This window comes from Pezoporus occidentalis, unplaced genomic scaffold (assembly GCF_034315485.1).
Source record: "Pezoporus occidentalis ecotype Australia unplaced genomic scaffold, CSIRO_AGI_Poc_V1 ctg4, whole genome shotgun sequence".
Taxonomy (NCBI): domain Eukaryota; kingdom Metazoa; phylum Chordata; class Aves; order Psittaciformes; family Psittacidae; genus Pezoporus; species Pezoporus occidentalis.
In genome coordinates, this window is record NW_026915724.1 from 10,144,095 (window position 1) to 10,287,873 (window position 143,779).

Genomic DNA, 143,779 nt, shown 5'->3' on the forward strand with positions numbered 1-143,779 from the left:
ATATATTTGGTTTATGCTCCAGCCATAGCTGTACAGAGTGACTTTCCTCTGCTTCTTCCACGTTTGTTTCTCTTTCTACCTGTGCTCCTTTCTGCAAACTCTATGTTACTACACTATATTCCTCTTATTTCTCAAAAAATATCTCAAATTTTACATTTGGGAAGGGGTGTTGGTTTCCTTGGTGGGGGGCGGGGGGTGTTGTTGTTTTTTGTTTTTTTTCTTTTTGTTTTGTTTGGGTTGTGTTTTTCTTTTTAAAACAGTTTGAAAACGCTTTTTCTAAGCATTTCTTTAAGGCTGGAATTTGAAGGAGTCTAATTACAGTTTTCAATTTTGTTTATATCTTTAAATAAATCTATTTTGGAGGTTGGAACAAGATATCCACATTATTTGAACTCTTAGTTAAAAACAGCAGAGAAAGATGTTTTTTAAATATAATTTCCCCCTTTTAATAGTTTGGGGTTTTTTATGTAATCCATTTCCTAAAACTGTATCCATGTGACAATAAAATCTTCATAGAGAACTATTTCTCAGGTCCTATTTTGACATCTCCAAACCTATTTGAGCATGACTTTCAATGCTAAGAAGGTATTTTTCAGTAAGCTGAGCTCCATTTACCTTTACTAGTGGCAGGGTGAATATTTGGAGGGGAGAAAAAGCATGCTTCTAAATTGATTTTGTACTCAGGGATGAAAAAAATTAAGATAGCCAGTTGTCACAGTTACCGTTCAACTTTTTTAATTTCTCATGATGTAGCTGCTTTTGAACTTACTGGCTACCTTTAGGTACTTCCATGCAGGCAGCAATTTGGGAAGATTTAGCTACAGGCTTTAGTGGGTCTATGTGCCTGATACCAATTTCATAAGAGGGATTTCATGCGCTAATTGCTCCAGCACCAATACTATTGCTGTCTCTTCCCCATAATTGTAGGTACTTCGGTAACTCAGGCAGGTTTTTTGTAACTTTTTTTTTTTTTAACTTGTACACATTTTTCAAATCAGTGAACGTTCCTTTTCTTCATACATGCACATTACTGTTTGGTTTTTTTTTGTTTCCATTACCATGATCCCAAGGCCTGCAGAAAAGCAGCTTTTTCTTGCCAGCACTGTTCCAGGGTGCAGTTCTTTGAATGGAAAGTTATTCAGGTTAAGCAGCTGGCTTGGTACAAATAGAAGTTTCACAAGACAATCCACAGCTCCTGAAGTTTGCATTAACATGTGCTGAACTATGAAATAACTGGTTAGAAACGCGTTCAGCTGTAACTCTAAAGCTGTATAGTGCAATTTCTACTTTCATGAAAAATAAGCTGTATTTATGAAAGCTATCTAACAAAATGCAAGTGTTCTGTAACCAAGTTCCTTACTTTCATTGATTCTCATGACCTGTCAAGACACTGAAATTTAGAGTATTTTCATATATAATTTGGAGAAAAGTCCGATTTGCTGCACTTCTTATTACTGCCCACATTTCCAGACTGAATTTTTCTCAAACTACCCACCTGCTTCTTGTATGTGTGGAGGCCCAGCTGCCAGCATCACAGGGATGAACCTTCTCTTAAACAGGCCCAAATTTCTGCATAAACTCTGTTGCCTTCCACAGCTTAGTGCAAGGTTATCTCTGAACACAGACAGACTTTAGACACTCCTTTGAAGGGTTTCTGTTAAGGACCCTTCATAGAATTCCAAAAGAGTGTGTGGCTTGGAAAGACAAATCTGTGTTCATTTAGTTTCACTTGCATTTCAGAGAGAGGAATGTGGGGGAATACTGGTTTGTTTTGACAGATTTCATTCTGCCTTAACCTTTCTTTGCCTGAAAATCATCCCCCTCTTCGATTTTTTTTCTAGGTGCACTTATAAATCAGAACTTGTATCAGTATTCTATAAACCTTACCTGATTGCGACAGTAACGAAGCAATTCACCCATCACTTTGGGATTATTTGTTTGGGATTTGTTTGATACAGTAGGACCTTCCTGTCAGACACAAAGAGATCGTTGTACTATCAAGACAACTCACACTGATCTTTTGTACTAAATTTACAGCTCCACTATCCTCAAACCAATTAAATAACATGGTATGTTAAAAAAGGGGCATCCTTTCATTCATATTTTTTTGATTCAGACTCACTGAAGAAACCTAAGGTAATTCTGCTGTCTGTCATTGGCTCTAGGCTATGTTTCATGAAAATCTCAGTGTTGTTGGGAGTACATCTTGGGTGTAAATCTAGCAATTATTAATAAGACAGGAAACAGAATTTCTAGTTTCCCTTTTACATGCTAATTCTATTATCTACCTCTCAGATAAAGTGTTCTGATAAGGGACCAGGAAAAGCTTTTGTGATCAGGCTGCTGGAATATTTATATAATTTTCCCATTTTTATTGTGAACAGCATATTTCTTTCATATCTGCCCTATTACTCTGTTGGTTTTCCTTTGAAACACAGATATGTTGTCAGTCTGTTGGCTCTGCCATATTTTTAACTACCGGCTGTCTTTATTTTGCTCCTTCCAAAGGTGGTCATAGAAAAGTGTACTTTTACTCATCTATTATTACACTTTGATTGCTGATAGCAAGAATAGCAGTGGCTTAAGGCAAGAATAATTCAGATGCTTTTTCAGACTTCAAAGCTTTGCTGCATGTGAATTCATAGATAAAGTACCTGGTTTAGTTGTTTTCAAATTCCTTAATGATGAGACTGCCAGTGATGTGAAATTTTATTTTCTGTCGTTACATACACAATGGAACATTATTTTAGACCTCAGGATCTTCAGATAAAGACTTCAAAATAATATCTTTTACTTTATATTTATCCTTCTGTTAAGTCTGGCTGTGAGCTGGATGCAGGAAAGGAGAAATTGGAAATGACCGGATAGACAGGGATTGATATTGGATCATTTATCAGAGATGGACATTTAGTTTTAAAATGACAGTGAGCCAAAGCACAAGCTCACTTTACTCAGAAGCTGTGATTTTCACAAATACCCATGGTGTACAAGCAAAAATCTCTGGCCTTATCAAGGTATGATAATTAGAAATAAAAATAATGTTTCTTTACTATCCATCCATATATATATATATTTGAACCTCTTCTCTCAAATCTAAAAGGAAATGAAAGTGGAGTATGGGTCCTGCCTTTCTAGTGCAGTGCATCATCATTCTGTTGTGCAAGCTTGGCTTTTAGCTGTGTCAGAAAACCAGAAATCCTGTTACCTTTGAATTGAACACACCATAAATTTCTGAGAAAATAAAGAAAATTGATTAATACTATAATTACTAATACTAGAAGAAAATTAATCCAAACAGATCAATAATATTTGCTTTTACACATAAAATATCTAACTCCAGAAATAACATACTAATGTTACTGTTAATGTTAATTCTGTCAATGATCATAACACATAACCTTACTGAATTATTCAAAATCCAGTTTGCAAATACTATCTTTCACTGTCACCTAGTGTCTATAAAACTTTCTGCAAGTTTTATTCAGAGAAGAATGAAATACTCCTTTTTCCCAACTTAATTCAAAAACTTGTCATCAGACAGTAATTCCTGATATTTGAGGTTTTCTCATCATAATTATCTAACAAGACAATGTCTAGATAGTTACCCAGCCCTGAAAAAGTCTATGCAGTTGAACACATATGTCCAGCAAGGAAACATGAAATGGGGAGGAAATACAGGGCTTTGAAAACCAATATCATTACAGAAGATAGTGGAAGGAACAGGGACTGCAGGTCCCAGTTGTGTCAGGGCTGTACAGGACTTATGCACTAAAAGAAAGTATACTTAAAGTATTTCAGTATAACTGAATAGAAGAAATAAGTAAATGTATCTAGTGAAGAAAAACACTGGGACACATGTTTAAATAAAAAAAAAAGCACCAAATAAACAAAAACAACTAAAACTTTAAACTGCCAAAAGAACACGTGTTAAATATATTCCGTACTTTCCCATGAACTGTCCCTCTTTTGTACACACGTAACAAAAAAGCAAACATGACAGAGTTGAGTTGTGCAAGTGTAAGGTATTTCAGTGACACTGTTTCAGCTTGCATAATGAAGAACAGAGGCATTCACAGCTATTATGTTTAAGCCCTACTCTTCATAAACACCTATGTTTATAATTTTGATTGCTAATACTGCACTTTCAAGGAAATATTTATTAGTTTTCAAAGTGACAGATTATGTGAAATGGTCGTATTTATTTAAATGTGCATACCAGTCATGTGATCAAATTCAATTTTCATGTCACATAATTCAAATACTGCACAAGATATTCTGAGAAAAGTGGGGACTGCGCTCACATGCGCAGAAGAAAACAAGATTAAAAATAAAAGTCAGCAACCTAAGATACTGTTAATCTATTTAGCCCTGCTGAAATTAGCCTCGAGGAACCATAGCACGAGACTCTTAAAATTACAAACTTAACACAGGCATTAATATCTGTTCTTGAATGTAGAATTCCTGCCAAATGTACATTATCTGTTTACTTTGTAAATGTTATTCCAAGGGTAAAAGGCAGTATAGTGAAACTAAATAATCCAAAATTACATAAGGGCTATTTATTAATGGTAGCTCAGAGTTCTGAAAGTATTTTACTCATCTTATGTAAAGAAAACAATTTATTCTTTAAATTTGAACTGCGATTTCCTTGCACTAAAGTGTGCTGAAGAAAACCTTTAGAACTCAGTAGAAAAGAACATACCAGAGTTACTGTCCCAACCTAAGTTGTTTTAAGAAGACAAAAATTTAATTTCAAAAATATGGTTTTTTTTATGGTTTTCTTTGATTGTTCAGAACAGCAATTTTCAATCAGAACATAACCTTGGAACCCATTAAGCAGTTACAACAATTTCAATCCTTTACGAAGTATAAGTATCTAGTAAAATATTTAAGTATCAGTACTTAAATATTTGATGTCATACTACATGGGACCTCTATATTTCTACTTGCTCTTTGTTAGAGCATTAGAATTATTAAAGGATATGCCTTTCTGCATATAGTGACTTTCAGACAACTTTGCAATCATTGGATTGCAGAAGAAACAAAACAAAGATAAACTTTCTGAAAACCCTCCTAACTTCACCAAGGATTCTGCATCAGAATCCAGTGGAAACTTCTGCTACTGGCCTTTAACGAAAAATATCAAAGAGATTGGGAAAATAATTAAGAACCCATTAGAGTAAGGACAAAATTCCATAGAACGGAAATGCAGGTTGCTAGAACACTGTTTTGTTTTTAGTATATACTCTCTTGCAAATTCTGGGATTGCTGTCCTGGTTCTAAAAAATTTCCTAAAAAAAAACCCCAAACCAACAACCAAACCAAATTTTATAAAAAACTATCTAAAATTAAAAAAAAAACCCAAAACAACAAAATGAAGTGTGAAAACTGCAAAACCATAGATCAAGAGTGAATTTGGGCTCCAGATATACTCCACACTGTGTAAGATTAAATAAGAAAAAAAATAAATTCTATCATTAAATTGAGAGCTCCAATACTTGCTTTCATACAGATTATAAATTTAAAGACTAGCAATGACCTCTAGTGTTGCAGTTTAAGCACTGCAATATAGTGTTGCGATAAAACAGCTCCCCGAAACTGCCCGGTAATTCAACTACATTATACTAGTACAGACTGCATTCAACTACACGGTATAACGCAGAAAAAGCATTTCTAAAGAAGAAAAAATACCTCTCTACTAACTAAAGCTAACAGCAGCAGAAATACTCTGCCGTTTTCCTTAAAAGATACTAAAAACTGGTGGAATACTGTTCGGATTGGTAGCATCTTTTGTGAAGATATGGGGTTGGGGAGGGAACATTCTGTAGTCTTTGCACCTGGTTCAAGAACACGGACTATGTATCAGATGAGATGCCACTCTGGCTAGTTCATATGCCCAGGACAGGTAGGACAAGGGGAGCAGGAAAAAAGTGAATTAAATCGCAAGAAGAGAAAATGAGAGGCCATTATGTTTCATACTATTGCTGGATAAGCATCCTTTGGACCATTTGTGGAGAAAGGACAGAGCAGTCCTGCCTTCTAAAATGACCTGCATGCAAGGATAAGGCTAGTACTGTCCCATACACAAGCTTTGTCCCTGTGGCATGCTGGCTTTGTCAGCCACGTGCGCAAATAGAATAAGCTTAGATGTACAGATGTGGTTTAAAAAAGACAGTACCAGGACCTAAGTCAATTGCCCATTCAGGCTTGAGAGGAAACACAATACTTCTCTTTGGTAACATGACAGAATCAGTGGCCTAACTCTTACAGCTCAGACCTTGCTTTTAGAATTCCTGTGTAATTTTTTAAGAAGAGGGATCAATTAATTTCTACTAAATATATACATTAAAAAGTCTACAGCTTCAGTGAAATTTGAGAAAAATTGTCTTCATGGACAAATCGCCACAGGAGGACGGTTAAAAAGATAATATGAAATCTGCTCTGAAATCCTTGTGTGGCTTACCTGAGGATTCAGGGGCACTTCACAAACATAGCTGAACTGAAATCACAAATTATCTTCCTAGGTTTTTCCAGGGCTTGCTCTGGTCTCTAGGCACTGAAGAGAGTACTCTTTCTGTGTGCAATTCCGCTTTCAGATCTGGCTTGCTCTTACTTGCTCCTCACTTTTTTCCTTCTTAATATTTCTTTCTTTTTTTTTCTTCCTAACAGCATTAAGCACACTGCTGAGCCATTTCTTACAGTTTTAAGAGCTTTCACTTGCTATTTAGCTCTTTGATTTCCTTTAACTGCCTCCATTTTATTGGTACTTTCTGTATCAATCTGGATGTTCTTATCAGAGTGCACTTGTACAATACTTTAGCCAATCTTCATCTGCAATTTGAGATTATTTTTATCATAGACTTTCAGATATGTACTCCTGTAATTACAGAGAAAGTCACCATAAAACCTCTTGTCAAAGGTTTCATTCTGCTAGCCCTAAACTGGTTGCAGCACTGCCAGTTCAATGGCTGCAGCAACACCAAGATCTGGTTGGTTAGCTGACAGTGAATTTCCCCTTCGCTGGTTTCCCAGCCTTGGCTGAGCTATATGACATTTCAGCTGTGCTGTCACTGATAAAGCACACAGCCGTGTAAAGCAAGATCCACTCCACTTCTATGTTTTGAAATCCCATATAGAGCATTAGCAGTGTGTGTCAATTCTCAGATTGGCCATCTGCAGTAAAATCACCAAACACCCCAATTCATGCTAGAATGATCTTAGGGGTGTGTGGAAAACAAAGGCTTTTTGAGCTGCTAGTCTGCAGTATTTCTGAATTAAAGGAAATGTTTGAATTTCTATAAGGCTCTGGAGATAATAATGCAAAGCCAAGCTTAAGCAGGCTCAGATTTTTAGAAGCATTTGGGACCGACCAGGGTTTCTCCTGCCTCCTAAGCAAACTTCAAAGACGAGTTAGTGCTTAGAGAAATATTAAAGAAAATTCTTTATCACTATTTCTCCAGCTCTGTCCTTCAAAAGTAACCTCTTAAAACGAAGCTGTAAAAATAATTCCTTCTGCACGTATATCTAGATGATAAACTAATTCTTCAGCTGGGATTTTTGATGGTTTGGTGACCGTCAATACTTTTTCTGTCACATACAGAATAGGTATATTTTGTTCAGATTAGGGGACATACCTAAATTTAGCAATTTATTTTGCCTCATTTTCCAGAGGTAAAGTTAATGAGCAAATTTGATCGGAGAAGACACATATAAAGAAAAATGTGGATGAAAATTGAGTATTCTTTCAAAGGATTTAATAGTCAGACAAAAAGCCCCAACTCTGCATTCTAGAGAGAGCTACTGCTAAGAGCCTATCCAGGTTCACTAGTTACATAAGACATAGTTCAAAACTGAACAACAGCACCAAGAACAAAACTAATCAGTATTATGTAAAACAGCAGAGGAAAAGATAAATGGGTAGGAGCAATGTGAACTGGAAGTTATGAAACATGAAAGACTGAAAAGCTAAAGTCCATAGCCAGTCAATGCAGGGGTCAGTTGCTCTTTTGTTTCCAAAGTACTAGAAATAAATACTGAGTCTATAACATAGTGCTGAAAATGTTAATGACATTTTCTTACCTACTGCTAATTAAGAAAGTTACTAGACACTCACAAAATTTAAGTAAGTCCAGGTAACTTGGGCCACTGAAGTTAGTATTAATAAAAACATGAAAACTGGGGAAACTTTGGAAGACTGAAAGAGCACTGTGTTAAGGCAATGTTCAAAGTGGGCAAATAGATAGAAATTATTAATCTATAGTTTGATGTGATACCTATATCACCCCCTTTTTTTTATGATGCCAATAGTTCAATTCAGTTAACACAGCTAAAGGGTTAAGAACTTAGTGATGCGTAGAAAGGTTCTGCGAAAATGGATTCAAAACCAGTAAATGTTAATTGACTGGGATTACATGTTTGTGGAAACAACACACATACTGCTTACTGAAGGTATTTTCTTCACTGTTAAATCAGGAAAAATACAAAACAACACAAATCTGATTTGGTACATGCAGTGCAAAAAATAAAGAAAAGCAAAATCCTAAACCAGTCTTCAAGGAAAGAGTTCTCTTCCCAGTTTGAGGGGGGGGAGCAGCATTAGACATATTTTTCTTTCTCTCCTGTGCCCGAACAATTACAGAGGTATTGATTTCTATTATCTCTAACTTGCTTGTTTCAGTAGAAGAGAGAAATTTGTAATTAGTAGATATTTTTATGTGTTAGTTTCTATTTTTGGTGTTCTTCATACACTGGAGTATAAATATACTAAATGCATTTTAGAAAGACATTCATGTAAGAGCTTTGGATACTCTTAACCTCAAAACAGTCTGTTACAATTTCCATTTCTCTAAGCAATTCTGCGTGTACACCAATTTGAATGATCTATACGTGCTTTTAAAATGCATAGAAAATACAAATGATGCAATCAAACCAGCAGTCATCTGTGTTGCTGCATTGCAAAGCTCAAGTGCAGAGCAAATTCCAGAGCTGCAAAGCCCTGGAAGAGGATTCTACCAGCACCCACGCCTGATCTCATCAATGAATATATAAAAGCTCCTAAGAAAGAGTAATGAATGCAAGTGCACTCAGAATAGTCAGATTTTTATTTTTTTTAAATGATTTTAAACCTAGGTTAAATTATTCTACTCCTACAGAATCTTAAAATAATGTAACTAGGTACTTGGTAATGTTTCATAGGTGTAGTTTCTTCTGGAGATGCAAAGAATCATCATTTCAACTAACAGTTCATCATTTCAGTTTATTCTGTTAGATGAAGTCAAAGACTAATTCTTTAAATTGAGGCTCTGGAAGCTGGGAAAAAAAAAAAGTGATTATGTTTCTATTCCATTCAGGAATAAAAATGAAACAAAAAGGGCTGTGAGTTACTAGAACAAAGGAGAAAAAGTTAATATATTACTAGATGATATTTTCATTTAACAATTCATCTTCATGTAAGCATAAAGTGGGTTTAATGTATTTTGTTTAAGGCTCTTAGAAGTTTATTTAAGTATAATTAGTAAAATATATTTAATGAACTTGCCTTTCAAGATGCAAAAGTTCTGCATCTTGAACTTCCTGTTTGTGTCGAGGGGAGAATTTATATGCTTTTTTAAAAAGGCAATTAGTCCTTATCAACAAAATGTAAAGAAACCCAAATACCTAAATTAGTGACTTAGATTGAATATAACCGTATTTTTTCTCACTTTTGAAAAAACAGACCACATGTTAAAATCTAAATATAGGAGTGGCCATAGTGTAGAAGCTTCTGAGTATGTCTCAGTGGAGTGCCTGATGAGGTACATTTTCAGGTCAGTTGCTGTGCTGTTGGCTGGCTTATGGCCTGTGGTTTCAGCTGGAGATGCCCATAATCCATTTCTGGAGTAACAGAAATTTGCATCTGATTTCCTATGTTATTCCAGGGTTTACAGTGAGACAAAATTCACTGCCAGGGCTAAGGGAGGAGCTGAAGCCTCACAGGTATGCCTGCACCCCTTGGTTTATAAGCTAAATCGTTACGGCTACAGAACCAGGTCAGTGACTGATGCAAATCATTAAAGAATCACAGTATATTATCTGTGAACAGAAATACCATTAGATATTTAGAATGCTACTCTTCAAAGAGGGAGCTGTGCTGTAACTGTAAAAACAAAAAGAAAGCAAGTTTCTAGCAAGGCAGGCCAAGTTAATTCCTGGTATAACTCCTTCAACTGAAGTATCAGCTTATGTAATTAAGTTTATTGTTACTAGGAATTAGACTTAACACTCAGACTATGACTCTGTATGTGAAAAAGGAGGCCTGCAAGGATGAACAGGTAGCTCCTGGACAAACCCAAACACAAAAAAGGAAGCCTACTGAGGGTAGAAGTAAGGATGAGTAGCCTGCGAGGAATACAGAGAAATTGCCCAAGCAGCCAGTGATCAGGTTAGGAAAGCTACAGCCCTGATAGAACTAAATCTGGCCAGGGATGGCAAGGGCACAAGACAAGCTTTAATAGGTGATAAAAAGAAGTCTGGGGGAAGCGTGGACCCCTCCATAAAGAAACAGGACATGTAGCTACCCAGAACTATGGAGAAGGCTGAGGTACTCAATGACATTTTTTGCCTTTATCTTCCCTGGCAAAAGCTCCAGCCACACCACCCAAGTCACAGAATGCAAAGGCAGGGACTGGGAGAATGAAGGGCCTCCTGTAGGAGAAGACTAGGTTTGAGATCATCTAGGGAACCTGTGCACAAGTCCATGGGACCTTATGAGATATATCTGCAGGTCCCGAGGAAGCTAGCAGATGTAGTGGCTAAGCCACTATCCATCACCTTTGAGAAGTCTTGGCTGTCTGATGTAATTCCCATTGACTGGAAAAGGGGAAATATAACCCCCATTTCAAAAAGGGAAAAAAGGAAGACCTGGGGAACTACAGGGCAGTCAGTCTCACCTCTATGTCTGGTAAGATAATGGCGCAGATCTTCCTAGAAACTATGCTGAGGCACATAAGAAACAGGGTGACAGCCATCATGGCTTCACTCAGGGCAAATCGTGTCTGACAAATTTGGTGGCCTTCTATGATGGGGCTATGGCACTGGACTAAGGGAAGAGCAACGACCTGTGCAAAGCATTGTACACTATATCACACAGTATCCTTGTTTATAAACTGGAGAGGTATGGATTTGACAGATGGACAGCCTGGTGGATGAGGAATTGGCTGGGTGGTCGCAGTCAGAGAGTTGTGGCCAATGGCTGGATGTCCAAGTGGCAATCAGGGACAAGCGGTGTTCCTCAGGGTTCACTACTGGGACTGGCGCTGTTGTAACATCTTTGTTGGCAACACAGACAGTGGGATTGAGTGCACCCTCAGCAAGTTTGACGATGACGATAACACCAAGCTGTGTGGTGTGGTTGACATGCTGGAGAGAAAGGATGCCATCCGGAACCACCTTAACAGGCTTGAGAGGTGGGCCAGTACAAACCTCATCAAATTCAACAAGGCTAAGTGCAAGGTCGTACATGTGAGTCAGGGCAATCCCAAGCACAAATACAGGCTGTGGGATAAAGGGATTCATAGCAGCCCTGAAGAGAAGGACTTGGGGGTGTTGACTGATGTTCAACATATCCCAGCAGTGTGTGTGCAGACCAAAAGTCAACCATATGCTGGGCTGCATCTAAAGAAGTGTGGCCAGCAGGCTGAAGGAGGTGATTTTCCCCCTCTATTCTGCTCTTGTGGGACTCCACTTGGAGTACTGAGTTCAGCTCCAGGCCCCCCAAGAGGGATGTGGACCTGCTGAAGCAAGTACAGAGGAGGGCCATGAAGTTGATCAGAGGGCTGGAGTACCTCTCCTGTGGAGACAGCCTGAGAGCACTGGGCTTGTTCAGCCTGGAGAAGCGAAGGCTTTACAGAGACCCCGTAGGCGTCTTCCAGTACCTAAAGATAGCCTACAAGAAAGCTGAAGTGGGACTTTTTACAAAGGCATGTAGGGGGGAATGGCTTTACATGGAAATATGGTAGATTTAGATTAGATATTAGAAAGAAATTCTTTAATGTGACAATTGTGAGGCACTGGAACAGGTTGCCCAGAGAAGTTGTGGATGCCCCATTTCTGGCAGTGTTCAAGGGCAGGTTGGATGGGGCTTTGAGCAACCTGGTCTAGTGGAAGGTGTCCCTGCCCATGGCAGAGAAGTTGGAACTGTATGATCTTTAAGGGCCTTTCCAACCCAAACCATTCTGTGATTCTATGAATCTGACTTAAGTGCTTTAATGTAAGAACCCAAAGCTGCTACACAGTAAAAAATGGGAACTCTTTTCTCAGTAACATTAAATATTCAGTAATGCCAATACAGCAATACCTTTCTATAAATGTAAGTGTTGTTGCATGTAGTCTTTCAGTGTATTGTCTGGCCTTGTTGCGTTTAGTATTGCCTGTGCATTGTGGAGAGTTGGCAGAGTGGGAAGGTCCAGTTACTGCATCAGACAAATGGGATCTCTTAAATCAAAATACACAACATGGGATTTTTATAGGGTTATTCAGGCTGCCTGTTTTCCCTTGAGAACTTCTGTCATTAACCACTTCTGAGGTTATGTCCATTCTGACTCTTTTATCTGAGGTTTAAATATCCTTTGCATATTTCTGCCCAGGACCAAGAGCTGATCTCATGACCTAGATGTTCAATTGAAGATAACTATCCCCTCCCTGCAAGGAGTTCTGGCAATAAGCTGGAAAAATCACTTATGAATTCAAAACCTGAGTAGTCAGAATTACAGAAGCATATTGGGAAGCCACATGGTGTTAAAATCACTGGTTAGGAATGATCCATAAAGGGGTCAGAGGGAGTGGCATGCTTTCAAAAATGGCGTCAGCTGCTCCTGAGTCACTGACCATTCAAAAACAAGTTACTGAGAGCTTATGGACCAGTCAGTGCTCTGGAAAAGAAGCAAGAGATGAGGCAGTACTTGGTGTTTGCTATGGACTACCAGGATACATTAAAAGATATATCTCTCTCTAGCTCAGAACAGGACTAGATTGCTATTTTTAAAAAAGATTAAATTGTTTTATTCCAAGAAAACTTAACTTGAAAATGAGTACTTGCTCAAGATTACAAGATGCCACAAAGTATCCATGGGGAAAGAAGGAACTTGGGTTTGCAACATCAGCCTGGGTTAGCAGGGAAGTGAACGCAGCTGTTTCCAACATTTAATAGAAAAAAAAAGAAAATAAAAAGGAAGTTGATGAATATAGCAAGTGTAAGGGAAGCAGAAATACAAAGAGATGGCAAGTAGAGCTAGAGAAAATAGGAATATGTGGTTTTTCAAGTACATTTAGAACTAAATAAATACTGATGGTATTGGTCCGCTACTGGCATGGCAGATTACAGTTGTGCAGTTTGGTACTTAAATAATTTTTCTGGTGTTATCAGAGGGCTGCTTGATATATTACAGTATTACAGATAACTATGGGAATAAACTCTTAAGAGCAGAACTCAAGAGGTTTAGCTCATGTGGTGCCATGGAGAAAACTTAAGAGGTGTTAAGGAACCACATGTGAATAGATGTCTCCAGAGAGAATCACATAACAGCTGACAGTGAAAATGCCCAGTTGAGGTAACAGATGCTAATTAGCCTCTGTGACCCTTGAAAGCTTAAATTCTCACTCCATGTTTTTCTTAAAACACATCATAAATAAAACAGGATTTTTCACAGTCTTGTCCCATTAGTTTTTGAAAGAAAGACTAACTCCCACGTCCTAATTTTCTTTTGAAATAGAATGAACTCAATAATTTGTTTTTTTTTTTCTCTCTAAATCATTCTCTCAAAAAGCATTCTTGACTTCAAGAACCCACCCCTCTCCCCTCAGTTTATAGTAGCTGATCAACCATGCTTCCATTTTTTAATAATTTTTACTATTGAAATATTTTAGTAGAAATCACATTTACAGCATCCAATTTATACATAAAATCAATAAAGAAATGTATATTCAAATTAAAAGAGGCAGGGTCATTTCATAAGCTAAAAGAGGTCATGAACACAACAGTTGAGGTAGAATGGACTACCACATACAGGTGTTAGGTTGGATATAATTTGACAGTAACTTGGGGAACAAATACTCATGACAGATAAATCAATTATGAGATTGACTATAAGGAGATACTAATTTTCAATGTAAGTAGGTTTATCTGATTATTTCATGCTGGGTTCTGCATCTACACTGTGTGTTGACTTTGCATATAACTCTATTGTCAGTCCTAGCAGCTGTCACAGCCCTGGGAGCACTAGCAGGCTTTGTGACTCCTTCTGCCCTTGCTCGAGGGCATCTGTCACTCAATGTGGCTGTGGGACCTGGTCAGGCTGCTGCCAGACTGCTGGGTGGGATCTGCTTCTCCTTTCCTCAGAAGCTTCATTCAAGCTTTAGCCCTTGGCTTTGGCTCTTCCTTGAACTAGGCTGCAGCTGTGACCCAACTGATCCTGCTGCATTGTGCTGGCTATACCCCAGATCTGCCTTCTCACCACTGACTTGTCTACCAGTTACTGAACTGGTGGCTGAACCAGCTGCTTGTCATCAGACCTTGCTCTGGTAAGTGTGGGACTGTTCCCCTTCCTGCCTTGCTGCCAGCCTTGGCTCCCTGCTTGCCGTCCCTTGCAGAGCCACATCTTCTTTTTGCTCCCTGACTACAGCTGCATAAACATGTAGTTTGAGCCACATCCTTTGGCATACCAAATTTAGCACCCAAACCTAAAAGCACACAGTGAAAAATTCCTTCTACCTTCTTGTCTATTTTACAGGATGTGAAAAAATATAAAGGTGAATCCTAAACAGTATGTTGAAAAAATAACAACCTAAATTTGGTACAGTACTTTGAAAATAGGTAGAATTATCAGCAACCCTGATTTAATGCTTTCTTTTCTTATATCCTGGAGCAAAATAACCTTCCTAAAACACTGCTTTTTCAGGATAGAAGTGCTAGACATAGACATAGACAAAAATTTTTGTTTCTGTTCAGACAGGCTCATGAAAAAAACCCTGTAATTAGTTGCTTGGCATGAAGTGGCTCTGGATCCCTTTGAGAGGAAGTAACATAATAAAATGCTACAAGAACAAGCCAGACCAACCTGCTTTGCTAGCAGCACTTTTCCTACTCCCCAGTTCCTGCTTCAGTCCTGCCTGAGCTGTCTCTCAAATCAACAGCTGTCCAACACGTGCTGTAAAAAACTGAACAGTGCCCAAGTGCCTGGAGCCCCATTTTATGCAACTGCTGAGAGCTTGATTGGCAGAGGTGCTTTGCTTGAAAACTACAAACCCTCTTGGTGATGCAGGTTCAGTGTTGGAATATGTGCTGCTTCTTCTCTTGCTGATGTCTCAGCTCCTCAAACTACAAGAGGTCATTCTTGGTAGTATGTTCTTAAGACAAGTTTAGTAAGGCTTACCAATGCTTTTTCAGGCTTACTAAACCTCAAAGTTGTTTTTTTTTTACCCTTGGCTTACCTCCCTGTTTATAGCATGTACGACACTTGCTTTGTGAAGTTCCAGCTGGATGTCATTCGCTTCACACTAATGATTAGTCCTTCATCACATTCAACAAATTTATAAAGGAAATCATTTTAGGAGACACGAAAGGCAGAAGTTGACATCTGTAGAACTAAAAGACTAATCTTTGACATAATCACTGTTGTATTATAAAAAGCTGCCATGAACTGCTTTGTTAGAAACATGTGCTGTATTTCCCATTATGTCTGTTCAACTGAATACTAATGTCTTCTCAGCTCCATTCACTGTTGCAGTTGTAAGTGCCAAGGACATCTTTCAGAATGTGGGTAATTAGGACATGTCCTCCAACAAACTGCAAAATTGAAGAGCACATATTTATCAGATGCCACAAGGTGGCAACTGGGGGTAGCAAAGCCGTGTTTTCTTTCCAAAACCCACAGAAGCAGCGTTTCCCAAGAATACCTGTCTGGACAGGCTGTGACCAACATTGTCTTTAACATGACAAGCAGGCAGAAGTAGCTACCAAGACCTTAATGTGAAAACTTGTTTGAGCTTGTGAGAAGTGGTAGGTTTACAAGCTGATGGAACTAGAATTAAAAAACAAAATTAGGTAAAGGGCTGTGCATGTGAGGTTTATACAGGCCTGAGAGGAAACTTCAGGTGAGGGGAAGAAAATGTCTTATATAATGCATCTAGCTGTTTTACTGAATGTATCTGTCCCTGCAGGCTGAAAATGAGATGAATGCACTCTCTTTTGCATTTCTCTTCTTACATGCTTCCTTCATATTCTGGCCACAATATTGTACTTTGAATTTGTTGTATTTCATGACCTGCTACCTTTGGTATGTGTTATGGAAGGAGAGGTCACTGTGAAGCAACAGAGAAAGTATAACCCAGCTGTAAGCTATACTCAAGGGATCTCTGCTGGAAGATGTCCCTAACTCCACTGTTGTGGACCCCCATCTGCAGTTCTCAGTGAAAGAAGCTGCATCCTGCCACCCCCGTCCAATCTGCTCTGCTGTGCTTTATGCGGGTATGTCCTCATCTCAAACAAAAGTTCAGCAGGCTAACTGTAACGAAACCCATAATAAAAGAAAAACCTTCAAGTGATAACTGTGAGGTTCACTTTCATTTTCTCGGCACAGGAACGAGTGGCCGGTTCCTAGCTTACAGCTTCATCTTTGTGCCTAAAGCTCTGAGACCCCGCTGGGGCCTATCCTTCCCGTGACCCTTGTACAGAGGCAGCGAGAGGACCCTGCTTTGGCGGTGAGTACACATGAAGCCACCGTGCCTGGGGCTAGGGGGTGAATTTTTCTCGGGGTCGAGGAGGGCTGCTGCTCGCCTCCTCACCCGGGTTAGGGTAAGGCCTTGCGGCCCATAGCCCCGAGCCGCGGACGCCTGGTGCCAGACCCCATCACGACCTATACCGGTTAGCGGCCGCCTGTCACGAACGCACTTCAATGGTCCCCAGGGTCTCCTCGGGTAAGCGCGAGGGCGCAACTTCCGCCTCCCCCGGGCCCGAGCGCCGCTTCCGCCCCGCGGTTCCTCCTCCGGGCCGCCCTCTCCCGGCATGCACCCGCGCCGGAAGCGGCTGACGACAATAACAAACATCGGTGGCGGTGGCGGCCGCGCCGACGTTCCGCGGCCTCGCTCTCCCCAGCCCGCCCCGCCGGTCCCGCGCCGCCCGCCCGCCCGCCGCCTCGCCGAGCCAGGGCGCGGTGACCGCTGAGGTGGTGCGTGCCACCGCGAAGCCGCCGGGCCTGGCCGCGCGGGGGGGTGGGGGGTGGGTAGGGACCGGGGGCGCGCCGCCGAGGCTGGATGCACGGCGCTGTCGCGGGACCCGGGGGTGAGTGCCGCCGGGGGAGGGGCGGGCTCCCCCCGCTGTCCTGCTCGTGGTCTCTGTCCCTCCCAACCACAGGGGCCCCTGCCGGAGGGGTTCCGCTACCGGGAGGGTGGCCTTGGGAAGGGGCGGTGGTCGCGGCTCTGAACGTTGGGCTGCACCCGTGGGGCGGGCGAGGAAGAGTTGGGAGGCGTATGGGGGGGATGTGTGAGGAGGGAGGAAGGGGATCCCGCTGCTGGCTCTGGTCCCGGGGTGGCGGGGTGACCCCCGCGCAGCCGGCGGTGCCTGGGGAAGGCCGGGGTGCTCCGTCCCTGCCCAGGGTTCCGGTGCTAGGGCGAGGGATTCGCTGTGAAGTTACTACAAGGAATGACTCAGCCTGGCAGCGCCTCCGTGCTCGCCGTCGGTAGCGGTCAGACGGCCGCCGTGCAGAAGCGTTGTGTTTACAAACGTTGTTCTGCCTTTCCCTTGGTTGTTTACTTGTTCCTGCTCCCGAGGAAGCATATGTCGTGTGTGGAGTTTTCCCGTCGGTTTCTCGTCCTTGCTTTCTAGTGGATTTAAAAGGCTGTTTTGTTGATCAGGGCTCCCTTCCCCAGCCCCTCCAAAGTTCTGGCCGACAGTGACCCTGGGGTAGGAATGCTGATATGAATGTTGGGAAAAATTAATGAACAGATATTTTTCGGAACTTATGTTTCTTACTTAACTTCATCTAGAGGTAAAAAAAGTGATCGCCTCAACCTGCCATACTCGGAACCAACCCAGAAATGTTAGTTTAGTCTTCTTACAGTCATAGCTTTTTATTATTGTGTCATTTGTTTTTGGTCTGAGGTAATAAAGTAGTGTGTTCTGGCCATGAACCATTCCCCACCCTTCATATTTAAAGCTGTCATCTTTGTTTATGGGAGAGAATGAGAAGCTTGAGAATTTTTATTTTTTTTTTTTTGCCACTCACATAAATGTGCATTAGAAATAGTTCATACAATAGTTCATTCCGTAATTTATGGAAGGAATTACACTTCTGAAGTTGTTTGTTTGACTACTTGGCAAAAGATACCTCAGTGGTGCTATAGGGAGAATGAGAATGGAAAAATATGCTTCTTACAGTTCAGATTCATACTGCTTGGAAGCACTGTGAGGAATACTAGGCACTGTAAATACTTGATTTAGATAGTACTCCAGCCTTCCATTATCTGAAGGGGGCCTACAAGAATGCTGGAGCGGAACCCTTCATCAGGGTCTGTAGTGATAGAACAAGAGGTAATGGGTTTAAACTTGAACAGGGGAAGTTTAGGTTAGATATGAGAAAGAAATTATTTACTGTGAGGTTAGTTAGGCACTGAAACAGGGTGCCCAAGGAAGCTGTGGATGCCCTGGCCCTGGAAGTGTTCAGAGCCAGGTTGAATGAGGCTTTGAGCAACCTGCGTTAGCATGAAACATCCTTGTCTGTGGCGGGAGGGCTCGAGCTAGATGATCTTAAGGTGATTCCAGTCCTGAACATTGTATGATTCATAACAGTAAAAAAAACTTGTGTGCTAATATGGTATATTTAAGTTGTGGATTTTTAAGAATGTTCAATATGTAGTACCTTGAGAAGTTCTTAGATGATAAAGCACATGAAGGAAGAACTTTACTGTTATCTAATGTTCTAACATAAACTTTAGTGCTAAGAAGCAAGTATTAACAGGAAAGAAATTATATGTTTAAACATAATTAGTTTAGATGAAAGAGTGCAGAGGGTATCTTGTAGTTACTCTAAATGCTGTCTGGAACTCAAAATGGTTCTGTTTTGTTATGTTGGGAGTGGTAAAGGGAACAACTTGCTGAAGAATGTGAGGGAAGGGACTTCAGCTGTGCCAGGTATAGAACTGGAAATACTAAAGGGATCTTTTGGGATAACGGATTAGTGTAAGATAGACCTAATTGCACTCTGGAAATACATTGTTGTACGCTTTGTACAAGTAGTTGAATGTTTTGTAGATTGAAAAACAAAAAAAAAATCTATCTTATGCTCTGTTGTGTTGATCTAGCCTTGTTCTTCGCACAGATTTGGGTTAGTAGTCTTTTGAGATCATATTCAAGGGGTTGGCTATCTCCGCATGTCATGTTACCATATTTACAATTAGAAGTGTGTGCAGAAGACTTGCACTCTGACTGGAGAAGATCTTTTGTGAGGACTTCTGTGGCGTATGTCTAAAACATCGTCCCTGCATGTTGTTTGAACAACATAGCTACAGGGTCTTGCAAAAATTAAGGTGAAAAATGTAATTTATAAATTGTCAGTACATTTCTTAGAATTTCAGTTGTTCTGGTTAAGTAAGGGGTGAGTGTATGTGGGGGGGATAGGAGGAGCACATGTTGATATGTTCCTTGTGATAAGAGAGTGGCAGTTACAGTGGAATTGCTTTAAATAATTTTTCTATATGTTATCCTGTTGGTTAGGTTATTATCAGTGTCATCTTAAGGCTTTATTTAGTTTTAAGCTAGCATTTAGTTTCTGTGGAAGACAGGCTCAGAGTGATGTGAGGTTATTGAGACTTTTCTTGTGCAGGTTGGGTTTGTTCACTTGCTATGAAGTGAAGCAACTCAAAAACTACAGCATGCTTACCCGTCTGTCACCAGAGCTACACAGCTTCACAGTCATTTGGACAGTGTTCAAGCAGTCATGTGTCTCCTCCTGCATATTGCTCAAGAAAGTTGTGCTCCTAATTTTGGTCCACAGTTCAATGACATTATAGGAAGAGTTTGGGGGGGGGGGGGGGGGGCCGCAAAGGGGTGTGAGGAATTTTTAATATCCTACTAGTAGCATTCTAATGTGAAGTTGATAATTGGTGTTATTGAGTAGCAAACATCTTCATCACAAGATGCCAACTTACATAGTAATACTGTATTATACTGCAGGACCTGATAGAATGCACTGACACCAAGCAGGCAGAAAAAGTCCCACTAATATGTAAATTGCTAATCTAATTGCTGCAATTACAAAGTGTCTATTTTGTAGCTGATTTATCAGAACCATGACTTCAGTGTACAAGTTACATGAATTCTTTGTTGTAAAAGCCTACAGCATGATTAATGATGATAGAGGAATTGCTAACAATGATTTTTGTGAGCTATTAGTGTTCTGTGGTTATTGCAGAAGTCACTTGTCTATTTATGAGTTAATTCATATTGTAAATCCACTTTTAATTTAGGGTTCATCTGATAGAGAAGTTGGAAGACATCATAGCCTTTCTATCCCCATTTGTAAGCAGGGTTGGGAGTGGGTATACTTTGGCAATGCATTTTCTAACGGGATTTGAGTATAACTAACTTGTTACTAATAAATAATACCTATATCTCGGTTGTTGTCATTTCATGATGGAAATACAAAACACATTTATTGATACAAAATTTTCAGAGATGGAGATAGGGCTCATGGAGATAGGGCTGCTGAAGAGAACCACCTGGATGTCTTGTGTGGTTCTGGCTTGTCTTCTGTCCATCTCCAGGTGTGTATTTTTCTTTTGTTGTTCAGGTTGCAGTCCATGGTTCTAGTAGGGTTCTGAGATCAAACTGCCAGTTCAAACAACAGCTGAATGTAGCTTTTTATGTGCGTCCAAGATGTTGACAGTTTCTTCTGTGAACAGGTTTTGCAGCTGGGCCTTTATCACATCAAGGTGAAATGATTACAATGTTCTATATATAAATCATTAGTAGTTTGAGTATCTGGAAAATCACCTGTAGAATGTGGTAGCTGCGTTCTATGTAAAATTATTTAAGTGTTATATGAATTTCTCTCTGACTGGATTGATTACCTGTTGATAGACAGTAAAATATGAAAGTGTTCTGTTGACTGGTTTGGTTCCAAATGTCGTGTATCAGTTTTGCTGTGTAATGCCATAGGTCCAATAAGAAGACTGATACATGAATATTTGAGAGCAGCTCTGCTAAAGGAATGTTCTAATGGGTCCCTGACTTCAGAACATGCTTGTATTTTCTTGTTATGAGATAGTAGCTCATGTTTTCTTACCTACTAAGACTTACTTTTGAAACAGTATTTTTGGTTTGTTTAAGAGAATAGGAAAGTTGTGGTGGAATAGCATCTTCAGTATTTCAGTTGCTGTTATTTGGAGGGATTAGGTGAAACTAGCGTCTGTATAGATAGAAGCACAGTACATCAATCTCCATTATTCTTGAAGATGTGTTTGAAAGGCCAGCATGTTTGAATGGATTGAAAAGAATGTGTATTTTAGAAAGCTTCACTGAAGAATTAAGAAAAGGGAAAGTTTACTTCTATCACGGATTAAAAAATTGGACCGCTCTTTATAAAGCTAAAATATAAATGGCACTTTGCTGAGATCTGGTTTCTGAACATTTGAGGTAGCTGCTCCCAAATTCTATTTTGATTTAGTGTTTAGGTTCTCTTTTGTACCTGACTTACCTATATTAATCCTAAATTCTGTAAAATATGCTCTTTTGTGTATTATGTATGTTGTAGATATGGCTGCAGCAATTTTTACTCTTTATACTTTGAATTGTAGTGGTTTCTTGGTATTGCAGGGACTCTAAATGTCAGTGGTTTGTCTCAAATGTTATTTTGGGTTTGTTGATGCCAAGTAGCTGTGCTTGTATGTCAGAAGTAGGGATATTTGACCCTTACTTATGTAGTTGTGCCTAGGATAGACAGTTCATACTGACAAAATGGTGCTTTTACTTCTAGTTTTCCTTCCATCCTCCAGAGTGTGTATTTTTCTTAAATTCAGAGGCAGATTCTTATATAAGAACTATTGTGTAACCAGAGTAGCAGCTCTCTTCTAATACATTATGCTTATGCTATAGTGCAAGTACGCTGCTAATAAATTCAAGGGTACTTATTTGTCTACTGTGGTTAAAAATATTCTTTACAGATACTCGTGTTGTCTACTGATTGAGAGACTTGATCAAACCCAGTGAATAGGTCTTTAAACAAAAAATGAAAATATGACTCAGAATTCTCAGTTCTGTCTGAACGAAAAGAGGGGGTGTAATGTGTAAACTTTCCTTTGCTGTTATATGAAGGACTCCGAGATAAAGTATCTATAAATTTAAAAAACTAGATGTAATATAATAGCAATTTCATGTGTATGTTATGACTGTGAACAGCATAACTGGGGTTCAGTAAGGTAGGGGTGCACTTGTAGTATCTCAGTGGTTGTGGTTTTTTGGGTTATTTTTTTGTTTTGTTTTTTTTTGGTGAGGTTATGTAGTTCTTAAGATGATAGTTCTTAAATAGGTAGTGTTCCATAACAGGATTTCTTAGTGCATTTTGTTAGCTCTTTTAAAGTACCAGAGACTTATCCCAGAAGCGTAAAGGAGGGCAGTTGATGATTACTAAACACTTTCTTCAGATAACATAAGTTTAATATTCTTCAAACCCATCTTAAAGCTCATTTCTCAATACATTGCTGTTATCATCTTTCAGATTGAGATAGAGATCTGAGGGTGATTTGTAACAATACTAAATGCAGATAGAACAGTAAGCTGATTTGCCAGAAATCTAGACATGAGTTTTGAATGTGTACTCATAGGGAGGGGTGGGGCTTACGTTGACTGTGCGTGTCACTGATGGTCCTTTAATTGTCTAAGATGCCACTAAAAAAAAAGTTGATATATAAGAGGAGGTTCATAGGTGACATGAATTATAAGAAACCTAAAAATGAGATATCAGAGAATTTTTTTCTTTAGATCATGAAACTTCAAATGCATAATCATCCATATGAATAAGAAAAAATTGAAATAAGTTTGGATGTTGCTAGTCATTTGAAGAGTTTACCAAGATGGTGGTGGATTTTCGTGTTACTGGAAAACTTTATTCTTACTGTGAAATATGATTGCTTATAAATAAAATTAACTAAGGAAGAACCTATGACTTTTATGTAGGCAAGCAGACTAAATCACAAGGAAATTTACTTTTCTTGCATTTCAATGTTCAGTCTTTAACTTTCTTTTGTATTTGTAGTGTTTTCATTTCTGTGAAATACAAGCCATTTAATCTGTCTTTCTGTGTTTTCATCCTTTAAAGTAGGTCTGGCTGAGTTACCACATGAAAGAGCTACCACCCTGTGTATCTGGAGAGGAGAGAGCAGGAGAAATTGCTGCATGAACTGTATTTTGAGAAACTGCCCTCAGTTGCATCTGTAGTAATTGCCCGTTTTTGAGTTAGCTTAGTCTGCTCTTTAAGATGATCTGTTAGTAACTGGTGATGGCATGGGCAGTTAGCAACCTGAACGATGCCTTCTGGAAATTTTCATTCATCATCTTGGATGATGGTGCTGATGTTCGGTACCCTTCTGTAGTCATCAGCCTCTTTCCAGCCTTAGTTGTGGACTGATAGTTTGTGGAGCCCTGTATTGAACTGGCTTATGGAACTACATTCAGCTAGCAGTAAACTGGGGAAACGTGCTGTTTCTAACTTGTTAAAGTAGGCCAATTTATTCCAGAGCAGCATGGAAAGTTGCACCACTGAGAGTTGATGCAGGGAGAGGAGCAGAAGAACTGGCTGAGGAAAGGGATTCATAAGTTTGGTTTTCTTACTATAACCACTGTTTATGTGATTTTTATTTTTTTTTTTGGTTAACCAGAGAATTAGTTAAAGAAGTGTTGGTGCCGACTTGTCTGAGTTTGATGTAAGAAAAAAAGGAGTTTTTGTTGGCTGTTTCTTGCAGAATTGTTTGCAAACAGTAAGATTTTACATGCTGATTATTTTTAAAGAGCGTATGTCTACAGGGAGAACCTTCCCACCAATATGGAGTCGGTCAGTAACTTGAGTAATACCACCCGAAGCTCCACATAACCAAGAGCATTCTTTGCAAACACTTGTAGTCTACAAATGCTTCTGAAATGCCAAAATACATTTAGTGGAAAAAAAAAAGAAAAGCTGACAAAACTTTCAGTTAACAAAACCCAAGTCTCAGAAAGACTGTTTCAATCAATTAAAACCAAAGAAAGGGTACTTCTAAAGGCTGTGGGCTGTTTCTTATCACTGAGAATGTCAGAAACTCTTAGTTTGTTTTCTGACTTATACCTATTAAGTGAGGCACAGAAATTTTATTTTCTGTTGGGCTAGAGATGTGGGGGTTTGAAAAATGCTAAACTTTTTTGTTTGGTAGTTTGTGGTTTTTTGTTTTTTGGTTTTTTTTGACTGTTGGAGGAGAGGAAACTTTTGTCTTATCCATTATATGAAGTATGTTTTGGCAGGTCCTTGTATCAGTGAAAACAGCAGTGTAAATAGGTGTTAACCCTCAGATCTGGAGTTTTTTAATTATGTACATATGGAATCGTGACACAATGACTAATAATGTGCTTGTTGTCTTGTAAACATGTTTGCAACTACTGCTTTTCATGATATGAGCTGTGTCTGAAATTTTAAGAAGCTGCATTGTTTTGGGCCACACCAATTTCAAAGCTGTTCCTTAATTCACAACGTTTTCTTACCTGCCCAGATGCAGTTGCTTTTGATCTCCAGCTGTTCCACCAGCTATGTTATTGAGGATCTGTGAACGCATTGCTGTGCCTACTTTGCTAAATGAGGAGCTCCCATGTAATTCAGAGTTGTAGAAGCAACTCTGTAGGAGTAACTCTTTAAGTATTAGGTTGGTATTGTGTAAAATGATTCATCTCCAGGGGAGGCGGGGGGGGAAGCCTCTTAAACTATGAATTACTGTATACTGAGTTACTGAGTTTAGAAATTCCTCTTTATTGAATTGGGATGTAGGGGCTTAAGCATGTTTTCTGGTTGCTCTGCAGAATTGCAGCTTGGCTGTTGTGTTGAGTGGAAAAGACTTGCTTTACTGACCAGCAGCTGAGTTTGAGAGCTGTTAACAACACCCTGACTGTTGGAGATGGTGTAATTAAGTAACCGCCTCTGTGCCTGATGCACATCACAACACGTATAAATAGAGCTGCAGATGGCACCTTACAGATGTCAGGGATTGACAGCCTTTCTTTAAGATTATAGTGTGGCTTGAGCATGAGGTTTAGAGTCTGATACAAAGTGGTAATGGGAGATAGGATCTCCACCTGGAGTAACGTGTCTCTTACTGATTAGATGTGGTCTTCAGGTTAAATTTGTTTTGGAGGAGCAGGGGATGAAATTATTCTCAGCAACTAGGTCAGGAGGAGTGGTACTGTTTGTTCATCACGTAACTTAGGTGTGTGTGGATTTGTTTGGTTTGTATTTTTTTTGTTTTTGGTTTTTTGGGGGGGAGGGTTGTTTTGGGGTCTTTGTTTTTTTTTGTTTGTTTTTTTTAAGTTCTAAATTTTTTATGTGCCTTTTAAAGCATGTTTCCTTTCAACACTTGGTTGTCCAGATAAAGGTATGCATTTGCATTGTGTTTTAGAAACTAAGCCATTTCTGTTGCTAAAATACATTAGTAAAGAATGTTTGCCCTCATAATGAGGTCATTTTGTTTGTGCTTCTGGTGGTATTTGTCTTTTGCAAAATTAAGATATTTCTGGTTAGAGGCATAGGTTGCAGTATTGAAGAAAGCTTCTTGAAATCTGCTTTTAGACATGATCTTACAAGTAACATGAAGGAAGGTATTTATTTCCTTAAATTCAGCTTCAGTCCCTATGTTAATTTTCCTTTGATATTAGGTTTTATGTGCTGTAAAATCCTTTGCTTATGAGATGAGGTATGCAAGTTTGAGCAAGAGAACATTTTAAGAAGGGCACCTGGAAAATAAAGCGACTAAAGGTAGAAGGCAGGTTTGCAGAAGGAAACAAAATGAATTGGAAGGAATATTATGCATTAGTCTTGTAGGTTTGTCTATTATAGAGTTGCCTAAATTGAAGTGAAACAGGAAATCCTGATTTAAAAAGGCAGGAGAGAAGGGTGATACCACAGGAATTGCAGCATCTCAAAGGCAAAGCTTAAGATTTGCTTTATGGAAATGAAGCACAGCTTAATAAATGTTAATATGCCCCAAAGCTGGCTCTCCATCTCCAGAGGTAATAAAGGTATAACCTCCTTGAGGGGATATGTTCTCCAGATCAGATACTCGGTGAATGAGCAGTAGCATTTGAGTCTTTTAAACACATGATGGACTAGTCAGCCTTTGTTTCAGATGAATTGCCCTTTTGTCAGGCAGGAATTCTGTGGTGATGTCCTGTGAGATACCTAACCTTTGTAATCAGGAGTGACAGGACTTGTATTGGAGGCACTATTACCTGCACTATAGCCTCAACTGGCCTGCAGTAAACTTCCTTTGTTAGCAGTATATAGATGATGCACATTGGCAATTATTACATTCACATAGCTCGATGTGAACAGCTGCAGTCTTTGAGTGAACAGTGATAGTCTGGCCTTGCTTAGGTAGTTAAGCTAGTTCTGTCTGTCTGCTGTCAGTTGAGCCCATTGGAATCTAGAGATATATATGGGGGGTAAGGAGTTTGGGCCCCTTGGGCCTCTGTGACCTGGGAGATGAAGCATTGATAAGTATGGCTCTTACAGATGTGAAGAAGTACTTCCCCAGGCACAAAAAGCAAGAAACCTTATACTGCTGGTGTGTTGCTGTTGTAGAAGGTGGAATTTTAAACCACTGGGTTTAAAGGAAAGCTGTGACTTTGGCATAGTTAAGTGTAAATTCCAGGGAGTTAAAGAAAGATGTATTAATATATTCATTTGCTTAAGTTTAGCTTGTAATCTAGTTTATAAAGGAGGCATGGAAAATGACATATCAAAAACATGCATGAATGTAAATAGAGATATCATAGAGGAAACTTAATGACTTTAAAGTGAAGTTGGTAATGCCCCTTTAAACCCAGACAGCACAAATGCTGATTTCTCTCTGTGTCCTGCACTGAATGCCATGTTTCAGTGTTTGTGTAGTTGGAAAGAATCGTACCACGAAACAGCAGAACAGTCAGAATTGAATAATGAAGCAGGGATTCTGCTCTTAAGGGCAGAAATGATAAATGTAGGCATAGGATTATTACTGGAGAGCTGTGAAACCCATGACACCCTACTGTAAATGCGAAGAGGAGTGGTTTGTAAACAGACATTTCTTTTTTTTAGATGTAACAATGAGCATGTTCTGAACTAAATAACATACATTTCAAAACTTCGAAATGTGTGTTGAAACTATTGATAAACAGTCTTCAAAAGTACTTGGTTGTTGAGTTTATATTGGATAGGAAAAGCCTGCAGTACTTTCATAAAGTGAAGTTATGGCATTGCAATGTAAACACGATGTAGAGCAGTGAAATAAATGTTATAACCAGCATGATGTATACGTGGATGGTTTTGGTGTTTTGTTAGCTAACGTACGAAGAATTAATTCTGGAAGCTTTTCTACTTAGTACTATTCTTACTTTCTTTTTTGTCACCTCATTCTTTTCCTTATTTTCATACCTTCCGTCTTTTTTTTTTTTTTCTGGCAGCTGCTACAGAAATTTCCTTTTCAAATTTTTAGCTATTTTTTTTTTTTAATGGGGTTGTACCAACTACCATCCCATAATTAAAAGGATCTTTTTTATATGATAGCACAGATCTAATACAGCAGGTTACACAGTTCAAACAAATAACCTGTATGGAATAGTCATTTTGTTACAGTTTGTCTGATTACAGTTAGCAGCTCTGTCTTCAGTAGTTGTCTTGTAATTGTTTGCCCTCTAAAATGAATTCAAATCATTTCAGCAATGTAACTCTAAAAAGCTTGAAACTTGTAATGATATATAACAATGTAATGCTGGAAAAGCCTGAAATTCTTTTAAGTGGCCTGTTGAGGTAATACGAACAGAAGAAGGAAATGTATGTGTTTATGGATATATATTCTGTTGAAGCTTGATCGTACCTGAGTTTCACTCCAAGTTGTGTTAAAAACTTCTGTTACTGCTGAATCATAATATTCTTGAATATTGGGACCAAACTTAAAGGCTAATTTGTGATATGTGCCTGACCTTGCTTGTAGTAGTCTGCTGTAAGCTGATATTCAAAAAAAAAAAAAAAGAGACTTAGAGAACTGTGACTGGTTTTTGTGTGTCTTCCCCTTTTAACTAATCATGGACTTTGTTGGTCAGGCTCAGCAGATGTTGTCTGGAAATGCAGGACTAAGGAGAGCTCTCAAAATGCAGTTTCTTCAATGTGTCGTGTAAACAGGCAGTTGGAGAGAGGCCCTTCACATCGTCCTGCTGAAGGCAGGGCTGCAGACTGCCTTTATTGGGCACCAGTGAATCTTCAGTGGAGCTTGGTGTTAAAGGCGCATACTCTCAGAAATCTTTTTTCACGATTCCTCTGTTCTTGGAAGTACTCTGAGAAATTTGTGACAGCCTTGGGAGTAGGTGAATTCTACCTTTTTTTTTTTTCCCCATTATTATTATTTTTTTCTTTAAAGAGTAACCCAATATAGATTTGTTGTGCCTGTGTAAGTGTAGTTCTGTTCCCTCAGTATTGTTTGTTGAAATGTTGGATGGAAAAAACAGCACATGTTTCTTAATTTCTTAATCTTGCATAGGAGCTAGAAGAATAAACATTGTAGTGCTGTGATCCTGTTTTGTGGCAGAAGTGTTTCAGTAATTTCTAGTTATTCATATTAATGTGCATTACTTTGATCTAAATGAGATATTCCTAAATTTGTTTTGCTGAAGTACACCTACTGACTCCTGGTAGGCAAACAAAAAGGACATTTCAGTTACTGGTTTTCTGGTAGTGCTTAAACACATTGCTGTTTCCCTTTTTGTTGCACTTATCCTTTGACAAGGTGATGAGTGTGCATTCTGCATAGGAGTAAAGAGGGAGTAGACAGGAGTGAGGAAGATAAAAGCTCAAGTAACAGGCTAATAAAGTTCTGTCTGTTCCATGCATGTAAAATACATGTAGTAGTTGCATAATGTTTTCCTTTATCATAAGGCTTTCAAATTTGGGATGAAGTGGTTTTGATTTGCTGTTAGGAACATGAGTTGTATAAAATGATTTACATGTTCTAATGGTTTTCAGGCTTCAGCAAACCTATTTTTAGGAATGGATTATCACCTTTTATAGTGCCTGATCATCTTCTCAGAAAGCTTGCTAGGGCATTAACATGATCAAAACTGTTTCTTTAGAGTTTGACTGTGCACTTGCCTGACTGTCCTGAGCACAGCTGCTTGTTGCTGCCTTCCTTGCCAAGCGCTCCTTCTCCTTTGGAGCTACTACTTAACTGACAGCAGTTAAAATGAAGTACGGTAGCTTAAAAGACCAACCTGTGCTGATCTGGCTCATTTTGGTTGTTACAGTTTCCACTGTAGTTTAAACAGCAGTTCTGGGAGAGGAAGCCTCTGGGAAGGGTGCTGGTGACAAAGGTGCCAGGTTTCTCACCTGGAGTATTGTGTGCAGTTCTGGTGTCCTCAACATAAAAAGGACATGGAACTGTTGGAACAAGTCCAGAGGAGGGGCACGAGGATGATCAGGGGACTGGAGCACCTCCCATTTGAAGACAGGCTGAGAAAATTGGGGCTGGTGAAGAGAAGGCTGCGTGGAGACCTCATAGCAGCCTTCCAGTATCTGAAGGGGGCCTGTAAGGGATGCTGGGGAGGGACTCTTCATTAGGGACTGTAGTGATAGGACAAGGGGTAATGGGTTGAAACTTAAACAGGGGAGGTTTAAATTGGATATAAGGAAGAAGTTCTTTCCTGTTAGGGTGGTGAGGCACTGGAATGGGGTGCCCAGGAAGGTTGTGAATGCTCCATCCCTGGCAGTGTTCAAGGCCATGTTGGACAGAGCCTTGGGTGGAACGGTTTTGTGTGAGGTGTCCCTGCCCATGGCAGGCGGGTTAGAACTGGATGATCTTAAGGTCTTTTCCAACCCTAACTATTCTATGCTTCTATGACAAGCAGCTGGGGATGGTAACAACTTCAGTTTGTTTAAAGAAACAAACCCCCAAATCTAACAAATATTTTGACAGTAGGTGAATGGCTTAGCAAACAGGGTCATCTGGTTTCAAGTAAGGAAAGTGATGCTGATTCCTGAAGGAACCTGTTGGGTACAACTGCAGGAAAAGACTGTTCATTCAACGGCAGTAGCATGTGTGCCTTTTTAAATGGACTTCTCTTAGAAGTTGCATTTAGTTATTACTTTATTGCTCTAGCATCTTCGTGTCAGCATTCTGTTCTGAAAAATGTTTTCAGTTAATGGAAATTCAGGTAGTTCTTCTTAGTGAACTAAATTTAACTTCTTGTAAATACTGAAGAATATCACTGATGTTTATTTTAAAGCAAACTTACGGGCAAAAACATTCAGGTATATAGCAGTCTGGAGCAGACTTGTAACCGGATAGCATTTTTAATTAAAAATATACTACCACATAATTATTCTTTCTGGCACTGATATACACCGATTTCTGGGTTAGATGCAATGGTGACCATAAAATCCTGACTTTTGATAATACCTGTAATTGCATTCTGTATCTTTTCATTGCAGATCTTCTCTGGCTTTAAACAGCCATGCTACTCCATTGCCAAAAATCAAGCGAAGCGAATGCATGCATTTATTCCCCTCTTGAATTTGAACTTGGTAGCTCTGTATAGTGCCTGAAGGTAAATCTTTCTTTTGGTTCAAGTTTAAAAGTTTTGAGTCTGCTGATGTGCACATAGCAGATCCTGTCACGAATTTTGATCTTGATAATATATTTTCTTAATAACATTTTTTCTTTTCCTTTTTAAATAGCTTTAGTGTTAAGGTGTGGAGGGGTATATGTTTCATTAAAATTTCACTTCAGGTACACAAGGTTTCCAAACATACACTTCAGCTTGGAAAGGAATGTTTATATGAAAGCTTCTTATATGGGCAAAATCCATATAGTATACATGATACTGTACAAGCCTTTTACTCTACTTAGGTGGAAAAGAGGTGCTTTTGGTGGGGGATAGTTGCTTTAAGCATTGTATTATTTAACATCTGTTTCTAATACTTCCTGGGCAGTCCCAAATATACCATCTGTGAAAAAAGTCTACACATGATATTGATTCTGAAACTGAGGCCAAGTGATTTGGTAATAAATTATTCCTAGCTTGTTCATAGTGTTGAGCAGGTTTTGTCCGTTTAATAACTTCAGTTTGTAGAGTATATTCTTCTTATTCCAATATAAATTGAAACTTTTGCCAGATAATGCAGTAAAGTGCAAGTGCAAGGACAGCAGATCTCAATTCAGATAAAATTAAGATTTTTTTTTTTTTTTTACTTGATATGATTCTGTTTTTGAAGCCTTGTTGTGAAAATGCATGTTTTGAGTAGTTTATATACTATAATTAAGGCTTAAAAAGTGTGTGGAAAGTCATTTTTATAATGACAAAAGAATATTGCTGAGTAGCTGAAACTTCTGTAGCTTAACCTTTCAGAACTCCTTCCACATCAAAAAAAAAAATCAGGTCATTAGTGACTGCAGCGCTAGTTGTACTTCTGTAGCAGCTTTGTTAGTGTGGAGGAAGTTATTCATAAACTTCTGAGCTCTTGTAGAGGAGAAGAGTAAAAGGCTCAGAAGTGTGGAGTATTTCAGTGATAAAATCTCAAGATTACATCTCAGTGTTTTAAAAAACAGGTCAAAGTTTTTCATGTTATATGCACTGGAAAAAATGTGTGCTTGTAGTCACTCATCTAGATCCTCATAGGGTACAGGACTGAAATGCACCCCCAGGTGTCGGACTGCAAGTTGATTCACAGCTAGTGCTGAAAACAGGAAAATATGTTGTGGTTTGTGGTTTTTTGTTTTTTTTTTAATTGTTACTTAATTATGGAGAGATAAAAAGAACATCTACCTAATCTTAGCTTTTTGGGTTGGTTTTTGTTTGTTTTTGTTTGTTTTTGTTTTTGTTTTTTTTGCTAAAGCTTCAGTATGTCTGTGTGGAATAAAAGCCTGTGGATAAGGATATTAGTGAGCAGGCAGACTTTGTAGCTGTAGCTTCATCAAGGAATGAATGCTTACAGCATGGATCATGCTACTGTTCGTAAAATCTACAAAAGATGTCTGGAATTGACTATCTGGGGCTTTAAAAATTAGAAATGAGCTCATGGTAATGAGCTCAGATGGTGGCTTTGTTATTTTCCTGAGTATATATTTTCATATATTTTCATATTTCTGGTCAGAGAAGCATGTGTATGTTTAATATTAGATAAAGAACTGTGGAATGTAAGAGCTGATGTATTCACCTACTACATATGTAAAAGTGTTGTGTGTTTTTTTGCTTTTTTGTTGTTTTTGTTTTTTTTTTTCCTCCAGAAGCATGTAGCTGTGTCTTTTGTAACTCATGTGGAACTAACACTTGATTTTTATTAATTTAATTTTTTTTCAGTATCTAAATGATTTTAGCAGTGGAAATTCTGAACTTCAGAGACCTAAAGAAATCATCATGAAGCTGTATGTATTCTTGGTCAACACTGGAACTACCCTTACCTTTGATACGGAACTTGCTGTACAAAAGTAAGAAAGTAAAGTAATTGTGTATTGCTTAAAATTAAGTATAGATGCTTTTTTGTATACTGAGTTCAGGAGAGATGATAGTTGAATTTTGCATGTAGTTATCTTCTGGGTTTTCAAGTATTTGAGTGAATTTTTTTTTTTTGGTTTTTGCTTTTTTTTTTTGTTAGTTTTTTTTTTTTTTTTTTTTTATAAGCATGTTCAGTGGCTTGCAGGTGATGGTGTGTGTATTTGAGGTACCATGAAAGAGCAGAGATTGTTTACTTTCTGGGGCAGTGACAGAACATGGCCTTCTCTTAGCTGAGTCTGGTGTTACATTTGGTGTTTTTTGGAAAAAAAAACCTGTCAGAATGACTTTGGATCTTCTGTGACCTTTTTTATTTATTTATTTAGGATTCATCTGTAGAAGTGTTTTTTTTCCTGACTGGCATCACAGAAAGAATTCTTCAGATAGCTCTTTCTCCTGTCAGTATGCATTCATCCTGAGGAAAATGTACAGTCTCTAATATTTTTAGATCGCATGCTAAAGAACCAGCATATAGGTTTTTGTCCTATATCCAGGATGGGTAAAGGTTGCTTCTGTCCTATGCTGTAAGGCTCCAAAATGTTTTACACATATTTTGTATATAAAACAAGAACTTCTGAATGCCCAACTGCTTGAAATGTGAGCAGTGTTACAGAATCACAGTTAAGTCCCAGCAACTTTGCTGTTCATATTTTTTTCACTGCACATTAAAAGCATCTTTCTTTTGGAGAGGACTAGATACACTGGATGTGTTGTATCCTTTTTCCTTGTTCTCAGGTGGGACTCTAATAAGTAAATAATGTATAGTATTATGGTACTTCATGCATCTTGGAGCTAGCAAGGGCAAAGCTTACCTGCTGTATTCATATTCTATTAGTGATGAATGAGTTGGAAGTAATTGCCCTTGAACGACTTCTACAATGGTTTTTGTGCTTAAATCCGTTGAATCCCTGTTTGTAATTTTCATGATTCAACAAGCAAATTTGAATTTTGAAGCTTGTTTGGGGTGGAAGGGCCCTAAGACTGTCTATGTGGTCTGTTCTTCTGTAAAGCCTACTGACACTTAGTGTATAATAGTGTTTCATCTAAGCCATTCCTGGATCTACTGGGTCATTTGCAGATGTGTCACACCTCCGTATGCTGTCAGCACCTCCATATGCTGTCTGGTACAGCAAGATATTTTGTTCCTAAATCATGGTGCCGAGTGAAATACAGCATCTGAACTGCCAGACCAGGCACCTAATAGTCTGGTACTGGCTGACTCTTGTTCAGTTGGATAATTCTTTGAGAAAGAAGCTTTCGAATGGCTGAACCACTGTCATGGTTTAAACCCTAGCCAGACGGCTTGTTCACTCACTCCCAGTAGGTGGTGCCGGGCTGAGAGCAATCGAGGCCCCCCACCCCCTCACCCCAGGGCTCTCCCCTTCCCGGCTCCTGGAGGAACGGGGAGGAGGATCGAAAGAGTGCAACTCCTACGGGTTGAGACAAGAACAGTCCAGCAACCAATGTACAACACAAATCACCACCGCTACCACCAACGACAACAATGATAAGAGAAAATAACAAGGGAAGAGAATACGATACCACCGGCCAAGAAACGAGTCCCACCCGGAAGCCCATGTCCTTCTGGGTAACTCCCAGTTACCCCCTACCCTGGGCATGACGTACTGTGGTATGGAATACCTCTTTGGATAGCCTGGGTCAGGCGCCCCATCTCTGCTCCCTCATGGCTTCCCCTCCTCCCTGGCAGAGCATGAGCCTCACAAAGTCCTTGGTCAGGGTAAACATCACTTAGCAACAATCGAAAACATCGGTATCACCAGCACTGTTCCCAGGCTGGAAGTCAAAACACAGCACTGCACCAGCTACCATGAAGGAGAAACATGACTGCTACTGCTGAACCCAGGACAACCACACAAAATGAAAGACTCTTCAGTTGAACAGTTTAATTTCTTATTCTCTATATTTGTATATCTATGCTCTTTGTAGCAAGAATGTTTCCTGGGTTCTTTGCCTGTTTCCTGGGTTCTTTGCCTGTCTCCTGGAAAAGCCAACCTATCTTCCCAAAGACTGTGAAGATGATAGGTGAATGCTTACTGTAATACAGCTGGCGAGTGCAAGCTTGTGCTCATGAGATATTTGTAGTGAATTCATGATGTCATGCTGAATCATGGTTATTTTAGATAATTGACCTTTTTTTCACATACCATATAGCCAGTTATTGCAAACCCATTGATGCTTTTATCGATTATTTACTTGATACCCTGAAGCTTTTTAATATCTTTGCACAGGGACTACCCAGTGTGTTATAGTTTGGGTCAGTTACTGTATCATAATAGTAAATTCTTGTTTAGTTTACCGTTTGTCTGTGTCTTCCAAGACAAAGTCTAGAACTGTCTAAGATAAGCAGTAACATGAAGATGTCATCACCAAGAATTAATGGTACAAGGATGGTAAATTAAAAGAGGGATGGCTTATTGATCTGCTTTTTCTGCATTAAAAGTGTCTGATATATTTTCATGAATTTGTTGCATATGGATTGTTTAATTTCTGTTTAGTGCTCCACATAACATACAGTGAATCAGAATTGATTAGGTGAAATTGTGTTACACATAATGGAAACTTAATACTCGTGTTGCCTTCTAGGGCTTCAGCAAGTCAGCTGTGTGTTCATGAAGTACAAATTCAAAGAACATAATATGGTTTATACATTATACATATATATGGGGTATCCTAAAAGTGTGATGTGATATAGTTTCTGTATGGTATTACATCTTCTTTGAGAAAAAATTGCTGATAAGTTACCAGTAATGTAGAGTCTGTCTTCTTTTAGCTGGTAGCTTATTAGCTGGGTGTCCAGAATGCAACACATTATAACATGTACAGAACGTAAAGATATGTCATTTTACAGAATAAAAAGTAGTAGTCCTTTAAAAAAAGTTCTGCTTCAACACAGACAAGTCATCTCTCTCAATTACAGGAATATGTAACGTTAGAGGCACAAATCTGCTGATAATGTCCTCTTCCTTTTTTTTTTTTTTTTTTCCCAGTGTGGCTGATCTGAAACATGCAATTCAAACAAAGTATAAGATTGCCATTCAACACCAAGTACTGGTTGTCAATGGAGGAGAGTGTATGGCACCAGACAGAAGAGTGTGTAGTTACAGTGCTGGAACAGTAAGTGCATACTGCATTCTTCAACTAAACTATCAGTTATAGGGGAAGGAAAAGATGTTTTACTGAGGAATTTTTAAGTTTTTTTTTTTTTCCTGTAGTGCATTGTTTGCTGGATTTCCTTGCATTTGGAAACAGATGTTTATATATTTAGCTTACATGTGTAGATCTTAACATAATCCTTAGGACACTTTACCCACATGATGAGGTGATCGGTGGTTGAGCAGTATGTTGTTTTTACTCAGTGTTTGTTTTCATTTTCTTCTTGAGTGTAGGATACCAACCCAATATTTTTATTCAACAAAGAAATGATCTTGTGTGAGCGTCCACCAGCTATCCCCAAAACTACATTTTCAGCAGAGAATGAGATGGAATTGAAAGTAGAAGAATCTCTTATGATGCCTGCGGTGTTTCACACGGTAGCATCACGGACACAACTTGCAGTGGTAAGTAAATTCTTACTGTACTTTTACAGAAGGAAAATAACTTTTTTTTAATGTCAGAAGGGAAGCTTGATATAAATTATGAAATAGCTTGTTTAAAAGACAGTAAGGATGACATATTAGTGATGACGTATTCTTTCGAGCCTTTTTCTTGGAAGTTTCAAGGTAGGTATTGAAATGTGCTTGCTTCTTCAGCATGCTCAAAGCTTCTTTCAAAAGTGTACTGTATGTAACACAGCCTTTATGGATGCGTATATTTACAGCATTTGCAAAATGAAAGCAGTCTGTTTGCTTTGGGTTCATGCCTTAATGCTCTGCCTTATTTTCAGTGTCTTCAGTCTGCCTCAACCCGAAAACTGAAAAGTTACATTGCAAGTGTTGTTAACCCAAGTAGAAAATTTTTAAAAACTGCTTGCCAAGCTTCTGTTTCATCTGATGTCAAAACTGCTGAAGAATTAATAAAACTAAGCTTCCACTTCCTAAAATTCAGGTCTCTTATTACTGAGTGCTGGCTTTTACTTACATAGAAGCAAACTTGTCAGAATTCTAATTTGATTACTTCTGTATTATTTTGATAGAGGGAAATGGTTTCCTGCAACATGGTCAGTAAGATACCAAGCGTGCATGCAGTAGAAGCAGCTGCATGTTCAGGAGAGTGACACAATGCCTTCAGTAGCTGATCTGATTGCGTTTCTTCATGTTAGGAAATACTGCCCTCATTTTCCTTTTAAAATTTTGCTTTTAAATGTATTAAATTTTGTCACATCTGACACAGCTGGGAAGTGAAGAAATGGTTATGTGTAGCACTTAGAACAAAAGAAATGATGCTGTATGGGTTTAGCATCTTGTCTTGGTAATAAAGTTAGTTTCAGTGGCAACTTTAATACAGTCAAGAAGAATATTTAGCACGTGAAGTGGCTTGTTTTCAATACTGTACAGCTGAATTCAGAGAAAAGTGCTGCGTCTTACATATAGTACAGGGGTGTTTTTGTTTTGCCCCTTGGCCTTCTGCCCTGTCGGGAAAACTAGCCTGGATAATCTGACCTTGACATACTGTCAGATTTAAGGCAAGGACTGAGTCCAGTAGATTCTCTTGCTATCTCTGCCACCTGTTGACAGTTACTGCTGATTTAGTAAATAGGACCTTGAGTTATTAGGAATCTGTGAATTGTGTGATTGTCATACAGAGAAGAGGGGATATCAGTGTGAATACAGCTAGGACTCGGAGGTTTTCATTTATGCTCCTTGAAGGGTGTGAGGATTCTGGTTTTGGCAGCTGAAACTGAAAAGCGCTTTAAAATCATTTTTTGTGAGTTAAGGGGATGTTTTGAAAGTCAGCAAGACTGGTATCTGTTAAGGGCTTAACACTGATTGGATATGAAATGGGGGCTGTAGCAATTACTCCAGTCTTCACATTTGTGTTTTACTTAGGTGAATGGAAGTGGAAGGTGGTGGTACCTAGTTTCACATTTCTCATTGGTGATAATTTATCTTGCTGCTTCATGATATCCCTGATTTTGTGGTCTTGAAGTTTTTTAATTTTGCTTTTGATCAGGTGAAGTTAGTATACACTGACAGAATAGAATTCTCTGGAGTAGGCTTTTTTATATTCCAGGAATTTTATTTAAAAAAAAAAAAAAAATCCTACTTAGTTGAAAAGCATTGTTAGTGCTACCTTCTCTTCCCCCTTGATTCTGAAAGATGTCCTTTATATAGGATGTACACATATGCAGAGCAAGCAAGTTTATTGCCGTGTTTCTGCTTTTAAATTAATTGTTTAGGTATTTACTGCCTAAATCTGGTTTCAGTTCTTCTGTAAGGGAAGCCATATTTCAGAAGCACTCTTAAAGGTCTCTGTGTGGAGCACGGCTTTTATTGGCCAACTGGAGCTGTTATATTTAGGTAGAGACTGAAAAGTTTATCTAGAGAAAGTAACCCTGAGGTGATTTGCAAGAAAATAAACCCTTCTGTACTTGATGGCACCTATTAATGGTATTATGGGATGGTGAGAGGAATTAGTATTTAAAGGTCTGTAAACGTGTCTAAGGAGAATGGAGGTTTTACTTTTAGCCTGCAGATTTATCTGGAAAAAATTCATGGTCTGTTCCCCACTTCTTCCAGTTTTTCGCTGCTTGTAGATGGGCTACAATGATAGTAGAATCTTCTGTGAAAGACTTAGAAATTTATTTAAAGATAAAATGGGTAGTCATATTTGTAAATCTGATAACCTTTACAACCACAGCAAAATTTATCCAAGATTTTAAATCTTTCAAAGCTGCATCCTCTGTACTAGGCTGTGAAAATGCACTGGGTACTTCTCTGGGAGGTCTGGGGAATGAGAAAACTATCATAGATGGTGGAAGATTAGTAAATAGGCTGTCATAACTAGAGATGTAGCAAGGTGTAAAAATTGTATAAAGGCGTATTGAAGTTTTGAACTAAAGCAGTTTTTCATGATGCCTGCTTGAAGCATATTGAGCAGTAATTCAGAAGAAACTGAGGGAGGACTGGGAATGTAGTCAGAACATTAATCTTCTTGGTTCACCATAAGCCTCTTGTCTGGGAGGAAGAGGGAGTATGGATTATTAATCCTTCTCAAAATTGATTAAGATCTCAGGGGAGCTAGAAAGGCTCTGAATCTCAGTAGTTGTGAGATTGATACACACACAGAGCCACACTGAGATAGGTGTTCAGGAGACTTCTGCAAAATGGGGATAAAGAATCTGCCTTGTAGTGATCTAAGCTGTGTCTCTATTAATTTTAGAGAAACGGTAACCTGCTTTACCAGAAAAGCAGAGTGGCAGTACTTGATAGAGAGTTTTTGCCTGTTGTAATTATTTAGAGCAATTTAATTAATTAATAATTACTACTAATACATGATTGAAATATTTTGTAGTACGAAAATGGAAGTTAGTCTAAATCTGCATAATCTGTAATAGGCAAACTTGTGTGGAAGATGATGAGTATTTCAGATAGAGATGCTATCTCTGACTTGAACTGTATACTACCTGGCAGCTATGCTGTAGAACTGTGGGAAAGGTGTGGTTTTTAACCTTACCTTATTTTGCACCTGATTTGTACTGTAAAGAAAGGAGACAGATATTTTTGATTCTTTCTTCTGATACATTCTTCATTAGCATTGGTATATGACCTTTAACTTTTTTTTCCTCACAAAAACAAGTAGTTCTGTATTTTCCTTTAAGAAATGCTTAGTTTAATCCATGCTTTTATTTCTTCTCCATTGTTTTTTTGCATGTCTGAAAATGACCATTATTGATTTAATTTCTGCCTCTGCTTTTTGCATATTTTTTGCCATAATTCTTATATATTCTTAGTTACTAGTCAGGTATAAACAAAAGTTATCTTTTGGCTCACAGCTGAGGCCCTGGCATTCTTTTATAGCCTTTTGTACACATATGTATAGGGTATAGGTATATGTAAAAGCAGCCCCCTCTTTTTTTTTTTTCCAATTGAAACTGATTTCGTTAACTTACATATAGGATTTCTTAGATTTTAATATCTCCTAACCAAAGATTATTCCTCTGGGAAACTTGTTACCTCTTGTTTGTTTTTTTACAGTACAATAATGATCATATCAACATACCTCAATCTTTTTTTTCTTTTTTGCTTTCATGCTCCTAACATCTGTGCAGATTTTCCCAAGTTCATTTTGATTACCTGGGATCTCCATTATGTAGAATTCACAGTATAAAAATTAGGTAGTTTTAAAGAAGTCTGTTAGTTTTAAACTTGTTCATTTACTAATAAAATTGAACTTCTCACCATAGGTTTTGTCATATGTGGCATGATGTCTTTGTTTTATAAACCTTTCTTACCAAATCCTTTTTGGTCAGTGTTTGTTGCATCTACTGAGTGGCTTGTAAATCCAGTTCAAGCAACCTTCTAAGGCTATTTTCTGTCCCAGTATCTTAGTTTCCCTTTGACTAAATATTGTACCTTTGAGATGTCTATGTCTAAAGGGTTACAGGTTGCCTTTTTACAAGCTCTGTTTTCCCACTGTTGCAGTTTAGCAGTTTTGTCCTTGAGCAGCAGTATGTGCACAGTGTTTGCAAAAAGTTACATACACACCACCTTAGAAGACAAGCTGTTCTCTACACAGGACATTGTGCAATAAGCTATGTTGTATGAATCTTGTCAAATTTTGTGGTCATTTACACTGCTTAAAATAGTTTCTGTTACCTTAACCTTTTGGAAAGGACTGTTTATTTTCTTTTAGTGATCTAACTGAAGTTTCTGTGTTATTTCTCCCAAAAAGTCTATTGAAAACTTGAAGTTTCTGTTAGTGGGTGTGTTTTGCATTTCATGTGATGTTGCTGTTGTCATCATCGAACCTGTCATCTGGCCAGTTTTTCTTTGAGAAATTGGAATAAGGGTGAGAAACTCTGTGGTTACTTTGGTTGGTTGCATAAAACCATGGCTGTAAGTCATAGTACCTAGCTCATTCTTGGTTTAGTTCTAAATGCTTCAAAATACTTAAACCAAGAAGTACAGTTGTGTTTCCTGAAAGCTGTGTATCTGTTATTTGGAGAAAAGCGGTTTTGAGACCCTCTGGAAAAGAGTTACTTTAAAATTTAGAAGTTCTTTAAGGCATTGTAACGTTTACAAGAGCTTTGTAGCCAAATTAATGCTATTCATCCTTTTTGTTGAAATTATTAGTCTAATAGCCAGACATACTTCCAGCTCCTCCACAGAAGTCCACATTTCTTTGTGCCTGAGATTAGTGATCAATCTCATAATTTTTTAAAGTAATTTAGCTGGGAAGAGTTAAAATGGAGTAGGTTGTAGATGAGTAACTAATAGATCCAGCTTTTTTTTTTTTGGTTGGCCTTTGTAACCAGAATTGTTAAATCAAGCTTTCTGAAAATTCACCAGGAGAAAAAAGATTTGGGTGGCTTGTATCAAGCTAGTAGAAATTATCACTTGGCTTGTACCATGGTTTGATTTTCTGTCTGTGATGGTTTATTTCAGCTTGCTGGTATTTTTTTGGGAGTGGGGGTGAAATTTTGTCACTTGACTTCTCCAAGCCCACTTTTAATGTTACGGTGAAGAGCTAGTGAAAACAACACTGAAGAAAAACTCATTAAACTATGACTTACAGAGCAACTTATTAAGTATTATGCTGATTAAATAAATACTTTCTATGCATGTAGTAAGTCATGAACTGTGAGGACAAATGTCTAAAGGATGCAGTCACCAAAAATGACCAGTGTTAATGGGGAATGGAGTAATCAGCTGTATAATGAAAGAGAAATTAAGTATCAGGCTTCCTCACAGTGAACTGTTCCAATCATTAGTTTTAAAATCTGAAATCTTAAAGTGGTTAGTCTAGTAGCTTTACCGGTGCTTTAGTTAGAGGTGTATGAGTTGGAGATAATGGTCTTAGTTACTACCTTCAATAAGCAACATAAGTTACCTATTGTGGAAGCATTTCTATGCTGTTGTAAAGTATAGATGCGTGTAATTTCACTTTCAAGGGTCTTCTTTGTTGGCCTGAGGTTGATTTTTAGGGTGGCTGAAACCTGTAAGGAGGCCTTTTTACAGGATTTCAGACACATGGCAATAGAGGACTTTGATGACTTGTTTCCTTTTACCACAGGGTTGTAGAGAATGGAAAGAACCCTGCATTTCCTGAGAACTTTTGTTCTTTAGAGGTAAGTCCAAAGAGCACTTAAGACCAGCAGACCTTCCTTGGATTTTTTTTCGTTCAGTTGAGCAGAGTTACGACAATAGGATGCAAAGACAAAGTCCTGAAGTTGATGGGAAACACTACCAGTTAATTTGTTTGAGATAAAATGTACTTTATTGCTTCTGCTGATTTGTGTTGATACATATTAAACAGAAGTAATTATAATCAGAAGAATAACCTAAATTTTAAGTTATGATGATTGAAGGAAGTAATTAAAATAAACATTCTGTTAAAGCAGCCAGCCAAAGATAGAAATCTTTCTGGTGGGCCTGTGAATTTCTTGACAAATTAGGAAGTGAAAATGCTTCCATTTATTCTTCAGTGTAACAGCCAGTTTAGACTAGCCTGCGTTTGTCTAGTCTTGTCGTCGTGCATCTTGAGGTCCCTATTCCAGTGGTATGGTGAAACTGTCGGTGTTCTAGGTATGCTGATATAACTGAGTAAGATGTAGCTCTACAAGGCAGCTGAAGGCAATTTTTATGCTTTGTGATCCATTGGGTGTCTGCCAGTTACCCTGCATGTAGATCAGTGAAAAATCAATGACAAAAGCAAGCCTGTTGTTAGGCAGGTTTCATTTTCTCTGCTGGAGCTGGCAACTTTACTCAGAAGTGTTAAAACATATGTTGGATTGCACGCTTTTATTTATATGCTTGACATAATCAGATTTTTAAACTTTATTAATTTAGCAGAGAGCTGCTTAATTCTTTTCTGCATGCAGACATAACCAGTCATGTGAAATAGATTGGTGTTGATCCTTCTAAAGAAGACGTAGGAGGTTTCTCCAGAAATGTTGTCTATGGACATGTTAGGAAGAACAAACCAAATCACTTGAAGATGTATTTCAGTAGTGATAGAATGATACGAAAGATATTATCTATGTAGCTTTTAATGTCTTAATTTCTTTTAAGCTATGTGGCTACTTCCAAGGGAAGCAGAATGCTTTACCACTTCATTTTCTTGATGCACACCCTCACATTTTGAAAGCAGGTGTGCAAGTTTGACTGAAACAGCATTTTTTTCTTGAACCCTCCATGCAACATTAGAAAATAGAGTAACGGTCTAACACTATTTTTGTTTCCTGAACTGTTACCTGCTTAGTATAGTCTAAGACTGAAACAGTTCTGATAGGTGGACAGATAGTTACTCCATGTGGTTTGAACTTTGTTAGAAACATTAATTGGTCTCCTAGAATTCAGAGTAATATTCTTTACTATTTGAAAGTAATGAGCTTATATCATGACACTGCCTAAGAAACCAGTATTAAAGCAGTACTGAGTTCTTGCATATTCTAGTTGCATTCCGATTCATCCATGTAAACAGAATTCTACCACTTGCCCTACCTCTCCTCCCCCCCCCCCCCCCCCCCCCCCCCCGCCCCGCAAGAGAATTCTTTGGCACATGGGGTACAGATATAAAAATAACTTCAGGAGGGTGATAATAAGTAATGCTGTTGTAATATCCTGCATATGTGCCCTGAAACAGGCATGTCTCTGTTTAGTTGTACAGTTTCACTTGTAATCTATTAGCTTTCGGGTGACTTTGAAAACATGTTAGTTAAAAGAACCTTATTTATGTTTTCAGGCTAATTAATTTTGAGCTAAATGTTAGTTTGGTTTGAGTTCTAAATAGTTTTTTTTTTTTCTCAGTATCATATTTATGATGTTTTCACAAGGGGATTTGTTGTATACACAGGGGGCGTTAAACCAAAAAGGAGCTGTGGCTCATCTGGGAATGAATCCTTAGATGGCATTGGGGTACTCATGTAACAGTTTCTTTGAGCATATCTCTGACATATAACAAATACAACAAATATTTTGTCAAATGGCAAATCCTGGCACTTATTAGAATGCCCTTCTGTCGCATGGTTTCTAAAAAATACATACTAATTTGCTGCTCTGGGAAATACTGTTTACTTTTACTTTTCTAGGAGTTGGTTCACAAGCTTCTGGTTTGGTTAAATTGTGTAAATTGCCACAGGTTAGCCTCCTAGATGCAGAGTTTTCAGTGCTGATCATCAGTAGTGTAAGAAGCATTTTTAATTGCGATGATCCATCCCTCTTTCCCCCCTCCCTAAAATTTGTTAACTTACGAATTCTGTTTTGTGTTTGAAAGTGTATTGTTGAGCAAACAATCAAAGTTAAAACTAAAATCTTAAATTGACAACACTTGAGTTTTCAAGTTAGCATCAAGAATGACGTAAGGCTTAGTAGGACAACACTAACTTTGACTTTTGACTTCCCCTGTGAACGTGAGAAGTAAATCTATCTAAAAAAGCAGATATTGGCCACTGGTTAGGAATATGTTTTAGGGTAGAAGGTCTGGTCATATCAGGCCTGGCACATACATTTCCTTATGAGGCATTAGAGCTGTGCAATGCTAAGTGAGTTTGTCTGCAGAAAAATGGAACTAAGAAAAAGCCTCTGTGCAGGTCTTCTAAAGAAATACTTTTTTTTGTTTGAGGGTGGGAGAAGTCCAGTCTTTACTTTCTCCAGTAAACTGTGATACTCTCTTGAAGAAAATGCATAAAAAGACTGTATGATCGTTTGTTGTTTTTTTTTTTTTTTATTTTGTAGGAGGATTGTATAGTTTTAGTCTTCAAACTAATGTATGTTTTTAGATATGCTCTCACTTCTGGAATTATTGCCAGTAGTTTGGAGGAAGGGTGACTTGGGAAGAGAATAGGGTTTGTGAACTGAAAGTAAAATGCTTGTGTAAATTCCCAGGACATACATTAGAACACAGTGAGGACATTCAGTTACCTTTTCAGCTTCATACTTTGTGTATTTTTTTGTACATTTTAGGGTAAGCCAGCCTCTTTGATTCTTAATATAATTGAGGAAGCAGTAATTGGAGGTAGTCTGAAAAAAATCACTTGCAGATTTCAGCACTATGTGGATGCTGTCCCAGTTGTTTTATTGGTTGATTTTGACTTGGGAAGTGAGATTTCATGCAGCAGATGTCACCAAAGTTTAGAAAACAAGACAACAAATGCCATTTTTGCTATGAAGTGATAGAAATTTGTAGTAGATTTCGATTTCCTTTGACTTGCATGTATGAATAAGTTTCTGTATTCGTATGCTGGTAGGTTAGATACCAGTGATTTGAAGGACAATGGAATTTTGTCGTGCTGCTTGAGACAAAGCCTGAACTTTTAACAAAAGAGAGGGTCTTCAGAGCTTTCAGGTTTTATCAGTAATAATTCTGAAACATTTGGATAAAATGCTCTGCTGTTTTGTGGTTTATTTCAGGAAGTTAAGTGTTCTTGGGCTCTAAATTTTTTTGGATATGCATATGTGCTGCTAACCATGTGGTCAGCAGCAAATGCATTCTGAAGTATACTGATGTATTAGGTTTTTAACACTGCTTTTTCACTGTATTTGTATAACCTGTTTCTCCTTGCATGGTTTTCTTGTATGTACTACAGCAGAGGAGAGTTATGTACATACAGTCCTAGTTTAGCAGTATGCTCCACCAGCAAAAAAGATTTTCTATCTTGGAAGATAGGTAGATACTAAAAACACAACACACAGGCATGCTCAGGAGAATACATCCCATGTAGTATGTTATTGACAAAGTATCAAACTAAAGAATTTGTGTGAATTTTGTTTTACTTTCTCATTTTGGTATGTTTGGATAGTAGGCCCTTTGAGGGGGACTTTTCTTAAAGTTGATAAACTTAGTTACTCTTCCTACTAGTTAAAACCTTGGAATTGTATATAATAGGCATTGGTGATAGTGCACTTTCAGTAAGATACGGTACTTGCTATAGGTAGGTCTGTATTTTAACTCTGCCTTGTTGGATGTAATTTATTACCCTTTTAGTAAAATGGCTTTATGTCATGCAGTTCTTTAACAGAAAAGCTTCCACATTAGTTTGCATATACAAAGTTTTCAGGGTGTATTTAGAGTTTTGTGGATACTCTGCACTGCTTCTCATCGTGTTGAATCTGGTTTATTAATCAGTGGAAGAGTTCAATTAATTATCTGCCCTGCTCTTTTCCTCATGCATCTCTTGCAACTGTTGCACCTGTGCTTCTGCTGACTGATCCTGCCATAGATTGTCTTGTTATGAGCTTCTGCCTGTTTCATCAATAGTTCTCTCCTTAATGGACCTTGTTTGCAAGCTCCTTCTCTCAGATTAATACAAGCATTATTATTCATGTATGTGTGCACTGAATATTTTATATTAGCAACACTTAATTTTATAAGATTTTTTTGGAACTGCAGCTTTCACCTGCCTGTTTTGAAGATAGTTCTCAGTAAACAATCCACAATTTTTTCTCTAATTTTTTAATTTAGAATAAAATTTTGTTATTTTTATGAAGTTTTAATGTGTACAACTTGTTTAGCTATCTCATTTTAACACTTTCCGTGTTAGTATTTTCTAAATGTCTCACTGTAACATTTCATATAGTTACCACAGTAATAATATGAAGTGATTTGCATTTTGATGGATTTTTTTAATATTTTTTATTTTACTTTTCCCTAGGAAATGTATGAGGTTGCCAAGAAACTTTGCTCCTTTTGTGAAGGTCTTGTACATGATGAACATCTTCAGCATCAAGGCTGGGCTGCCATAATGGCCAACTTGGAAGATTGTACATACTCTTACCAAAAACTACTTTTCAAGTTTGAAAATGTATATTCAAGCTATTTGCAGTCCATAGATGATATCAAGTTGAAACTTACACAGTAGGTTTGCCATTAAATTCAGTCTTGATATCCAAAGTTACTGTATTTAAAACTTACTGAGTATTGTATGTCTGGTCTGATTAATCAAACATGTATTTATTTGATTATGTGTCATGGAGAACATTGTTTCTGTTCTATGCTAGTCACTTTTTTAACTGACGTTTTTTCCTTGTACTTGTCAGAAACCTGCATTAAATTATGTGGAAGATATGCTCATTAGTGAACAGCTGTTTAAGAGCTGGAGTGTTTCCAAATGTGCAGCAGAAACAGCTAGATGATTAAATTTAAACATTAATCAACTTGTTAAAATGCATATTTGCACTTCTCAGTTAATTGGTTTTTAATACACTTGAGCAGATGTTAAGAATGATGATCTGTGGTGAAAGTATGGAGTCATAACACAAACTTTGGGTGTAAATGTTTAACTTTGGGAGTGTGTGTGTGTGTATATGTATGTATGTATACTTGTGTCCTGCAGACTAGATGTTACTTCAAGGAAGATCTTTGACATTTTTCTGGACATTATAGTTTGGTGTTATAGTATTTATAGGAGTGCTTTGCCTAATAGAATGTAAGTGGATGTTGGATACTTAAATAAAACAGAAATATGTGGGATTTTTTTTTTTTTTAAAGAAATTGAACTTTGTAGCTTTTATCAGTATATAGAAACTATTCAAACTCTGCAAAAGTAGTTGGCCGGAGGGCACTCGGGCATTGCCAGTAAGCATCAGTATTTATGCAGGCTGGAAACCTAAAGTCCCTGTTGTGTGGTTAAAAAAAGAAAATGGGGAATGTCTCAGTTAATCAGTTTACATTGTAAATATAAGTTAACTTGAAAGTTTGGAATAGCTCATATTCAGTAGAGAATATCAGAGAACAAAAATTGTAGCTTCTTTAGCTGTCTTCCCATACTGTTGATACTGAACACATACATATGACTGGGGGGGGGCTAAGTTATTGTCACACTGGCTGCTAGGTACTGATTTATTATTTTTTTGTTGTTGTTCTTTTCACCCTTCCAAAAAAAAAGCTTGGGTTCTGCTGTTTCTATAATGGCCAAGATACCACTGCTGGAGTGCCTAACAAGACATAGTTACAGAGAGTGTTTAGGAAGACTGGATTCTTCAGCTGAGCGTGGAGGAGCAGAAAGTGAAGAAACTGAGGATGGGAAATCTCCTGAATTGGTGCTTGACTCTGATATATCTAAAGTGAACAATAAATCAATGTTAGCCTCATTTTGCAAGTCAGTTGAACATTCAGCTTTGGAAGGCACAGATCCTGAAAATGTAAAAGATGATAAGGAATCTGGTCAAAATGCTACTGTCCAGGACAATGAAACATCAGTAGAATTGAAAGATGATGATCAGCCTTCTTTCAATGTGTCTTTATTAGACTGGATAAATGTTCAAGATAGACCTAATGATGTTGAATCGCTGGTCAGAAAATGTTTTGATTCTATGAGCAGGGTAAGTTAACAATTTTTAAAAAATCAAATTATATTGCATTGAATGTTGCTGTTCCAGCTTCTCGTAACTCATCATTTTTCAGCTAGCTTTCTGAATGGAGACAGAACAGAGACTAGGGATGGGTGTGAGCACGCAAAGTATTTTCAGAGTTCTTGGCTGTTAAGAATTTGACCTTTAGGAAAATGTATTAATTTCACAATGAGTGCATGTTATCTTGTTTGTTTCTCAAATAGCCATTCCTGTTGGAAAGCCAGTACCTTCTCGCAGCATCTGAGCAGAGTGACTTGACATCTGTTCTTTGTCTTTTTCATAGAAATTATGCTTTCAGTGAAAGTAAAGGTTTTTCTGTGCCAAAGTGAATTTTTTTTTGTGTTAAGAATACTGAATCCTTTATTAAAATCTAGGACAAATTAGTGTTGTTAATCGTGATAAATTTTCATACCTGCATGCTTTATTAGCTGATACCAATGTACTCAAAGGTGTCCAGCATGTCAGTATGTATTTCTGCTGCTGGTAGAATAAAACATTGCTCACTTTCTATACTTTCCAAATTATTATTTTAACAAGTGAGCATTATAACCTTTTAAAATCTTTTTTGCCTAGAGACTTTCTTCCTTTGCTTTCACTATAGCTTATGTTTCTTACACTGTCAAACTTTATGTGCATATGTATAATTTTATACTGTTGCAACTCAATATACCCTGAACAAGGAAAACAATTTCTGTTGTCTTTGACACTTTATTTCCTCTGCAAGGTAGGACTGTAACACTGTCTCAGTTATGTCTAATGCCCATCTGTTTTAGGGAACATTGATTTGGTCAGTTTTGTACATTGACTTTTTTTTCAATTCTGTCTTAAAATTTGGAGAATTGGGTTTAATATTAAGGGCCGCTTAAGATCTAGATCTGTCTAAATTTTAGTAGTACAGCAAAGGCTAAGATTAGACTTGACAAGTGTTTTCCTGTAGTGAAAACAGTACTCAATTTTTGTGGGAAAATCCTCCCAATTGTTGAAGTCCTGAGACAATCCTCTTTCCTATTTGTTCAGTTACACCACAAGGTGCTTTCTGCTAGTGCAAAACAAGAATAAGAAAGGCCAGTAGTTCAGTTGTGTGAGAAAAAATTTACTTTCTATGTAATATTAATAGGGCACAAATGTAATGTCTCTTAAAAATCAGTATTTTGAGGGAGACATTAAACGGTTGCTTCCAAATAAATTATAGTGATACTTAAGGGTGGTTTACACCAGTCTGGCAACTAAGTACCACACAGCAGCTTGCTCATTCTTTCATTCTCCAACCTGGTGGGATGGGGAGAAAAATCAAAAATAAGGTAAAACCAGTGGGTTGAGATAAGAAGACCTTAATAATTGCAATAAAATATTATAATAATTGTAATCAAAAGGGAAACAACAAAAAGGGAGAGAAAAACAAAACCCTAAAAGAACAAGGGATGCACAATACAGTTGCTCACATCCTGCTGGGCAATGCCCAACCTGTCCCCAGGCATCAGTTGATGCCTCGCAACCAACTTCACCCCAGTTTCCCTATTGGGCATGACGTTCTGTGATATGGAATGCCCTGTGGCCAGTTTGAGTTAGGTGCCCTGCTCTGTTCCCGCCCAGCTTCTTGTGCCCCTCCTCACTGTCAGAGCATGAGACTGAAAAGTCCTTGATCAGGGTAAGCATTACTTAGCAACAACTACAACACTGGTGTGTTATCAGCATTTTTCTCAGACTAAATAAACCTGCAGCACTGCACCAGATACTAGGAAGAAAATTAACTCTATCCCAGCCAAAACCAGGACAAGATACAAAAAGGAAAAGAAAAAATAAAACCTTCTTTAGTTAAATACTTATTTTACCTTTTTTTGATCAGCTTGTAGTCTGTTCTGGCACGTATCACATGTTGTAGAGAGGCTGTCTTGTGACTGTGTGCTTTGCTGTTCTTGTCTTAGAAAACTTGTCAGAAGTCCTCTGTTACAACTGTTGTGATTGTTTTGTAACTTAAGCTGAGTTTTGTAGGGAAAAACTGATTGCTTCTGCAAAAATGAGGTTTCTTTCTGTTTTCTTGGTATAAGCAGAAAATGCTTTGGTCAGACTATTCTGCCCACCATCAGAACAACTGTGCTTGATCAATCTTGCTCTGGTTTGTTTCACAAAAAACTTTGAAGTAATGTGATAGTTCGTAGTTTTCCTTAGGAAATGTTAATTTGCTTTGTTCTGATAGCTGCACAGACAAAGGATTGAATCATTACCTATCACTTATTTAGAATTACCTTGAAAACAGAATTGGCCTGTAGCTGAAAAGGAAAAGAAAATAACACAGTTGTTCTTTTAATATTTACTTGAGGTCACACCTTAACAAAGCAAGTCAGAATAAAATGGCACTCATTTGTTTTCTGTTGTTTTTCCTTCATTCTCCCCATGTCCTTTCCTTCTTGGAAATATGAACTATACAAATGGATTGTGATTGCAATTCTTATTTGAAACTCTGAATTCAGGTAAGATATTAATGAAGTTCAAAGCATCAGAGTGTATGAGCTTTATACCTTTGATACTTCCAAGACTGCCTGTGTTGCACAGGGTGCTGTTGGGTGGTTCTTCTCGCCTGTAGGTGTTTCTACGAAATGACACTTCTAATTACAGAAACCTAGGCTGCAGTAAAGACAGTGGGTTAAGTAGGAGCTAAACAGATGTTTCAGTTAAGTGCTGTCATAGCCACTCAAATAAAAGGCTCAAAAAGGAAGAGAGTTTTAAAGATGAGAACAATACTATCTTAGCAGTGAAAGTAGAGCTGAGTGCTACAGATGCAATTAGATCAAGGATGGGATAAAAAGAATGGATGAACAAAATAAAGGGTGGAATGAGAGGAATAGGTACTCTTAGTAAAAATAAATAGGACACAATTAGTTTATGAAGGTAAAAATAAACCCACCATATCATTCTTGAGTATTTTGTCTGTTAAACTGTTCTGGATGCTGCAGTGGAGACATTCAGACTGACACGGGGAAGCAATCCTGAATAGGATGGCAATGAAGATAATCCTGTAAAAGCAGTCTGGTTTAATCCCAGAGACTATTACTGGTTCTTGAAGATGAACTACTTACTTGAGAAGCACCAAGATTCGGAAAGCCATTCATAACATATTAAAAATTAGCCTTTGCTATTTTGTGACATTAATAATAGCATTAATTACTTATTTGGGGCTGATTACTAGTTTTTGGTACTTCTTGTTATCTTCTGTTTGTTTGTTTTGGAGGCTTTGTTTGTTTGAAGAGAATGGAAGTGCTATTCTTTGTGTTGCTCCTTACTTTGTAATACTTTTCCTCTCTCTGTACCCCAGAGGGGCCTTTCCAGAAAGCAGAAGTGCTATATGTGAAAGCTTTTATACAGTTAAATAATAGATAGAATGAAAATACTGCTTTTTATTTATGTTAATACTGAGTCATATAAGTGCTGCTTTTTTTTTTTCTTTTGGTAAATTAATGTGTGCTCTGTGAGTATCTGACAGAAGAAGCCAGTGTTATGACTGCTAGTGTGACCTCACAGGATATTGTCCTTTTCAGTAGATCCTAATGTAATAGATGACATACATAATAATCATTTTGGATAAATTTGTTCACATTCTGCTAATACCTTATGACTCTTAATGTGTTTCTAAATAATATATTCTAGGCTTACACTGTCTTCTACATAAACTGTTGTAATTACCTATCTTAATTCTAGAACTAAGGAAATAAAGATTGTTCTCCTAGTGAAACTTGAAGTGCCACCTTTAATACCCGTGGACATTGGTAGCCTCTTAACATTTCAAACATTAAGAGGTGAGACACTGGAACAGGTTGCCCAGCAAAGTTGTGGCTGCCCCATCCCTGGAAGTGTTCAAAGCCAGGCTGGATGGGGCTTAGAGCACCCTGATCTAGCGGAAGGTGCCCTTGCCCATGGCAGGGGGTGTGGAACCAGATTATCTGTAAGGTCCCTTCCAACCCAACCCATTGTGTAATTTCTGGATAAAGACTTCTGAAGGAATATGATTAAATAACTTTTTAAATTGTGGTTTTATTAGGAAAAATAAGCAAAAAAAAAAAAAAGGCAAAAAGTTACTTAGAACTGATCTGTTTGTCTAAGCAGTCCATAAAAACATTAATTCAGTAGGAAAAGGGTGATGAGTCTTACAGCTTTTTCTCATCACCCTTCCTACTGTACTTCCCACTGACTGGCATTCATCACTTGTTTTGATTTTAGGTGTATGGACTCTTTTCCAGGACAAACTGTGCCTGTTACCTTTAAACTGCCTCTTCCCCCAGCACCCTGCCTTACACCCACAACTAATGTTTCTTCCCCTTGTAACCATCCTGATTTCAGTGACAGTTTGCTTGGAATACTTCAGAGAAGTTCATGCTGTGATGTAAAATGCTCAGACACATTAACTCAGAATTTTGAAACAGGTAACAGATGTAGGTATATGTTATTAAAAAGAAATATTAAGGTGAAAAAAATGCATTTAAATAGCTCGCATCACCTTTCAGCATGTCAACTGCTAATAAACATTTTTCTATTTCACCTTTTTTCCAGCTTGATCCAAGGATCATCCAACCCTTTCTGTCAGAATGTCGCCAAACTATCGCCAAACTAGATAATCAGAACATGAAGGCTATTAAAGGCCTCGAGGATAGGCTCTATGCATTAGACCAGATGATAGCAAGCTGCAGCAGACTGGTGAATGAACAAAAAGAACTTGCTCAGGTAATTCACATTTGTGTGTGCAACATTGGAAAATAGCAGATTTTTGATATGTGTATGCTGATTGCAATGAAACAGTTGCATGTCTTAATGCAAGATAGTTTTCAACATAATAGAGTGGAGGTGCTCATGAAGGTGCTATAGTCATAATAATTTGACATTTAAATATTGGTAGTTTTTACTCCTTGGAGTTGTGTTTTCTGCTCATAATTCCAGGTACAATATTTAAATACTTTTTAAAAAATATCTAGGTAGCTGAAAATGCAACACAGTGATGGACAGCACTGGAACTTTAAATTTAGGGCTTACATTTATGTCACTTTATCTATGTAGAGAAAAAGTCATTCTACAAAATAAAAATGTTTTACTTAAAATATCCTAGACTTAATATACTAGGAACGTGAAGAGCTGTACTTCTCCGCAACTTCGTCAAGTGCATATTAAGCTGTGTATTTTTATAGTTAGAATATTTCTGATGACATTCTCTTGGTTATATGAAATTTATTTCATTCCAATTTGACCAATAAGCATTTTCATAAAAGCACCAGTATATAGTGTTGTTTCTGGAGTAGGAAACATCTGGGTTGTGGTTTCTTTGTTCTTAATTTTTTATTTGTTTGCTTTTGTTGTTGTTTGGGGGTTTTCTGTGGGTGTTTTTGTGTTTGGGCTTTTTTTCTTAGAAATCAAATTTCCTCTGGATGAGTAAGAAAAAGAAAAATCATACAATTTTACTTTACATCAAATGTTCCAGCAGAAAACTCTGTTCATAAAGAATAAAGTGAAGGTATTTTATGGAACAAGGATAAGAAGTATCTCAGTGTAATTCCGTTGGCAGTATTTGTATTGGAAGCTGTAGGGAGGCTTCTTTTCCCCAGGCCAGAAAAAGCTGATGTTCTACCCAGAATTTGGGTTGACTTTCTACTCCGACATCAATTTCATGATTAAATTTTAATCCAAACTGATTCCACAGAACAAGTAATTTGCTGCTAGAAGGCCTCATTGTTAATTTGCTTGTTCCTGGGTCGGCCTTAAGAGTTCTCTTGCTTTCAGTCAGCCTTTGCAATTAACTGACCATTAAACAGCCTTTTATATTAAAATTGTATCCTGAGTTACGTAGTTTAAGAGTTGGTCTCCCCCCTCCCCCAGCTTTTAATGTAGAAAGCTGCTTTGTTAAATTAACAAAAGTTTTTTTTTGTCTGTGGAGGTTGTTGCATGAGTATATAGAGTTATGGTCAGTAGGTGGCGGTATGTAGTAAGGGTATGCCTCTAGAAATTTGGAGACTAATCTTTCAGTGTGATTCTGCCCAACAGTTTCTCCTTTTTAATGTATTCTTGTGCTTTATTTCATTTATCGTTTCTCATTTCACTATTTGTAGTGTAGCATTTCAAAACATTCTGTTACATTCAAATGCATTTCCATCAGTTAAATTCATACAAGTTACTTCTTAAGGCTGCTGGCAAACGCTGTTGTAGGGCCAATCTTCATAATCTTTGAGAAGTTGTGGAGGTCAGGGGATGCCTAGGAGAATGGAAGAAGGTAAATGTCACAACCAACTACAAGAAGAGTCACCTGTATTTTCCTCAAAGGAGGATCCAGGCAATTATAGGTCCATCAGTCTTCAGTCCTTGGGAATGTTATGAGCTGAATCATTGTGGGGGCTATCACAAGTCAAGCGAAGCACATGATTGGGAAAAGCCAGCACAGATTCACCAGGGGCAAATAATGCTTGGCAAACCTGATCACCTTCTAAGGCAAAGCAGTCTCCTTAATTGATGTGGGGCAAGCAGTGGGCATTGTCTGCCTGGATGTCTCCAAGGCTTTCAGTACAGTTTCCCACAGCCTCCTTCTAGAGAAACTGACACATTATGGGCTAGACTAGTGGGGTCCCTTAGGGATCAATATTGGGCCCAGTGCTGTTTAATATCTTCATAAATGATCTGGCAGATGGGATCAAGTGTACCCTGACCAAGTTTTCCAATGATACCAAACTGAGTGGGCAAGTGAGCACTTTGGAGGGGGGAGCCACCCTGCACAATGACCTGGATAGGCTGAAAGATTGAGTTAACAAGAACCTAATGAAGTTCAAAAAGGACAAGTGTATGGTCTTGCACCTGGGTAAACAGAATCCAGAAGTGCAGCATGGGCTGGGATCTACCTGGATGGGGAGCAGCTTTGTGGAAAGGGACCTGGAAGTCCTGGTGGGCAAGCAGCTCAGTATGAGTGAACAGTGTGCAGCAGCGGCAAAGAGAGCGAACAGGATGCTGGTTTGCATCAACAAGAGCATCGCTAGCAGAGATAAAGCTGTCACTATCCCACTCTGCTTAGCTCTTGTCAAGCCACACCAGGGATGCTGTGTTCAGTTTTGGTCCCTGCTGTACAAAAAAAAGGATGACCAAAGGACAGGGAAGCCTGCTGTATAAGTAAAGCCTGAGAGAGCACTAACTAGGTCTGTTCAGCCTAGAGAAAAGAATGCTCAGGGGACAATTTATCCCCATGTTTCAGTGCTTAAAAGCTGGTAATGAAGAAGATGGAGGCTCCCTTTTTACAAGGTGTCACATGGAAAAGATAAGGGATAGTGGGTGTAAGTTACTCCTGGGGAGATTTCAGTTGGACAGGGAAGGTGAATTCCCCAGTATTGGACACTATCTGGAACAGACTGCGGGGCCATATAGTCTGGGTCATGCTTTGCCATGAAAGGTTGGACCAGATAATACTTCATGTCCCTTCCAACCTGGTATTCTATGATTATTAACTCTATTAAACATATTTAAAAAGACCTGTTTGGCAGATGGCATTCTTGATTCTGGGCTTGTTCTCTTTTACTTAAAGTTTTGGGAAAAGGGCTTTGTCACTGTCATATTCTGTACTTTTATTTTCTTCCTCCTTGTTGTTGTATTAAAGAAAACTTACATTTATAGGTTTGTAGTGATCCAGGGTTGTCTCAGCTGCTTATTATATTGTTTGAACTTCAGTATAAAATTTTTTAAATGTTTCTTTTATTGCTTCTTCTTTGATTTGGAAATAGTTGTTGGGAAAAATCCATGAAGGTATTATCATACATGTTTTTCAGAATCCTTCTTAGTTTGACTGTGATGCTCATGTCATGAATCCTTTCATCTGATCAGGGCTGGAAAGGCAAGAACTTGTGAGAATAATTGATTATTTAGATCCTGGATTTCTCCGCTATTTATTGCCGCTTTTGTAGTTTAAATTTTATTTTAAAAATCGGTCCACAGATACAGAAATGGCAAAAAATTCCCAAATTTATGAATAGCCTCTTGGAACTGGGAGTAAAGTTGAAGGGCTTTTCTAGCTCACAGTCTTCAGTTAGTGAAATGTCAGGCTCTATGCCATGGGATTCTTTTAGAAAACTTGCTGAGCTGCTATTTAAAAAGAATTATTTTCTTGATGCTTTTACTTTTGTTACAAAGTTGTATAGAATCTGGTTGTCCTAATGCATATAAGCATCTGTTAATCTTGGATATGAAGATATTCTTGGGTAGTTCAAACCTATGTGATCTCATGTCTATACTCCTTTCATTTTGTTGCTTAGCAATTCCGTAATGAATATCACAGCATGTTTTTTTTTCAGTGTCTTTATCATCCTTGACTAGACAGCCTAAGTTCTTTTGATGTAGCTGTTCTCTTCTTAATGACATAATTCCCACCTTTTCTAGTGTCCATTCACTTGGATAATACATGCAGTTAAAAAGTTTGCAGCCTCCTTATGTTTCGCAGAGGATTCTCACTCATTCAGTACATCAGTTGCTCTGAGTTCAGTAAACAATTGACTCTTTGGTATTCTCTTCAGTGTTCAGTATGCATCTTCTTTTTATTTCACTGTACTTAATATACTTCTTTGATACTTTGATTTCTGTGCTGTTCTCACTAGGATATAAATATTTATTGCAGGCTTTGCAAATGTGTTTTCCACATCTTGTAACAAAATTATTTTACATTCGGTATCAAATCAATGATGGTGATTTAATTTTACAGCAGTTTTATGTATGGTGTATATATGGTTCTTGTCAATTTCAGCTTCGGAAAGAAGCGCTTAAAGCTATTTTCTGGTTTTGAATTCTTTACTAAGAAAACACAGGCTTAATAGAGAAGTTTGTAGAACTACAAGTGTAGTGACCACTGTGATGCTCAGGCAATGTGTCAGAGACATGATACGAATTTCTTGCCTGAAGGACCACCCTGTTTCCAGCAGTCAGTAGCCTGGCACAGCAGTTATACCAGCAGCCTTGTCTTCACCATCACTTCTGTGTGGTTTTATATATGTCACTTCCTGTAAACAAGTCTTAGATGGCTGATTATGTAAGGCAGCTCATCTTCCCTGTTTCGCCTCTCACTGTTACAAACCACAACGGATAATTCTTAGCAATGCCCAGCACCTGTGTGCAAATAAGATGTCTAGCCGTGATCTTGGCTTTTAAAAAGAATTAGCTTCATGTACGGATTTCTGTATGCAAGAGGCGTAACATCAATTTAGAGTATATTCAGTATTATTGTGGGCTAAAGAATATGTCTCGCATATGCCAGCAGTCAACAGGCTGGTTGTTGACAGAAATTAGAATGGTGGTTAATCCACTCCATCCTAGTAGCTGCTTTTCTGCTTCATTAGCTTTTGTGATCTTTCACAGGGGTTGGTTAGTTGTGTATAGTTTTCACAGGGTTGTGTTGGTAACTGAGAGGCAACTGTCAGGTAACATTAATTTGGACTGGATTATGGAACGGAAAGAAAGCAACTTTGACACTTGTCTATGTAACATTCTGTTATGCTTCTCAATGATTACAGTAAGTTTATTGAAATGCTTGCATCCTTATGGAGAAGGTGGATCACTTCCGTACCTTTTGAATGTCATAGAGCTTGTATAAAAAAACATATCTCTCTTACTCTAGGGATTTTTGGCTAATCAGAAGAGAGCTGAGAACTTGAAAGATCCTTCTGTGCTGCCTGATCTGTGTTTGAGTCATGCAAATCAGCTGATGATTATGTTAACTAATCACAGAAAACTGTTAGATATTAAACAGAAATGTACCACTGCCAAACAGGAGCTTGCAAATAATCTACAAGTCAGACTGAAGTAAGTTACAACTTTTCCACTTTATATTGCTTGCACTTGCTTCAAGATTTTTTTAAAGAATGCGTGTCTTAAGAAAATCTTTGGTAATGCGTAGAGTTTTGCTTAATGGAAGAGAAAAAAGTTGGATAGCTTCAGTTTGTATGTGAAGTTATTTTAAGTGTGAAACAGAATACTGTTTTAAGAGAAACTTTTGTTAAGAGTTTAAATGGTCTTCATATCAATAAAACAATATCCAAGAACCTACAATCCCCTCTCCTCTCATGAACCTCAGAAGCTGTTGGTATCTTACATAGAATTTGATTGGCAATTACGTTGATGTTTGCAAAGGATTATTATAATAAGCATAAGTGAAACACTCTTCAGTAGCTTGTGATTACATTAAGGCAGAAAAACATGCTGATTTACTTGTAGTTTGTCAAAAAATAATTGTATTTAGTCACAGCCAGTAAAAATAGCAATTTTTCTTGTAAGCCTCATTATAACAGAGAAGGCAGTAAGTAGTCTGTATTGCTCAATGGGAAATGCATTTTTTTCACACTACTAGAGTTAATAATTAAGCCTTAGATAATCTGTCATATCAGGTACATAGCAAAAGTATACAGAGTTTAATAATTGGGGGGGGGGGGAATCCTTTGTTTACTCTGGCAGCTAACAATTAGAAAATGTGACCCTGTTAGACTTGTATGCTGGATATCCATCAAGTAGATGTTTTGGGTTTTTTTGAAGAGGCTGCAGTTTGTGTATGATGAGAGAAGGTGCAGGAAAGAGTAAATCAGCAGAATCAGCAGTGCACTGGTGACAAAGATCCTGTTGTGTTTGTAAAATGAATTACTTCTAGGTGAATCAAAATGTGAGTTTGTCTTTCTTTCTTGCCTATGTATCTGCTCTTATCCCAGTGGAAAGATAACTGACTTTTTTCTACTATTTTTCACGGTAGCAGATATTTAGGGATAGTACGTAGAACCTCAGTTGCCATAAATATCACTTTCATTTCCTATATGTTGAATATTTGTGTAGTATACACTTAATTCATGAGTTTTTAGAGGAAAATACTTGCATCCCTTTGTAAAGAATAAGCTAGTAAGGTGTGAAGAGTGAATGCATAGAAGGTAGATCTGAAGAGAATAATAAGGCGTATAGGTACATACATATATATATGTATATATATATATTAAAAAATTAGCCCACACCAACAAAAAACAGCACACCAAATAACCCACAACCAATATCCCCCAAATACACAGGAGAAAAAAAAAAAAGAAACCAAATATTTTTTTGGTCAAACCAAAGGTGGTTCTAGCTAATTTTCACTAGCTGTTAGTAGTAGGAAATGATCATAATGGGAATCTAATAATGAGGTGAGAACATAACTATAGTAAATCTTCTTGGAGAATAATGTCTTATCTAGAAGCAGCTCTTCTGGTTTTAATTTCTGATGGAGGTTTTCTTCCATAAGCTAGTCCAGCTTTTTGAATTCACAGACTCCTCTGTTTTTACGCAAATTTTGCAAGTTATGCAACTGTATGTTGTATGGAAAATGTGCACCCCTTTGTGTTTTGAACTGGCACTTGTTGGCTTCATATAATGCCTTTTTTATATTTTTTTACTACTTATTACTATGAGGAAGTCAACAGTACCCATCTTGTAGTTTCTCCATTAAGATATGTTTCAAGTTGCTTAATGTTGACTTATTTGCATTTTTTGTTTTGTTTCATTTCTGTCGACAGAAAACAATTATTTTGATAACTTGTGGGATATGCCTCCACCTTATGCCTTCTGTGGTGACAAAGTTACTATAATGTTTCCCCTGAAACACACCAGTAATCACCTTTTCAGTAGTTACCCTGTGACTAAGTTATGTTGGTGGCTGTGCTTGACATTAATATATTGGTTATATCAATAAGATAATTGAAGATGTGATTACAAGGTGTGAGAATTTTCATGTTACAGGTGCTGTTACTTGTAATGCATGAGTGTGAACTTCCCATTGTTCCGATATTGCTTCTTGGACAATATTGCTATCTTTAATATGTCTTGCTAGTGCTTTTCAGTAAGTACTTTTAAGATTTATAGACAAAAATTAGTCTCTTTGCTCAGGAATTTACATTATCATTCCTCCCAGGGTTTTTTTATGCCAAGAGCATTACTTGTCTAAAAGAATACGCTAACTCGAATGGTGGTAAGTGTTCATTTTTTGAGCACTGATGTGGGTATCTTACTGTGAGAAATTAGCAGGGAACTGCGAGGTGTCTGCTGAATTCTGAATGCTTGACACTTCTAGATAGCTGTTGTTGTCCCATGTAAATGATGTCATCGTTCAGTTCATCCAGACATGTTGCTAATCTTAATGAAGTTTAAATGCAGCAGAGATGACTAAATTGTTATCTTCTAAAATGTAATCTGCTTTTGTAGGTGGTGTTGTTTTGTAATGCTTCACGCTGACCAAGACGGAGAGAAACTACAAGCATTGCTTCGTCTTGTAACAGAGCTCCTAGAAAGGGTCAAGGTTGTAGAGGCTCTCAGTACTGTTCCTCAAATGTACTGCCTGGCTGTTGTTGAGGTTGTGAGGAGAAAAATGTTCATAAAACACTACAGGGAGGTAAGCAAGTAAAACATCAGGACTAAGCCTTTGTGAAAATGTATAAAGTAACAATTAACTAAATATTTTCCCTTCCACAGTGGGCAGGTGCTTTAATAAAAGATGGAAAACACCTATATGAAGCTGAAAAGGCAAAAAGGGAATCTTTTGGTAAACTGTTCAGTAAGTACTTTTTCTTTTTTTTTCCTGTGAAATCAGAATTGTGGTTTAATATGACTTTTGTCTTTGTAGGTAAAATGCTTTTTTTCTGTCATAGCTTAAATACCTGTATAATTTTTTTTACTTAAAAAAGAAAATGCATACAAAGTGCCAGATGGTCCTATTATGGATGAAATAATTTTGCTATTAATCAAATTAATGAACTGTTCTGTATAGATTATCCCAAATACTGTGAAAGTTCTAATTAGTTTAATTCTTGTCAATGATAAGATTTCTAATTATTACATTCAAATGCAGTTTCTATTTGAACTTGCTCTGCGAGCTTTACTGCTCTTTAACACTTTTAAAACGATTAAGGAAGATTTGTGTATTGCTGTGACTTACTCTGTACTACTTCAAAGAAAAAAGCAAGAAAATACCCACATCTGAATATTTTGACCAGAAGTCTTTAAAATGAAAAATAAATAAATAAAAGTTGCTGTTAAAAAATCTGATTAACTTCTTTTTTTTTTTCCTGCAAAATCTGCAATTTATGATCTGAATGGACAGCTAAAATAAGATAACTGAGCAAAAGGTTCTCAAAATTTTGGAAAAGAGATTAGCAAGATTACAGTGAAAATTTGAATAAGGAGTTGAGGGTTTTGCAGGAGTGAACTTAAGCAAAAAGATGCTTCAGTGAAATGAGAAGTTCTACCTGGATGGTGGGTTTCACATGAAGTTCTGTGGTCACTTGCAATTTTCGGTTGTCAAGAAATTGCATAGTTAGTAATGCTTTCAATTTTGGTTCAGATGTTAGACGGCAGCAGCTGAATAATTTTCTCTTGAGGCATTGCTTGTACGTAGCATTTCTGTTTTTTAAATAACTATTTTCTTTACCCAGGGAAGTCTTTTCTAAGGAATCGTTTGTTTAGAGGACTTGACTCCTGGCCTCCATCCTTTTGTGTATGTAGTCAGTATATTTTGTTTTTTTTTTTTTTTAAATTCTTATAAACAGTATTTTCATAAGTTAAAAAGTGAATCTTGCTTCATTCCAGCTGTACGCCTGTAGCACTGCTCTGACACTGATGAGCAAGCTGGGAGCTAGTGTTCCTTGCTATTTCGAGTGGCTTATGTTAACATTGGTTCATAACTTGCAGTGTGGTAGGAGAGGAAATGTCAACTTGATATTCCTTTTTAACAAGGAGCCTGTGGTATTGAGCAAAAAATGGCTGTTAATGATCAGTAAAATGAAGCCAAGAGGAATAATTTGATTATCTAATTCTCTCCTGAATAATAAAGCCATAAAATTACGCGGATGGTAAAAACAAGTAAAAGGTTTTCATATTTTTCTTATAATCACCAGATTAGCAGAAAAGCATTTTGATCTCTTTATTGGCTGATAATATGAAGGGGTGAAAAAGTATAGCTGTAATCAAGCTTTGCCTGTTAACTTCAATTTCATACATTGTAGCTAATTTAAGTAAGATAACTCCCTGATCCTTATGTTGCCGTCTCACTTTGTATTGTTTAACAATATCAGCTTCTTGTTTGCACCTTTTTTCTTAAAAAAAAAAAAAAAATAAATTTGGAAAATAAAGTGTTACTCATTTCAGTGTTTTGAATACTGATCTGAATTAATACTTGACTGTTTAGTAGCACAACAAATAAAGTTTCAGTGCTATCTCTTATTCCTTAACTTTTACACACATCCTTAATGTTGTTATGAAGCGTGGTAGTAAGGAGGAAGTTGGGACTACATGATGCTTGTAGTCCCTTCCAGCTGACATACTCTGTCCACAGTGCCTTGGGCATCAGTAGAATAGAGTTTGTGACTATAAATATAAATGATTGTGTTTTTAGGGGGGTGGGGCCTGACATGGTTCTTTCAAAAAAAGCGAGAAATCTTTTGAGAGAGAGATATATTGGTTAACTGCCAAATTTTCTGTGTTATTAATGAAGCTATTTTTAATCCTTCCTTGGACATCTTGATATTGCTTACTTAACAACATGTATATTATTTCTTTTTCATATAGACACGAAAACCTCGCAGATTTGACAGTGAGCTTCCAGATATCTCATTAAATGACTTGCAGTTTTTGCAGTCTTTTTGTCCTTCAGAAGTACAGCCATTACTCAGGTAAAGCACCTTTTTAAACTTTGTGTGGTGCGGAAATAGCTTCCCCACCTAATAACACCCCCTTTGTTTCCCTCTTCTCTGCCCCCCAAGTTAATTATTCATGAGGAAAAAGAAGGGATATTTTTTGAACCGAAACCATTTTTAAGCAGTGGTCTTCACTGACTTAATGCAGTTTCATATTATATATATGCTTCATGTGTTCAAGCTCAGGTGATTTTAACACATGCATTCTGTATTGAGATGTTAAAAGATTTTGGATGTTCCTCTCTGCCTCATAGCTAAAACAAAAAGGAAAAAATTGTCAAATCAGAATTAGATTGATTTTTTTTTTTTTTTTTTTTTTTCCCTCCCTCCCGTTTGCTCTTTGTTAAGTGGTATTCTGGAGCAAATAAAGTAAACGTCTTTAACTCGGAAATCTCCTATATTCACTTATTCCTTTGTCTCTGACAGGCTGATTTTATGAAAACTGAAATCTCTTTAAGTGCCTCTGCTGTCTGTGGAAGTCCCATCATTTTGAGCAGAAGCTCTGTTTCCAGGTTTCTTAAGTCCCAACATTGAGGCAGACATACAAATATAGATAGGAAAGCTGCTGTTTTGTCTCTCAGCAACCTGACAGAATTAAGTTTATTACCTAGAACTTGGAGATGTCTTTCTGGATAAGTTGACTGTTAAGAGTGAGATTTCAAACCCGTCAAACATCTTAAACCTGTAGTAGTCAGATGGAGAAATGCCAGCCAAGGCAATGGGCAAGAAATGGGCAGTAGCAAGTTTTCCTTAAGGGTCTCTTTAGGAGGAGATTCAGCTATCATTCTGACCACAGTCAAATGCTGCATGTATCCACCATCCTTCTTCTAGAAGACATCTGCAGATAGAAATTTGCTGAGAGTCCTTTCTTTTTTTTAGTAGCACCACCATAATCCCACAAAGGATAAGATAAATCTAGAAGGAGGATGCTCTGCTGTCATCTGTAAGGTTCACTAGCACTATCAGCCTGATACTTGTTAATTGGTGCTCAGTACAGGAGCTTAGTTCACTGCATTTTTCACCTGTATTTTTTACTGGTGTTCATTTTGATTCAGAATTCCTGGCCATCCTTATGGTATTGCTGCTGGAATAAGTATACAATAATTATAGTGAGTTTAGTTAGCTTGACGGTGGATTTGATCATGGTACAGCTGATGTACCATTTTAATTTTTCTTGTTATGCTCTGAGGCCTGCTCCTTAGTGATTGTGCAGGAAAAAGGTGAAAGCTATGCCTAACATTTGGGTTTGTGAGAATTTTCACACTTTCCTGGGAAGTTTAGACTGAGTTCAGGAGGAAATTTGGCTTGCTATTTTCAGATTTACCAAACTGGTTGATCCAAATTGTAGTGATATAGCTTTCCACTTGATGGCAGTAGAGGTAGGATTATGTGTGGTTGGTTCCTCCTGGTTTCTGAGCTCAGGAGTACATTTGGTGGAAATATTAATGATAGTAATAGGCTTGCAATTTGGGTGAGCAAAACTGTCACGCATCATAGTAGACACTGAGGCTCAGAAGAAACTTTAGAGCAGTGCAGTTTTGGTGTTTTTATTTAACATCTAAAGAGCAAGCAGTAGGCAAGCTGAGACCCAGCGCAGTCCTTTTCCATCAGTATCGAACCACTAAGCTGAATAATTAAAATGATGCTTCTGTTTACTTAGAGTGCTGCAGTTTTCTGAAATTATATGTTTGAGTGATTATCAAAATCTTAATTCTACAAAAATACGCTAGCACCTCTTGCCCTGTATATTGAATAGAGAATGCAAAATACATTAAAGTATAATCTAGTTTTATTATATTGTTAGTCTAAATGAACTCCTGAGTCATGATTTCAGTGGAGCTATTGCTGAACAAATTAAAAATCCTGGATATATGAACTCTTAAGAAAAATTAAATAAATGTTGTGCTTCCAAAGGTTTAAAAAACTTGCAGTTGAAAGCTCATCTTGCAACACTTGCAATATGATCACAACACATTAATCAGTCTTTTAATTTACATTACCTATCATTAAGATAAAATAGTTGAGAATTAATAGCTACTTCAGAGGAAGGGCTGGATTGGAGGGAATCCAAAGGGAGAGAAGAATAGAGTCATTTGCAAACATAAGTGCTTCAATTACAGATCTAATCACTATCAATTCTCCTCTGTTACTGTAACTCTAGGTGCTACTGGTAAATGTTTTCCTCAGAAGGAAAGACTTGACATATTAGTTTCCTATCACTGTGTTTATCATTAGTTATTCTTCAAAAGTTTTCAAGTTCTTAATTTAAAACACACAAACCATCCACACATACTTAGTGGATTTTCATGTAAAATAGATGAAATGAAGAAAGTACAAATCTTATACAGAGGGAAGCTTAGTCTTGTTGGAATATACACATAATAGTTTAATATGTTTGAATATTAGATCAACAATGTGGGGAAAAAAATTAATCTTACTCTGTTTTTAAGGGTTCCCATACTTTGTGACTTTGAACCTCTTCACCAGCATGTACGTGCTCTACATAACCTGGTAAAGGCAGCACAGAGTTTGGATGAAATGTCACAAACTATTACAGACCTGCTGAATGAACAAAAGGTATTTTTGTTTTTCTTTACCAAGAAAATAGAATATTCTGTGAAAAAGAGGAGAATAATTTTACAATACTGTTTTATTAACCACTTAAGAAAGAAACCTCGTTTTTCCAGATGTAAAGATTAGTTGGTCTCATAATTGCATAGCAGTTTCCTTTCCAATCACGCACTGAGAATTTTGAGCTCTTCAAGTGAGTCTAGAGAATAGTCAAAAGATATTGAATATTTTCTAAACATTTAACAGATGCTTCTATTCCACAGAAATTGTTGAAGTAGACTTATTCTTTTCATATGTGTTTTCTTCCATTTTCTAAAGCTTCTGTGTGCAGAATGTGTACGTTTTGCCTGTGTTGCTGTAGTTTGTATTTAATGAAGTTGTTACTTATAGGTATTTTGCATTGCTTCTTAAATCCTTTTGACACAAGCAGTTAAGGAGAAATTAGGGCCTCGGTTGGTTGTCCGCATTAACCTGAATATTGATATGTCACCTACTCCTTTGTTGCAGTCCTTCTTTTGGGGGAAGGGAAGAAATATATTGCTGTCTTTTTCTTTGAATATAGAAGGAACAGATGACAAAAAGATCTCTTCTTAGTTTCACTGTCTGTCAAGCAGATTCTTTCCCCTAGAAACTCCTGTTTCTGCTAAACACTTCTGATTACTTTTGCGCATTCAGCCTCTAACTTTCATAGTACACCAAACCAGGGTCCTTTTCGCTTCTGACTGTATCCTGTCCCAGTAAAACGCTGGGTGAATTTAGCAATGATTAAGTTTTTCTGTGAAGTTGATTGCTTCAAATTTGGTTTCTTTACCAGTTTTGCTATTAAAAAAAAAAATGTAATTTTTGTTGGATTCATGTGATGTATGGTGTGAGTGTTTGTAAGCACATTGCTGAGTAGAAGCATCTTCTATAACTACCAAGATTATGGGCATGTTCAGCTTTTAATTGGCGAATTCCTGCTTAAGCCGGATGACGTGAAGTTTACATCCTCTAGGACTTGAACACGAGATTTACTGGAAGTCTTGAATTTATGTGAAATATGAGGTCTAGGCTGCTCTTTGTAATGTAGAAAAAGTGTCATGTAATATTTTAGCTCTTTCTTGTTTATGATGATTGTTTTCATATGAACAGCCATTAAGAAGTGTTAGGGCCTGTTTTAGCCAATGGAATGGGCAAGGAGTGATACAAATTTTGTGAAATCTGGGAGTTTTTTTGAACATGCTTTTCCAACAGAGCATGTTCTGAAATACAGAAGTTCACATCCAACTTAAAGCATCCCAACATTTATGTCATAAGAAACCAGGATAGTTGCAGGTGTTCTAATGAATTAATTTTTCACTAGGGTTTGCAGTGTTAGAAGAGTAGGTTTTAATTCAAAATAGACATAATGGTAGAAGAATAAGCAGGAAAGGTGCATTACTTGTTCAGGTATTAATGGTTTGCCCTTTTTGGTTCAGGCTTACTTATGTGAGAGATTTTTGTCAGTATCTGGCTGCACAAAAGAGATGCTTGCCAAATCAGGCGAATCTGTTTGTCTCTTTTGCTGTGCTTTGACCAGTTTGGATTCTTGGCTGACACAGAAATGTTAAGTGCTTAGACAGCTTTGTATAATTGTCTCTTTCCTTAGAGTAAATTGCATTGCACAGTCAGAGCCAGGCCATTCATGATGTCATCTTGAAATTGATCATTTCTGTGTGTAATTTCAGTGATTCATTTGAACAGTTTTTTTGGAAATGAAACAAATACATCTGTCAGATTTTTTCCTTCTCAGTGACAGCACTCATTACTTGATGGAGGATACTAGATCTTTTTCTGTGTTGCTTTGTTCCACAGGTGATCTAGAATTTTTAAATTATACTACTTTTGCCCATGTTCTTTTCTTGTGTAGAATTATTGAAATAATTTGAAGATGTCCTTTTCTTATCCTTAGCATTGCTGGATATTTACAGAATATAATTAGAAGTATGAATAAACATTTAATAATGGTCCTGAAGATGGCTGTAACTTCATGCATCTACACATTCAATTGATGTATTGTGGGATACCAAACCAGCTTGGTGCTGAGTTGGCGGTGACTGTGCAGGTGTCGTTGTTTATAAGCAGAATGTTGGCCTTGTATTCCCTGAGAGAGATGTGTTTGATCCCAGCCTCCCTTTCCATACAGGTGGCAGCAGAAGCCTTTTTTTTTTAAGTTGGACTGGGATAGTTACCCTGGCTTGCTGGTAGTGCAGCAGTTTAGCTCTGGTTTGGGTGGGAGTTCATCCTACTGTGTTGGCCACTGCAGCTGGTCTTTTGATAGTAGCTTTAAGCAGGAGAGAAAAGTTGTGGCTGCAGACAAGTGAGTAAAGAGCAAGTCAGAGAGGAGATCCAACCCCTTATTGGGGATGTTAGTGGCATTTCTTTTTAAGTGTCCTTCTAACTCTTACTGTTTCAGCTTTCAAGTTCCTGGAGCATTGATGATGATATGCTTCTCTATCTGATAGCAGATTTATTTTTTTAGTATTACATCAAAGTAGTCAAAGAACATTTTTGTTGATTTTTAATTTGTTACTGCTTTGAAATCTGTTTTCCTTTTTAAGGCTTTCTGTGTATTCTTTGTAATTAACTGTCTTGCCAAAGATGGGCCCTCTTATTTCTTTTAATACAAAATTTAAGCAGATCGATGATTAGGTTAAAGATGTACAGGAGAAAGTTAAGGTGCTCACAGGAGTTGGGTAAGTTAGAATCATAGAATCATAGAATATTTAGGGTTGGAAAGAACCTTAAGATGATCTAGTTGATTAAGGTGTCTTCTGCATGTGTAGTAGGCGATTGACATATGGAATCCTTTGGTATTTAAATTTTCTCTTGTAAGAGAAGCTGGCTTTTCAAATCAGATTATGAACCTACCATTTGTTCTAGTTGAGTTTGAAATTGAAACACTGTTGTAATCCTTCCAAAAATTGCCCCATTCCCTGTTTATTGTAGTAACATAATTAGAATAATAAATATAATCCATCAGTACTTGAGAACTTTTAACTCTGCTTCTCTGTCTCTCTTTCCTCTTTTTTTTCTGCTCTTGATGCCTTTCTTTCGTTATCACAGGAATTATAGTGTATGACACATGCATACCTTGCTGCCTGTAGGTCGTAAATAGAGTAGATGGCAGGCACCAGCTTCTCAGGGATAGGCAGCAGTATATAAAGTCTCAGCTACTCAAAATGTGAGATTTAACTCTTTGCTAGGTAGTAATTTGGTGTTCTAACTAGAGACCAGCTCTCAGCAGCCACTGCAGAGGCATGGCGTTTGTTACAGGGCCAGGTCATAAGGAAGCCAAGCTCAGTAGAGTGTTGATTCACACAGTGACAATTTTTTTGTTGTGTTTTTTTTTTTTTCTTCGTGCTATATCCTTACTCTTTACTTTCTGGAATGGTTCTGCAGGGGTGCCAAAAGGAGCACTATCTTTCCTTTGCATGTGGCTTTCTGCAGGGCCTTCCAATATTCAGAGTCTTTGAAGTGCTTTATAATATGTGCTTACTGACATCTGTGATGCTAGTTTTTATTACTGTTAAAGTCCTGGCTTATCAGTGTTAAGTGTTTGTCACTTAAAACGTATGCTTTGAATCCAGGCATGCATCAGCATATACAATATCCTTCAGTATTTATTTTTCTACTAAGTTTTTTTTAGGTAAACAGCGTGAAATTAAACTCAAAGGAAATGCGTAAACCTGGACTAATACTATCTTTAACAAAAGGAGCGTTTAGTACCTTTAATAGAAGGAGCATTTCCCTTTGTTTTATGGCCTGCATTCATTTTCAATAAATAAAGACAATGCTTTGTATCAAATGAATGTAAGTTTTTTACAGTGGGTTTTCGTTACTGAGTTTCAAAATATTTGTATTATAATATTTTACTTTCATATAGGTGCAAAGTGGAATGCTAATGGAAGTGAGGTGTAAATGCATCTCTGCGAAGTAGATGAGTGTCAGAGCTGGAAATAATCTTCCTAAATCTCAGTTCAGAATTCAGTTATTCACACTAATCTCCATTAAGAGAACATTTACATGGTACGGAGAAGAGTAGGGTCCCTTTTTGGGTAGCAGCCATTTGTAAAAGATTGAGAAAACAGAAATCAGCTCTATATACATCATCAGACTGATATCTGTCACTTTTGGATTTTTTGGAGTTCTCTTGCTGACCATTTATTTCCCAGGTCCACTAACTGTCACTAAGCAAGTAGCTGAGTTTAGCTGATAGCATGAGTTTAGCTGATAGCATAAATTTCTTCAGTAAAAACTAGTACACTAAAGAACACCTGACATGCAAATGTGTGGAGACAGTGTGGATGGTTTGGAAAAGGGGCATGAGCAGGATATTGAGGATTATCAGCTGGAGACAGTTTTGGCTTTTCGAGAAGAACACCATTCTGAAGGATCTCCAGCACTTTGAGACTGAATGTCTTATGGGAATCTTTTGCTGCCAACTTTCATGAGTTGTTAGGACAGTTTCTTTTCAAGATTGTCACATTACTCAGATGAATAAAATCAAGTCCCTCAAGGATGAAGGATGGAAAAGCAAGGTAATGGTTGGGCTGTGGCATTACAGGCAGTCCGTCTGAGATCTCTTAGGACACTGATCTATTTAAAAAAAAAAAAATCAATGTAACATCTCCTTCAGTTTGTGATCCTGATCATGTTGCTCACATCTTTTCATCCTACATGTCACAGATACTCTCATTGTGTGTTTTAACTATGTGTAAATCACTGTAATTTTCTTAAGAAGAATCGCATCCATCCTTTTACAAAACAGTTCAGATTGTACATTGCTTTTTGGCTTGAACTGGGATGTGTTCTGTGCTTGCTGAAGCTTTAGGTTTATATTTTTGTTCTAGCAATTTGTTCAATCTAATGTTGGCATTAAGACTTCTGTCTTCCCACTGTATTTAATAGTTGACAGTATAAGACACTACAGGTTGACCATTTGTTCCTAGTTCTGGTAGATGTGAAGACAGTAAAGGAAGAGGACTTTAATACATACTTCACTTAGTTTGTCAAACAAAGCTTGCAAGCAGTAAATTTATTATGTTAAAGTATTAAATAACAAAGGTAAGAAAATCTATCACTGGAGTGTACTGTTTTAGATGCGTCATACTGTAAATTAAATTGAGTTTCTCACATAGAAAAAGTCTGAAAATCACAGAACACCTTGTCTGTAAGACCTTGCTGAGATAGATCAATTATTTTCTTAAAACATCAAAATGGTGCTTTACTGAACTTCAGGTGCATAGAAATAAGTGCACATGACTAAGCCTGCAGTTACAGCTATTACACCTATGATAAATCAAACTTCAGCTGCATTCACTTAAAATATATTTTCCGTGGCAGAATGAAAAAGTATGTCGTCTTTGAAATAGCAAAGATTGGTTTTCAAACACTGTGCATGAGTTTACACTTTACAGCAGAGTATGCACTGGAACTTGAGATCTTGATATAGTAATGAACAAGAACAGATGATAATGAGATTTAAACATGTTATCTAAGCATGATTAGTGTAAAATTGATTTAAAGGTAAAATTTTATCCTGTTAAGGATCAAAACCACTGAAATTGATGAGAATTAATTCGGAACATCTCCGTGAAGGTGGAGAAGCTTAACTTAGTCTTTGTATTGGTTTACAAGCTGCTGTTACTCAATAATGATTGTGAGTTCCTATTCTAACTATTAGCTTTTTAGGTGAATATTTCAAAGGATCTGTTGCTACAGAATCAGGCTTAGTTGTATTCAAAGTCTAGAAGCAAAATGTCAAAAACTGGGAGCAATGGGAGTGGCATGGAGGAGGCAAAAAAATCCACTCAGGCTGTGGTGTCTTGCATTTTGAAAAGTCAGAATGCTTTTAATTAGAATGCACCCTTTGTATTATTCTGTAATACTTACACACTCTCACAAGTAGGAGAATTCTCATGCATGGTTTTGATACATTCATAACAACAGTTTTGTTTTAGTAAGGCTTCTTGTAATCCTTCTTAGTTTTAGTATATTAATAGTGACTGGATTCCACTTAGTAGCAACGTTAACAACAATAAAATAAAAAAAGTAACAGTTATTAGGAAAACTGCAATCAATAGGCTGTTAGGAAACAAAGCCTATTTCTGAGTGGCTACTTAACGGTTGGGTTACTTTTCAAGCCCTTTCAAATACAATTATATGTGACTTGTGTGGAACTTTTGGACAGTAAACATTTAATAATTATGTATTTTTAAATGGCGATTTTTTTTTTTTAAATTACTGGAAAATCTCTCAATTTCTGTCATTTTTACTTAATTTTTAGTTGCACTTATTTTGTACTGTCAAGGTGAAGAAAGCTGATTTTCTAAATTCTTGTTTTGCCTGGTAATTTTTAATAATTTAAAATACTAACAGCTTTGCCTATCATTCTGTTTACTGTTTGTTTTATATTTTATGACTTGTAGGCCTCCAATAGCCAAGCATCGCCACAATCTGCTACCACACCAAGGATGGAAACTACAACAGGAACTCCAGTTGCTACCTCTTCAAGAACTCCTCCATCGCTCAGTCTTCAGGGTCCCCTGTGTCCTCCTGTGTGTCCCCCAGCTCCATTAGAAGAGTTGTCTCCAGACAGCATTGATGCTCATACATTTGATTTTGAAACTATTGCCCATCCAAATTTGGAGCAAGCTCTTAAGCAAGGATCATTAGACTTGGATTCATTAGCAGAAAGTCCAGAATCTGACTTTATGTCAGCAGTTAATGAATTCGTAATAGAAGAAAATCCAATATCTCCTAATGTAATAAGTGATCCACAAAGTCCAGAAATGATGGTGGAATCTCTTTATTCTTCAGTTATCAATGCAATAGACAGTAGACGTATGCAAGATACAAATTCTAGTGTAAAGGACGTTTCAACAGAAAATACATCTCTCAGTGTTTGCATGGAGAAGTGTAGGGTTATTGCCCAAGATTCAAAGGTAAATTTAAGAGGTATAAAAGAAGATCTTTGCCACTTTAGAACACTTGTACAAAGAGAACAGTGTGACTTTTCTAATTCTTTAAAATGCACTTCATTAGAAATAGTAAATACTATTGAGAAGGTAAAACTCTCACTTGAAAAAACACTAAAAGATAAACATCAAAAAGAATTACAGTCTTTGAAAAGTGAATATGAAACTAGAATTAATAAATTATTGGAGGATGGTGAAGAAAATGAAAAGAAGATTAAAAAGTTAAAAGGGGACTTACTAGGCCTTGAGGAAGTTATTCAGAATAAGAATGATGAATTTGCAATGGTGAAAAATGAGAAAGAAGCTGTAGTTTGCCTTCAGAACGAGAAAGACCAGAAATTACTAGAATTGGAATGCCAGATGGAGACACAAAATTGTGAAATTAAGGAACTGAGACAGTCACGTGAGATAGTACTTGAAGACTTGAAAAAACTTCATGTTGAAAACAATGAAAAACTACAACTCCTGAGGGCAGAACTTGAGAGCTTAGAGCAAAGCCATTTAAAAGAACTGGAAAGCAACCTACAAGCCAGGCATTTACAGGAATTTGAGAAAGTGCTAGCTGAGCACAAGGACTGTTTAGATAAATTAAAAAAAGAGAACCAGCATAGACTTGAACAAATGCAGGAATCTCATGCAGTAGTTGTGCAAGAGAAACAAAAGCAAGTCGAAGATTTACAACTCAAGGTTTCAGATCTGTCCGATTTGAGGTGCAAATTAGAAGTTGAACTTGCTCTGAAAGAGGCAGAAACTGATGAGATGAAGCTTCTGTTGGAAGAAAGCAGAAACCAGCAGCAAGAGAAATTAAAATCTCAGATTGAGAAGGAAACTGAAAGTTTAAAAAAGGAGATAGATAAATTAAACCACAGAATACAAATTAGTAGTGATGAATATCAAGCGGGCTTGTTGGAGCTGAGGACTCTGATGACAATTGAGAAAGATCAGTGCATTTCTGAGCTAGTCGACAGATATGAAGAAGAATCCAATTTGCTTAGAACTGAACTAAATAAAGTAACACTTCTTCATCAAAAAACTTCTGAGGCAGAAAAAAGACTCTCAGAGCAAATAACAGAACTACAAAGTAAGTTAGAGTTGGAAGTGAATGCCCTAGAAAAGGAAAAAACAGAAAAATTGTCTCTCTGTGAACAGCAGGAAAAATATGAAGCTATTATCCATAAGCTTAAGGAAGAGAAAGACCTGCTAGTCTCTAACCAAGAACAAGACAGGCAGTTGCTCATTCAGAAGCTCAATTGTGAAAAAGAGGATGCAGTACAAACTGCTTGTAAAGAGTTTGAATTGCAGAGGGAAGCTGCTGAAAAAGGGCTTTTGGAAAAAATACAGCAACTTGAGATTCAAGTAAATCGGAGGTACTGTAAGAATTAAGTTACTGTATTTTCCTAGTATTTTAAAGTAATTAACATGGTATATTCATAATGCACTGCAATAAGTAAAATTTCTGTGTATTTGTGTTTATTGGGTTGGTTTCTATATTTCAAGTTACTTTTATTGGTAGTGATATTCTTGTGTCTGTAGTTAATCTGAAAGGTTGTAAAATATATTATACAATATTATTTACAGACATCAACGAAGTGATAGTATTTGTGATGTTACACTGAAGGGGTGTTCCCACAGCAGCATGTTGCTTGAAATTCCGATTTTGATGGTCTGAGCCTCTCCCCTTTCCCACCTTTTGCTCTGACATTAGCACTGTATAGGCGTGTATAACGCTTTTAGTGTGATAACTTCTTTTTATTGGCTAACTGTATGCTCTTGTTGGAGGAAAACGGCGGCATGAAAAAGTGTGAGGGAATACGTATTTGATGACTGAGAAATGTCCCATGGCCTCCTGGACTTCCGTTGACTTTAGCTGCAATGGTTATGTATTTCAGGGTCCTCAGTTTGAGCTTTATAATGAAATACAGTTGGGCAACATCATTTTAAAGAGCATTCTAACGTTGTTTCTCATTGTTAATTTCTACAGTGATATTCCATTATAAAAAAAAAAAAAAAGATCCCTTGCCATAAATGGCTAGAATTACTTTCTTATTCTTTCATGGTGTTCTGGAATGGAAATAGAATTTTTCTATGTGACTAATGCTTAGAAACAATATTCTGTCCTTCTAGTGGGAAGGAACAAAGTGGATAGATCTTGTTTCAAAATAGAGCAAGTTTTTTCTAGGTGTGTGAAATAGAAAAAGACCAAAAAAATAGAGGGAATGGGCATAAAAGCCAGAAAAGTACCACAGAACATACAGACTTAAGTTAGTATTTAACTTTTGCAAGAAGAGTCCAACATGTATGCACAGTTCACTTACATAGTGCAATTGAAATCTGAGTATCTGCTTCACTTGAAATATCAACTTCAGTCGCATTACCTCAGAATTTTGATATGTGACCGTATCCATCAATATACGATGTTGTGTCATGTCTGGTTTGTATGTCAGTGGAAGAACTTATCTTGATAATACTATGTTTTCTGAATGAAGATTGGGATATAATAAAAACTGCCCTTTAACGAAATATGGTGAAATGAAGCAAATAAAGGTATACTCGTATGTTCTTTTCCTTTTATACATATTAATGCACTGTAGAAGTTTAAAAAGCTTTAATCAACAGGAAAAAGATGTATTTGTCGTCAGACTTCCTAAAAATTCACTACCTATGCCTAAATTTGAACAACTTTTGAGCCCAACTGTGTATATTCTTATACAAACGGGATATGTGTTTCAAAGAAATATTATCTGCCTCAGTGTAAAGAAATGTTGCTAGTCTAATTAACTTCCAGTGTGACCTTAGAATACGTGTTGCCTCCTAAGGCTCCTCTTTATGCTTTTAGTCTGCTGTTAGGTTTTTTTTCTCTAGGAATAAAGACATGTTGTGTGTTATCTCCAGAAGGCATACATGCTAAGTGAATCTGTCTTAATATTTCAAAATCACTGTCTAGTTGTTTGGTTTTGGGGTTCCTAAAACTCCAGGCGAGTTGCCTTGTTATCCTCACTCAGTCGCTGTTCAGCAGTTAACTTGTAATGGTAGAAATCAACTTTTAGTTGGCATGTGCTATATGCTTGTCAGTTAAATGGCCTTTCCTGCAAGAGCAATATTATATTAGCTGTCTGGAAGGCACAGACAGGAGCGTGTATTGTTAAATTTACCTGAGTGCTGAATTGGTATTAGGAATCTAGGCTTTGAGCTTACATGAAAACTAACAAAAATATTTAGAAATGGTGAAGAAATGTTTGTGTTCCATGCATTACCAGTGTATTAAACCTAATGTATTTTGGTTATAATGTGCCTGAAATTCAAGTCATCATGATCAGGAAAGATAATAAAACTACAAGGCATTTGTAACTCTCCTGTTTACTCTTTCTACTGTATGTAGAAAGGTGCATCAAAGCATGCCATTTCTCTAATGACTTTCATTGTTAAGCAGTTTGCTGGTTAGTTAAAAGACGTATAACATTGTAAAGAATGTTAAACACAGAATAGGAAGCCTGACTGCTTTGAAAACTGAATTACAGCTTTGGCATTTTCCAGCCTTGGTATTGTCCAGCCACTTCTATCAGACTGCCATCAGTAGTGAAGCTTCCCTGTAGAGCATGTACTCTGTCCCACAGCTAGCCCTATTTTAGAAGTAAGTTGCTATTTAATCCAGTACAAAAATGCTTTCTCAGTAGCACAGAAAAGATCTGCTTGGGTGTCTCATGACTTGTTTTGTTCTTTTGCTTATTTTACTTCTCATTTCTGGAATGACAAAGGTTGCTTAGCCAGTGTATATACTTCAGTTGCCTTTCAGAGCTTTTTATTTACAACTTTGCATGGGCTTTTTGAGTGCTTAGCTACTGCATAATAGTTTGTATCTTCAGTATGTGCCCGTATGGGTTGTGTTAGTGGTACTGTTGCTAAACACATCCTTTGTCATATTACAGTAGTACAGTGTTTACTGCACAAAGGAACCCCAATCTCTGAAGAAATGTGCTTTTGGAATCTCAGAAACAATCAAAAAAGTTAGGCATTGTCACTGTTGCCATAGTCGTTAATACCTTTGCAGATTAAACATGTAAACACAGTACCTGGTATATATAACATCCTTTGCAGAGTAACAGCGGTTCGGCTGTCATTTGCAAACAGGCAGTAGACCAGGCAGCCTGTTCAGGAGGCAGATTGTACCTGCTTTGGTTTAGTGCAGCTAACAACTTTGGGTTTATGCTAAGGTATTAACTTGGCATTTGGATAACCTGGGATAAGATGAGTGATTTTTGTTGATTGTAAAGTAAGGAGCGGGCATACTGCTTCTGTATACTCCCCAGATGTTGATGTTTTCCTTTCTTTATAATTGTCCTCCAGATTCTGCAACCCAGAGTTTTGAGTTTCACGTCTGGATTCATTAGGATCAGAGTTATTGCTGAATTGCTTCAATTATGGGATAGTTCTGAAGGCTTTGCAGTTTGGCATACTAAGAATTTACAAGGAGTTCATTGTCACTGTTCCTCTCTTAACTACTTTCCACACCGTTGTGTTAAAGCAGTGCACACAAGAACCTGGTGCCTCAACAAAGCTTCAAAATTGGAACCAGTGTAGTACACTAACAACCAAAACTCACAAGAGTAAGAACTTGGTGAGGTGTTCATGGTTCAAAAGTAGAATTGAAGATTGGTAGTGACTTAGTAAAGAATACAGTATTTATTAAATATCTCAGAAAAAAGTCTCAAACTTCTGATATTTGTTTGCTTATTTCATGTGTTCTGGGACTCTGTATATGCTGCAAATTTAAAGCCTACTCATTTTCTTTTAAGTCCTCCAACTGAATCATCTGCTGAGTCAAGCTTGGTTGCTGAACTTAAAGAGAAGCTTCAGGAAGAAAAAATGAAGTTCCTAGAGCAACTTGAAGAACAAGAGAAAAGAAAGAATGAAGAAATGCAGAATATCAGAACATCACTCACTGCAGAACAGCAGGTAAAGCTGATTCTTTTTCATTACTTTTGCTCCCATGACAATTGCATGTTCTGCTGTTTTGAAGTAATGATGTTTGGGTCTTTTTTTGGTGGTTTTGCTATATAACTCATAAACATTCTAAATTTGTCCTGTTACCTGCAGCCAGTATACCATGTGCTAATAGAATCCAACGCTTAAGCATTAGAAAAAAGATTAAAAAAAACACCCACAAAACAAAACAACAAAAAAAAAAGCAAAAAAAAACACAAAAAACAAACAAAAAAACAACCAACCAAACAAAAACACAACCGAGCAAAACCAAGAAACACCACCACACAAAAAACCACAAACAAACCAGCCAAAACAAATGCCATCTTAAATGTCTGTGAACTGGACAATCTAGATTAAGTTTTTGTTACTTTGTGACTTCTTTTGCTTAAGTTGTTAAACTAGTGCTGTAAATTTTTATCCATTAAGCTCTTGAATTCCAGAAAGATAACATAGTTAAGTATATCATAAGTTAGCAACACCAAATTTGTGGACAACACAAAATTAATTATTCGAAATACTCATTGATGTGGAATGCTACTTAAGGGCTGTATAACTTTATGAGCCTGGGAGGTGGTGTTTGAGGTTCAAAGCAAATGTTATATTTTACTTAATAAACTTAGAAACGCTTTGTACACCATGTTGCACTGTATTAATAATTGTATCCACATTTTTCTTTGAAACATCTTGAATCTAGTATTTTGTAGGTGAATCTTCAGTTCTTAAAGTAAATCTGTTTGTAACAGCTATAATCTACATCTTTGTTGTATTTAAGCACTAAGAAGGATTTTCTGATTTAAGCACCTCTACTTAACTTTAGCTATGGTAGGATCAAATAAGGACAAAGAAACAGTGTAGCAATCAGCCAGCTTAGTGAATGAATGCTATAAATCACTTGTGGCAGAGAACAGAAAATTGCAGACAGTTATAAGGAAAGGAATGCTTTTTAGTTTTTTTTTTTTGACTGCAGACGTTAACACTGAAGTGAGAAGTACGTAGCAAATTTAATAGCAATATTTCATAGGTTACATTGGTAATCATAGACTTTTTTCAGCAGAATATGCCTTAATACGCTGTTTTCGTCACTAATAACATTCTTTATTTGTGCAGCAGTGTGGAAGGGATGATTCTAAGGCATTAACAGCAAATCACAGGGAAAGTGAAAATAAAAAAAAAGTGATTTTTGTTAAGGAAAAGAAACCAGATACTTAAAACTGTAAAAATGGTGTTTCAGTCAGTGCTGAAAGCTTGCTGGACTGGCTCTGCTGATCACTGAATAATCTGGGTATTTAACATCACTTTTGATGCCATTGTGTTGTTGTTTATGCTTGTGGTGTGTGGTAGTTTTGTTATGCAGACATATACCAAAGGCTGCTGTACACTATGTAAGTTGTGTAGCCTGCCAAATTGCTTTCATTTTAAGACTGAGAGTTGATAGGTGTCAGTCAAGACAATCTTAAAATTTACAGGAAAAAAAAGTGGAAATTTAATTTAAAATATGCTTTTAGTATATGGTTGTTGGTAGCTCTTGTCTGTCTCTTCAGCACAACCTTAAGAGTAGAAGGGATGAAGGAATGATGGTTAGTCGAAGGATTGGAGAAGCAGAAAGGTATTTCAAAATGATACCAAAAGATACGCTAGCCTTTTTTGTGTTTACTTATTCAGGCTATTAGCCAGGATTCCTGTATGGCTTCTGCATTAATTAATTGCTTGCCGAGGAATTAATGTGTGATTTGAAATTTATTTTAAATTCAGATTCTAGTATGTTATTCTAGTTTAGTTATATTTTTTATTACATGTAACATACCTTGATGCAGTGTGTCTTTGTCTTAATCTTTTAAATCCTGAAAGTAACTGGTTTTAATATAAAATGTGCAACTGTCGTATTTTAATGGGAATATAAAGTGTTACGTTTAAAAAAGAAAACGGACAACTTTACAAATTATTTTTTAATGACAGTTTCTTTATAGTTAGGGCTTGGGGGAACCAGGTGGATAAAAATGATTTTAAAAAAACGGTACAGATACACCTCAAAACAAAATGTATAGGCATGTTATCTCTTTACCAGAGTAATATGTAAACAATCTTAATTCCTTGTTTACTTACAATTTACGAAACTGAAATGGGTGATACCTTTTGTACTTGTTTGTTCCAGTGATGTATTTTGCGTTAGGTTTGTACAGGGCATTTCGTGTTTCAGTAATGCTTCTTTCTGTTTTCAGACCAACTTTAACACTGTACTGGCAAGAGAGAAAATGAAAAAAGAAAGCATAATTAATGATCTTAGTGATAAATTAAAAGTGCTTACACAACAGCAAGAAAAAGATAAGGGTAAGCAAAGTTCTGAAGAAGTATTCATCTTTTTCTAGTAGCACAATTCCATTCACTACAGCTTGGTTGTGATCCTTAGTACTGCTGTTATTAAAAGAATTTCTATTAAATTGTGTCATAGATTTGATTGAAACACTTTCTGAAGATCGAGCTCGCTTACTTGAAGAGAAGAAAAAGCTTGAAGAAGAAGTTAATAAGCTGAGAAGTAGTAGTTTTTCTCCATCAACCTACTCGGTGGCAACTTCAGAAGCTTGTGGAGCCTGCGCAGCTGATATTTCCACCGACACAGACAGATTGGTTTCTGACATTGCATCTGAAGGGAGAATGGACTCCACAATGGAAACCAGTATGATGGCTGTGCAGTAAGTATGGGGTGTTGTGGTAGAAATACATGATGCATGGTCTTGTTCATTAAAGGTGTGTTGTGAAGTACAAGTGAGCATGCATAATACTCCTCTGCCTTTGTTCTTGCTAAAAATATTCTTTTAAATGTACACATGCAATTGTGGTGTCAGAGTCATCTGAGACATGGTTTTGATGACTTAGAAGTATGCATCTTAAGGGTGAAACTTGGCCCCACTAGTATGAGATGAAAAAAGAGACCTAAGTGTATGAAATATAAGTCAAATAGGAGAAAAACAGTTACAGTAGTGAATGAGCTGGTTATCTGCATGTTATTGGCATATCTTTAAGACAGTGGCTGGCTCTCACTTAGAAACAAGCTTATGATTGCTTGGGTACATGTCTGCTGTAAGACAGTATAATGACATTTTTTGATGGAGGGGAAGGGTTGATAGTATGCTTGGTAGAAATTGGGCTGAATCCTCAGGATTTCAAACAAGCAATGAGACCCAGGCTGATTAAGTGGCCTTGATAGATTTATGCTTTTTATTATTGGAGAGCAGGACAGGTATTCAGCATCTCTTTGTATAACTTCTGAATCATCAGCAGTCCAACTGTGATATACTGCTGACTTACTGGAAGGCAATGATGGCACTAGGGAAAAAAAACTGTCAATGATCTAAACCCTTACTTGAGCAAAATTGTTTGCTAAGGCAAGCAATTTATGTCCTTCAAACTAGATGGTTTACTTAAGACTGGATCATTTGTGTCTAAATCTGGTTGAAAATGTGGATTTACAACAAATTCAAATAGCTATATTGATACATATATTTAACTATCACCATTTTGTATGGAGGTTTAATTAGGCAGGGGTTAATTTGCAGGTAGGTGTCTGAAGCTGTGCTTGAAACACTGAGGTTATTGTAGAGATCAGAGGAAACTTAAGAGGTTTTTTTCAGTCCTCGGCTTTACTGTGTTCTCTGTTTTGGGTGCTCTAACATATAGCAGTGCACTTTGCTATCGGCATATCACACTTTGCCTAGGGAGGTAAGAGTCTACATGTAAAGCTAGCAGACTGATCTGGTCATAGTACATGTCTGTGAAGTCTTCTGAGTTTAAGTAATTCTGACTGGTACACAAAGCTGTTCTGTTGATTGCTGTCAGGAGTCCAGCCTACTGCAGGTGTATTGTCTGGTTTGTTTTTTTTTTAATACCAACTTCCATGAAAATGTACATCAAGTTCAGAGCTTTGTTTATTAATTTAAGTGTACCTAAATGTGTTGTGTAAAGATTTTTGAATACTAAGGAGCAATGCTCCAAAAAAAGTTATGATGATGCATGCAGAAATCCTTTTTTTTTTTTTTATTTTCTTGACATTTACATTACATATATTGAAACATTGTAGAACATTGATTTACATCCCGATGTTTTGAAAATAATGCAAAACATGCAGAAAAATCTCCCCAAACATGCTAGAAATATTGGTACTGATTCTTAAGGTATGATAAATGAAGATGGGAGAAGTGGGAAAGATAATTTTTTTATCATTAAAACAAACCAGTTTCTAACCTGTACATTTTATTCTTTCTCTTTTAGTGACAATGTCCATATGTCTGAAGAAAAACAGAGGATAATGTTATTAGAAAGAGTGAGTAGATTGTGAAGTTAAGCATTGCAATTAAGTATTTATGTATGTGTGAAGTTGTGTTGTGGTTGGTTTTACTCTGCAATATAGTATCTGCAAGTCTTGTAAATGTAATTTTAGAAGCTAGTTTTTCATTGTACTTGTTTCAGATCAGTATAATTCACTGAAGTAATTAGAAACAAATATTAATACATTACACCTACACTTGTCCTAGCTTAAAGTTTGTTTATTCTGTTTAAGTAGGCTTCAGCAGGAATGAGTCAGGTGTAATCTTTCTTCTTAGGAATGACAGGTCAGTGATCTAGGGAATTTCTGTGGCAAAAAAAGTTTTGATTACTTTTTCAGATTAAAGCGTCCAAAGCACCTGGGTGGGAATTAAGATTGATTTACCTGTTTTTCTTGGAAATTGGTAAATTCTCCTCGTAGGCTTAGATCATTTTAATTGTACCTGGGGTACATTATAATCTTGACCATATTGTTCAATATATGTAAAAACTGAAATAGCAGTTCTTATGGATGTGCTGAAAATTTCAATTTTTCTCAAGTAAGTGTTATGCTTCTATAGGGTAGAACTACAAGTTTCTACCTTTCCACCCCTGCTTTTCCCAAATGCGTGCCTAAATTTTCACTTCTGTTACAACTTCCATTTTGGGAATAGCTTTCAATGTACACTTGAGTATTTGAACCTTTTTGAAATAAAACTATTATTCTTTGTAAAAGGTGAGATTAATTCTAAGTAGCTGCACTGGAATCTTTCAGATTCTAGTATCTTAACTATACATTTGTATCTAACTCCATTCCATTTTCTTGCCCATTCAAAGCTGACTTAAAAAAAGAAGTGTCCATAGCTTTTAGCTTTCTAGGATCACTATGACTAAAACGTGATCAGTTGGAGAACATGAACGTTTTCTGTTAATGATTTGTAGCACTGCATGATGCAAGTGGCTAGATGTTTTAGAGTAGGAGCTCTTACATGCTTGATTCTGTCATCTATTTACAAAGGTTTTGTCACAGGTAGAGCTGTAAAATAATAATGTATTACATTTCTTTTGCTGTTTAATCAGTGAAATGTTTTCCTAACTTAAGGATAGTATGAAGCTAAGCATAACAGCAGTGGGGTTTGTAGCACTGTGGTAATTGCTAGACTTCAAATTTCTTTAACATGTCTTTTTTCAAGAGATGTTTTGAAACTGTTTGAAAATTGAGAGCTGTAGTAAATATGTATATTGTATAAGTAGCCTGGGTCTTGTCATATCAGAACATTTTTTTAAATGTTTATATGGTGTAAGATGTATTACTTAATCAGACAAAATTTTCTTTCAGACTTTGCAGTTGAAGGAAGAGGAAAATAAGAGATTAAATCAACGATTGGTAAGTATTTGTGAAATGCATGTTTTTTCAAGTTTCATGAAGAGAATAAAAGCTTACAAATGTGAAGTTTCTTAAAATCTAAAAAAGTGGGCTTATTAGCTTAAAAATGTTTGAAGTGTTAAGGCAAGTGGCAAATAGGTAAACTGATAACCTTTTAGAGGTACCTTAATTTGCCAATCTTTTCATGGAAAAGTCTCTTCACAGGACTGGAGAGAAAGAGAGTTCTTCCCAAAGAACACAGACCATCCAGGTCTGGGATAGGGAGAGTTAATTTCAGTGGACACATCAAGAAAAAGAGCTGTCAGTAAGGCTTCCAGCTCACATTAAGACAGGCTAATAACTGTTTCTGGGGAAGTGGTGCGTGGCTGGGGGGGGCTGGCAGTAGGAAATCTTCTCTAGGTAACTATATTTGAGTTACAGCTGAAAAAATTATGTGCTAAACTTCAAGAATGGGTAATCCAAGCTTGAACAGCATATGTAAGCAGTCCATTAAGTAGGAAACTATAGAACTACAAGACCTCTCTCTAGGCAGAGTTTCTGCAGGGCAGTTATGAATTCTCTTCTGTAAGGATATTACCAGAGGTAATTAAATAGATGCATTTACATCGGATCATCTTCCCTATTTACTGCCTGTTAAGTAGGCTATGTATCATCCCTTTGTAGATACAAAGTATCATTATCCATTTTAATTTCTTAACACAGTTACTGCATGTACAGTTACATTCATTTTTAGATCTAGTTCATCCTATCAAAGTTGGCTTATATGCCATTTAAAGGCAAATATCATGCATATAGGAGATGATAATAATGTCCAAAAACTTACATAATTGAGCTTTTGCTTGGTCTTAGTAAGTTTGACTCCACTTTTTTCCCAGGAAGCACTGTTCTGTCTGTTACAGTAAACTTGGGTTATGTGGCAGTCATTAGCAAAACTGAGAGACCGTACTGAATTCAGTTGCAATAAACATGCTTAACCTCCAGTGTTTTACCATCAGCCTTTTTTAGAATGCCAGTGGCCTTTGTGTTACAGTGCACAGCTATATCATAGGCCTTATACAAAGAACAAATCAGAACAAATCTTCATTGGCACTGATTTGGAAAGCACTTCTCAGTTTTAAATAATGAGGGAGAAGTTGGCCTAATCAAAGGTGGCCATTTAATGAAAAAAAAATCACAAAAATGGCAACAAAAAAACAACACCAAAACTGCAAATAAACAGCCAAACCTGGTACAGAACAGGATGATAGAAAGGTATGCTATTTTCTTGAGTGAATATAAGATCTGCAAGAATAGACACTGCTTAATATCAGTAATAAATTATTTATCTTAACCATATTGTTACCTGCCATGTACATTTAATCATGGCTTTTATCTTTTTTTATAGATGTCCCAGAGTATGTCATCAGTATCCTCAAGACATTCTGAAAAAATAGCAATTAGAGAGTAAGTACATGTTAATTTTCATATAAACTGATAGATAAGCTTTCAGTAATAAATACGTAGCTAAGAATGTCACAATTCTGATGGTCTTGCTCTGTGGTGAAAAGATACATAGGCCATCTCTATACTTTAGCCATCAGTTATTGGACCACCCCAGTTGGACATAAATTTTATTCTATGTATCAGTGGTTTTCATAAGTTCTGTGCCTTTCTTTATACGTTTCATAAATGCCTCATGGGATTTCTAGAATCCTTAGAGTTGTCTCTTAAATGACTTTCTGTTTATCTGTACATTCTTGAAATTGTGCTAAGTAGCTCACCTTGGATATGTTGTGCTCCATTATATTGCAAAAGAAGTTTCATCTTCTTGAAGTCTTCAGAATTTTTGGCTTAATGTTTTCTGAGTTACAGCAAGTTGCATTTTCTATTGTAACAAGGTCAGTATGTGCAGAATCACTTTTCCTGTGAGCGTTTGAATGTCCTGGCAACTCTCTTGGTAGACTTTGAGTAAAATGTCAGGAGAGAATTACTCATCTGTCCAATAGACATGTCTTTATCTGTACAGTCTGTCATCATAATAAGTCCAGGCAGAAAAGCTTGGAAATACTGTGTATTTAATCCGAAAGTGAGCTTCAAAGTAGATGAGCTAAATTTCTCTCTAAGTTTACCTATTTATGTCTATGTATCTGCAGTTTCCTTGTATGGAGAAGAGCTTTCCACTCTCTTTGCCACTTCCTTCCCCATCCCCAGAGCTCTCTCGTGGTCTAATGCTTAATTTGTGGCTGGTTTAGACTTCATTTCATTAATGGGTGAATAAACACATTTACATTGTGAAACAGATGTTGGAGACAGAAAGAGTTAGCTGAATTTTGTTGCTGAGACTTGGCATGAGAGCTTGCTGGCTTCTTGAGTTTTCCTGGTGTTAGGAAGAAACGCTTGTGCTGCTGTTCAACTAAGTCTCAGTCTGTACAATACTTGGGGAAGAAAATGTAGTATAATTAATGTAGTTTTAAACTTCTATGCTTTTTTTTAGTTAAGTTCCTTGATTTTTTTACTTTTTCCCCTCCAGTTTCCAGGTTGGCGATTTGGTTCTCATTATCTTGGATGAAAGGCATGACAACTATGTATTATTTACTGTTAGTCCAACCTTGTATTTCCTGCACTCAGAATCTCTGGCTGCACTGGATCTCAAACCAGGTGAGTGTGGTAAGTGTCAAATTGATTCCAATTATTATCTCCTCCTACAAATAATATTCTCAACTTTCTAACACTCAGTAAGTGATTTTAAAAATATATGTGATAAATGGGAAGCATGTAATACAAATAGCTGTCAGCTACCTTTGTAGCTTTTCTGTTTGTTCTGATGACAAGCATTTTTCAACAGAACACCCTAAATAAAAAAAATCTAAATATCTTGGAAAAATGGCAAATAACATCTGCATCTTCAAAATAAGTTTCAACAAGAAAAAAAAAAGAAAACAATCTCAGTTTTGTACATATACACAAGTATGCTAACATGTCTGTAGGGGAAACAATCCTATTGCAATACAGTTGTGTAGGTCCTAGGCCTATTTTTATGTGGTTTTGTGTTTTCAGTGTCTTTTTTGATGGGAAAAGGAAATACGCAACTTAAAGTAACATTTTTGTCAAAATTGCTCTCTTCTTAGTAACTGAGTTTATGATGTTATTTGAAGATTGTGGATAAAATTTGTTCTCTCATCTTCTGTAAAGCAACTGGAATTGATGAACCCAAATATACATCTGAAATAACAAAACATAGACCACACTGTATGAGGATTTGCAAGTAGTATTTTTGCTGATAAAGTTTTTCCACCTGATCTAAATGGTGTTTAGTAAGGCTCATAAGTTTTCAGAGAACAGTTTCTGTATGTGTTGCTTATGTTCAGATTGGTGGCACATTTGCTTTTTTCCTCCCTTAATCTTCAGGGATTTTGTTGTCTGGTGTTGGCAGCTATGTAAACTTAGTTTAGTGCAAAGATTATTATTTTTCTTTGTTTTGAAAGGTTAATATTAACTATGTGCTACAGGAAATATATTCATGTAAATGTCTTTAAACTATCATCTGTAGTATGTTTTTTTGCAAACCCACCAGACAGAAATGTCAGGAACATGCATCAAAAGGAAATTTTGTATTAATTCTAAATTACTTTAAAAGTTTCTATATGTTATTGCATGTCAGAAGCTGTCAGCTTATATTCAATGAGCAGACTCATTGCAGATGTTAGTTATGATGAAAGGTGATAGCTCTTAAATACTTGTGTAGTCTCCAGAAGACCGCCAAGCTCTAACTGAATTCTGAGACTGCTGAAGGATCAGTGCTATGCATGTTCTGTGAGGCATATGGGAAGAACTCCTATATTTCTTACAGATGTAATACATTCTGAACTATGGCATTAGTAGTATGTATTTAACTGTGAAATATGATTAATTTTATTACTGTTAGCTTACACATATAAGGTAAAAGCCATGTCAGTTGTGTACTACTGTAAGTATACTGACCTGTTTTCAAATGGACTTAGCTTGCCCCGTTCCTTACCACTTACTAGCCAGAGCTGGTCTCAAATTTGAGAAAACTGCACATAAAACAAACACAAAGACTTGCCATTTGCTTTAGGAACACATTTGTCTCTAGCTCATTACTTCATGAAACCACGTCTTGTTTCTTGTCCTGCATCAGGGAAGTGGGGAAAAGGAAGCCCAGAACACTGGTATTAATTGTGATAGATGAAAATTGGCGTGGGCCTAGGTACTGCACATTATTGTTTCAAGGGCTGCCAAAATGCTGCATCTAAATCTTACCTTTTGTACCATTATGTACATATCAAGTTAATAATTCTGTATAGATCCACCTACAGTATTAAGTATCAGGGATTTGGCTATTGTAGGTTATCTCTGCCTAGATTAAGAGCATTTAGTATGCAACAACACCACTGAAATTGGTTGAGGACTACATGGTTACTATATTGCCCCTTATCTTCAGGGTGGGGATGTATTCGTATGCAAATATAAGGGGAAAAAAAAACCCTACATCTTTCTCACTATCTTTGTTAGATCAGTGAAGTCTGTCAGCCAAGCAAATTAAGAAAAACTTAAGGGATTTTTGCAATGTAAGTATATAATTGTAGAGCATTCAGGCCAGATATGAATACTTTGCACTGATATGTAGGAGTGTGGAGCAGAACAGCGTCTGCTCCATTGTCAATAGCCAGATTAATATTGAAGAGTAAGATTAAAATTTCAGACTCTGGTCCTTGAGTGACTCATGTTCTCGTCACTAGATACAGTATCTCATAAATAGTCATGCTTAGAAATGCATTGATTTTAGCATTATTCAGAGCATGTGTGAGCTGTTCCTTCCGTTAATTTTGATGTTTTCTTCATGCCATGATTAGTGATAGTTAGAAAACAGCAAAGCGAGTAAAATGGATATAATTTCTTGGACTAGAAGACGCATAGGCATTTCTTTACTGATACAGAAATGGATACAAGTGGGAAGTTTATATATGCCACTGTTGCTCTTTTGACCAGTCAGTTTATTACTGAGGTTTTTCACTTTCCTGCTTTCTGAACAGTATCAGGTACTCTCAGAAGACTGCAACCAAATCTAGCAGACTTGTAGGGCTTTGAAATGTTACTTATGGGTAACTGATTTCCATCACTAATACAGAAAACTAATCAAAAGTTTCAGTAAAGGGTAATAATAATAGCTAAGTACAGAAGACTTCCTGTCCTGTGAAGTACTTCAAGAAACTCTCACCTTAAATCAGACCAAAAAGTCAAGCTTGGTTGATGAGAATAATTTTGAATCATTACATGAATTCCAGTTTTGATTTGGCTTTGTCTCATCTAATGCTAACTTTAATAAAAAACTTAAATCCCAAACACTTTGAAAGTGCCAGTGACCTGTCTTGACGTCTGAACTTACTTGAATTTTGTTCATTTATTAAAAACAAGCTTTTTAAAATAATTTCTTTCAATAAAATCATTGTAGCAAGTAATCTTTGAGTATATTGACTCTAAATAGCCTGTTAATCTGTAGTTGATTGTCTTAAATAATAACTATATTGTCTCTTTAGCTTCAGGTACATCTAGGAGGCCTTGGGTACTAGGAAAAGTGATGGAAAAGGAATATTGCCAGGCAAAAAAGGTAAGGAAATAGTAATGGAAAAAATGTCTGATAAAATTAACAGAGACTAAATTTTAACATTTATAACAATTCTGAAAAGTACTCTCTGCATAATAAGTGACATGCAAATTGTCCTACTTTTTGCCATTCCTGCTAGTTTTAGTCACTGAATAGCAAGAGAAGGGGAACTAGAAAAATAAGTAAGTGAAGCAGTGACTTGAGTAGCTGTGTCCATACTGCTCAAAACCTTGCCAGACTCCAAAGGGTCTTGTAAATGCTGAGGGGTGAGAATTGAGTTCTGCTTAAGAATACAAAAATCAGAGGACTGATCCCATAGTTCTAACTTATTTTTTTTTTCTTTTTTGTAGGCACAAAACAGATTTAAAGTTCCTTTGGGTACTAAATTCTACAGAGTGAAGGCAGTACCATGGAACAAGAAAGTATAACACAACAATTTTAGTTCATTCTGTCTCCATTCTTTTTTGACTTGTCCTTCAGTGCTCGTTCATCGCTTCAAATACCAGGCCATCTTTTTATACTGAGGTCGTGTGACAAGATACGTCATCGATGTACTGCTTTTACTTTTTAACAGGTCACATTTTAGAAACAAGAACTTCATCAGAAACTCTGGCCCTAACTGTTCCAGTTTTTTTACCCAGATAACTTTAGGAGTGTGGACCAAATGAGTTCATTTTCTCAAAGGGTAACCACATGATACATGGTTTGTTTAGCCATGTTAATTGCCTGTTAAATATACATTAGCTTGTATTTAGATGTTAAATGTTAGTTCCCATTATTACCAGCATACGTCCTTTTGTGAAATCATTATCGAAGTACTTGCACTCTTTAACAGATTCTTTATATGTGTAAAATTCATCAACTATTTAAAGACGAGTGTTCATTGCATGCAGATAATCATAATTTTTCTTCAACATGAGTTTGCCTCAGTAGATGAATAAAAATAACTACTGCGACTTGTTTCATTACATGAAAATGCTCTTTAATGTTAAAAAGAAAAAAGCAACAAAAAAAAACCTTGTAATTTGATAGGCTGATTTTGAGAATCAGTCACAGTTAGGTCTGCAATCTTCAGAAGCACTTTCGATGGATTGATCACACAGATTCTGAAGGGAAGACACCTGTGCTGTTTGTTCAAAGTGAAGCACTGGTTCTTCCTAGCAAAACAGAAATCTTGTATTAATCTATTTAGAAAAATCATATTGATGAAATTGTATTTCATGGTTGAGTTTCAGGAAAAAGCTCATTGTACATTAACCATACAAGAGTCATTTAAGTAACAAATTATTGTAATTGTAAAAGACATGTAGAATTTTAAAACAATAAAGATTTGAAACTGTATGTGTTTGAAGTATGTGTGTGCTTTTTAAACACTAGCTGTAATATTTATTTCATGTTAATCTGTTGCAGCTTCTGTCTGATTCCTCTAGCAGTTTCATTACATAGAAATACCTAAATTTTGTGCAAGAGGCACTAATATTCCACAACATTCAGGAATTACAAAAATTACCTTGTAACAATAAAGAATTCAGGTAGACATACTAACAACATATTAACATATCAACATATTAACTTTTTTCAAAATAGTTTTACTGGCTATAATTTATTTTTTAATAACAGTATGAAGGAATGTACTATACATATGTAGCCAGTGGAAAGTGAAATTCTAGATTTAACTATGAGCTTATGTCTGGAACTTAATTCACAGAATTATTAAACTGTGATTTATCTTCAGAAGGTGTGGAGTAAATAGGTAAAGAAATGATCACAGGAAAATGTCAATGCTTTGCCCCATATGTTGCAAATAATGTTCTTCCAGAGTAAACAGTCACTTGAATACCCAAAAATTTCTGTATATGCTTAATTTAAAATTTTGTTCTGTAACAGTTTTAAGTTCAGATTTTCATGAAGTGCATTGGCTTGTAATTGTATCACGCCTTTGATGAAATAAATTAAGAACAGTTGATCTCTGGAAGACAGAGTGTCATTTTGCCAATTGCATTCTTACCTGATTGTTAAATTTGCTAGTTCACGTACTGACGTTTTAAAATTGCTTAGCAAAAAATGTGCCTTGTTCTTCAAAAACAATACTAGCATAGATGGGTGCTGCCCAGTGTCAGATGTATAAATAACATACATCTGTGGAGTGGGTTTAGGAAAAAAAAAGATGCAAATTTTTTATCACTGAATTTCTGACCTTCAACTAAATGGAAATTCAGTTGTGTCTGGAATTTGATGCAGTCTTGTTCTTTAGTCAACTCTGTCACAAGTAGTTTAACAAGGTGCACACATAGCACAATTCATTCCTTCTAGTATGCCAAATGTTTAGAAACCTCAATGCACTTTACCTCACTGACAAAACTTTCCCAGCCTCAGATACTCTCCCTACTGCTGTGAATATTACTTATCCTTCAGGGACTAATTATCTCCCAGAAGCCACCAGGCTTTGCAAAGAGGCACAGAATCCTTCCATTTCTGGGAGGATAGTTAACTAATTGAGTAGGAGCAATGGGTTTGTGTAGCAACATGTAGTCCAGCCCTACAACATAACACTCTGCTCTTTTGTTAATGAACAATCTACTTCAGAGACAAAATATCTCCCAGAATTTTGATACTCTGTGAATGATGTACCATGTAGTTCATTGCAAGTTCTGGGATGGTGTCCTGAGCACAGAGGTGAGGTGAGTGCAGAACTCCATGCTGGGAATTAAAAAATAAAAGGTCAGAAATTCTTCCATCTTGTTCTGTAAAAACAATTTGATCTTTGTAGTCTCAGTTTATTGTTGCTCAGATTAAAAAAAAATACATGTATTTAAGCTTATATGTGGATGGTAGCAGTGATGATTTATGCTGTGAAAGTTGGTTTGATTTCTAGCTTAAGATAGAAATCACTACATTACTGACATTTATATAACTCAGAAAAATATGAAAGTGAACTTGTGAAGCACCTAAATATATTAGTGAAAATAAAGTACTGTAATGCAAACTATGAAGAAAAAGTTCTTCCCTGCTGATATCTGCCACTTAAAAAAATAGTATGTATGTTATTTTTACATGATGACATATTTTTAAAACATAAATAACCAGCAATGGCTTTGGTTTTTAGGAATCTTTGTCATGTGTTTCATTTTATAATCTTTATGTATATCCAAAATGGAAATTCTGTCAAACAAACTCCTAACATATTTAGTAATGATTCTGAACAGTCATTGAAAAAATGTAGTTTACATACTTTTTGTATGTCACTGCCTTAGTAGTTCTTGAAACTATGCTTGTTATGCACCACCTATGTGTTTCATCTTATTCCATAATAAAACTTTGTATATAGCTATCTAATTTGGATAAGGGGCATATTCAGAGAGAGTTGGGGGGGGGGGGGAGTTTTTAAGTAAATTTGATTATTTGAGATTTCTGAAATCCTTTTGTGCAGTTGCATGTTGGAAACTTACTGATTAGTATGAAAGCCTCTTGTGCTACTGCTAGTACATGTTTATTCCCCAAGTCTGGCTTTAGATGGAGGCATCTATTTTTGAACTACAAAAAAGAGTGGTAAAGTTGATTGAAAGCAAATATGACCCTGCAGACTTAACATGAAAATGATAATTTGAAAGGGATTCTTTTCCCTCATGTTCTTGGAAGGCTGTATCTGAATACCCTGAGAAGCACATGGAGTTTTGCATTGCTGTGCAGTAGGTCTCAAGGAGCTTGTGCTGTTTAGAATTCAGCTGTGGTTCATTTGAATATTAAGATGGTCTGTGAGTAGGACCAGTTTCCACTTAAATATGTACTTTTCCAAATATAGCTGTCATTGCATATGTTGCATAGCAGAACTGGAAAGTCTGCCCTCCAAAAAATTATGGTGTGCTGTTTTTCAGCACTAGTTTTCTCCATGAGCTAGTATTGCATCCTTTCTTGTTTTGTGGAATTTTAGCTAGAAGCCAGATTGGGCTGTAAACAGTTATAGCAAAACTTGAGTAGTACTTTCCTATAATTTTTTCATTAACAAATTGTAATGCAGGGAAATATTTCTATTAATAATTCTAGAAATAGAGCATTCACCATCCATGCATACTTTTCAAGCTACATTTGCCTATTAAACTTCAGTGAGTTCAGTGTCACCCATGCCTTTAGATCAATTTAAAAGCCATTCTGCAGTCCTAAAGCAGTGATGACAAAGGATAAACAGTTACTTCCTTTAGCACTCACTGTGTTAACACTCACTCATGTTAACAACATCCACATAAAATACGGAGGAGCATAGGAAAGTCTGGTCCTCAGAATGCAAATACCGGCCAAGAATTGAGTTCAGTGTTGATACTCTCAAGGAGGGTCAGACCCACAAATGTTTGAGGTTGGAGGCAGCCTCCCAAGGTTTACTTGTCCAGCCCCCTGCTCAGGTTGAATTGCTGCAACTTTTTCACTATAAGTCGTGAGTTTACGAGTAATTTAACAAACGTTCAATTTACAGGTGGGAATTAATGGCAGCACTGCTTTGCTGTAGACTAAGCACTTTGACTTTGGGCTGGGTTGTAACGGAAAGCACCAGTATAATAGTCTCTGACTGCTAAGTGGTGGTTTTATAGTGTTTTAGCTTGCTTTGTCAGTGGTACCTCGTGCACATTCCACGGGAGTGATGCACCCGCCATTTATGGCCAGTTCTGCTGGCCAACTGACTTGTTTGATGTGTTTTCGCATCAGATTATTACTGGGATGTTGAGGTTCATGCTGCTTCATATTATAATTATTATGCCATTGCTTGGGTTAGCATTGTGGTGAATTAAATATTTATTTCTGAGAAAATGCTCTTTCCCTTATGATGCTTTAGCAGCCTGACCTGTTTCAAAATCCTGCTTTGTGGGTTCTGGTGCTGATTTGCTTCTATATTATAAGCCCTCTCCTTGTGTGAAGTGTAAGGAAGAGTAGGACATTGAGGGGTTGATGAAGCTGTGCCAGAAGCTTCTTGTGATTCCTCCTAATGTAAATGCCAGGAAATGGTATGCAGACAGGACAGACATTATGCAAAATAATAAAATAAAATGATAATGTCATTTAGCAGACATTGTGACTCCTTGCACAGCAGAACAAAAAATAATTTCTGAAACTGTTCTTGAAGTTAATTAACCCTGCAGCTGAGTGCTAAAGGTGTCTCTTCAGGATGCGTGGTGAAGCAGTTCTGCACATGTTGTTCTTAATTTAAACCCTAGACATTGAAGCTTACCCCCTTTTCTACAAAGTGTGATGCTGCAAGAGGTGGTGATTCACAAGCCACCTCGGTCTATTGCTCTGCCAGCTCTGACTCTTCCCAAACACGAATGTTCAGAGTTCCAGCCAGTTATGGTTGCATCATTTATGTATCTTTAATACACCTCTAGAAAGTACAGTCTCCGTGTTTTTAGCATCTTAAAGTAGATGAATAGTTTCAGCAGGACGATGTCTGTCACAGTTGCATAACCTTCTTTGGGTTCTTTCTGAGAGAATATTTTTGTTAAGTCTGTGAACACAGTTATTAGACAAATGACAGAGCAGTAGTAGCACTTCCATTTCTGCATGCTTAGTAAGTAATTCCTTTTGAAACAAGCGCGTGATTATAACATGAAAGTTGATGTAGTTGATTTAGTAAGTTTTTTCCATTTAAAATCCATTCTTGTGTGGAAAAAAAAAAAAAAGTGATGAAATTCCAGTGCAGGGAGGTCTATTGTTAAATTTCTGAAGGCCTAAAACGGATCTTGGTAAGTTACTATTTCAAGTGTGTCCCAGGAACCCAGGAGTCTTTTTATAACCCAAAATCCGTGGGTTACTTAAGTGAAAAAGAAAAAAAGCAAACTATTATTCTCGTACAATTTTTTGACATAAGTAATGTTTAAATCTATTTTTAAAACAATAGATGCTTTCCTTTTCTAAACCTGGAGTTTAAAAAAATCAAGGTTCTCTCTTACTGGACTGCATCCAATTATGTATGCAGGGTAGTTAAAGAGTTATTTTGTGGTTTTAAGACACTTTTTGAGTGTTTATTTGGTGAACAATAAAATTAGACAATAAATATGGTAACAGCTCCAATGGAATTATTTGCTTGCTTCATTCTGTGTTTCACCCTTGAAATACAGAAAATGATTGTGACTAAGGCAGTATACCTGAGCTGTTAGTTTCTGCCTATAACATATGTTTCTGTATAGGTTATGTAGCATGAAAACAGCAATACAGTGTTGCTGTGTGGACAGCTATGAGACTGTGATGTTTTGAATGTGCTTAGTGTAAAACTGATAATTCCTGTTGACTGTGTCTGTTTTCCTTGAGATTTGCCTTTTCATTAAACCTAGTTCCTCTAGGCCTGCTTTTAAACATTTCATGTGTTAAAGACAGACATCAAAAAAAGTAATTTCCTGCAAGGTGTTAGTTTAAGTAGCCTATGTTTCCTCTCATTCCACTAAATTCTAATTTTGACTTGGGATTGAACATATCTTCTGCTTAACAAAAAATATTATAAAGGAATCACGGGACTATACAGTCTACATTTCTGCTTTGGAAGAAGGATTTACTAATAGCTGTTACTCATAATTCCACTCACTTTCCTGCATGCACAATCTGGGAGACTGAAAGAAGGGTCTCAGCTGAGTTGCTTCTCCGGGTCCATGTTTCACATAGACTAGGCCTTACAAACTGCAGCTGTGCCGCATCTTTTTCCTTTTCTCCCATTTGTGTTTTTTATTTTACTCTCTACACTCTGTCTAGCCCTTGTTGTTTTTCATCTCTGCCACTCAATACTGTGGGAGAATGTATAGTTTTATTGTTCCTTGCCTTGAGGGGATTGCATCATTTGCTACCCCAAAGACTGAACTCCAAAAGAGAAGTGGTGTGCCAGGCAGCTAAAGCTCATCTGCTGATAGTTTGCTTCTGACCTGAAGGCTTCACACTTTGCGCGCCTCTTTGATGGCAATTTTAAGGAGGAAATGGCTGCTTCCACTTCAGGAAGACATTAGAACTGAGAAGAGGCAAGAAAAATTTTACTGTCTTCAGGGTAAAAGAGAAAATTGATAATTCATTGTATTAGCTGTTTGAAAAAGCTTCAGTACTTGTAAGAAATATCAAAGTGGAAATTATGGTATTCAGTTTTGAGGTGGAAATTAGCAAAGTGATACAGATTCTAGAATAATCCCCCAAATCATCATAGAGTGGTTGAAATTCACAGGTCAGCTATTCTTGTGACAGAAATAGCCAGAGACTTTGAAGGGGAAAGGAAATTTTGATCTATTGTGCCACAGCCAAAAGAAGAATTAGGGGAAGATTGCTGGGTGCAGGCTGCCGGGTGGAGCAAGGCCAACAGTGGCTGCAACCCCAGGAAAAGTTGGGGGGGGCTCTGGGGCTCAGTGACACCTGCAGGGCAGTGTTTGCTGATGTGTATTTCCACACTGACAAGAGGATTATGTGCTGGTAGTATCAGCGTGGCTTAGTGTGAGCAGTGCTGCTTTGCTTGTTTGTGATGAAGATTACAGACGTCTTCAGAAGGCTCCCATGTGCTTCACTGAATGTTCCAATGGATCCTGGCTTTCCAGGATCCTCTGGTTTTCTAGCATGGAAAAAGGTTCCCATAATCCTCACTGTTCTTGAGATCCACACATATTTAGTAGTTAATGAAAGGCACCTGCTACTGCATGGGGCTGTATTTCCAGAGATGAATGTGTTACATAAAGACGCATTAAATGAATACGTGAAAGTGTCTGACCAGTTTAGAGATTTGAGGAGGCCTTTTCATGCTGCTTTGACTAGAGACACTGAAGAAATGCTCAAGGATCTGCTATATATGCTTGAAATAAAGGGCAAGACAAGCAGGAGAGCCCTAGCTGGTGGTTAAGGGAAAATTAAAGTTAACCTGTTATCTTGTGTGGGGTCAGGGGAAATAGGCACTTGCATCACACTTTTACCCTTAATTTCTTGTACCGTTATCCTTGTTTAGGTTTCGCTGTAATGTTACCTGGTACAGACACCTGTTACAGAGAAGCATCTCAGAGGCTTCAGGTGAAGGATATCTGAAGGTCTAACGCTTAGAATGAGCCACAGTTTGAGTGTGAAATGCAGGGCTTTGTAGAGGAGTTCAGGCTTAGATATGTGATTCCAGGTGCTTCTTTTCTTCATCCCAAAGCACTGGCAGGAAGATGATGTTGAAAGCCAGAGATGTAACATCTCTACTCTCAAGATATTTTTGCCATTTTCTGATCTGCTTAACAGAAAACCCAGATTAACCATGTTAGAAACCTACCTCTGTGCAGGTCCTCTGATCAAACCAGGCAATGGTTAAAAACAAGAAAAATAAAGTCCGTGTTTATTTAGGGTGCCAACAGCTGACACTGCGGCAGTAGTGTGATGCATGCAGGGGGGAAGTAGGTGCTTTCTGATGACAATGTTTACAAATAAAATAATCTTGTCAGAAAATGAAAGTATCTTCAGAGGTGGGCAAATAGGGGATTAAGTGACTTCAGGACACATGAGAATGTGAATTAAAAGTGCCAGATCTTTCATCCTACTGGGGGAAAACATCACTTTTGCCTTGAGGCACAGTGATTCCAAATGAAATTAATGTAATAACTCCTGATGGCAGAGCAATGCTATTTAAATGAAGACTTGCATGTCCAGGCAACGGCAAAACATCACCTATAAACTGAATTTAGGGGACTGGTACTAACCAGTGAGCGTTTGGAACGGTTTTTGCCAAATTTTAGGGGGCATAGATTTATTGGTTTTGGTTTTTTTTTTTTCCTTTTGCCCATAGTAGGAATTTGTAACTTTACATAACTGTTTCTGGACTAGCAGGAGAAAAGGGTAGAGATTTTTCTGCTAGGGAAAGCAGTGGCAACTGTATGGGTATCCGGGAGAGAATCAGGGGTTTTTTTTTGTACTTATATCTCTGAATATCACAGCCACAATAGTGGGAAATTCCCATGAAATTATGAAACTAATAAAAAACCTGCTGTTGCTTTGAAATGTTTTTTTTTTTTCCAAATTAGCTAAAAGTTGTCTGTTATGGGAAATATGAGCCAAAAAACAACTCATGAAATTGCCTTTGTTTTTTTTTCATTATTTATGAAAAGCCTTAGTTTCAGTAAAAATGGTTTCTATTAGTGTCTTGCTGAGATGAACCTTTGACTCCTCTATCATCAGCAATGCCATGGACAAGGTGATATGGAGTGTTCTGCAGGAATTCAAGCAGTCCTAGATATTAAACATGGCATGGGAGGTGTTGCAGGATTGTGCAGTGGCCAACTTGATGAGAAAAATGTTGTTTGAGCCTTTCTTCAACATCTTTAAAATGATAAAAGCGACCAACAACTGTCTACAAAGAAATACATGGGCCACAATAAAAATACACTTCATGAGAGAGGCTGCTTTCTGGGATATTAAAGGTATATCGATTTTAAGGGGGGGCGGGGGGTGTTAATCATGTTTAAGATAGGGCTCTCTATCTGTTCTGTCTAATTTAGTGTTTGTTTTTTAACAATTAAAAAGTCTAGTCTCACTTAAAATACTTTCTCACACAGGCAAATTGATGGCAGCCTTCCTCCTTCCCAGCCTCTCTGAGCCTTTCTCACCTTACAAATGCTTTTAACATCATTTGAATGATTTTACATTCAAATGTAGTAACCAAAACCAGTGTGCTGAACAAGACAAATACCAATAAAAAGTGACTATGACTTTCAGTGCACAGAGAGACACAAACACGACAGACAAGCCTCCACTATTTCCTCCAAGTCCTGTTAGATGTGATGGCAAAATGGTTAGATGGTGGAAGAGGTGGTGTCAGATCTCCTCAAGCAGGGGCTGGAATTGTTTGGAGGTTAATAGCTAAAGTGTTATAAACAACACTTTGAGGGTGCATTCTTATATGAAATTTTGAGGGGTTTGTGTGCCCCTACACCCTCCAGCCAAAATTAGTCAACCGTTTGATTTATCTACAGGCTTTTTCATGGTCAAGGTTTCCTTGAGGTATAGGATGTACTATTAGCTGCAAGTCTGTGGTGGCCTTTGTTCTCAAAGGAATTCTAGGTTAAGTAAATAAGTAGTTTACAAAAAACATTGTTCGGGCACCAGAAAGAGCCAATTTCAGGCCTCCTGTTACCCAGGCCTGTGACTTAAGCCTCTATACAGGAGGAAGGTAACACTTTTACAGCTGTTCTGCGAACAGCTTTTTTTTTTAGCCAGCCTAACTCCCACAGAAATGGGAGTAGTTGGTGGATGTGAGTCACTGGGAGAGGTCCAGGTTTGCCAGCAGGGTGGCTGGGGTGTTGCTTAAAGATAACCTAGTTCCCTGGAATGCCTCTTGCTTTTCCTCCTGAATGTGTGTGGACCTCCTCTGTGTGAGTTGGCTTCTGTGAATTTATTTTATCTTATACGTATGTTGCTGGTTGTCCTTAGTGTTATTTAGGCTGCTAGGTGCTTAGCCTGCAACAAAATCATTTTGAGAACCTAGGTTCTACCAACAAATGTTGCTTCGATTTCCCACAAGGGTGTCTCATTTGCAGTGAAGTGCTGTAATGTCTCCACTAACCCATTGCTACTGTCTGAAAGCTGCAGAGACCAAAAATCAGGCTCTTTTGTGCAGAACAAGGCTCCGGGTTGCTCAGAAGAGAGAACAATATAACATATGAAATAATATAAAAAGCAATTCATGCAGCCTCTCAAGGCCTTAGCAAGTGGGGAAACCCAAGAGGGACCAAAGCAGTCAAGGAAGTAACAGGTAATGGTAAGTATCACTACTTATACTTTGCATTCATGCAGACATAATGGTTTTAATACATCTTCAAAAGCATTTGTTACTGTTGACTCAGTAAACCAAAACCTGATTTGATTTCCAATTTTCAGACTCCTTCAAAATAGTATTTAATGGTCTTTCCATGCTGGCCTTCTTGAAATGCGATGGGCATGATATGTTTGGTTTGTTGTGTGTATTGTCAATCCCCTTCCTCCAACTTGGTTTGAAGGTACTTTTTGTCTTTTGATCTTTCTCTTGTTTGGTTTTGTTAGATAAAATTATTACCTAAGCATTTCAATGTTATGGGTCGTATCAGGATTCATTCAAAGTTGATGTCCCTCCGACAGCCGCTCCTGTAGGCAGAGGCCCCAGTGAATGGCAACGCTTCCCATACATTAGTATTTGTACCTGTTCAGGACACAATGCTAATGCTGGGAACAAGCAATTAAGTGGAAGGTAGTGTACTGTTTCTATGTGAGCAACATTTCAGCTTCTGCAGCCACCAGCTGTAGAGAGATCTACAAGCAGGTTATGTCTCCCATGACACGCTGTGGGAGCTGGAAAGCAGCCAGAACAAGCTGAAGGGTTCCCAGGAGTCATGAAAGATAATAAACACGCTTAAACAAAAGAAAAGAAAAAGTCCTCTCAGATATTAATCCAGCCAGAGAATTTATCACTGGGGTAGCAACAGCCCTCTTTAGCAAGGTCTAAACTTCCCTTTTTCCTAAACATCCCAGGCAGTATGGAATTTGCAGCTTAAACAGCTGAGAGGAGAGGCACACAGCTGAAGTATTTGAGGAACTGCATTGCATAGACAAGTAGGGTCATAACTTATTAAAACATTTGCAAAACACATTCCAGTGAGACCAAACGAAACAGCTAGAGCATCTTCCCATGTAAGAAAGGCACTGGGGAACAGAAGGGGTAATCATGGAAATCAGCAGCCCAGCCTCATTCCTCAGATGGCTAAACTCATTTTCGATGATTCTGAACTCCCTCTCATTGGCTTGTAGGGCAAATTCAATCGGTATTACAGTGTGATGCTGGAGCTTACATAAGAATTCTTTCATTCCTCTGTCCCACTGCATTTCTAAACTGTACATGAACATATGCTGCCTCACAAGCTTACATTTGGGTCAGAAATAGAGTAGTGTGCAATATACTCTTCCTGAAAATCTTCTCTATAAATAGTACACAGGTGGGAAAGATGAACTCATCCTCCAGTTCGACGGCAGTTTGAAAACCAGTCTGGATGTCCTAGTGGAATGATGTAATATTGGCAAAGGTGAGCAGGAGCAGAGCCAGGGATTTCAAGCTCATGCAGGGGGCTCCTGGGCTGTTTCTCTGTGCCTCATCTAACATGCAGTTACTGCAGCTGCGTGGTTATGACATTTTGCTTTCCCATCCCTGTTAACTATTGCATTTTGAGGGGCCAGAGCAATGGATGGTATGTTGTCTAAAGAAGAGGCAAACTAGGTTGAAAGCTCCTGCCCATCACTTCCTAGGAAAACTGTGTAGCTACGTGCAGTGAAGGTGCTTGCCCTGCACCTTTAATGTCAAATTTAATGCAGAAATATGTCCTGTTGATGAACAGAAAAATGAGAAGTTGCCTCTGCAATGTACAAAAGGCAAAACAGATACGTAAGTTTCTCGAAGGTCTTTGGTGAGCTGGAGCCACAAATCTGTTCAGAAAGCTGCAGGCACTGTTCTGAGGGCAATAAGCACGTTAGAGAGGTTTTGTTTTATTGTCTTGTGTGACAAAGTTGTGCTGAATATTAAATAATAATCACCATCCTACGCAGGTTATATCTGTACTCTCCACTGTTAATCATTTAATAATGTACAGAAAACCAACTGACGTGCAAACTGCAGAATACAAGTGCATCATCCTTTGAAAGCTTCTTTAAATAATACTCACACCATAGTGAGTAAAATCTGCAGATAAATCCATTAATATTGCAAGTGAAACTGAACAATAAAGTGGAGATCCTAGTTATCATTGGCCAGTTCCTCAATAAGATGTGCATATTTAGGATTAGTTATTCTTAACTCAGCATCCACTTCTGCAAGGCTGAGTGCTGATAAACGTCACACGCTGTTGTATTAAGTGTAAAAAATTCATTGTTTTTCTGGCTCTGAGGCTAAATGCTATTAGCCCAAATGAGCTATCAAGGTGATGTGATAAAAAGCCCTGTTGAATATTTATACAGAATTAAATTAAATATGTACGTGCCACTAGCTTACAAAGGACATAAGGGAAAATATGACTAATACACAAGAGCAAAGACTGGTTTACTTGTCAGTTCATGATCATGATACAGATGGAATTTCCTTTCATTAAAACAGCATGACAAAGAGTTCATGAATATTTTCGTCAGTAGCTAATGTTTCCATTCCTGAAGGATAGCTCTAAGCCCACAAACAAGAAAGGCTGCTGTACTAACAATTCAAGGGAATGTCATCACAGAATGTAAACCGTCTGCAAGAAACTTTCAGCTTTCATGGTTTTATCACATTATAGACAAGTGCATCACAGCTGTGAAGTGTATCATAGCACAGACATGATCCATATTTATAAAAATCTTCAAATAATACAGCATTTTGTTATATTAGAAATCTGTGCTGTAGCAGTGCAGGGCTGAGCTCTGCTGGGAGCAGTGAGGGTTTGCAGGTGGAGGGCAGTATCATGTTTCCATTTTATTGTCATTTCCAGGTGAAATGTACAGCTTTTACACTGCTACAAGTGTGAGGTTGTATTTTCAGAGAATGGCATAATGAATTTATATGCGTTAGCTGTCTGACATTTAAGTTTGTTCTGAATGTAACAAATTACAGATTAGTAAATAACAGGGAGGTGCAACACAGATACATTTTTAATACGGCTGTGTTGTAGAAATTATTAATATTAAGAGGTTAAAACCAAGGTTATCTTCTAAAATAACAGTAGTCCTCATAAGTGACTACAAATTAGTTAAATACAATCTGACTTTGAGACCTTGTGTAAGTAATCTATGCACTGAGCTGATTTGAAATAGGATATTAAGTATTTGGACCTAGATTCCCTTCTGCCAGACTGAAACCTGTGCAGAATTTTGGTCATTCTTCTGTACCTTTTACAGCATTTCTATCCCTTGTTCTTAAAACAGGGAGTGGATGGGCAAACGAAATTGGAAAGGCTATCACCCAAATATGAATAATAATAAAGTCAATGCTGCAGCAGATTTGCAGAAACTAGCACATAGTTGCCCTAATAGTAAATGAAGGAGGATGGTGAGGCTAAAGTTGGAACAATACATTTAGAAGTGGATACTTAGCAGAATGAATTAGAGATGTCATAGGTGGTGGAAGTATTTTCTGAAATGTATGGGTGACATGGTTTAGTGTGAGGTGTCCCTGCCCATGGCAGGGGGGCTGGAACTAGATGATCTTGAGGTCCTTTCCAACCCTGACTATTCTATGATTCTATGAAAAGACTTGCAGCCATCAAAATGTGATAATTACAAAATCAGCAAGTTTCTATAAAGGGTAGAAAGTACACAACCATCTGGAAATATTTTTATTCTCAGTTGAGTGCTGTGACACCTTTTCCACAGAAGGAATACAGAAATTTGGGAAGTTCTTCTTATAGCTGTTGAACAAACCCAAACAGGCAAACACATAGTTTTTTCCAAGCACATGAGAGTTCTAATGGCAAGAAGCAACATCCTAAAAAATGAGATAGTTAAGTTAAGAGATCACAGACATTTACTTCTAAGTCTTTAAGAGTATTTTACTACATTCTATTGTTTATATTATTTCTAACATTTCTACTTAAGAGACAGCTGGCCTATGTCTGTAGACTATGCAATAAAATCTTCTGTTTAATGTGCGGTGTGGTCCAAGAAGCAGCCAGGATGTATCTGTGTGGGATAATTGAGTGATGCTTTTCCATGCTGAAGGCATCCTGGGGAAAGTAAGGAGTCTTGGGGCTCCATGCCTTCCTGATGCTCTATGCTTAGGGTATACAAACGTGCAGACCCTGTGCTGCATTACAGAGGGAATCCATGGTACCAGGTATGTACACACAATGCAGTGTGTTGCTGCATGGGCAGTCGTGCCCCTGATGTCCACTGACATTTGTGCTTATTTGTCCAGGATTCCCAGACACCCAGTGTTCTACACTACTGAATGTCAGGAAGCATCAGCTGGTGATCACTACAAGAAATATTGTGTCTCTGGAAGTCATGAATCTTGTAGCATTTTGCCTTCAAGAGCTGATATATATAAAGTGCCATTGAGGGAGTATTTGTCTTAAGAGCAGTTTATTCTACCTTTCTGTAGAATTCGAAGGCAGTTACACCTCATATTATGCAAATAGTCAAGGCTCCAGGGTGAAAAAGGGCTCCAGTTTATTGGAAGGAAAACAAGAAGGAAGTGGGAAGGAGTAATGAGATATTTGTTGCATAAAGAATATATGTAAAAGGGAAGATGCACACATAAAACAGCAAATGGAGTGCAGTGGTATAGCAGGAACTTCTCTGTCAACACAGAACTCAGGAAATTCAACTTTATGGGAAGATATCACGAAGGCAGGGGCAATCTGTCTGTCCTTCCAATACACCTTGCAACAGAGGAAGTTTGGACTTGTTTAGGGGATAACCAGGCAAAAATGTACTGAGAAGCTGCCTAGGTTCCTAGGAAAGCAGTTGATTTTCAAAGAAAATGCTCTAAAAGCTCTGGAGTACATCATCCCATTTTACAAGCAGACAGATAATTCTGGCAAAAGGCCTATTAGGCCAAGGAAGGAGATTTTTGATGAACAAAAATGCAAAAGGGGAGCATGTAAAAGGGGAAATGATGACAGGCTGCAGAGATGTAGTGTAAAAGCATTGCTTGGACATGTAGATGTGAAATTGGGAAGGCCAAAGGCCAGCTTTGGAGCAGAGTAGTAAGGGGCATAAAGGAAATATTATACAAGTTTGTTCACAGAGAAGCTCCGTGAAAATGTGGCCTTTGTGTGAGTGGTGGGAGACAAGTGAGGGAGGGGTGGTACAGAGAAAATGAAGTACTTGACACCTTCCTCTCCAATCTTCACAGGAAAAACATGCCTATCTCAGTTTGTGAAGAATGGAGAGAGCCATCACCGAGAGCAACAGATGACCATATGGAAGGTGAAAGGGAAAGGTAAATGGAAAATCAGGGAAGCTTTAGACTGCCTTACCCTGGAAACATCATGGACTACGTGTCTTTCATGACGAGGCAGAGTATACCTTCAGCAAATTTGTGGATGACACCGAATTAGGATGGATCTTAAGATAACCGAGGCTTGGGCTAAAACAAAACTCGTGAATTTTAGCAGGGTGATATACAGAGCTCTGCTTCCCCAGAAGTAAAACAGTATGCATCAACATCGTCTATGAGCTGAGCACCTGAATACCAGGTCTCATAAAAAAGGACCAGGTGTTATGGCAGAAACCAGGCTATGAATATGAGTTAACAGTGGTCTCTCATCACTAGTGAGGCAAAATCCATGCTGGGCTACCTTGGAAGAAGAATGGCCATCAGGAAGGTTTTATTCTGTCTGCTTTAGCACTGCTCAGGCTGCTGCACTGTGTCCTCTTCTGGATTCCCTGGTTCAAGAAGGACGTTGGACTGAAAGAAGGCCTAGCAGATTGCTGCCAAGATCATCAGAGGTACCTGACTTGTGGGGAGGGGATAAGGGTACTAAGGGTATATGACAAAGAAGGGTTGTTAATGACAGCATACAACTACTGGAGAGCAGACTAGGGGGGACTTCGTGGCAGCCTCAGATTACTTGAAGGGGAGTTACAAGCACAGTAAAGCCAGGTTTTTTGGTAGTGAAAGATGGCAAAGCATGGGGCAAACCACAGACTGGGAAGTTTGGAGTGTCCTTTCTTGGCTAGAAAGGTGATGCAGTGCTGGAAGGGTTGCCAGAAGAACTGGGATTGGTGCTCTTGAAGGCTTTTAGAACTCTGCTGGACAAAGCCATGGCTGATCTGCTGTAGTGCTGGAGGTGCTCACAGCATTCAGTCATGGGGCTGGACTGGATGGCTTCCAACCAGCACTTCTATGACCCTATGAATTTGATAAAGATTTACATATTTTATAACTATGGTAGCTATAGTTTTCACAGTTCAAACTAAAGGGAAAAGTAAAACAAAAGAAGACTATAATCCTGATTTAGAACATGCCATCCATCAGCAATAGGGAAGTGAGTGGATTCTCATAGGATTAGAGATGCATTCCTCAAACATGTTATGTATTAGACACATGTTTTTAAATGTGGGAGGGAAACTGCTGGCCCTCACAGACCTCTGCTTACTGACTTGAGTAGCAGTGCCTATGTCATCTTCTAGCATGGTCATGTCACTCTAGCAGAACTTCTGACCTCTTCTATGCAGCTAGGTAACTTTCAAGCTATATCACAACCACATACAGGACACACCTATGGTTTTATTAAAGACATGGATCAAGTGACAATAGTACTAAGATCTTGGGAAAGGAAACACTCATTTAATACATGAAAATAACAGTCATCAAGAGAAGTAGCATGAATGAGCAGAATTATAACCTCGAAGTACTTCTGGCTGGGTTGCTAGACGTCAATTGAAATCTGTTTTCTCTGTCTCAGTCTGCAGATATTTTACTACTAAATCCTTGTTAGTGAGCAACAAGGCCCCAAACCAGAACATAAGAATAGAATTGCATTAATGCAATTAGTGTGCATTAATACATCATATATTCATATCTTGTTCAAAATCAAATAACTGCAGTGGATTTAATTACATACACTTAATGAGCACTTGAGGGCTAAAGCCTTCATTTTTTTTTATATACGTATGAGAAAGATGCTGCCTTTTGCTCTCTTGAGTAACAAGAATGGTCATTACATTTTGATCTGCTTTGTAAACCCTGGGCACATGCACTGGAAGTACACTTTATTTATGGAATCTACGTTGTTAAAACGTCTACTGAGAAAAAGCAGAAACTAACTCTAAATGCTTTTTCTGCACTTCCTAGCCTAAACACACAGACTGTTGTCTTCATTGAGCAACAACATCTGTTACCCTGGATAAACAGATGTGTGAAGTATACTATACAGAGGGAAATATCAGAAAGGTGAAGATGTGAGTCTTCAGCAACTCCAGAGGCAGCAAGGAAATTGGGAGATGACAAATGCAATATGTGTTTGTGAACAGGGTGTGCACGAGTTAAAAAAATAATATATGAATTGTTTAATTTGGAGTGATAAAGAAAAGCTCTAGGAAGAAAAGTACAATATTGTGTGCGCCTGTTACACTTCTGTTTTCTTTAACCACATTCCTTATTTATAACAGAGTATTTTAGGGTTTTCCCAGGAATCATTTCATAGTTCTGGATGCTGATTTATACTGGATCTCATGGGTTTGCTATCAAGGGGATGCTGGATTAGTTGAACAACTAAGGGCAACTAAGATGATTAAGGGAGTGGAGCATCTCCCTTATGAGGAAAGACTGAGGGAGCTGAGTCTCTATAGTTTGGAGAAGAGGAGACTGAGGGGTGACCTTATTAGTGTCTATAAATATATAAAGGGGGAGTGTCACGAGGATGGAGCCAGGCTCTACTCAGTGGCAAACAATGATAGGACAAGGGGTAATGGGTACAAACTGGAACACAAGAGGTTCCACTTAAACTTGAGAAGAAACTTCTTCTCGGTGAGGGTGACGGAACACTGGAACAGGCTGCCCAGGGAGGTTGTGGAGTCTCCTTCCCTGGAGACATTCAAAACCCACCTGGACACATTCCTGTGTAACATTATCTAGGTGTTCCTGCTCCGGCAGGGGGATTGGACTAGATGATCTTTTGAGGTCCCTTCCAATCTCTAGCATACTGTGATACTGTGATACTGTGAACAGTAACTGGGTGTATTTCTTGGCTATGGCCATGTTGCTTGACTAAGTGTTCTAATTTCAGAAGATAAATAGATTGAAAGTTAATTATTTTTAAAAAATATTTATGCTTTTAAGCCTATGAAGTGATGCTTTGGGATCTGACCCATAGTACTGGAATGCTTGGAATAGCCAGTCTTGGATCTCCCCAGGTTTCTCAAATTCTTATGGGCTTCAAAACAGCCTTCTTGATGCTGCACAAGGTGGCTAGAGGTCTTTGTCCTTTCCATCCAGATCTAGTGTAAAACAAAAGCAGAGCTGAGAAACAGCTTTTTCCTGAACCGTAAGTGACCTGGTGGTTGATATATTACTGGTCAGTGCTTAAACCTTCACTCCAATTCAGCCAGCTTCATTTCTGTGTCACTGCATAGCCACAGGCTTGCACGCTTCTCGTTGGTTGAGATTAATTTTTCATTTAAGTGTATCAAACCCTGTATCTTTTTCAGAGCACTGCTAAAATCAATCGTGATTACAGATTCCTGGTCTAACCCACAGCCCTACTGCAGCCACATTAACTCATCATTTTGCTATCCTTTTGCCCTGGTGAATTAAATGAAATATTTTATTGATTTTCAGACACTTAACATGGTGGCCAGGTATGTAGGAGGGCCTGCAGCCAGGGAGAGATGTTCAGGGGTAAAATTTATGGTACCAAGCAAAGCTTTGGATTACAAAAGATGAAAGCAAAAGTGGGAAATGGAGGAGTGAAAAATCTGGGATGTAGATGAGACCATACTTCCTTGGGGAAGGCTGTGGGTTGAGAGACAGGGGTCGGGTGCAGCAGGAGCAAGATCCACCTGAAGCCAGCATGACACTTGGCAAGCTGTGCTGCCTGTGTTGTTCCCCATGACAATGCTGAGGTAACTCATGTGAGGTTGGGTGAGGTACCAGCTGGGATGGGCAGAGCATTCTGTTGCTCTGCTGCGTCACAGGCACACATACTCCAGCACCAGCCAGAGCTATGATATTCATTTCCAACCACAGCTAATCACAGAATCATAGAAGGGTTTGGGTTGGAAGGGACCTTAAAGCTCATCCAGTTCCAACCCTCCTGCCCTGGGCAGGGACACCTTCCACTAGACCAGGCTGCTCAAAGCCCCATCCAACCTGGCTTTGAACACTGCCAGGGATGGGGCAGCCACAGCTTCTCTGGGCACCCTGTGCCAGTGCCTCACCACCATCACAGTAAAGAACATCTTCCTAATATCTAATCTAATGCAGATAAACCCATATTAGAATCATAGAATCATAGAATAGTTAAGGTTGGAAAAGACCTTAAGATCATCTAGTTCCAACCCCCATGTATTGCTTATTTTTGTATCACAGCTGAAGCCAAGGGGCCAGTTTTGTGCCTGGCAATGTTTCTTCCTCTGTCAGAGAATCTCACATGGGTACATGGGATATCTGAAATTCGGTTTTAGAATGCCAGGTTGTTTTGAATCATTTCTTTCCTCTTTCACAGCAGGAGAAAGCTAGTCTCAGCAATCCATTTGCTGTGTCTGAAACACTAGTCATGCCTGTCAAATGAGGGTAAATGCTTTCCCATGCTGTTACCAGCCGGGTGGGTGTCTCCTCAGTGCCTAGTCATGTGATGCTGTGATGGCATGTGGGTTGGAGCAGCCTGTCTTAAAAGGTTGCCATAGATCTATATAGAGGGAAGGATTATTCACTGTTTTTCCTGACACGAGAAGAGGGGCAACCAGGTGGAATTATTAGGAAGCAAGTGTAAAAAAAAACCAAAAAAATAGTATGTTTTTCTACAGAAAGCATAATAAAATTTTGTTGCTTCTTGTAATAAGATATATCTGTACATGAAGGTACCATTATAACTGCTGGCTCAGGAAGTCTCTAAACATGGGGTGCTGGAAACTGGGCACGAACACTGTTCATACTTAAAATTCTTCCCTTCACTTCTGTTACTGACCATCATGAGAATTAGTTGAGGCAGAGCACCTGATCTAAGGACCTTTGTCTGGACCATGTGGCAATTCCCACTTTATTAGCTTGCAGAGGTGGAGGTTTGCAGGAGTTTGTTTGGCACACAACAGTTCAGGAGTTATTATTGGTATTCCATTTTTTTTTCATAAGTGTTCCGCCAGCTAAGAGCCTGTGGCCCTGAATATAGTAAGTTCCAACCAATCAAACACCTCCCACTCCTTCCAAACCTGTCCTGTTGCAACAGTATATGAAATAGATTCTTCATTGTGTTGCTGTGACACTGTGGACACAAAAGCAACTGCTCATCTGACAGTACAGGATCCAACAGTGTTTTCAAATTGTGAAAGTATTTGTGATCAATAGAGGTGAAAACTGGGTACCTAAAGTATGCTACTCTTTTCAGGTATCTAATCAGGTACTATGCTTTACCTGGAAACAATTCAGTACCAAGCATTTTAAAGAGGAAACTTTTTTTCTCCCTTTGCTAGCCTTTAAAAGGATTTTGTTTAAACAGTAAATTAATATAAAGTGTTTTTTTTTTCTCCGATCTATCGCTTTTATAATATTTTTCAGATGTCTCTCCATGTGAAAATTACTGCATCCATATGCTCATCAAATGTCTTGCTTTTACTTCAGAGTCAGTCCCGGGGCGGGTAAAGCAATGGCACATCAGTGGTGTATTCAGAACTTTAGAGAAATGTGAGTTTGACTCTGTAAAGCTCCAGGCAGCAATGAAATGGGCTGTTTATGTCTAGCCAGTGAAACCAGCATAAACCAAAGGTTCTCAGATCATCAGTGAGAGAGCCTTAAGGTTCCCAGTGCAAATGACCATTTTTCCTAAATCTTCAAAGAGAGAGGATAGATCTTGACTTCTAGGTTTAAAAAAAAAACAACAAAAAAAAAACCCCCCAAAAGCCTCAAAGCCTTTGGGCTCACGTTACAGAAGACTAATGTTATATTGAAAAAATGAGCATTACATTGAGTTTTGTCTTGAGGCAGGACTCTGAGTTCTAGAAAAGCTTTGCAACTTGTTCATCTCATCCATACTGATCCTTCAGCACACAGAGGTGACTTCTGAGGTATGGTAAACTGAGTGATAAAGTTGTTGGATCATAAATGCTGGGTATACCATTGCACCAGTTAGAAGTGCTGGAATTTTTCTTTACACATAAAACACACGAAGCCCTTTATTTTTCACTTGTGGTTTTTGTTTTTTTTTTTTATAATTTTTATTCTGATGTCTGTGAATATTTTTGTTTGCATTTAGCTCTTGTGGGCACATTTTTAGCCCTTGGGCAGCTGCAGACTGTTAACCCAGGGAGGGCTTCCCAGGGCTGAAGGAACTATGGGAGGCAACTCAGGCAGATGTAGCAGCATGAAGGCAAGGCCAGCAACTCCACTTTGATTTCCTCCTGCAAACACGGTAGCGTCTTAGTGTCCAAAACAACTGTTGCAATTTAGTTGTGTTGAGAGGAATAGGACTTGATTTTCATCTGCTTATCTTAGGAATGTAAAAAGAGCTAAGATCCAACGTAGAAAAAGGCTGAAGTATGTGGCAGGGGACAAAGCAGCCTATGGTGGCCCTACCAATCACATGGATGAAAACAAGAACTGCTTGTTCAGCTGAGGGCCAATCTTCAAGCTGCCTCAGTCAATCTGGACCACATGCACTGTTTCTCCCCACTTAATATCAAATGCAACAGCCATTTGCTCTACTGGCCCATTACTAGGAGGTATGATGGGCTCCCTTGTAGAGTTCTACTGGGGATTGCTCTGCACAACCCTTGCATCTGTACACCCCAGCTGAAAAACTGGGGGCTCAAAAGGGCCAAATGCAAAGCCAGCAAGCACTGATTGGTTTTGCTCTATTGAAAGTGGGCAGCTGTCCAGCGAATCATTCAGACTTGTTCTTGGAAGCAGTGGGATGGGGAAGGGAGTTCTGCAAAGACTGGGACCAGGCAAAGGTTAGTACCCAGGAGCCCAGCATGAATGAACTCCAAGCTCAGGCTGAGAGGATGGTGGGAGTCAAATTGGGAATGAGCTGTGGATAAGGACTACTGGGTAACTTTGGAGCTAACTTTAATGACAGGTGAAGATAACTGAGGTGCATGGAGAAGTGTTAGTGGGTGGGTATAGTCTGACCAGTGGTTCTTGCAAATGCTACTGAGATAGGACTCAGACCACAGTGAAATTTTTTTTGACATTTTCATGTGACACATGTTATTTCACTTAGTGTGATGAATTTGTTGCATTTAAATGGAATTTATCCTCACCTTGGTTAAAATCTTCATGCCTTGTTTTTCAGTTGGATCTGCACAGGACAGGAACAAACAGGCTGGAACAAGGTGGAGGAAACTGGTCTCCACTGAAACTGCAGAGAGAGGTCCCTGGGTGCATACAACTAATACTGATTTTAATATATCGCTAGTCTCTTTAAATAGTTGTGTAAGACTGTAAGACACAGTCAAGTATTCTTTTGTCTTAGTTATTTAAGTTACAGGGTATACATAATTTGTGGCTTCTGACAGCCATGCATGCAACTACTGAAACACCAGCAACCCTGTTGAGATGTGGGTCTGTGTGAGTGACCTTCTGGTTTCTCTGCAGATTCTACTAAAATTACTTTTGGACCACAAGAGGCTGATGAGGTAAAGGCATTTGTACAGGGTTTCCTGTTTTTACCCTGTCCGTGTATTTCTATCTAGATTATGGATCATTTTATGCAAATAAAATAAATTAAGAAATTATGTGCCAGAGACTATTAAAATATAAAGGACTTAGTGGAATCTGTAAGAATGCTCAAATTCTTATACTGTGTTCCCAGTACTATAAACCTAAACTTTATGGTAACTCAAAACAGCCAAGCTTAGAACAATTCTGTCTTTTAAGTTGCCTCCACCCTTTAACACAAAGCAAACCATTCCCTCTGAATGAACCCAACTTTTTAGAACAACACCACAAATGAAAGTAACTAATTGTCTGAGATCCGAAATACAGTCTATACTGCTCCTTGAATAAGTGTTTAATATCCTTTCTTAACTGGTTGCCTGTTTACTTGCTGCGATATAGCATTTTCTGTGGGACTGTTCAAGCTTTTCTGTAAGTGCAGTGCAGATCCAATGCTTAAACCAAGATTTATGGATGTACTGGCAAAACAGCTTATTAGACAACCCCTAATTATTACCTTCTGGGCATTGCAGATGGTGTTTCAGAAGTTTGTGGCTTTTTTGCTCACCTTTAAATAGTGATTTAAGACTTCTTTATGTTTATACAAAGGCTAGAATTAAATCTCTATTAGTTCTGATTGAAATGTTTTCCACTGTAGTAGTAGCAGACAGGTCAGGTTAAAATTCAGCTATGTATCCTTAATTGAATAAAAATCACTTTGCTTGTTTCACTAGATTTTTTTTTGGTGGTGTTGAAAACATCCTCCTTCCTAACCACTTTAAACTGTTCTTCTAGGGGAATTCAAATTCTACTGACAAATATTTATTGAGCACCTGTCCTATGAAGATAGGCTGAGGGAGTGAAGGTTGTTCAACCTGAAGAAAAGAAGACTCTTGGTGAGACCTTAGAGTGGCCTTGCAGTACCTAAAGGAAGACTACAGGAAATCTGGAGAGGAACTTTTTACAAAGGCATGCAGAGGTAGGACAAGGGGGAATGGATTTAAACTGAAGGAGGGTAGACTTAGATTAGATATTGGAAAGAAATTCTTTACTGTGAGGGTGGTGAGGTGCTGGCACAGGTTGCCCAGAGAAGCTGTGGCTGTCCCATCCCTGTAAGTGTTCAAAGCCAGGCTGAATGGGGCTTTGAGCCATCTGGTCTAGTGGAAGGTGTCCCTGCCTTTGGAGGGCGGATGGAATTAAGTGATCTTTAAGGTCCCTTCCAACCCTAACCATTCTGTGATTCTATGGTTCAATGAAAACTAATCAAAATACCAGAGCCATCATCTCATCAAGAAATTGTTTACCAAGAGTAGTTGGTGGTAATGAGGTTTAAGGTCAGTCATGAAATCCTTTACACTGCATTTGGTTCCTGGAAGATGTGGGCTCATCCTGAATGATACCTTTCCAGCTGGTTTGTGGCTGCAGTCGTGGAATAAAAAGGAAAAAGCAATCCATCTGGATAATGCTCCCCATGTACTCACATTAATTAACTAATTCTCTTGTGAATATGGTGCTTTTTTTCAATTTACAGCAAATAAAGCAGGGAAAAGAAGTTTCAGAAAGCCATTTTCTGACAGAGCCTTTGGCTTTTGTGTCACTCTGCTGCTGCCCATATAAGCAGAAATTAAATCAGCAATAATCTGACAGCTACTGATCCAAGTAATAGATCAATAGGATATGCATATATAGGTCCAAGTAGACCCCATGCATCCCAGCAAAACTGGTTTTATGTGTTTATCAAAAAAAGAAAGAAAAAAGAAGGATTTTATTTCATTTTAGCTGCTTATATTATTTGGTTCTCTGCAGCATTTAGCTGATATCTGTATGTTGCTGACAAAACAAACTGAATTTATGCTGTTGGATGCTGCTGATGACATCATCACAATGAGTCATTAAAATAATTATAATGGGTCAATGAAATGAGTCATCAAGTGAAAGAGGGTTACACCTGCAACCAGCTGCTGTCCTTGTGTTATGCAATTGAATTTTGGTGATGGGCTCAAAACTTATGTCTGTCATGCTGAGGTGTTTCTTAACAGCTCATACCGCAACCTGAGTTGTAATATTTAGTACTGCTGAATGAGTCTTTGTAATTGAATGAACTTGTTAGTCACAGAAAATAGAATCTGCCACACAGAAAGGGAAAACTATTTTTTGAAAAGTATTCTTTCAGAAAAGTTTTCAGAAGTATATCCTTGGGCAGAAATTATAGTGATATCAAAGTTAGCCTTCAACACTACTATGGAGATACAGGCTGCTTTCCAGATTTGAGTTTATTTACACCTTTATGCTTTCCCTGGTAAATTTTTCATTTATGTAAATTAAAATTGTTTGATTTTTTTAAGTTATATTTGATAATTATATATATTGGTATAAATATCTATATAATTGAAGCACTCAAGCTGTTTAAGGAGGGGCAGTACACATTATAGGCATCCATATAATGCCTGCCACACCTGTTTCTCCTTGTTACAGCTGGTGCCTTTTTGATATAAAAAAACCCAAAATACAAGTAGTATCATTATTTACTATGTGTTTGGTAATATTTGTCAAATACTGAAGGTCAGAAATTGTTTCAGAACTTCTACTGATTGAAGATACTTCACTCATTTTGAGGAAAAATTTGGCGTGTGTTTTATTGGTTTTTTTTTTCAGACTGTAAGATGCAGCAGTTAAAGCTTGAAGTTTCCAAACTTGGGTGCCTAAACTGACTTCAGTTCTCTTTCTATTTCCAGATTTGTTGAACATTTTGCTTGATTTCAGGTACCTAAACATAACTTTTGTTGTACACCTTTACAAATCCATCAATGAAGACTTTGGCCTTTTGGTATTTGTATCAGGTTTTGGACTTTTTAGACTACAAGAGAAAATATAGCTTCTTTTGAACACTTTTAAATGATGCTGGTAGTTTCTTTCCAACATTTCCCATTTAGTACTCTCTGATATAAACAAACTTGTAAGAAAACACATTTACAGTTCTTGGCTGATCAAGAATATTTTTCAGAGAGCACCAATAGATCCATAATTCTATAGCAGATTAATAGCTCAATATAAATGCACGGAGGCAGAATATTTAAAAATTATCATTTCATTAAAAATGTCATAATGTCTTTGGCACATTATCAGTCTTTGTTCTATTTTTTTATGATATAAATTTTTCTTCTTTTATTTCAGGACTAATGATTCACGTTAACAGGGCAAATAAGCAACATGCTGAACATGCCACCTGTAACAAATACCTGTAGAGATAGTATCAAAGGTCCAGGAGACATCAGTGGCTTAGCTACTTACAGATAGGTGCTGTAATACAGAGCGTTTCTGCATGCTTGGCCCGGGACTCTGCTGGTGACTCAGCTGCAAGTGAGGGATGTGAGTCTTAGGGGGCCCCTTGAGAAAAGGCTCCTGCTCCTGCTTCTCAGGTGTGTGGCAACACATGTGAAGCAAGCAGAAACTTCAGAAGGAAAAGAGGTTATAAACTGCGTTTTTAAAGACATAAAATCATGGTGGCACGTGTTGAGCATGCTGCTATGGTGCTGTTCTGCAGCCATTGAAGAGCAAGACATGCAAGAGGGTCAGAAGGGTTTCGGAAGATGATGGCACCTAGTTATTTCAGGAAAACACTGAAGAAGCCTCCTGGATTGATTTGTTTTCTTTAAAGAGTTTGGGCTGTTTCATAAGAAGTGTAAGATGATGGAGGAGGAAAGTCACACCTCTTTCCTGCCTTCCCAGTGCTTTTTCGTGAGTAGGCTTAAGAGGTTCACTAAGGAATTAAGGGTTTTAGCTTTTCTTACAAGTTATCCAGCAGAAATTTATGCTATGCAACAAATGCCTTTTCTAGACAGATTGCACAAATTTGTTCCATGAGTCTATCTCAGAATCTGAGAGCTCACAGAGAGGGTACCAATGGAAGCTGCCTTTTCTTCTGTGATAAGCTTCTATTTTGAAAGTGATTTACAATTCCCAGACAGAAAATCAGAGCAAAAGAGCTGTAAAAATTATTATTGTGATCATATCATCTTTCTCTGTGGACTTCTGAGTATTTAGTAAGTAAAAGAGAGAAAATCCATCTTCTGTAGGTAGTACATCATCTTCACAGTGATGGCAATTTTTCATTTCACTTTGGCTTGCTACTATTTCTATGGGAAAACCTCAATCCATTTCCTCTTATAGTGACAGATTATTATGACTTATATATACGTCTTATTTGGAGCTTTTTAGAGAAAGCACTGTGTTTTTAGCCTGTTTTTTTAGCACACAACAAAGCAACAGTAAGAAAACCCCCAGATCTGTGAAAATGCTGAACTTTTGCATTAAAATTCTCTTTTCCCTAACTGCTGGTGTCAGAATATTTCAAATAAATACATCCTCCAAAAAATAACGCCTCAAGCTGAATTCACTGCCTTGCTTTATCTTTGCTTTCAAGTTAAATAAGATAAGACAAAAGTCAAGACTAGTTTTTTTCCTGTTCCTTTCTCAGTTTGAATGTTTCAAAAGTCTTAAGGGAAATTCTCCATGGACCCTAATAGGCAGTTTCAGTAATGCAGCAGTGTTATAGATTCTTGGTTTTTCTGCAAGGTGGACTATGATTTAAGAGACAGATCTCTTTTTATTGGACTTTTTCTTCTATTAGGGAGTTTCTGCCTTCCTGGAAAAATCCTTATTTCTATCATTGATTGATGTTTTCAGTGAATCACAGTTTAAAACCTAGTTTAAGGGTTAGGTAATTCTTGGTGATATGATTTAATATTTCCAGACAATAACTTTTGCCTTTAAAATCTAAGATAACAATGTATTTCAGGAGATGGTGCAGGCTTTGTTGTTGCACTGGTGTTGCTGAAAGCAGGACAACTGGTCATAACCAGAGACAATCCTGGAGCAATAGTCAGGAGAATTCTCTTGTAGGAAAATAAAAAAAACAAAACAAAACAAAACTAAAAAGTCAGAAGGCTTCTCCTGGGCTCCTACTGTGCCATGGCCCCTCTGAAAACAAATGGCCAGCACAGTCACTAGTCTTCCCCTAAGCAGTCATGGAAGAATAAGCACTCATCCTGTTTTAAGTGGGACTAGGAATAATGGGTTTGAGTTATAATAAGTGACGATAAATTATATGCAAAGAAAATTTTCTTATAGCATTGAAGTAGTTGCTTATAGAGATGGAATAGTCTCCTGACAATATAGGCTCTTCAAAATAGACTGGACAAGCATGTGTCACAAATGCCAGTGGTGTGTTTTGGAGAGGGGTGAGAGACTAGATATTATGTGATAAATGCTTCCAGCTCTACTTTCCTGTAAGAAGACAGAGCCTGAGAACTGCAAACAGAAAGAGTAGCACTGATCTCATCTAAAAGCAGACAGTGGAGAGTATGCTTCCCATAGTGCCAATGCTGGACCATAAACGCATATATAAGGCAAGGAGGAGAGCAGCAAGATGACCTGTAATGGAAGGATGATGGGGAAGGCAGTGCCATTTCTCTGTTGTGCTTGGAAGGTGTAAGCTCACTCTGCTTTCATCTTTGCTAATGGAAGAGGAAGCATTTACTAGCTGCAGGCTACCTCTGGAGGAGACACTGACACAACTCACTCACACAGTGTGATTCCTGCAGGCACCAGGCTCTGAGAGCTCAGCTATTTCTCTGGGCTTTCAGCTGTTACCACTTAGCCTGAGCATACAAAAACTGCACTTCCATAAAGTCTCTCAGCTGAGGTTCTCAGGGTGATACTCAAGCAATTCTACCCCATTTTTCCTTAAGGAAAATGGCTCAGAGACTGGCTGAGTGTCAGTTCAAGATCACACAAAAGCAGCCAGGTACTCAGAGCTCCCTGACAACCTTAGGTAAAACATGAGTTTGCTCAGTAGTTCTTATCTGAATGGAACATTGTTGACCCTACTGCCAAGTGTATTCCCAGGAGACCCTCAAAGAAAAACTTTGAGACATCTTCAAGTCTGAGCATTCCTTACATGAGTTGGTTAGCTCTAGGAAAGGGATGCTCCCTCTGGAACAAAGGTCATGCTGGAGCAAATGGCTAAAGGATCTCTCATTTAACATCTTTTTTTTTACCTTCAAACAAACTCAGCACTACTCCACTGATACCTGGATTCTATTTACCAAAACCCACTGACCTGACCTCCTTATTCCATGTTCTGCACCTCTGCCTCACATGTGAAAACCCAGAATAACAGGTATACTGAAACAGCCAAAATAAAGGAAAACAGAAAACATTTTCACTTTCATGTCAGTGTCAATAAGTCTGGGGAACAGCAAACCATTCACAACCACACAACCAACTATGAATATGGCAACATTGGAAGGTAGAGTACTCGTCCCAGGGTGTAGCAGCTAACAGAAGCACTGACCATTTCAAAACCTTGTAATAAAAAAAAAAATATGTAAAAATCATCAGCAAGTGAAAGTCTAATTATGAATACATAGCCATTAATCACAGCTTACATGGCAAGGCTTCTCTAAATCATATCACACAAATATATATATAAAGAAGATAATTTTATATTGAGAATATAAGGGTCTGCAGGGAATAACCTTGGGGTAAGAATGTCATAAAGAATATTCTGTCAGCAGAAACACAACAGAAAAATTTGTATATCTTAATTGCTGCTCATCATCAAATAGTTGTTGCTTCACTTATTCATGTGTGAATATTATGTGTGAACAGATAGAGATATATCTGTCAGGCATTAGAGCAGTGGCCACTTTTTTTAGTGATAGAGCTAAAGTAACTGAGTAGAACTTTCTTTACACATTCTTTAAAGGATAACATTTTGTTGTAATACCCATTTAATAGTATATGAGCAGTTTCTGAAACAATTCAGTCACAGGGGGTGGAAAATGCCTACTGACTTACGAGACTGAATTTTCTCTCTTTCTTATTATCTGTCTTATGTGGAAACTTTGCAATCCCTCTGACTGACAGATGACCCCTTCCTGCTCATTCTCAGTCAGGCTGAATGTTTTCTCTCTGTTTTTGTCCATGGTGGGTATTTTTTATTCAACACACCTGTTGAGCTTCTCATCTCTGGCCAAAGTGACCCTGGCCTTCTAGGAGAATGAAGGCGGGTAGAAATAACTTTGTGTGTGTGTATATGTAGAAATAACTTTGCGTGTGTGTATATGTATATATGAGGTTTATTCCTAGTGATTAATGAATAACTTAGCAAATTAAATTAGTAGCTTCATGGGGCTGAGTTCAGCAACGGTACAAAGTAACCAAACACACTAGAGTTATACAGATTTAATGCGAACAAGAATCTGGGTTTTTTAGACTATTGGTTTTTCATGATAGCAGGTGGAGAATTGTCCATGAATCCTGTTCTGGTTTTCATTCCATTAATGACACCATAGGAGTGAAACCAAAAAGATGCCCATACTTTTTTTCAAAGACAAGTCCTGAAACAAATGGATTAAAGAATATTTCTGAAGACTCCATAGCTGTTTAAATAATTTTCATCTTCTTCTGCTCAAGAGGACATCCTTGTTGCCATTTCAATTATTAGGTCAGTGCAAACCTATTTTCCAATCCCATGGAAATGCTTCACCTGTTGGATCCTGTAGACTGAAATGTTATAGAAGTTAATCTAGACAGATGCTCTGCCCAAAATTAATCATATTACGAAACAAAATGCTAATGTAATAGAATTCTTTTGAGACATGTTTAAACCAGTAGTGGAACCACAATAAAATCACAGAAAATGGGTGATTACTGAGTACAATGGAATGATGTTGCTATACTTTTGAAAGACTAAGTTTGTGCATAAATGTTTCATAACCAGGCTTCTTGCCTTGTATAATCCATTGGTCCCTCACTGCCTTTACATTAGCTGTTGTGGACTTCTTCCAGTAAAACTTGTAAATTAGGATTAATGTCACATTTAAACTAAAGCTGCATTGAAAGCTTTTGATGAAATTGAAAAATAACAGAAACTTCTAAGGAAAATTCACTATGAATCCAGCCTCGAGTTCAATTGGCACAAATCCTACTTTTCCCTTGGGCACCACTGGGCACCACTGCAGACCCCTTCTTATGGGATGGATCAAACCTTTGTTTCATAGAATCATAGAATCATCTAGTTCCAAACCCCTTGCCATGGGCAGAGATGCCTCACACTATACTATGGTGCCCAAGGCTTTGTCCAACCTGGCCTTGAGCACTGCCAGGGATACAGCATTTACCACTTCTTTGAGCAGCCTGTTCCAGGGCCTCACCACCCTCACAGTAAAGAACTTCTTCCACATATTTAGCCTGAACTTCCCCTGTTTAAGTTTAAATCCATCACCTCTTTTTCTGTCACTACAGTTCCTGATGAAGAGTCCCTCTCTGGCATCCACTCATGAGGACTCCTTCAGATACTGGAAGGCTGCTATGAGGTTTCCTTAGGTACCAGCTGCTTGTGCCATCTTTTTGCCTTACAGAGGTAGTTATATGGGTATAAAGCCTTCCCTGTTCTTGAATTTTGCATGTCTCTACCAACTATAATGGATGACTGCTAACTAGACTGCCACAGGTCCCTTTGAAATAAAAGTGGCAAGAAAATTGTTAGGAATGGGACAGTTGTGAAACTTATTTTCCCAGCATTTCCTTCCAGTAACAAAGATATCTGACTTGACCATCCTCTTGATCAGACAGAGACAGAGTTCAAAAGAAAGTGGATTGAGGATGTTGTGTTTCAAAGAGAATACAGGTATTGCCTACTAAGGAACTACTTTGTCTCCCAATGCCCTATTTAGCACATCTGGATTCCCAAGTGAATGTTGGTAAGTAAACCATATAAACCTTTTTTTTCTTTTTTTCCATCAAATTGTGGAAAACAGACAGGTCTGTGCCTGTAGCATTACCATTTTGACCACCTTTTATTTCTTTGCAGTGGCTCATGTTCATAATAACTTGGTCAACTCTACCTCTAGTAGTTTCAAATTTTACTTAGAGCTGGTGATGAATTATTTTTCTCAGCTGAAAAATTGCCTTGGTTGTGCAACCTTTATTATATTTACCCTTTCTAAACATTGGAGTTAGAACTGTGCACAGTGTTTTAATAGAAAGTTCTTTGAATTTGTAGCCCCTGTTTATATGGCTGAGAAGATATTTATTCTTCTAAGATTTAATTCCTGTTTATAAAGAGATTGTGTTGTGTTTTAATACTTATCTGACAAAGTGAAATATTTGGGGGTTCAAATGAGATTCTTCTAACTGGCATTATAGCAAGTTAGCCAGAAAACAATCTATGCTATCACTAAAATAACTCTTCCTGAACAGTTGCAAATTACGGGTGAAACTTTAAAATGCATTTGTTGTTTTATGGCATGTTTACTTTGATTCTTTACTTTAACATAGCCTTGTGTTTAAACCAAATAGACTTAAAATTAGCCCCAAGTTTTCTATAAACTTTCTTCTAGTTATTTCAATAAGTAGAATCATAGAATCATAGAATAGTTGGGGTTGGAAAGGACCTTAAGATCATCGAGTTCCAGCCCCCCTGCCGTGGGCAGGGACACCTCACACTAAACCATATCACCCAAGGCTCTGTGCAACCTGGCCTTGCACACTGCCAGGGATGGAGCATTCACAACTTCCTCCAGCAACCCATTCCAGTGCCTCACCACCCTTACAGTGAACAACTTCCTCCTTATATCCAAGCTAAACTTCCCGTGTTTAAGTTTTAACCCATTACCCATTGTCCTATCACTACAGTCCCTAATGAAGAGTCCCTCTACAGCATCCCTATAGGCCCGCTTCAGATACTGGAAGGCTGCTATGAGGTCTCCACGCAGCCTTCTCTTCTCCAGGCTGAACAGCCCCAACTTTCTCAGTCTATCTTCATATGGGAGGTGCTCTAGTCCCCTGATCATCCTCGTGGCCCTCCTCTGGACTTGTTCCAACAGTTCCATGTCCTTTTTATGTTGAGGACACCAGAACTGCACACAAGACTCCAAGTGAGGTCTCACAAGAACAGAGTAGAGGGGCAGGATCATCTCCTTCGACCTGCTGGTCACTCTCCTTTTGATGCAGCCCAGGATACATTTGGCTTTCTGGGCTGTGAGCGCACACTGAAGCTGGCTCGTTTTCATTTTCTCATCGACCAACACCCTCAAGTCATTCTCCGCAGGGCTGCTCTGAATCTCTTCTCTGCCCAACCTGTAGCTGTGCCTGGGATTGCTCCCACCCAGGTGTAGGACCTTGCACTTGTCATGGTTAAACTTCATAAGGTTGGCATCAGCCCACCTCACAAGCGTGTCGAGGTCCCTCTGGATGGCATTCCTTCCCTCCAGGGTATCAACCGAACCACACAGCTTGGTGTCATCGGCAAACTTGCTGAGGGCACACTCAATCCCACTGTCCATGTCACCAACAAAGATGTTAAACAAGACCAGTCCCAACACCAGTCCCTGAGGGACACCACTCGTTACTGGTCTCCAGCTGGACCTTGAGCCATTGACCACAACTCTTTGTGTGCAGCCATCCAGCCAGTTCTTTATCCACCGAGTGGTCCACCTATCAAATTGATGTCTCTCCAATTTAGAGACAAGGATGTTGTGTGGGACAGTGTCGAACACTTTGCACAAGTCCAGGTAGATGATGTCAGCTGCTCTACCTCTGTCCATCAGTTCCGTAGCCCCATCATAGAAGGCCACCAAATTGGTCAGGCAGGATTTACCCTTAGAGAAGCCATGCTGGCTGTCACCAACCACACAAGAGAGCAGGAGTCTTTAAAAAGCTAAAAAAAGTTAAACCACATGCCGTTAACAGGGTCAGTATTCAATGCAACTTCCTTCTGTGACCTGGAAATGATTCTGGCTGATGACTGTCCAAGTGGTGATAGAACCAGCCCATTTGTATCACCTCTCCCTCCCTCCCTTCCCAGTACATTTTGTAATAGGCTGTAACTCTCATGTATAAACTCAATTAATGCTTAATTTAATTATTTTACCAACTCAAATACAATCTGTGCCATAAAACAGAGAGGAAAATCAATGGACAAAGGAACTCTGATTTTTGAAACCCATGGAATGACTTGCTTTTCTAAAGAAAAATACCAATCAAATACTGAAATACATTTCTAGCAGTGAGTAACTTCTCTGGGTTGATTTTACCTTTTAAAATGCTGTGTATTATGCATGGCACCTCATTAATTAAGAGACTCTCCCTAATCCAAATATAGGTTATATCAGTACTGAACAGCTGTTTTGTTCTCCCTGTGGATCTCTCACTAAACCAAGAAAGGTACGGTTAGAACAACAGATTGTTTGACACCTGTGCTCAACAAATAATCTCTGTTTATTATTATTTATTATGAATGGATTCCAATATGTTAAGTGCATTATGCAATATGTTGCTTGTAATCTCAGTATAGAATTAAATATCTTTTTTTTTTTTGCTTTTTCAAGAACTCAAAATAAAAAAAGTGTATTTTCAGCCTCTTAATGACTTTTACTACTTTCACACTTACGTTTGAGGAAAGCAATGAATCTGGCACTGTGATCTAGAAGTCAATACAACCATAAAAATTCTTCTGAAGCCAATTAGATGAAGATCTCAAGTATTTCAGAGCTACTGTTACAGATGGGAAAAGAGAGGTAGATACTTATGTTTCTGAAATGAAAAACTCTGGCAGATTTAAGATAAGCAGTAATGACTGGATTTATTCAGAAGTGAATGAGAAACCAATGAAACTCATAAATAAACAGAAGTAAGATTGTTCTGGCAACTCTTCTGGCACTTACTGGAGACTCAGGAAATCAAGGCAGTCTGTACCTGGAGCTCAGGAGTGAGAATTCTGAATTCCTTTCTAAAAAGCTTGAAGAGAAATTGTTAACACCTATCAAGGCTCACATAAAAAAAAAGGTGTTCTGATCTGGGAAAGCTTCCTGCTCTTTTTTCTTGGTGGCATTAAGTTCTGCGTCATAAATTACCTTATTTATGGATGTCACACACTGAGTCAGCTGTGGAAGCCTGGGCCACAGCCGAGTTAAAATTTTACACTGGAATAAAATCTAGTAAAATACATGCCAAAAAATGATCTATTCTTCCGGAGTCTAGGCTGATACTTTAGACTCAAAGCAGAAAACAAACCTAATGCCAAATTAAACAGAGATTTATATATGAAGAGAAACAAGGCAGTATATGTACACTCATTCTTAAAAGCTTCCTGGCTGGTTAGTTTTGTAAGATAAGGCAACCTGTTTTCCTTGTCTTCTGTTTCACATTCTATCCTTTCTTTTCCATTCTTTATTCTTTAGGATAATATTGAAAGGGGCATAATGTTGGACAGGATGTTATCAGTATCAACTAACAAACAGGTGCAACAGAGGAATGGGATGTTACAAAGGACATTGGTTGTAAGTAAGTTCTGTCTTTTGGGTTCAGGTTTTGCCCAATTCAGCTGTGCATCTTATGTTGGAGGCATCCTAAGGAGAAAGATACAACAGATTATTTGCCATTTTTCCTCTTCTCTTATATGGACTTTTTTGTATCATAGTAATTCTTAGTTCTGCTGAGCATACCTTGGTTAGATTAGTTTACATGTAAAATAATATCAGATTATGTCTGTTTCTATTTAAAAACAAAGTTAGGAAGATCCCACATGAAGTTATTCAATTCAGTATCCCATTTTCTATCTTCACATCTAAACTGCTGCAGCATGACTTTCATGATTTGGGGTGTAGCGAGTGAAAGAATAAAGTGGGGTTGGTCTTAGTTTGTCTGAGCTGTGGAGATCCTATGAATAACTTCAAACTTCTGGTGTATTTTATCAAGTGTCATTTATGTGAGCATAAATAAAATGCAAGGGCGTCCTGCTATGTTTAATAAATTTAGTAATAATAAGCAAAAAATTTGTAATAAGTAATAAATTTACTGCAAGGCAATTCTTCTATATTCACCATTGTAACAGGATCTGGAGTCAGCCAAAGTCTTCCTGCATGTTTCCTAGCATTGTTAAAGTGAAAACCTTAAGAAGATAAGCTAAGATAGATAACCTAGAACAACATCACTTTTAAACAGGCAAAACTCAGCTAGGTTAAGACAAAAGTAAAAGGACTTGTAAGCACACGTTCCCATCTTTGCTTTCTATTCTTGACAGGGGTGACCAAAAGCAGTCAAACTGCTTTTGGTGATTTTCCGTGCCAGAAAACTCTCTTCAGTCAACAAGCTCTGAGTGCTAGGTAGAGCTGGTACCCCTTACTCTCTGTCTGGTATGACAGTTCATGGAGGACTGGGAGGACACAACGCTGGAGCAGGAGAAGACTGTGAGGAATCCTCCCCTGCGGAGGAGAGAACAGCAGAGACAACATGTGATGAACTGACCACAACCCCCACTCCCAGTCCCCCTGTGCCGCTGCAGGGAAGGAGGTAGAGAAATTGGGAACAGTGTTAAGCACAGAAGGGAGCAGGGGGAGGTGTTTTAAGATTTAGTTTTTATTTCTTATTACCTTACTCTGATTTGATTGGTAACAAATCAAACTAATTCCCCCAGACTGAGTGTTTTGGCTGTGATGATAATTGGTGAATTATCTACCAACAGATTAAGCATATGTTTATTTGTGTTTCTCTCTTCTTTTTGTTAGGACAAATTGAAACTAGGTTTTCTTAGAATGGGAACCTAATCTTTAGGTGCACCTCTTTTAAGTTTCAAGGTAAGCATGGTGGCAAAAAAACTAGAATAGTTATTTGCTCCACATGTAATATTCAAAACTCAAGCATATAACTTTTTTTTGAGGAATAATATGACTTTTTCACTGGTAAAAATAGCAATGCAAACAGATGTAGTTACATGTATTTTACAACTGTTATTCCAAACTGTCATATGTAAAGATAGGCTGACTTTTTTCCTGAATATACTGTCCAAATAAAGAAAAAATGAGATGTTTCTGTGTCTTATAATCTTATTCACAACCTTTTGAATTGTATACAATGTGAATGTCATGATAATGAGGGCTGAAGAAATGTTAGAGCTTCCTATACAACACACACACCAGCTGACCAAGAGTAGATATGGTCTACGTGTTCCCAGCAGCTGCTTTTTTCAGGCTGCCTCAGGGATCTGACCTCACCCAGAAATATTGCATCGTAAATGGGCATCTTCTATGTTGCTACCTTCATAGTCTTTAAGGTGGTGATGTGGTACTTCAGAGACCTTGTATCAGCTCCTGTTGCTCCTGTGGGCATAAGTAAACAAGACGTTTCTTCTTTTTGTACCTCAGTGTCTCATCTGTAAAACGGAGATAGCAACGCTCCCAGCTTTTTGTCTATCTGGTCAATTTATGTAGAGAATACCTTCAGGCAAGATTTTGTTGTCTATGAACATATCTAGTACAGAAGAGCTCCTCTCTCACATGGGGCGTTCTTAATGAATTAACGGCTTGGGAAGTTTTCAGGAGAGGAGAACAGTGGCTGATCCTCTGTTCCTGTGAGTTTTGAACCATACAGATTGCAGCAGCTGGAAAATTGAAAAACTTTCTGTAGCCTGGAGTTAGGGAATTCTCTTCAGAGCTGCAGTCTGAACAGTTGTCCGGTAGAAAAGGATGTTAGCCTTGATTTTCTCCCTTCCAGGTAAATTTGTAATGACTGTGCTAATGAGTAAAAGTGTACTGCCATTGTTGCTTCTCCTTTGGGGCTTGTGTATGTAAATACTGTTCTGAGAGTTGCCCCAGCAAGTAAAGTCTCCATTTGTTAATCTTGCTGAAGCTTTGGTTCCTGGCTGATCATCAAATATTTAGAAGACTCTATGGAAACAGAAGTGCCTTCAGACTACAGATGGAACCATGGTTATGTGACAGATAAGTGCGATATTTTGAGGATCTACAGATTGGATTTAGGTATTTAAAGTAGGAGTTAAATGTCTAAGTCCTTTAATGGATCTATAGTGATTAGTCAACTTAATAACTCTTGAAGACTTGAGAAATGATCGAGAAGTGTTCATTTTTCTTTTAAATAGTGGAAAGTAAGTAACTGAGAGTGGTCACGGAAGTAGTTAAAACAAGGAAAGTAGTTAACTCCTTTACCAAAGCTATGAGATGGTTTGATATGGACTGAAACACGTTGGGGAAGGCACGGCTGTCACAGATAAGATTTGAGCTGAAGTTACCTTGTGTCTGGGCAAGCTGTGCAAGTGCTGGAAGAGAAAATTTTGAATGTGCTGCATATTTCACCATTTGCATACTCAGACCTTTCAAGGAGCTGTCTGATCTTTATAAGGCATGAACAGGAATGTCTGCATGTTCTGAGTCACTCGAGAAAGTAAATCCACACTGCTGAGACGCATGGAGGACTCCAGTCCAGCAAGGAGCATCTGGGTCCGAAAAGAACCTAGCAGTGACCTGCTGAAGATCCACATTTCCTTTCTGTTATTTTCATGCTTGCTGAACAGCAGTTCTAGCTGATTACTGTTTTGATTACAGGAACCATAAGGAGAAAATTTGCATTTATCTCATATACCAGCTGAGGAGCATTCTTTGCATCACCAGTGACACAAACCTGTTTATTCAAACAAATTGCCATTTTCACCATCCAAAACTCATTGTCTATCCACTTTGCTTTTGACTGCCTTCCCAAAGAGAGCAGTTACTGCCTGCTGAGTCACCTTTCTTAGCTGCCCATGAAGCATGACTCATTGAAAAGCAGAAAGAGAAGGCTGCAGAGAAGAGATGCCTACAAACTATGTAATATATGGTAGCAAAGAAAGTAAAGCTGTTCACTTGTGGTGAATAGCCTAACTGGTGAGACTTCAGTCCAAAAGGCTGATACCAGGACATGAAATTTGTTTCAAATTAGGCACCAAAAGAGGTTTCCTTAACCCAAGGATAACCTCATGCCAGAACATATGAAAGTATGGTAATATTCTGATTAAAAGCAGAATAAAAATAACAATAACTCTAGGATTTACAGAAGGATCTGTCTGAATACCTATCCATCTCCTGATACCTGAGTTATGTTCCACAATTTTCACTCCTGCAGGAAACTGAGTGATCACTGCCATCTATTGGTAACAAATAAGCTAACATTAATGTCCCACTGAGATAATGCACTAGAAATTGCAAAATTGACCTGAAATTGAACATGCTACACTGTTAAAGATGATGATGTATATTCTCAGCCTACTGGGTCTCATGATGTTTTTTGTTTTTTTTTTAATAAGGGTTTTACACCACATGAAATGTGCACCCTTTAAGCTAGCTTTTCTTCCTAATATTTAGGTGGTTTTGTCTGTTACAACACAGCTCCCCATTTGTACCATTCGTGTGATATGTTTTTAACAGAAAATATCTAGCTGTGACAGCTCCAGGGGATTAATAAATTTGAGTTCCCAGCTATGATATAATTTAGTTGCCTGAAGAAGAAATTCCTTGCTCATGGCACAAATCTTGTGAGAAGTAAAATGAAGTCTTCTCAATGAAAAGCACTGATTGCCACATTTCTGTTTATCATTATCACATTGACTTTGATAGAAAAAACCCAAGGGAAACAGTTGAGCATGGGAGTTATACCTATTTAAACATGTAAAGGAGAATTGTCCTTACCCGCACTTATGAAATTAATCAAAGGCAAAGCAAAATAATTTACTAAACTCTTATTGATATCTAAACTATTTATCTTCAATGTCTGAATAGCCTTTAACGAGGGTACTAAGCGTACAGAACTAGCAAATATAACAATGCACTTAAATTTTCTTCAACATCTTTGTCTTTATTTTTCATCATTCAAAAGATTTGCATACCTACGAACAAATTATTCAAACCTAATTTTAAGCACATCTTCAATGGCTCAATGTCATTGACTTTATTAGAAGTTGTAGCTATTTATGCTAGAAAGATTATGGCATAAATTTTACCATGAGTGATGCCACAATTGCAGCTGTGTTATAACTAACACAAAACCAGTTTTTTGCTGTGTGCAGCTTTATACTTCAGTTACATTATTTGGACCCTAGATTAGGGAATTAGGCATAAAAAATGTGGATAAAAGAATTTTTTTTTTTTTCAGTTTTCAGCAAATGGTTTATAGACCTTCCAAAACACATTGAGAGAAGTTAAGTCCTCTTACAAAATAACTGATGTATTTTTTTCCAGAAGCCCCATATTTCATCCATGATATTTGTGTTGTCAATTATAAATGTGCTGATTTATAGGTTAAAAAAAACTAAATAGATTAAAAGAACTGTTTCTGGCAGTATTAAGCAGCTATATGTCATAATACTATATGGAAAGGTATTAGGGAATATTGATTTTATTATTTGCTTATGATGTAGGAAAATCTGTTCTAAAATAACTGGCAAGCTATTTTAACATATTTCAGGCATTCTTGCTTCTCTTTTGTACCCAGGTAGTACTCTAAGCTACTACCCTGACCCTTGGAACCATTGTCAGTTCCAGGAAGGGACTGTCCCTTTGGAGGCTGCTCAGCAGCTTGGAACTTCTGCATACACAGTGGCACTTGCTGCAATGTGTGTTTGTGCAAAGCACAGAAGGTGCTGTCACACTCACTGTTTAGCAGAGCAAGAGATTTGGGCATTGTCTCACAACTGGCCTCTAACTGTGCCCAGCCACTGCATTCACTAGTGTGAGGAAACCATTCAGTGCAGACCAAAGATGTCAGAGTCATGCACTGTGCAAGTATGAGGCAAACAAAGCTGCCTGACAAGCTTCATGAATGCTTGCTTGAATTTTGTAAGAGAGTATTTTCATAAAGTTGTAATCTTTTTATCTCAAAAGGATTGCTGTTTAAATTACTGTTAACAAAATCATGAGTGGGAGGCAACAGAGACCTGCCAGCATTAAGAAGATCAAAGCTTCCTAGCACTGATACCTATATTTATGGTGCAGGTATTAAATTACTTAAGTACTTTAGAAGAGAAGACCTCATAGCAGCCTTCCAGTACCTGAAGGGGGCCTATAGGGATACTGGGGAGGGACTTTTCATTAGAGACTGTAGTGATAGGACAAGGGGTAATGGGTTAAAACTTAAACAGGGGAAGTTTAGATTGGATATAAGAAGGAAATTCTTTCCTGTTAGGGTGGTGAGGCACTGGAATAGGTTGCCCAGGGAGGTTGTGAATGCTCCATCCCTGGCAGTGTTCAAGACCAGGTTGGATGAGGCCTTGGGTGATATGATTTAGTGTAAGGTGTCCCTGCCCACACCAGGGGGGTTGGAACTAGATGATCTTAAGGTCCTTTCCAACCCTAATTATTCTATGATCCTATTATTCTATGAAATATTTCACACCAATACAAAAAAAATATTATATTGCTAACTTTAGTTTAAACCTACTTCTTTTCATTCAGGAGAGTGTCTTTAACTTGCCATTATCTAATAAATAATATTTGAAAACTTATTTAAAAGAAAACAAAATATTTTGGTTTTCTGTGCTTGTTTAAGGCTTAGGGACAAGAGTGGTTTTTGCATTCAAGACAATCAAATCATGAAATAAGGAGGCTTCCCGCTTCTTTAATACTTCTTTCTCACTATAATTTCTGCTTCTCATACATACAAGAGGAGGTAACCAGTTTTTAACAAGTGATAACTGCAGTTTTGTATTGTTTGTTCCTTTGGTCAGTCACCTGTGCCTTCAAGATACCTGTGTGTCTCTGTCTCAGTCTCCCCTCTCTCCCCTACTCCACACATTGACCACACAAAACCATGAAGGTTGGTCCAGCCAGTCAGGGCTGCATCCCTGCTTGAACTTTTGATCAGCTGAAAGCAACACCCTCACTGTATTCATGTGGCTCTGCTGGGCGCTTCCTTCAGCAGCTGCTGAGATGGAGGGCTTACTCCTCTCTCTGAGGCACTGATATCTATACTAGAGACAGACCGTAGTGTTTCCTGCCTTTGCTATACTTTTAACTAATCTTTGCCTTAATTGGCCCTTTGTTTCAAAGAAGCAGGATCAGAAAGGCATCAGAAAGAGCTCAAGATCCTTTCAGATCATGTTTTATCTTTCTTCTGAAGACTGCCAAACTGAGCTATACTTTTTTTTACAAAGAATAAGAGCAGGAGAAATGTAAGAACATGTAATGCTAACACAGAAGCCCTACTTCAAATACATATATATTTTTAAATATGAATATATTGCCCATATTTATTTCCTCTTGCCTTCCTATTTTCCTCATACTTAATAAAGCTTTAACACCCCCCCCTTTTTTTAAAAAAAAGTGATGATTGTTTAATGCAGAACTAAAGAAGCTACATTCTTTCAGTTTAACCCCATCCTCTGGATCAAATTTCATTGTAATAATGAGCAGTGACAATGTAATGACGTTTCCTTTAATCAGCTGGGGTCCCTGAAATTAGCTGTCCTAATTTTGGCCTCTGGTTGCCTAGTTAGAAACTCCATGGCAGAGAACAGCAACAATTCATTACAGCCAGCTGGAATAAGGATTTTGTTTCTCACAGGAAACAGCATTTTGAAATAGGCGTATAGGTACACATAGGCATGTGTATATGTTACCTTTTTTAACATACATATGGACACACACACCTGTGTATATATTTTCTCCCGGATCAGGATGGAAAGTCAGAAACTTGACACTTTTCATGGGAATGAGATTCCCTCTAATGTCTCTCTTGATTTGACAGCTGCCAAACTCCTTTGCTTCCCACCCCTTTGATTGCTTTCCTGGATGTTCAGCTACCCAGCTGCTGCGCTGGCTTGTTGGCTGCCTGAGGAGCCAGCTGCTTTGACAGAGAAGTGAAGGATCCCAGGGCGTCGGCAACCTGCCCACCCTGCTGCCAGCCAACTGAGTAGTGCCTTGTCAAGGCAGGCTGCCTGTATCAGTTCTGTTGAACTTTTTGATGGGCTCCTGCAGTATCCATATGTCCTGTTTAATCAGTACTCTCTGATGGAGCAGGGTTCCTTCAGTGACCAAACCTAAAGAACTTCGGTGTTTTTGTGGTATGTAGAAGTGCTCTTCTCAAATGTGTCCTTTAGCTACGACTGCACTAGAGCATGTTCAACACACTTTCAAGAAGTGCAGGTGTTCAGAAGAGTATTCAAATAGGGCTCAAGAAAAATTAAAAGAGAACCACAGAGGTGCTGAAAGTAGATGAGAGTGAAAGACAGTAGGGCATTACAAAAAAGGACCAAGCAGGGCATTTCAGAAGGATAGGAATGATCTAAGAGAATGGAGAGAATTTTTTGGGAATTCCTGACAAGCCAATGCCTTTAGCTGTTAGACATTAGAAAGCTATGAATGTGTCATGTTTCAGCAATTCTCAGAGTCAATTTATAAAAGCTCAGGGTTGTTGCACAAGTAGATAATAGCTAAAGAACATCATCTGTGGTTATGCAACAGCAAAGCCATCATCTTTCACTTACTTCAGTAGCAAGGCAAATGCAGTGTGATGCCCTATGTCACAGGAAATGTTTTGTTTTGGGACCTTTTCACCTAGTAAATAGCATAAAATCCAACTAACATACTAAACAAAATCCATTTTGAGACAATTTATACTCGAGAACAGTGTATGAAATGTATCTGACCTATCTGTATGTGTTGCAGGTATGTATTTGGTGACATTTTGACAATGGTCTTTCTCCATAAATTGTGGTATTTAAAGTAGTATTTAACTTTTAAATGCCCCTCCCCCTTTTTATAAAAGTTTGTTGGGTTTTTTCTTACTTCCTTTTCTGTTGTTCAACTCCAACTTAACTATTCTGGTGGAAAGACCTCTTCATTTTCTAAGAAAATAAGGTGAATATAATATTTAGGCCAATACCTATATCCCTCAGCTTCTTCCTCTTCATATATCAAACACATATTTTTTACTTTTTCTGATTTCCTCTCCTACCCCAGCTCACTATCCTTTTCTTCTTCTCTACCAATCTATTCCAATTCCTCCATTTCTTCTTTATTTGCTTCAGTTTATTCACATTATAGAAAACGTGTGGAGTACAACTTCCTTTCTTCAACCTATTCAGGATCTTCCCCATCTTTCTGTTTTTTTTTCCTTGCCCTTCTGATTTCACTGTAACAAAATTCTTCTTTCCTTTTAACATTCAACTTTTTGATTCCTTCTTAATCACCTCCTCCTACTCTGCATTGACTCAGACTTTCTTTTCCTCCTCTCTTAACCCTTCCGTGCCTTTCATCTTTCCGCTTTCCTCCATCACTGCTTCTGCACTCACTCAATAGTCCTTTCAGAAGTTTTTCTATCTCCTCCACTCAGCTTGTTATCTTTCCTTCTTAAATTTTCTCCTTGACTCATTTAGTGTTTATTGTTAATAATAATGGTAGAAATGAATCTTTCCACAGAAAGCAAAAGATGAGCTTGGCAATATAAAAAGAGATTATAGAGACAAAGGTGACTGAAAAAAGCAATGGCACCTAATGGGACAATGAAGTCCTTGATGTTTAGTTCTCCATCATTTTGTTGTTCAAGTAATCTTCTACTAGGAGAAAATTGAGCTAGGGATTAAAGTACTTGTGAAGCTCATTTTAGATAGGTAGCTGCTTCAGATAACTGAGTGGGAGTACCTTGACTGTGTCACTGGAGTGATTTGTCAGAGACATCTATATTCTTTCTTTTCCAGCATGAAGGCAGTATTTATTCTTCTGCCCTACAGAGCTGACACTGTAGAAGAAAAAAAGGGAGTTGTTTTTTTTTTTCTTTTCATCTGCATTTCTCTCCAAATATTTAGTAGGGCTTACATCCAAATAAGTTAAATCTGCTCAAGTCTGATTTAGTAAAGGTCCATATGTTACGGGCAGACAGTGTGAGAGGCTATCACCTACTCAGTCTTCTGTCTCAAACAGCTAAGGGTCTTTGTATGGGCCAGGCAAATCTGCTTATCTTAGATCCACTAGCTTTAGTAACACATTTCTTTCACAGTTTTATAGTCTTTAAAGCACCATGTCTGGAACATGAGATCTATTTTGTAGCTTTTTATTTAGAAGGGGAGGGAAGAAAGGGCTTGGGAAATATAGCCTTTGCCTAGTCTTCAGTCATGTTTTGCATGTCTTGGTGCTGCCTAGCAGGTGAGTGCTAGCACAGCTGCTACAGGAGCCTTGTGCAGTTTACTCAGCAACATATTCAAATTCCTGTGATGCTAATGAAATGAGAATTGTGGAGGAGGGAAAATAGCAGATGAGATAGGAAAGATGGAGAAGTAACGAACACAGTACTGGGTCCACCTCCTGCTGAGTTAATTCTCTCTTGACTTTCTAGAAAGGAGGGCAGAAGAGCAGGACATCCCTTATAAAGATTTTTAGTTCCTTTCACTCTTCACGCACTAATATGTTTCTCCCTCTGCCACTGGCTTTTATGGTTAGAGAAATATGAGGATGCATACATTTGTTGTTACACATCTCTCAAAGTAGTTGAAATGGCCAGTGCATCCAAATGCTGTTAGGATGGGCAGAGGGCATCACAGTCTCATCTGCAGCCACATATTTGTGAACACTGTAAGTCAGCATTGCTTCTGGTAGATGCATCCCTGTTTCTCCCTTGCTACCAGCTCTTCACTGAGCTCTCCATGATAGCTACTTCATATTTACATGAGGAGTTGTGAATTATAGTGGGCTTCATGAGGAGTTGTGAATTATAGTGGGCTTCATGGGGAAACTAGCCATTAAGAACTAGTTTCAGCTTGAAATCTTGACCCAGTTCAGCAAGCAACTACCTGAACTCCTTTGCCAACGTAACCGAGGTGGCAGCTCAAGGGCAGAAATTTGGTGGCCAGAGGCAAGTAGTGTATGGCATTGATCTTTCTGGCAGCCATTCCAAATTACATTGGTTTAAATTGTGCATGAAGCTACAGACAAATAACATAATTGGTTGAGAATTCACTGTCTCAGAAAAACAGGCCAGACAAACTTTTTAATAAGGTATAATAAATATTCATGTAATTTTCTAGTTATGAATCACAGAATCATAGAATTAACTAGGTTTGAAAAGGCCTTTAAGATCAGTGAGTCCAACTGTTACCCCAGGACTGCCAAGTCCCCCACTAAACCATGTCACTAAGGGCCTCATCTACAGGTTTTTTGAACACTTCCAGGGGCAGTGACTCTACCACATCCCTGGGAAGCCTTTTCCAATGCCTGCCTATGAATAGTGGAGTAGCTTTGAGAAGCAAAACTTTTCGGTAGGCAAATCACTGCAGGTGGACTTTGCAGGCTCTCCTCTCTGTCCCTCAGGTCATGCACATACCTGATATGGCCATTCTGGTAAAAAAGCCTTTCCAAATAGGCATTTATCATACAAAAAGCAGTCACCAACAAAAGCCAATAAATACCGTTGCTCAGGACTTTGGGATGTTCCCTCAGGCAGGGCAAGCCTCCCCTATCTCTGAGCCTTTGATTCATCATCTGGGAATCAGGTTCCCTGGCTACATGCCAGGGCCCACATTCTGCCATCTGTCAGAGCAGGGTCAGCAGCTTCCCCGAGTCTGGAAAGGGCCCATATACAGGCAAGGCTGCTTCTGAGCAGCCGGGCAAGCACCTTTATGTCTGTCTTAATCTGTAATGCAGATTGTGGCAAAAGATGCGATAATTCAGAACAAGGAATGCACAACCTCAGCACAACTTCCAGTTTTAATATTGGTTTCAACTAAACTGAAAATAATCTCCAACAACAATATACTATGCAATTAACACAGCTTGATTTTCTGTCAGTCAGTCTTTATTCCCTCAAAAATGTACAAGTCAATTTGGAAAAAGAACCCCACAGAAAAAAGAAAAGCATCATCAACAACAATAAAAAAAAACCACAAAGTATTAAAAGCATTACTTAACTTGTTTATTAAATTGCCACAGTTCAGGTACCAAGAAGCAAAGGTTTAGCAAAAATTTTTTGTGTGTGTTTAGTATGGTTTCTTCTTCTTTACCTTGGTAACAAAGAACTTAAATGTCTTTCTGTTTGTAGAACATACAAGGGATGTGTAAAAAACTGCATGAGTGAACAGTTGATACTTCACCTGTAGTGTCATGTGTCATTTTAAAAGAAAAGAAAAAGAACTGTGTGTGGGATAAATGGCTGAAAAAAGGAAGGCAGGATCAGTGAATAAATGCCAAGGAGAAACTGAGGCAGCTGAAGGAATAGGCAAGGTAATTATTTCAGATTTAGAAGTAGCATGGGAGAAAGGAAATAATAAAAGAGGACAAAAAGAATCAGAAGTGACACTAGTTATTTGTTCTCCTATGATTTCGGAGCTGAGCTCCTCAACAACCCAATCTTGCAGTACAGGAGAGAGAAAGAAAAATGAAATGCTTGTTCTTTTCAAATTTGTCAGAAAAATAACCCCATGTTTACATAATGTTCAATTTACTATTGCCACTTATGATCGTCAAAAGCTTCAGTGGGGACCAAACATATGGCAAGATATTTAAAAGGATTTCAAAGCTAATGTTTACAAAATAACAGTTTTTTTCTTTTGTTTATAAGGCCCAAATACATTGAGATAATTTGTTATAAAGTGATTTTCTCTGTCACTGGCTACAGATTTTTACAAATTAACTGTAGTCTATTAAAAATAACCAGCGACTGTATTCGAGGGAACGTAGAAGTTGTAGAATCACTGCTCACATATTCCATTTCCATTGCTTTAACCTCACTAGCCACCTGATGAAGATAGAGACCACTTCTTAGGCATCCCTTTGATGACTCCCACAGCTGGAGACAGTATGTCAAAAAGATCCATTAGTAATTCATTAAATTCTCAGCTGCTTGGCCAGCATATCATAATCACAAGCTCTATAGAAATCAGTCACCAGGGCTGGAGGCATCACAAAATTTTTCCTCTAGGTCAGGTAGGCAGAAGCATTCTGACGTTCATAACAAGGGGACGACCTGCTTCCCTGGGTCAGTTTATTTAAAAATCTCCCTATTCCTATTCCTGCATGTTCCCCTGATGTTCTTTCAGACATTGTCTTTGGCCAGTTACAAGTACTTGAAATTTGCTCTAGACTATTTTAAAATACTGTGTCATCTGAAGTCTGTAAAGGCATGTTTTGTACTCTGTTTGAAGCAGGTCTCCATTCTGCTCTTAGTGGTAACTTCAGTTTTACAGATGGTTTTTCCCAAATTTATGTTCCTAAATTAAAGAGTTTGTGATCATCAAATTTCTGTTTCCGAGCAGATATTTTTAGGCCAACCTCTTTGATAAGCTTGAGTCTTTTGCTTTAACACATTTTTTTTCCAAACGTCAAGAAAAATATATTCCTTACCTGTTTCCATTTTTCATTATTCTTCCTAAGGTGTGAATTGGTGATTTAAGCACAACATTTCAGCAGCAGTGTCATCAGCGAGAGATAGTATTGCGATTTGTCTTTCTGGACACCAATAGCATTGCTTTGGCCAATTCTGACTATTTATTACTTTTTTTCAGACCACCTGTTTCTGAGTTAGGAATCCACCCTCAGATAGCTTCACTCCCTGGCTGCATTCTGATGGACTGTGCTCTTTTGGTCCCAGCACCCCTACTGGCCTGCAACAGAGACCAGTTTTCTTTATCACTTGCCAGTCTAAAAATTGATTCCTGCTGAAAAGCTCTTCCCAAATCAACACTGAGGTGTGCGTTATTCAAATAAATGAGGTTACCTCACTAACATTTTTATTATGAAGCTTCTTAGTGAACTAGCTGTTAATCCACTGAACGCAGGCCATATTAACTTACTCAGTTTTTGCCTAAGTTGTCATGTGGCACAAAGTCAAATGCTTCTTAGAAATCTCTTGCATTGACACCATTAGTGTGCAGCAGGTCTGGAAACTTTGTGAACTTTCTGAGAAATCACACAAGAAAGCAGAGATTATCCACAAAAGACCACTGTGGAAATCTGTCCTTGATGTAATACATCACCAGAAAATGTCTTTGATGTAGGAAATGGCATCAAACGTCTGCACTTCTGCATTGGAGATGGCATGAACCTGAGCTGGCTGACTTTCTCATTTGGGGTGGTCCCTACAGTTCATTTTTGCTAAAACTTCTCAAACCTCCTCTTTTGTCATGCACAGAACTTTTCCACCATTTTTTTCTCTCTTTCAAAGGTGATTAGTTCAGCAGAGGGGGTCAGTGAGCTCTAGACTCAGGCCACTCTGATGCAGCACACCTGCAGTGACTCTCCATCTGCAGTGAAGCCTGCCATTGAACCCTTCCTTCCAAAAATCCCCAGGTCTATGTTCCCCTGATTGAGGGCTCTCATTGTGAGAGGAAATTAAACATTTTTTCTGACTCAGAGACTCCAGGATTTGAATGTAAGGCCGTCTACTTGATATTGCCCCAGCTGCCAAGCCCTGAAAATGCCACTCAGTTTTTGGTTTTGTTGAAAGGAAACATCTGTCTGTTTAGATGATGGTCATCGTGCTGGACAGAGAGAGCTCTTTAATGAACCCATGTCACATGCACAGTTATTCTGGTCACCAGGCAGCTTTTTGGTGGTGTCAGTAAGTTCCTGTCTGCTGTCATGAATCACAAAGGGCAGATGGTGAAGATCTCTTCTGTGGCAAGAGATTTATTTTTGACCCACTGCATCTTTAAATTAATTATTATAACAGCTATAATGATAGGTGTAATAAACTGTCATTACCTTAGAAACAGGACTTTGTCTTCTGTGGTGCATCCAACACAGCTGAGAATCCAGGTCTGTGTTCAAAAGGCTCAAACCACTAGGACTATCTGGAACCTATTTTTGATTTCATGATGGGGTAAGATAACAGCAGGTGCCTGCTGCAGGACTCCTGGGAGGGGTGTATATCTGCTACTTCCTTCTTAAATGTAATTCTAGTCAAAATCAAAAGCTGGCAATAAACCAAGAAACTATAGGAAACTTTCTAAATTAAACTGTCAGTCTTCAGAGTCATGGTAACGCAAATAATAACTTTTGAATCCATGCCACAACATTTGTGAGGGCCTGAAAGCAGTTCAGAAGGGTCCTTTGGTCAGACTGGTTATGGCTCAGCCCTTTAGACCTGTTCTCAGTACACCACTCTTGGGTCCTTCAAAATCTGACAAGGTTTTAAAAACTTTCCATTTTACTTCTGGCAAGTTTGCTGTAGATCTTGTCCCATGAACAATATAAAAGGCAAGCAGTGTTCATTTCTTGCTATTAAGTTCCCAATACCAATTGGCCTAAAAGAGAAACTATCTGGTTCAGATTATTGTGAAATAACATCTACAGATGCAGACTCTGCTTTGGGATGCGGTACTTGGGAGTGAGAAGGACTTGGGGGTGTTGGTTGATGAGAAAATGAACATGAGCCAGCTTCAGTGTGTGCTCGCAGTCCAGAAAGCCAACCATATCCTGGGCTGCATCAAAAGGAGAGTGACCAGCAGGTCGAAGGAGGTGATCCTGCCCCTCTACTCTGCTCTTGTGAGACCTCACCTGGAGTATTGTGTGCAGTTCTGGTGTCCTCAACATAAAAGGGACATGGAACTGTTGGAACAAGTCCAGAGAAGGGCCACGAGGATGATCAGGGGACTGGAGCACCTCCCGTATGAAGACAGGCTGAGAAAGTCGGGGCTGTTCAGCCTGGAGAAGAGAAGGCTGCGTGGAGACCTCATAGCAGCCTTCCAGTATCTGAAGGGGGCCTATAGGGATGCTGTAGAGGGACTCTTAATTAGGGACTGTAGTGATAGGACAAGGGGTAATGGGTTAAACAGGGGAAGTTTAGCTTGGATATAAGGAGGAAATTCTTTCCTGTTAGGGTGGTGAGGCACTGGAATAGGTTGCTCAGGGACGTTGTGAATGCTCCATCTCTTGGCAGTGTTCAAGGCCAGGTTGCACAGAGCCTTGGGTGATATGGTTTAGTGTGAGGTGTCCCTGCCCATGGCAGGGGGGTTGGAACTTGATGATCTTGAGGTCCTTTCCAAACCTAACTGTTCTATGATTCTATGATTCTACTTTCTCCAGTATGTCACCTTCAACTGAACAGTCCCAGCTTCAGACAGTCAGCTGGTATAGGAACAAAACCTCCACTACCAAAACTATGCAGTTTACTCAGCAATATATTCAAATTCCTATGACGCTAATGAAATGAAAATTGCGGAGGAGGGAAAACAAGAGATGAGATAGGAGAAATGGAGATTCCTGAAATTACTTAAAAAAAATAAAATAAAAGGAGGAAGAGGAGCTTATTTCACAGTCCTACCTGACTCTGCCTCTCCTGGCTTTCTCTCCTGTCCCCTCTTTATTTCCTGCTGAACAACTTGCAGGATAGTTTTCAGGGTTTTGCTCGAACTATCTCAGTCAGAAGCTGCTTCATGTTTCCAGCTGCTCCTTTCAGAGCAAGTTCTCCAAAAATGACTCATTATGTCTCAATTGCAGGTGCGAAATGTCCCCAAACACAAATGGTGGTGACGTTAGGGTTGAATTTCTTAACAATAAAGCCAGTAAAGATCGTTATAGCTCTGTAGTAAAAAAAAAAAAATCTTAGATATGTTTGTAATAATAAAACTAAGCTGCTATTTTTTAATTGGAATAATGATCATTATTTTATAGAATAAACATTTGGAGCTGTTACCTAAAATTCAGTTAATAACATGTCACAATTCTCTGCTGTGCTGTTCCTACCAAAAAAAAAAAAAAGAAAAAATATCAAATAACAAGATGCACTAAACTTTAAGTTATGATATATATGTGACACACCGATTTTCACATCTCTTTTATTAAAATCATTTTACTTCAAGAGTTCAGCCTTCCACTGTCAACCAGTTCATTAGCATGTCCTGTGCCTTAAAAGCTGCTTGCAAAAAAAAAAAAAATCTATACATTTATATATATATATATATGGCTGTTTAAAAACTCTGATTTTAAGAAAACAGTGTGATCTGAACACCAGCTAGAATCCTCTGTTACTTATCAGAAATTAGAGCAGTCATCTATAAATTACTGCCTTGGCTAACACATTCATACTTTTGAGTAATTTTTCACTTCCTCACCTCTCCTTCAGTAACAACCCTGTATTAAATCCCAGCTCAAGAAAGTCAACAGGAGAATTCCCATGGACTTCAACAAAACCAGGTTTTCTCTCTGTTTTTCTTCTTGATTTAGCTGAGTGGCCGTGGAAATCTTTGGCTGACAGATTTATTTAGAAACAGTGAGACACCTGAATTTTAAGTCTTTGCTTCAGCCTTTTATTTGAGTGTGTGCTTTGGGAAAACATTTAGATAATTTTTATATTTCGGTATAAATCCTGAGGTAAAATGTCACTACTAAACCAACATTTACCAATTTTTCATTTAATGGATTTGGGTTGAAGTGTTGAGCTTGACAGGAAAAACTAAAAGCTAAGTTTCTTACTGAGCCCTGATGACATAGGTACATCTGGGCAATGGAAAGCACTAGATCACCTCTCCAAGTCCCTGACAGCCCTATGATACTTTGATTTAGCTAGTTTGCTTTTAACTTCAATCAGACAGATTGGTGGCTAAGAAAGATCAGAAAATAAAAAGAACATGCCACAGGAAAAAGATGTGATACACTTGTTTAAATCCATTGGCTACAAGAAGCAAATAACCAGACCTGTTTAGGCTCACCACTAACAGGTTTTCAGTTCCTAAATAAGATACTGAGTGCAGTCTTAAGATGCTCTCTTTGATGTAAATCTCATGCTGAGGTTCTTTCTCCATATAATGATGAGGAAGCACATAAGAGCTACTAACAAAAGGGCAAATGTAGTTGTGACCTGAGAATGGGTTTTCAACCTGCCAGAATTGCTTGGGATTAGTAAAACAGTCATCTTCATCGCTTGCAGTCTGGTTGACCTTCTTTCAAGTGCTTTCTGAAGAATTCAAATAACAAATCAATTTAAAAAGAGAAAAGGCTTTGTGCAGTAACAGAAAACAGATCTTTTCTACCTTTCTATAAGTCTTTAAAGTTCTTGGGCATAGAAAGAATCTCAAAAAGCTACTTAAAGCTTGTGATTTACATGTGCTGTGGCTCTAATTGGTTCTTTTAATTTTAAGGCTTGCCCCAACTCCTGCAGCAGCGAATAGGAATCATTGCAGTAACTTCAGGGCCTGACACATCTGTCCCTCAAGCTGCTCTTCAGGGACACCCCCTCTTGTTTCTTTGACTTCTTGTTTATTAATTTAAAAATACACAAAAGGTAATACACATATATGTAAAAAAAAAAAAAGAAACAAAAAAAGAAAGAAGAAAGAAATCTTTCTAAAAAATGAAGCAACCAACCTTGTCTGCTTGGTTTAATTTAAAACAGTAATTTAAGAACTGTTTATTGCCCTCTGGATGGGTATAATGTCAATCCAAGGAAAGAATATGGAGTTTTTACAAAGGATGAAAACAACCAACAGCAGAGGCAGAGGACAAGGTAAAACTTAGTAGCTCATGATGGTAAAGGGCCTAGTTGGGTTCCAATACAAAGCTTTAAATAGTGGCTCTAGTATTTGTAACAGTATTTATATCTTAGAAACCACTGAATGTAGGTGACATATTTGAAAATCTTTGCTCAAGGAGCCACCAACTTTCCGAAATAGTGGCTATAGAATGTCCATCAAGACTGCATAGTCAGCTATAGCACCTTGCAGACCTGTTACACCTTTTTGGGGGATGTGAGGGAGACAACAGAGACCACTTTCTTGCCTTTTGCAATATGGCATTTAATTCTTCTGAGTATTCTGCTATCTGCCTCAAACAGACAGCCAAGAAAGACTTTGATTTTTCTTATGAGCAGAAAAATTATTCTATCTTAACAGGGCCATATGGATTTCCCCCCTGCATGACTTGCTCCCAGAGCTAGAAGAAGATGTAAACCTAGTCCACGACTAGTTATGAAGATGGGCAGAGGAGATTGAGTCAAGGTAATACTTTGGTCATTTCTAGGGGAGAATTCAGCCCCATTCAGTGGTAGCCACATGTCTCTGAAAGCAAAATAAAAGTGAAGAAACAAAAAGCAAAGGAAGAGAAACTGGGATTTCTTTTGGAAATGCTAAATTAGAGATGCTGCTTTGTTTCTCAGTTTATTGCTGCTCTCCCTTTCCCTCTTCATTCAACCTAATGATCAGCTTGACCAAAGAAAACTGCTTATATACCCCAAAATAAAGAGGTAAAAGCAGGAAATCATGTAGTGAGAAAGAGATTGACACTTCCCTTCTGTTACCCTGGGAATCCACAGGTCAGAACCAGTGTATCTAGCACAGAACACTGATCTATAAAAAAAAAATTGTGTGATAAAACCCTTTGTAACCCTTCATTAGTTAAATTTGGTTTGATCTCTGTGGCATCACCCCACAAAGGTGAGTGTGGATGGCACAAGAGTAGGAGGATGTGGGGAAGAAGCTGGCTCCCATCACCAGCATTGACGTAGCCCCTGTGAGATACAGCCCTGAGGGTACTCTGCCTGTGATAACCAAAGAAGAGTACAAATGAGAATTTGGGGAAGGAGACAGCGTTTGTAGAGATATTACGTATGTCAGCATAGTTTAAATCTCTTTCAAATCTAAATTCCCCATTTTCACATCTTCAAGGATATCCCAAAACCTTTTTTGTTTTCTCCCACTCTTATTAAATAAATATCTCAATGGTACCTTCCGACAAAGAGTTTTACTTAAAAATTCTGTTGTAATGTGAAACATTGTCCGGTATAATTCGAAGAACTTGTGTGCTTTTCAATCTACCCAGAGCAGCTGTATACATTGCTCTCTGAAAGCTGAGATCTTATTCACTAATATTATTTTATATTTAGGGCTGTATAAGGCAAGTTTTTAACCTGTGGGTTTAATGGTTTCATTAGGTCAGTACTTCTTTTTGCTGCCTT

The 143,779-nt window shown here is 37.9% G+C and overlaps 1 protein-coding gene across 4 annotated transcripts; it reads left to right on the top strand.

Annotated features, from left to right (window-relative positions):
- The first annotated feature begins 17,165 nt into the window (after positions 1 to 17,165).
- On the top strand, positions 17,166 to 90,135 carry RB1CC1 (RB1 inducible coiled-coil 1). 4 transcript variants are annotated; one of them, XM_062633403.1, is made up of 24 exons: positions 17,166 to 17,314; positions 30,720 to 30,835; positions 32,588 to 32,715; positions 35,788 to 35,914; positions 36,187 to 36,357; positions 46,551 to 46,753; positions 47,784 to 48,219; positions 52,795 to 52,965; positions 57,869 to 58,053; positions 60,466 to 60,652; positions 60,733 to 60,814; positions 61,692 to 61,753; positions 62,824 to 62,927; positions 65,402 to 65,528; positions 71,972 to 73,887; positions 77,314 to 77,473; positions 79,723 to 79,831; positions 79,953 to 80,193; positions 81,770 to 81,821; positions 83,142 to 83,189; positions 84,574 to 84,632; positions 85,699 to 85,835; positions 88,727 to 88,797; positions 89,145 to 90,135. In XM_062633403.1, exons 3-24 carry the CDS (start codon positions 32,645 to 32,647, stop codon positions 89,220 to 89,222), a joined length of 4,797 nt encoding a protein of 1,598 aa, XP_062489387.1. In that variant the 5' UTR covers positions 17,166 to 17,314; positions 30,720 to 30,835; positions 32,588 to 32,644; the 3' UTR covers positions 89,223 to 90,135. The 4 variants fall into 4 exon arrangements, with proteins under 4 accessions (XP_062489387.1, XP_062489388.1, XP_062489389.1 ...); XM_062633404.1 differs by having other exon boundaries at positions 85,699 to 85,826; XM_062633405.1 differs by lacking the exons at positions 17,166 to 17,314; positions 30,720 to 30,835; positions 32,588 to 32,715 and having other exon boundaries at positions 36,182 to 36,357.
- The last annotated feature ends 53,644 nt before the right edge of the window (positions 90,136 to 143,779 follow it).

What these genes read in the sequence shown, in the direction of transcription:
- RB1CC1 (XM_062633403.1), top strand. Translation starts at nt 32,645, where the DNA reads ATGAAGCTGTATGTATTCTTGGTCAACACTGGAACTACCCTTACCTTT. An exon ending in ACCAGTATGATGGCTGTGCA is followed by an intron (nt 80,194 to 81,769) that starts GTAAGTATGGGG and finishes TTTCTCTTTTAG; the next exon opens with TGACAATGTCCATATGTCTG. An exon ending in TCTCAAACCAGGTGAGTGTG is followed by an intron (nt 85,836 to 88,726) that starts GTAAGTGTCAAA and finishes TTGTCTCTTTAG; the next exon opens with CTTCAGGTACATCTAGGAGG.